General features: G+C 50.4%; 8 protein-coding genes across 14 annotated transcripts in view; 3 read left to right on the top strand and 5 right to left on the bottom strand.

Annotated features, from left to right (window-relative positions):
• Nucleotides 1-11264: 11264 nt before the first annotated feature.
• Nucleotides 11265-17500, top strand: COL8A2 (collagen type VIII alpha 2 chain). Its single transcript, XM_051638106.1, has 2 exons — nt 11265-11323; nt 15304-17500. The coding sequence occupies exons 1-2, from the start codon at nt 11269-11271 to the stop codon at nt 17223-17225; spliced, it is 1977 nt and encodes a 658-aa protein (XP_051494066.1). The 5' UTR covers nt 11265-11268; the 3' UTR covers nt 17226-17500.
• Nucleotides 17501-21237: 3737 nt separating this feature from the next.
• ADPRS (ADP-ribosylserine hydrolase) lies at nt 21238-26613 on the bottom strand. Its single transcript, XM_051638107.1, has 6 exons — nt 26392-26613; nt 25446-25542; nt 24375-24582; nt 24092-24276; nt 23903-24003; nt 21238-23375 (listed from the first exon to the last, which is right to left on the bottom strand). The coding sequence occupies exons 1-6, from the start codon at nt 26609-26611 to the stop codon at nt 23083-23085; spliced, it is 1104 nt and encodes a 367-aa protein (XP_051494067.1). The 5' UTR covers nt 26612-26613; the 3' UTR covers nt 21238-23082.
• Nucleotides 26614-26950: 337 nt separating this feature from the next.
• Nucleotides 26951-31616, bottom strand: TEKT2 (tektin 2). Its single transcript, XM_051638103.1, has 9 exons — nt 31450-31616; nt 30976-31101; nt 30183-30388; nt 29693-29836; nt 29032-29146; nt 28628-28735; nt 28136-28279; nt 27874-27953; nt 26951-27331 (listed from the first exon to the last, which is right to left on the bottom strand). The coding sequence occupies exons 1-9, from the start codon at nt 31603-31605 to the stop codon at nt 27118-27120; spliced, it is 1293 nt and encodes a 430-aa protein (XP_051494063.1). The 5' UTR covers nt 31606-31616; the 3' UTR covers nt 26951-27117.
• A 6977-nt stretch (nt 31617-38593) lies between these two features.
• Nucleotides 38594-68162, bottom strand: LOC127393212 (protein argonaute-3). 2 transcript variants are annotated; one of them, XM_051638104.1, is made up of 19 exons: nt 67980-68162; nt 60151-60322; nt 57133-57253; nt 56409-56617; nt 55122-55258; nt 52484-52618; nt 50244-50331; nt 49953-50100; nt 49549-49668; nt 49026-49148; nt 48712-48845; nt 48083-48267; nt 47750-47909; nt 46933-47023; nt 46442-46636; nt 45950-46084; nt 45209-45310; nt 44457-44656; nt 38594-43869 (listed from the first exon to the last, which is right to left on the bottom strand). In XM_051638104.1, exons 1-19 carry the CDS (start codon nt 67996-67998, stop codon nt 43740-43742), a joined length of 2604 nt encoding a protein of 867 aa, XP_051494064.1. In that variant the 5' UTR covers nt 67999-68162; the 3' UTR covers nt 38594-43739. The 2 variants fall into 2 exon arrangements, with proteins under 2 accessions (XP_051494064.1, XP_051494065.1); XM_051638105.1 differs by having other exon boundaries at nt 38594-43848.
• A 2020-nt stretch (nt 68163-70182) lies between these two features.
• Nucleotides 70183-93034, bottom strand: LOC127393207 (protein argonaute-1). 2 transcript variants are annotated; one of them, XM_051638091.1, is made up of 19 exons: nt 92919-93034; nt 86644-86827; nt 85755-85875; nt 85445-85626; nt 85079-85215; nt 84811-84945; nt 84457-84544; nt 82640-82787; nt 82197-82316; nt 81225-81347; nt 80600-80733; nt 79300-79484; nt 78986-79145; nt 78611-78701; nt 76811-77005; nt 76549-76683; nt 75595-75696; nt 74595-74794; nt 70183-74161 (listed from the first exon to the last, which is right to left on the bottom strand). In XM_051638091.1, exons 1-19 carry the CDS (start codon nt 92941-92943, stop codon nt 74053-74055), a joined length of 2574 nt encoding a protein of 857 aa, XP_051494051.1. In that variant the 5' UTR covers nt 92944-93034; the 3' UTR covers nt 70183-74052. The 2 variants fall into 2 exon arrangements, with proteins under 2 accessions (XP_051494051.1, XP_051494049.1); XM_051638089.1 differs by lacking the exons at nt 70183-74161; nt 74595-74794 and having other exon boundaries at nt 74801-75696.
• A 1257-nt stretch (nt 93035-94291) lies between these two features.
• Nucleotides 94292-109097, bottom strand: AGO4 (argonaute RISC component 4). Of its 4 annotated transcripts, none has more exons than XM_051638029.1 (18): nt 108835-109097; nt 106166-106331; nt 105725-105857; nt 104528-104709; nt 103982-104118; nt 103767-103901; nt 103504-103591; nt 102943-103090; nt 102748-102867; nt 102409-102537; nt 102117-102250; nt 101038-101222; nt 100604-100763; nt 99714-100029; nt 99350-99484; nt 98474-98575; nt 98062-98261; nt 94292-97957 (listed from the first exon to the last, which is right to left on the bottom strand). In XM_051638029.1, exons 1-18 carry the CDS (start codon nt 108851-108853, stop codon nt 97849-97851), a joined length of 2598 nt encoding a protein of 865 aa, XP_051493989.1. In that variant the 5' UTR covers nt 108854-109097; the 3' UTR covers nt 94292-97848. The 4 variants fall into 4 exon arrangements, 3 of the variants coding, with proteins under 3 accessions (XP_051493989.1, XP_051493990.1, XP_051493991.1); XM_051638030.1 differs by having other exon boundaries at nt 105737-105857; XM_051638031.1 differs by lacking the exon at nt 108835-109097 and adding an exon at nt 106443-108816 and having other exon boundaries at nt 105737-105857.
• Nucleotides 109098-111360: 2263 nt separating this feature from the next.
• Nucleotides 111361-126439, top strand: CLSPN (claspin). Of its 2 annotated transcripts, none has more exons than XM_051638225.1 (25): nt 111361-111419; nt 112201-112339; nt 112824-113287; nt 113924-114088; nt 114426-114515; nt 114752-114824; nt 115058-115166; nt 115820-116367; nt 116793-116984; nt 117781-117965; nt 118479-118681; nt 118988-119052; nt 119422-119627; nt 120103-120263; nt 120359-120585; nt 120803-120914; nt 121598-121679; nt 121987-122081; nt 122663-122827; nt 122922-123043; nt 123236-123363; nt 123778-123883; nt 124511-124593; nt 124788-124949; nt 125141-126439. In XM_051638225.1, exons 1-25 carry the CDS (start codon nt 111393-111395, stop codon nt 125252-125254), a joined length of 4023 nt encoding a protein of 1340 aa, XP_051494185.1. In that variant the 5' UTR covers nt 111361-111392; the 3' UTR covers nt 125255-126439. The 2 variants fall into 2 exon arrangements, with proteins under 2 accessions (XP_051494185.1, XP_051494184.1); XM_051638224.1 differs by having other exon boundaries at nt 120800-120914.
• Nucleotides 126440-136105: 9666 nt separating this feature from the next.
• C21H1orf216 (chromosome 21 C1orf216 homolog) overlaps nt 136106-138464 on the top strand; it is a 3286-nt gene continuing 927 nt past the window's right edge. Inside the window, exons 1-2 of the mRNA XM_051638087.1 lie at nt 136106-136141; nt 136952-138464. The exon at nt 136952-138464 is cut by the window's right edge and continues 927 nt beyond it. Of these exons, the coding sequence (XP_051494047.1) occupies nt 137039-137878 (840 nt within the window). The 5' untranslated portion in view covers nt 136106-136141; nt 136952-137038 and the 3' untranslated portion in view covers nt 137879-138464. The remainder of the gene's footprint in view (nt 136142-136951) is intronic.

Raw genomic sequence — 138464 nt, 5'->3', positions numbered from 1 at the left:
GGATGCGCCTGGTGCTGCTCGGCACGTCCGCCGATGCTCTGCTCCATGACACATCCTTGAAGACCACGTGTGATGTTACCAGGAAGCACAAACTATGAGCTAGGATGAGACCCCAGAGCTCCTCTGAGCAGTTGTAAGCAGAGCTGCACAATCAGTTTGTAATTGCTTTATACCAAGCCTGGCATTTTCCTCCCCCCAGGGGAAGGCCAGTACAGTGAACAGGAGCAGGCTGGTGCCAAACGGTGCCCAGGCAGTGCTTTTATGAAATCTTGGGTTTGTAAGAATTAATTTCATTTAAAACATTCTTTTCGTTTCTCATAAAGCACAGCAAATCCGCGGTGCTTAGGGCAGGAATGCAGCGAGGGCTGCGGGGCAGGCAGCGAATTACCCGCGGCAGATGAGCCGTGACGCCCGCTTGCCCGGGGACCGGGGCTCTGCGGCCCTGGCTCTCTCCAGGCATCCAGCTGGGAGATGCTGGAGCAACTGTCCTGGTCACAGCTGGATGTGGGACTCCAGCAGCTGCCCCCTTGTATCCTGTGCTCCCAAGGGACATGGGAACTCAGGCGTCTTTGTCCCCAAAGGTCAGGCAAATGCCAGTGTGGCTGTTTCCCAGCCCAGCGCCCACAAGCTGCAGGGCTGTGACATCCTGCATGGAGGGCACAGAGTGACACAAACTGTCTGAGTCCCCTGGCTGGTGGCAGCTGGTTCAGAGATGAGAGCTGGCCTGAAACCCAAGCAGACTTGCTGAGGTGACAGGTTGGAAATAACTGATGGGAGTTTTGGGGCAGGGGGCACCTGGTCAGTGCTGGGTGCCAGGGGCTGGATGGGGGCTGGCAGCTTGTGCTTCTGCCCTGCACATGAAGGTATGAGGATCAGGGCTGTGGGAGAAGAAAACCTCTGTTTGTGGGGCTGCTGGAGGCATTGCAGGGTCACCTTCCCAATGGCAAGACCCCTGCAGGGCCAGCAGTCATGGGAACTCTTGGCATGGGATGGGGTTTGCTCCCTGGGATCCATTCCCAACTGGAGAAACAGCCCCAAGACCCCATCTGCAGGGCAGCCCAAATGGGAAGAGGCTTAACTTTCCTCCCTTCAGCCATTTCTCCTCTTGCTACCTCCCAGGACAGGGTCCAGCTGGGCACCTCTTGTAACACTTCCTGTAAGGATGCAAACAGGCACCTTGGGTGCTTCTCCAAAGACCTCAGGGGTCCTGCCAATGCAGGTGTGGGGTGTGACCCCATGGGAGTTAGAAACTGGAGGCAGCCGATGGGTCCCTCTGCCTGGTCCCACTGCTGGGCTGGAATCCCTCCCCAGGCTGGGCTGGCTCCCTGGGCTGGGCTGGCTCCCTGGGGCAGGCGCCAGCGCGGCCAGCGAGGCTCGTGTGCTGGAAATCCGCCTCCCCCGGCTGGTGGGCTCTGCGCCCGCTGGCGAGATGCTGGGGATGAGCGGAGGAGGATTAGAGGGTTTAGCAGGTGTCAAACCTCATCTTTCATCCCACTGTGGGGAACTCCATGGCTCGCTCTTTCCTGCTCCTGCAGAAGCCCGGCCGGAGCCGGGGCTGCCCCTGCCTTCCCCATGCTGGCAGTTTTGGTGAGGCACCCGGGCAGGAGAGGTCAGCAGCTCCGTGGCACAGCTGGGCTTGGCAGGGGTGCCCAGGGAGCTGTGAGCCAGGCAGGCGGGTTTGCTGGGGTGAGAGTGAGAGCACAGGGCTGGGTGTGCTGTTTGCTTTGGTTAAATTGAGGTTTTTTTCTGGGAAATTGAGGGGTGCGGGTGGGCCTCCAGACAAGGGGCTTTTGTGAGCTGGGCTGCAAGCCCATCCCCTTTTGTGGTTTGGCTTTTTTGGATGATACAATTTGTTATTCCAGGAACTACCCAGTGAATGGACCCCATTAGCTGAGAACCTGAAATGGCTGCAGCTGGTGGTGACTTTGTCTGCACCCACCTTGAGGCTGCGTCACCACAGTCTCTGCCTGTGGAGGGTGCCTGGGGGTGATGGGGACCCTGGGGGCTGGGAGCCTCCATCCCCCCGTGCTGGCTGCTGGGCCGTGGCCGTGCTGATGGGGCATCTCAGGGGATTAGTGTGGGCTGGGAAAGCCGATGGGACAGGCAGAAAGCGGCGGGTCTGTTGTATTCATGGCACACTGATAATGTCTCTGGTGGCACACTGATCATGATCCGATTGTTGCTGTGCTGCCAGGAGCTGGATCCTGTGCTGCGGGGAACCCATCCATGGGGCAGCCCCTTTGCCCCCTCAGATGGGGCTGGACTCTCACCATCACCTCCAGCCACCTGAGCTTGACATCTTGGCGGGAGCTGTGGGAGTTTGCATCTCTCCTGGCCCTTGGGCATGAGAGCCCTGGCCCTAGCTGGTATTAAAAGTATTCCCTCTCCTCCAGGGGCTGCTTGTCCCAGTGGAGTGCCTGGGGAGCTGGGGTGGGGAGCAGGGAGCAGCCGCAGCACTGTGGGTCCCAGGGTGGCTGCAGTCACCCACGGCAGCTCTGCAGCACCTGGAGCAGGACACAGGTGCTTCTGTGGAACACGGGCAGGTCCCCAGCACTGAGTACAGGACCAGTGCTGGGGGTAGCACAGGGGATCCCACCAGCAGCCCCAGCACACTTGGGACCACCCTGGGCAGCTGCGCAGGCGTCGCTGCAGCCTCGTGCTGCTGCTGAGGCCATCCCGGGGCCGGGCGGTTCAGCTGGAGCATCCTTGGCCTGCTCGGCGCTGCCTCCTGCCGCGGGAGGATGCTGCTGGCTCTGTTTGTCTTGGCTCCATTGGGCTTTTTCCTGCATGCAGCCGCTGGAGCTGGGCAGGAGCCAGGGGGGTTATAAATAAAAGCATCGGACACCTCTCTGGGTGGTGCTGAAAGCTCCCAAAATAGTCATCGCACGTGGCTGGGATGTTGGCAGAGGCAGCCCCGGGGCTGGGTGGGGAGCAGGGACCCTCACTCCCCAGCTCCCATGCTGGCTGTCCATGCACAACAGCCCCTGAGCTGGGTGGGCACCCACCATTCCAGCAGCACCAGGATGGGCTGCCCTGGCCGGGTGGGATGTGTCCCTGCTTCCACTGGCCTCCCGATGGGACATGGTTCCCGGGTCTGGCAGTCACCTGGCTCTGCTGGGTCTGCTGCAGGGGCTGGTGTCTGTGGAAACTTCCCTGGGATTGCAGGCACATGGTGCTGTGGGAAAGGGGATCCGTGCTGGCAGGGACCTGATGTGGGTCCAGCTGCTCAGCAGGGCACCACTTGCACAGGGCTGGAACCATGTCAGGCTGTGCAGAAGCAGGCGGGATGACCAGGGTTTGTGGGCACCAGGGTCTGGCCAAGGCAGGGGGTCCAGAGCCCCGTGAAACAGATTAAATGAGATACTCGATTGCGCTGGAAATCAGGAGCCTGCTAATAAGATTGTGGCTTTGGGCCGCGGCATGTTGGCATTCCTTGAGGTTGGAAGCTCTTTGTTTATGACAGAGATGGTGCACGTGGGAAGGGCGAGTGGCTCCTGATCCCCCCCAGGACATGGCACCCGGCTGGCCAGGACCGGGAATGCTGGGGCGGGGGGAGCGGAGCTGCCTGCAGGACTTGCTGCCGCCTCGGCCACAGGGCTCACAGGGACGTTCCTTTGGCGTCATCCCCAGGAACACTGGGCTGCTGGAATTCCCTGAGAGGCTTTCAGCTCCGAGACAAAGGAAATGTGGAAACTGAAAAAAAAAAACAACCAACAAAAAACCACCAAAAATTTCAAATTGAAAAATCAAAGCAGCTGATTCAGCGATGTTGAAACATCTTGTGACAGCGCCGGGCAAATCTTTTCCAAACAAAATTCTGGGAAAAAAATTCAGCCTGATTTTTTAGGCAACCCGAGCCCGCCCCGACGGAAAGGCACGTGCCGGGGGCAGCGTGGGGGCTGCTGGCAGCTGGGGTGTTGCTGGGATGGGTACCCAGGACCCTGCTCCGCACCCACCGTGGCGCTGCCCCCACCGAAACCCTCATTATGGAGCGCGGGGGAAAAAGGGGAAAACCTGAAACCCAAACCGGCAGCGCGGGGCCAGCGCCGGCCCGACGGCGGGAGCGGGGTTTATGGTAGCGTCTTGTCAGAGTTTCCACTGAACACCTCAGGCTTGCTGGGATCTCGCGTCGGCTCACATAAATTAAATTAAATTAAATAACATAAACTAAAATGCTGCCTGCGAAGCGCTGCTCTCCAGCCCTCGCCGGGGCGTGAATACGTGTGTGCAGCTCCGTGCCAGAAACGCTCCTTCGTGGTGCGTGGCCCCGGGGCAGCCGGGGATGGGGATAGGATGGGACAGGGATAGGGACAGGGATGGGATGACGAGAAGTATGGGGATGGAATGGGGATAAGAACGGGGATGGGACGAGAATAATGTTGGGGATGGGTTGGGGTGCTTGGAGCAGCGGGATGGGAAGGGTTCGGGCTGTGGTAGCAGCAGACGAGGGTCCTGCTGGGTTAGCGACCACCTCGGAGTGGGAGGTGCTGGGGTCACTGTCCCCGTGCTGCCTGGGAGCCCCGGCAGTGCAGGCGGGTGCTGCTGAGCCAAGTGCAGCTTTCGGAGCGGGCAGGACCGCGGCACCGTCCCGGCAGGTAACCCTATCCCACACCCCGCCCACCCGCCGGGAGGGACGCGGCCGAGGCTCCTGCTCCTGAAATTTATTTTAATGTAAACCTAGCTCTAAGGCAGCTTTTTCTCATTTTTAAACTATTTCATATCAATCCTTGGCCTGACATTTGTTTTCTTTGAGTGCGGTGGGGAGCGTGGTCGGCATTGCTGAGGATATCTCCTCAGGAATCTTGGCAGAGGCGGCTCCCTATCTTTGAAGAAACGGCAAATGCAAAACAGAAGGCAGATATTAAAGAAGCATAAACAATGTTTTCCCCCTGCTAACCCCAGAAGCAGCGAGCGGCCAGCTCGGGGGGGACCCTGTGCCCAGAGCCCACGGGTGGCACAGCACCTGCCTGGGGCAGGGGGAGCACAGAACCCATCACCACTCCAGGGCAGGTCCGTGTAATCTGCGGCCACACCGTTGTGCCCAACCCAGTCCCCAGGGGCTGCGGCCGACCTGCCGGGATGGGAAGCCGTGGAGCCAAGGATGCCAGGATGGTTTGCAGGGGATGTGGGGTGGCTGGTGCAGCCAGGGGTGCCCCACACCATGTTCTTGCCCTGTTGAGGACCAGAAGCAGAGCTCTGGGGTCACCCTGCAAATGGTGAAACCCTGGTCTGAGGGTGAAGTGTGTTATTGTGAAGGGGTTTTGTGTGGAGGGGCACGGTGAGGGAGTGTGGGGTGGCTGGTGCAGCGTGGGCTGCCCGTCCAGGCAGGCTGCAGGCAGCAGACCAGAGCAGGCTCACCTGGGGGGCTGCTAAAATGCTGGAAGAGGAGAGGAAATGGAGATCAAAGGACCAGCAAAACCAGGGAGACAGGGTTTCAACCCCTGATGTTAAAATAAAATGACTGTTAGGATAAACAGTTTCCCATCCCGGGCAGCCAGGCTTGCTGGCGGGGGTGGAGGCTGGGGTTATGTTCCTTGGCGTTTCACACTTGAGAAGGAGCTTTCGCAGCAGCTCACAAATTTGCCGCCGTATCTGGGCAGCCGGGAGAGCAGCGGAGGGCAGATGGATCACCAGGTGCTGAGAAGCAGCCAGAAGTCCTGCTGTGCTTGCCGTGGGGCCTCAGAGAGAAGGAGGAAATTCCAGCCTAGGACAAGGTCCTCCCAGATGAGCTCAAGGCCACCTCAGGGCTCCTGGCCTGACCAGCAGCTCCCATGCTCCTCGATCGCCTGATCCCCCCTCGTGGTGTTCCCTCCCCGCGGTGTGTGTGGACAGGGCTGGAGCAGCTGCAGTGTCCTTGTGTTCACTTGGTGACGGGATCCGTGTCTCCTCATGGTGCTGGTGTGATGGCTCAATTGCCCTGGTTCTCAGCAAGGACAGCATGGATGGGGACACAGGAGGAGGACTCTGGGACATCCCTGCCCCACATGTCCCAGCTGCGGTGGGGACAGCAGCCCCCCATGCAAGCTGCCCCCACCCCCCAGCACCCCTGCCCAGAGGGCTGCAGCCCGGCCTGCAGCTCATTATAATTAAGCCAGTGACCCCAGCACGAGGCTGGAAGTTTAAATGTCTGCGGTTGGTGGCCACTTGCCTGCAAATTCCCCGAGACGGGAATCGCTCTCTGCGGGTCTCCAGGCTTAGCAGAGCCCTTTGCAGGATGCCCCTTGCGACAGCAGACGCTGTTTCTGCACAGGAGCTGCAGGGGCAGCAGAGTCTGCCCCACAGACCTGGGGGAGTAAACACCACCCGCTTCCCACCAGAGCTTTATGTGTCCCTGGAGCTGCTCTGGCTGCCCAAGCCAGCACGTGGCCCTCGGGGCTCGCAGCCCCTGTCCCTCCCTGGGGTGTCAAGCAGATGCTCCACAACCCACACCAGGATCCAGCTGCAAGAAGCTGGGCTCAGGTCCTGGCACGGGCCAGGGCTCATGAAGCAGTTTGGACCCTGCCACAGCCCTCACCTGCATGGACCCCAGGCGAGGGGCTCCAGACCCTGCCCAGCAGCTGCCGGGGTGGCGAAGGGGATGGGACCCTCCAGCACCACCATTCTTTCCGTATGCCCCAGCTCCAGCCTCTGTTCTGCTCCAACTTTTGGCTGCTGGGGACGGCGTCGCTGCCGGCCCCTGGGCAGGCCACCATCCTGCTGGGAGGAGGAGAGGGGAAGAAGGGGGGAAGGAAAAAAATGAATCCCCACAAAAATGTCTTCATAACAGGAAACGTCTCATAAAATACCTGTGGTTTGGCATGTGTGATCCGACTGGTCAAACTATGCACCTGGCAGGCAACCCTGCTATTAGTGCTGTGCAGTCTGGTATTTCAGGGGGGCTGAGGCTGGTGGGGAGAGGAGGATGGGACCAGGGAGCTCAGGGTGCACAAACCCTCCATGGGGCCGGAATGAGGGGCAGGACACGTCCTTTCAGCCCCCCTTGCCTCTTTATGCACAGCTAAACCCCAATCCTGAGGCTGCAGGAGCAAGTGGTGGCATCCACCCTGTTGTCAGCATCGCCACCGGACCCTGGCTCCTTGGCTGTGCTGCAGAGTGATGCACTTTACCATCTTTGCCACGCCATGCCATGCCGTGCTGTGCCACGCTGTGCCGTGCCATGCCACACTGTGCCGTGCTGTGCCACGCTGTGCCGTGCCGTGCCATGTCATGCTGTGCCATGCCATGTGTTCCATGCCCTGCTGCGGGGCCCGGCGCAGGCGCTGCAGGGGCGGCGGGTGGCTGCCTGCTGCTGGGGTGGGGTGTTTTTCTTTCGTCAAGGAAAATGTTTTCTTGTTCCCTCTGCTGAGGGCGGGCGAGGCTGGGGCCGTGCGGCGCGTACGGCAGCGTTTGGATGGGATCAGGTGTCCTGCATTTAAGGCCGGGCTGGTGCCAAGACTCTCCCCGCGTGCTCGGGCGCTGCTCGGCCGAGCTGCTGCCTGATGCCTTTGGCTTTTGCAGCCCGGCCTACGGAAACAACGTGCTCGCTCTCCGTCTCAATAGCTCACTTTTCGCTTTTGACTCATTTTATTATTATTTTTAAAGCATGTGTAGTGCAAGCGAAATCATCTACCTCCCACTGGAGTCAGTCCAGCCCCGTGTTGAGCTTGGAAAACCTCCCTGCTTTATTTTTTATTGCAAATGACCGGAGGATGGAGCAGCTCGACGGGACACGGCGGCGTCCAAACCCGCGCGGCTCCAGCCCACCCACGCGCCCCGGCTGCTTTTCGCTGCCTTATCTCTGCCGTGACCACCCGAGCTGGGCGAGCACGTGGGTGTCACCAGGCGAGCTCTGCCGCGGCTGGCAGGGCTGGTGCCCGTGCCCCCCGCTCCCGGTGCGCGGGGGGCACAGGTCAGGGCTGAGGCACACCCGTCAGCCTGGGCATGTGGCTGAAGCGCATCGAAGCCCCCACCCTGGCTCGTCCTCGTGCCCCCACAAACCTCGGGGGGCTGGCGAGGCCCTGGGTGTGACCCGGGGACGGGGCCCAGCGAGCGCCGTGCCCGGCACCGACCGCGCTTGCACTGCAGCCTTTAAACTTCTCCATTTTACTGACCTTCAACCGCAATCGCTGATCCCCCGCGGATCACAGATATTGACTTAAAAAATAATTAGCCTTGAAGGGAGCAGGCGCGGTGCCTGCCTGCCAGGCCTGTAATTAATATTTAAATAACAGGGGCCATAAATCAGCCGCAGCTCAACCAACAAGCCCCGGTGTGTGCAGGCCGTGCAGCTGCGCTGCTTGCAGGGAATTCACCCGCTCTGCGGCAGGGCTGTGCCCTGGAGCGTGGATGGCAAGGGGTGGCAGCAGTACCCCCATCCACTGGGAATGGCCAGGAGGTCACCGGGAGCACACCGGGAGCTCACCAGGCTGACCGGCACAAGCCACAGCCTGTTGCTGCAGCAACTGGGGCGGCACAGGCTTGAGCCCCCTCGCCTCTGCGAGAACAAGGTGACATTTCTTGTCTCCTTTCTCATGCTTTAAGTGTGAGATTTTTTTTCCCTCTGCTGGAGCTTTCATTGCGTGCCAGGGGTTTTTAACACGTCTGCTCACCGGCTGCCAGGGGAGCAGACACTTGCTCTGAAGCCGTGCCAGGGGTCTCTGAGCTGAGCCGCCGCACCGGCTGCTCCCCCCGCAGCCAAGCGCGGTGCTGCCCAGCCCTGTCCCTGCTCTGGCGTCCGCGGTGCCGGGGCAGGAAGGGCCATGCCTGGGAGGCCCCAAAGCATCTCCCCTGCTCCAGGCAGGAGGAAAGTGATTCCTCATGGGATTTCTGCTGGCTGAAGAGCTCCCAGCCCCTCGGGTGACACCCGTCCGTAGCCATCGCTGCCCCGTCTGCGTCTTGAACCAGTCGACATTTGCAACCTGCCCGGGGAGATGGGAACGTCACACGGCCGCTCGTTGTGATTAATTATCATTTCATAAGGCAGGAGATTTCAGGCATGAAAGAGCCTCTTCACAGGCGCGTTGTGCACACTTGATCCATCATATGAGCCTCCAGATGTTTCCATTTTATTCTTATTAAATCACTGCCTGGAGAGCCCGGGTAATGTGAGGCCTCCTGCCCCGGTGCTGGGCACTGCAGTGGGGGACAGCAAAGCACCAGAGACCCCTTTTCCCTGCAGAATGGAGACACGTGTCTGGGGACTCAGACCAGACTGCCCCCGTTGCCCCTGTGGAGCCAGGGCAGGTGGGATGGCCTGTCTGGACCACAGGAGAATGTGCTAGAGCTGAGCAATGGCTGGAGACACTGTGTCACAGACAGCCACCTTGGCACAGGGCAGGGGGACTCGATTTCACAGTCAGGGCACAGCAAAAGAGCAGCTGGAGCCAGAGCTGAGGGATCACCTTGTCCTGCCTTTCCTTTCCCTCTGGGGTTTCCTTGGTCCCATGTCTCTTCAGGGGTTAGGTCTCATGGAAGGAAAAGGGTGGACATGGCAGGTGCTCAGCAGGACACAGCAGCGAGGAGCTGAGCCCCCTCAGGGTGCTGCTCTGTGGCAGGGGCTGGTTGGAGTGACCAGGAGCATCCCCAGAAAACATGCCAGCTGAGGGGGGAATAAAGCTCAGGTGGGAGGAAAGAGCAAGGGAGGGAGGATGGAGGCACTGGGGTCAAACCAGGTAAGGAAAACAAATAAATAGCTGATTCAGGGGTTTGTTCTCCTATTTAGCAGAAACTGTATTTTTACAGCTGCAATCCCTTAAAATGGGATTCTTTTTCCCTTAAACAAATCCTTGTAAAATGCTTCATAAAAATAAGCGTTCCTCTTCTTGACCCTGAAGATAGAAAAAAACAATCACCCCAGCGAGGCCCTCCGTGCTGCCGGTGGCTGTTCCCGTGTCCCCGCGCCGGCTCCAGCGCAACGGGCAGAGCTGAGCTCCCCTCCCAGCATCCACCATGGCCACCTGCAGCCTCCAGGCTCTGCCATCCCTGTCCCCCCAGCACAAGGAGCCCCGTCCCAGGGACATTCACTGGGCAGGGGAGCAGAAGTCAAGGCTGCCTCAGCACTGGAGACCTCCAACCACCTGCCCAGCACTTGTGGCATCAGGGACACATCCGTGCCGGGGCTCCCCCTATCTTTACTTAATTTGCCTTAATTTTGGTGTTCTTTGGGGATGTTTTTTCTCCAGGCTGCAGCTTTTTTTTTCACTGCTGCTTCAGCAAAAGTGATTCAGGAAATTCCGATCAAATCCCGGCACACAGCAGCCCTGCCCCTGCCCCCCGGCAGGAGGGACAGAGCTTAATTCTCATTAATAACCACCACAGGTCAATTATTACGAGAAGGAGGAAAAACCAGCAAAGCTCTTTGGTATCACGTGTTTTTTAAGCTTCTGAAAATAAATGTTCTTTGCAAATCAATCTGTTTGCAGTTCTGCCTGTGGACCTGGCACAGAAAAAGTTGCTAAAGTATATTTATAGAGGGTACTTATTTTAAACAAACAGGCACTTGAGGCAGAGGCTGTGGTGCTTGGGAACTTTCCTCCCCTGGGCTTTCCTGGCCAAGGGCTCCCATCCCTCATGCTCTGAGCAAGCTCCCATCACTGCCTGCAAAGTGCTGCAGCTGAGCCGCGAACACAGCAAGTCCTGGGCTCCAGTATTCTGGTCCAGCACCCATGTGGGAGACACAGCACCCACCCAGCCACTGCCAGGGCAGGCCGGGCTCAGTTCTGGCAGCCCGACAGCCAGAGCACACACGGGTTTTGTTGGAGGAGACCCTGCTCACTTGAGAGATGCAACAGCAACACTCGGCTCCACAAGATGTGGTTTTCATTCTGCCTCTTTTCTCCTTCTTCTTATAAAAGCTAAAAATACAGGATGCCTGACATGGGCATAACCCCAGAGAGGCACTGGGGCCTCTGGAGCAGCCTCTGGAGGGCTCTGCTGGGTGCCCATGGTGACTTATTGCTCAGAAACCACATATTTATTGTGCATCTCCCAGCTGGCAGGTATCAGGAAAGGTAACGTGTTCCAGGCAACTGTGATTCAGAAAAAGGTAAAATTGGGAGGGTCTCACCTTTCCTGGGATCCTTCCCAGGGTCCTGGCTGATCCTTATGGGGTGGAGGGTGCAGATGGGGCTGTGGGTGCCAGTTCTGACCGTCGCTTTGTCCGCAGGAGCCGTGGGGAGCAGGATGGTGCCGGACGCCGCGGTGCTGCTGGTGGCGGCGATGGTGCTCGGCCTCCGCGCGGCGGCGGGAGGCGGCGCGGGGGGCTACGCCCAGGTGAAGTACATGCAGCCCATGGTGAAGGGACCCCTGGGACCCCCCTTCCGTGAAGGCAAAGGGCAGTACCTGGGTAAGGGACGCGCTCGGCGGGGGGTGGGAGGACACTCTCTGGCACTTCTTCGCCCAGCACAGCGTCCCACTGCCAAAGAAGCTCCCAGCACCTGCCTGAGGTGCACAGACCCCTGCTGCCCCCAGGCTCACAGCAGCAGCCCAGTGGCTTCAGCTCATGAGGGGGATGGAGGGGAGGGTCTGAGCCCTCTCCTCAACACCAAACGCAGTGGTCTCCGAGGCTCCTCCCAGCACCAGCCACAGCTGTGCTGGGGTTCAGGTGCCCAGACCCACCGGGTGGGTGCTTGACTCTCGGGAAGAGCCACCGGAGCCCTGCCTGCAGACATGGACCCTCCCAGGAGCTGAAGTCTTGGCTCTGGGAAGAGAAACTAGAGAAGACTTGGCTGCTGGTGGCTGATTTACTGCTGGGCTGAATGGCTTATCAGGAGTTCAGCTCAGCACATGTGTCAGAAAACACACAGCAAAACCTGGAGCCGAAGCAGGCTACGAGCCCCCCCACCTCCCTGCCCCCTTCCCAGCTGTTGTAAAGCTGCTCCCTGAATCCCAGCCAGAGACAAAACCTTCCAGCATAGCACAGGAACGTTTCAGCTGCTGGTGGGACAGGATTCAAATATCTCCCTGCTGTTTTTCCTTTTTTCCCCTTCTTCCTATGCATGGGAGCAGCACTGCCTGCTGATTGTGGCGGAGAGAGGAGCAAGTGTGCTGGGTGCTTTGCAAGGTGCAGTTTGGGAGCCCTCTGGACATCACTCTCCTAAAACCCTTGGGAAAAAGGGGGGGATGCAGGCAGGGGGATGCAGGCAGGGAGGCAGCTGCAGCCTGAGCCACCAGCTGCAGGGCTGTGGCTGGGGAAGCCGGTGCCTCCTGGATCCCACCGAGCTCCCATCTCTGCTTAACCTCTAATTTGGCAAGGAAAATCCCTGCTGGCCTTCTGCCCTGCTTTGGGAGCTCAGCTGACTCACCGCGACGGTGCAGGGCCGTGCTGTGCCCCTGCAGGTTACCCTGAGTCAGGGGGGAGCTGTGTAGGGCCCCCTCATGCTGCCCCAACCTGGCCCTGGGACCCCTATCTGGGGGGACTCCCACCAGCCTACAGGTGCCATCTAGAGAGAGGGGACTGGCTCCCTTAGGGTGCCAGACACCTTTTCTGACCCAAAAACAGACTCCCTGGGTGTCTGGAGGCAGGTCAGGGCAGGAGATGCTGCTAAATGCAACAGTGCTAAGAGCATTGGTGCAGGTAGTTGCACAGTTGGGGGTTATTTTCGCTGGGTTCCCTCCCTGGCAGCCTCAGCTGCAGAGGTGAAGAACTTCTCAGTGGTGAGCCCAGTCCCAACCTCTGCCCTCAGGGCTGCTCCAGCCAGCAGGTGCTGCCCCGTGTCCCCAGACTGGGTGGCCCACAGGTTCCTGCTGCTGTTAAACAGACTCAGTCCTGTGTGATCCCGGTGGAGCTGCTGCTTGCTGTGTGTGGCCAAGGGGCCTCCAGGTTCCTTGGCTCCTACTAATGGGGAGACTTTGTTTTCCACTTCCATGCTGCTCCCTGCAGCTCACGGCAGCTCCACCTCTCAGGGCTGTGGCTGGTCCTGTGCTGAGCTGTCGCTCGGGCACCCGCTGCTGTGGAAGATGGGATGAGAGATGCTGGTCCCACGCAACATCCGTGTGAGCCTGTGAAACTCACTCTCACAAGACGGGGCTTGGCAGCAGCGCTGGAAGGAGCTGGGCTGGGCTCTGCCATGGAGCAGCCAACATTTCCTTCCTGCAGTGTCATCTGATGGCCAGACCTGCTGCATGGCCAGAAAGCACTTCCCATCTCGCTGGATCATTCCTCTGCTGGCCACTCCATGCTGCTGGGTCCTTCCTGCAGGCCTGTGGGGGTCCTTACCAGGATGAATGCAGCTCCATCAGGGCTGCAGGATCTGCCCAGCCATGTCCAAGCCCCTCAAGAGGTGACAAGCTCCGTGGTGCCCAGGCCATGCAGGGGCCATGCCTGCTCCTTCCCCTTCCCACTGCCCCAGCTGGTGCTTCGCATTAACATTTGTGGCAGCTCTGTCCATGCTGAGGGGAACACACAGCCCCATGCTGCTGCTGTGAAATGCAGGGCTCCAAGACATGCGTCTGTGGTAAGACACGGGCTTTGAAATCGGACACCACCAGGGCTGCCATGTCCCAGTTTCTCTCGCTAACGTCCCCGGTTTGGTTTTCCCGTCTGCTTCTCTGGCCGCCTGCAAGTTGGCAGCTCTCGCCTGGCGTTCCTCTCCACTGCCTCGTGTGAGAGTGTGTGTGTGTGTGCTTCTTCCTTCCTTCGTGGGCTCAGCTGTAGATCCTTCTGATTCCATGCAAAGTGACCTAGAAAACTAATTCTTTTCAAACCATTGCAAGAAGAAGGGAAAAAAAGAAAAGGGGGGAGGGGGAACACATTGAAACAATTTTCTGGAGAAAAAAATTTCCAGAATTCAAACCCCAGAAATCTGCTGTAGTGCAACACTTCACATCTCCCTTGCCTTCTTTCCCACACCATTTTCTGGGGCGAGGAGCAGGAGGTTTGCAGAAATCCAGTGGCAATGTCATGACAGACAAGTATTTCCTTAATTTCCACAGCTGAGTGACCTCTGTTCCAGCCTTGGATGGGGGCCAGGCTCTGATTTGTTGATAAGCTCTGAAAATGTTTCCATTACCAACAGAAAAACAAGCAGGCATGTTAGTGGATCCCAGTGCTCCAGGTCTCCCAGGGCCTGGCTCATTGTGCTGGATGCCCAGGCTGGGGGCTGGGCTGGCAGACCTTGGGGACCCTCTTGCCTCACCCCAGTGCCATGCTGGGGCTCACAGCCTCATGTTCTGCTTCCACCCCAGACAGGATCCATTCCCATCCCAGAAACTTTCCCATACAGTTCTGTTCCTGACTGGAATGTTCAAATTTGGGCAGACTTGGTTAAAATCTGCCCAAGGTGTCAAAGCCCTCTCCTCTGCCCTTCACGTTTCCATGTACACGCAGCTCCCAAGTATTTCCTTTGTTTTGAGCTTCCCAAAAAACAGTTTGTCAGGTTTATTCTTTCTCACCTGTTCCTGGTGTCACGTGGGAAGTGACACCCTGCCCAGCCTCGAGTTATTTATGCTCACGTCTGCTCTTTAGGCACCGAGCTGTGGCGGGCATGTAATCTGGCTCTCCTTGGCTTTGTAGTCTCTCAGCCCATTAGTTTCTTTCTTATATCCGTTTGCAAAAAACCTCTATAAATTCTTTAAATGTCAAGTGGTTATGGCCTATTCCCAGCTGGGCTGACTCATTTGGACATAACTGAGGTTGCATTTCCCTTGCAGCTATTGGCTTTTCCTCCATCCTCAGCGGTTTTTTTCTTACTGGTGAGTTTTTCTCTGCTGTGCTGGACATGGAAGGGGAGCCAGTGAGTACTGCGGGCAGGTCTTAACCCACACACAAATCACCTCTTTGGTCTCTCAAGTACATGTCCAAAAGTCTTCTTTTTAATCCAAAAGGATTAAAGGTCTCCCGAGGCTCTGGACTTGAGGGATGGCGTGGAGGGATTATCCTCAGCCTTGGCTCACCCTGTCGCCATCCTCTTGGCTGAGCCCAGGCAGGAGCAGCTGAATCCCACGGTGCTTTCGAGTCTACTGAGAAATGAGACAGCAGGAGGTTTAAATCCAGCTCCTAAAAAACCCCACAGTAGGTCTTCACAACCCAGCACTGCCAGAGCTGCCAGCGATCACTGGGCTTGCTGACACTCTCTGTGGAGGGATGGATGGAGTAAGGCTTCAATTAGTACCCTGGGCTCTGGCCAAGGTCTTGCCTCAAGAGAGTCCTGCTGATGTGGTGGCCCAGGAGGTCACTGCAGCCATGTTTAAACAAAACCATTCCTAGAGGAGGGCACTCTAGCAAGGACAGACCCCCGGCTTGGACATCCTGAGGGCATGATGCACCAGCCATGCTCCCCCAGCCACCCCAGCCCCAGTAAAGCTCCATGTCTCCTCTCTCCACAGACATGCCACCACTGCTGCCGATGGACCTCAAAGGGGAGCCAGGACCCCCAGGGAAGCCCGGCCCACGTGGACCCCCCGGGCCCCCCGGATACCCAGGAAAGCCAGGCACGGGAAAGCCAGGAATGCATGGCCAGCCTGGGCCAGCTGGGCCCCCCGGCTTCTCAGGCATTGGGAAACCCGGAATCCCAGGACTCCCTGGGAAGGCGGGTATGAAAGGGATGCCTGGAGCCAAGGGTGAGCCTGGCATGCGAGGAGAGCAAGGGCCAAGAGGGCTGCCCGGCCCCCCGGGGCTGCCGGGGCCAGCTGGCATCTCAGTCAATGGGAAGCCAGGCCCACAGGGCGGCCCCGGCCTGCCCGGGTTTCGGGGTGAGCCTGGCCCAAAAGGAGAGCCGGGTCCCCGTGGAGAGCGAGGGATGAAGGGCGAGAATGGCGTGGGGAAGCCAGGGCTCCCGGGGCCCCGGGGGAACGGGGGTCCTCCTGGCCCCACCGGGCCCCCAGGGCCTGTTGGCATTGGAAAACCTGGCCTTGACGGCCTGCCGGGTGCCCCGGGGGAGAAGGGGGACATGGGCCCTCCAGGTGGGCCTGGTGTCAGCGGGGAGCCCGGCCCCATGGGGCCCCGGGGCCCTCCTGGCATCGATGGGATCGGCATCCCAGGTGCTGCAGGGGTGCCAGGGATACAGGGCCCCACGGGGCCAAAGGGAGAGCCTGGGATCCGCGGCCTCCCTGGTTTGCCAGGCCCAACCGGATACGGGAAGCCAGGCTTGCCCGGCCTAAAGGGAGACCGTGGGCAGCCCGGGGCACCGGGAGCCGTTGGCGACAAGGGGGAACCCGGTGTTGATGGGGAGCCAGGCCAGCCGGGCCCTGCTGGCATCATTGGGCCACCGGGCCCACCAGGGTCCATGGGCCTGCCAGGCAAGCATGGGCTGCCTGGCTCCAAGGGTGACGTGGGGCCGAGCGGGCCCCCAGGAATGCCGGGGATACGTGGCGACCAGGGCCTGAACGGCTTTGCAGGGAAGCCAGGAGTGCCAGGAGAAAGGGGCCTGCCTGGGTCACAGGGACCCCCCGGCCCAATAGGCCCCAAAGGAGAACCAGGGTTCATCGGCCTCCCAGGGGTGCCAGGATTAATGGGCAGCCCCGGGCCGAAAGGGGACGGTGGGATCCCAGGGCAGCCTGGGCTGAGGGGCCCCTCTGGTATCCCTGGCTTACAAGGACCTGCAGGTCCCATGGGGCCTCAGGGGTTACCGGGACTGAAAGGGGAGCCCGGGCTCCCTGGGGTTCCCGGTGAGGGGAAAACAGGTGAGCCCGGCATGGCCGGACCCATCGGTCCCCCGGGAATGCCAGGAACACCGGGGCTGAATGGGCCCCCGGGCCCACCGGGGCCGCCTGGGCCTCCGGGAGCACCGGGGGTGTTCGACGAGACGGGCATCGCGGGGCTGCACCTGCCGGACGGCGGCGTGGAGGGGGCCGTGCTGGGGAACGGCAAACCGGGGAAGCCGCAGTACGGCCGGGGAGAGATCTCCGCCCGGATCGCACCCGCCTTCACCGCCATCCTCACCTCCCCCTTCCCGGCCTCAGGCATGCCGGTCAAGTTCGACCGGACTTTGTATAACGGGCACAACGCCTACAACCCGGTCACCGGGATATTCACCTGCCCCGTATCCGGCATCTACTATTTTGCCTACCACGTGCACGTCAAAGGGACTAACGTCTGGGTGGCCCTTTACAAGAACAACGTGCCTGCCACCTACACCTACGACGAGTACAAAAAGGGCTACCTGGACCAGGCCTCGGGCAGCGCCGTGCTTGAACTCAAGGAGAACGACCAAGTCTGGGTACAAATGCCCTCGGACCAGGCCAACGGGTTGTACTCCACGGAATACATCCACTCCTCCTTCTCCGGGTTCCTGCTCTGCCCCACATAACGGCTGTTGGGCAGATTTCCTTTTCACCCACTTTAGCCATAAACTGTCTTTTGGTTTTTTTGATAACGAAGTTTTTTTAAAATTAATACAAAAAAGAAGAATCACTGGGAAGAACGCGCAAGCCGTTGTCGTGGGACGTTGCTTCACGCTGTTTGATCCATGAGTCAAGAGGGTAATTGGAAAGGAGACATCTTTCTGTCTTTTTTTGGGGGAGGGAGAGGAGTCACTTCCTCAGCAAAGCGTATTTGGAATAAATTTTACCCTAGTGACTGTACATCAAACACAGGAGTGCGCTTGGGATGGCAAGGATCTGGCTCTACAGTCAACTGCTCCGTGATCCAGAGGGGGTCGACCGTCTGGAAGGCCAGACCCTTCTGGTCTATAATCAAGTGCCCTTGTTTCCCATTTTGAGTACTAGTTAAATAAACCCAGCTGTTGTAATGGATGGTGTATTTGCTAACCAGCACAGGGGTCCCAGGCACTTAACCCAAACCCGTACAGCAGCGGAGATCCATGATGGATGGAGAAATTTCCTTCTCAAACCATCTGATGCCCAAGTTCCAGTCTCGCTGATGCTATTTTTTCAGACTGTGCCTTGAGGCAGTCACCCCAGTTCACTCCGGATTCCGTGTGGTTGGATTTATAATCATAACAAGTGGAACACTTTGCATAAGCACCTTCTTTTAAGAAGTAAATATTATTTCTAACCCTTCCCCCCAGCACCTTTAGGAATAAAACCATCCAGGCACTGGTACCTGGGAGGAGGACAGACAACCAAAGCCTCTGAGGGAAGCTGGGACCCCTGTGATGAACAGCGATCTTCTCTTGGGCTAATTCATCTCCTGGCAAGTCCAAGGGCTGGTTCTGTCCCATCTGCTCCCTTGCAGCCCAGAGACCTGCTTGGCCTCGTGAGCATCTCGATCTTTGACAACACAGGCTGGCTCTGCAAGCCCGGCCTACGGCGCTGCCAGCCTGGTTTGACAGAAGGTTTAGTTGTGCTTCCTTGAAAGTGCCACTTATGGACAATTTGCTTTTACTGTCTCACTATTTCGGGATGTGTAAACTTCTGCATTGGTCTCCCCCCTTTCCCTGGGGACCTTTTTCATTAAGAAAAAAATCGTGTTCGTTCTAACTTTCCATTCAGTCATTTTACAACGGTGCTATTATCTACTTAACAATGTTCTTTACAAGTCTAGTGCAATATGTACCTGTAACAGCCCCTGCAGGTGCCAGGCTGTGACCTAGGTTTAAAAAAAAAGAAAAAAAGAAAAAAATCACATTTGTCTGTTGTTACCACTTTGTGTCACTAATGCTTGAAATGTTACTGACCTGAATATGAGCTACAAGGTTCTGGGAAAGCTGTGCACGGACACTGACCACTTGGCTGCTCTGTCCTTTGCTCAAGGGAGCAACTGAACCCTGTTGCTTTGCAGATTTTCTCAAGGTAGAAAAGTCATCACCACTTGCACTTACAGTTCAGTGATTCTTTTCATCCCAGGCAAGTAGCACGCTGCTGAGGTCAATCCCCACTGCATGTCCCTTTGCAAAGGCACAACCCTGAGAAAAAAGAACAATTTGGTCACCAGCTGAGCAACTCTTTACCTTAAATTTTCCTAAAGCTTGTTCTATGGCCAAAGAAACATAGTAAGAATGGGACTTGGGATTGCTCTCCAGATGGACTGTACAAGATATTTAAACACCTTTTCTTCTTCTGTTTCTGTTTTGTTTGTTTTTCTCCTTAAGCCTGTCCTGTGTTTCTGCCTCTTGCCATCCAGGGCTTCCCTTTAAAAACACACCTATCCCTGAAATGAAGGAATGTCCACTTGGACAGCCAGTGCTTCAGCTACTGCCCGGCTGGGGTTGGGCTGGCCTGTCCCCTCCCAGGGATTTTCTCCACATAAAGCTGCAAGTTTCGTATAAAGACAAAACTTTCTTGAGCTGAAAGGCTGTCCCAGTGTCTGATCCCACCAGGTGTTTTTAACTCCTGAAGGTCAGAGGGTGTCAGGGCCATTCAGGTTTTGATTGCTAAAGGTGGTTTCCCAGCAGGAACAGGAACCATAGAGTCCCTAAATTTAAGTGGAAGCTCAGGTGGGTTCTTCAAGCCCAGGCTTGGGAGGAGGGTGCTGGGATGGGGCCTGGGTCTCTTTTATCGAAATGTCTTTCCTGTGGAGAACAGCAATGGCCTCGAGCTGGTGCCAGCAGTGAGGTCCAGTTCCCACGGTGGCACAGCTGGTGGCACAGCTGGTGGCACAGCTGGTGAGGTGTCCACACTACCTGCAGCAGGGCCAGGAGCTCCTCGCGTCCCGGTGACGCGCCAGGGCAGAAACTTCCTCCCGTTACTCAGCAAAGCAACTTATTTATACTGTGTTCTAACCTACAGGCCACCTCTTTTTGTTCTGTTTTACTCAAAACTTCTTGTTCTAGCTGGCAAAATGCAATGACAAAAATACTCACTATAACCACACCGAGACATTAACTCCTTCAGTGCTGTAGATATTGTTTTGCAATTTCACTTTCCCTTCACGTGCAAAGCATAAACCATAACCACCCTTTTGCAGCTTTATAACCTGTTACATTTACACAGCAATGGAAAGGCAAAGGTATCACATGCACATAGAGTTAGGCAAAGAGAAAACGATGCACAGGATGGGGGAGGCTGTTCACTAAACCCAACACTGCCAGGAAGAAGTTTTTTTCTGGAGTACTGAGTACGTGGTGTTTGCCAGCAGAAAGGATTTATCTTCTGTCGTGTGTGTGAGCGCGTGGGATTTTGGTTTCAATCACAATAATAAAAAGAGGTTGGGTTAGATGAAGTATGTCTATTTTTAATTATGGAAACTGCATTACAATGTGCATTTTTATATGCAAATTCTTACTATTTTTTTTAAATTTGCCTCTAGTATCTTCATTTCTAACCTAGTATATAGAGGTTTTTAGTTTTGTAAATACTTATTACATGCACTGTCATAGTAAAAGTTGGTTTAAAATGCACTCTTTTTGTGATCAGAAACTGGCCTTCTCTTCAGAACTAAAACTACAGTACTTGATTGTATTGACAAACCATCAATAAAACTTATTGTACAAAAAGTGGGCTCAGCTGTGCCTTTGTCCTGTCATCAACAGCCTTGCTCTGCCTGGCTGGTAACCATCTCCTCAAACCCAGCTCACTTGTTCCCTGACGTCCAGCAGGTTTGCTTCCTATTTAATACTCTTGTGTAAGCAGGTCTTAAGTCAAAGTGCTGGGGATTCCCTTTCCCTTCTGTGCTTTTTTTTAATTAATTTACTTTTGCTACATGACACCACCTTGTCCACAGCCAACCTCCACACCCTGAGCAGCAGCAGCAGCAGGCTCAGCAGCACACAGAGAACTGGTCAATCCCCTATAAGCAAATCACTTCCAGAGGCTAAAGTAAAAAGATTAAATAGAAGAAAATGTGTTTTCCCATCTGATCACTCACCTGGAAGAGGAGTTGTTATGTTTCATAGGAGGCACAGCTGCAGGGCAGCCTCCTTCCAAAGCTGACTGTGGAGAACAAGCGATCGTCCCACTGGGAGGGAGGGCTGCTCCCAGCACGGGCTCCAGCAGCTCACACCTCCCTCCACGGGCTGCTCCTCTCTGCCAACAGACAGCAGAGGAGAAGGGGGAGCTCCCCAGGGAACCTCCTATGTGCCCAACCCACCCTGCAGCTGAGGAGAGCCCACCTCCTGGGCAGCTCCAGGCTCTGGCTGCCTCGCAGCGCTCACCAGGTGGTTTGTGCAGCACATTTCCAGGGCTAACTCATCCCAAGGGCAGCACGAGTCTCTGCTACACAACAGGTGTCTGCAACCAGCACCCACCAACTTCCATTCTGCCTCTACAGAAAGATTTCCAGCACCCAGAACCAAGTAGTTGCAGGTTGTGAGATACAAGGGAGCATGGGGTGAGGCAAAGAGTCCAGAGGTTCTCACAGGACTCCTCTGGTCATCTAGTATGGAAGAACAACTCCCTGACTTGAATTATACAACAGGAGCATTAAGCTAATTAACAAACATAACTAAGTGATTTTATGTTCCTCCTGAAAAGTCAGAGCTAAATGTTTTAGTTCACAATTAAATTCTGGCCTAAAATCAGCTGTACTTTTTTTAAACAAGAGCTCTTCTGCTTTTCCTGAGTTCCAAGCACTGAAAGTTACAAAGCTGCTTTAAAAGGAAGAGATCTTCTTTTAAATAATTCCGTGAGTACATTCACACTCTGGCAGAATAACGTGAAAAACCTGACATTTTACATCTCATGTCTGCAGCACAAGACATAAATATACAGCAGGCCAAAAATCCACATGTTCTCAGGACAAGAATTCATTTACACAAGGAAAACCCATTACAGCATCACACAGCAGACTGGCACTTGAAGGAAGCAGACTACAGGAAAAGCTGGAACAACCCCTGGCAGCCACAGTTTCCACATGTGCACACAGCTGGACACAGCCACCGTGACACCAACAGGCAGGGAGCTCGTCTGAGCAGCACGGCCACTTCCCAGTGCCACCAGAAATACTGGAGAAATCACAGAGAATTGTCACATTGACATTTATAAGCATTTCCGTATGATGACTGCTTGCCTCTTTCTTTTTGTTTTCAGTTATTAGAAAGCTTTTCAGACATGCCATACCCAAGCTGTTACACCCTTTCTGACGAGCTCTGCTAGGCAAAGGTTTTAAATGTGAAAAACACAGCTTTGCTAGGATGTTCTTGGCCACCAGCTTTAAATACACAAATTCTTTTAAGCTTTGATGAATTCTCCCCATTAACTTACTTTCCCTTTATTCTCAGATGATTCCTATAAATTACAGAGTTTTAGAACTGTGAGAAGTAATTCCTGCTTCCTGCTGAAGTAATTTTTGTTGCTGACTGCAGCAGAAAAGAAATCCAATCCCTGTGTCACACCAAGTGTCACAATTATCTCCACCCACAGATTTAAACAGCAATCTCGGTGCTCTGGACGTACACAGGACAGCACTAAAAATGCAGGATACATGGATTAGGAACAAGGGAGTAGCTAGAGTGGCTGCAGCCATGTGAAAGCCAGCTATGTAAGTGGACAACACACTGCAGATCAGGACAGTGCCAGGTGGAGCACAGAGCAAAGGACACCAAAGGAGCAGTAAGGAACTACACCTCTTCAAGCAGCAACAATGAGCCAACTGGGATTGTGTCTGCACGCACCAAAGGCGTTTCTCACAATGCCACCAGCACTGCAAAGAAATCCCTCCTCCAATCTTTGGCACTTTTCAATCTGCCTTTAAGGAAGCCAATATCCAATTGTCCCTCACAGGCCAGGCTGCCCTCCAGCCCCCTTGCCCCCACCAGAAACTTGTGCCACCACACAGGACGTCCTCCAGGCTGATGAATCCCACCTACATCCTTCAGCTGGTCAGCAGTATGACCTGGTGTTTGAGAGGGATGTGGAGCCTCTCAACACCGCTGCAGGACGGGCCACTGACAACTGAAACAACACGGCACAGGAGCAGAGGAAAACAGCAAGGAAGTCAGAGGATGCAGACACGTCCCGAGTAACTGCCAGGACCAGATGGCACAAGGGAGGGCAGAGCAAGCAGCAGGAATCTTACAGGAAACGAGACACTCCCGTACACCTCTGAGGAGACACACCCTCTGTCCCAGGGGCCACACGCAGCCACTGCCCAGCTGACCCGCAACTCAAGGGCAGGTCCCTCTTCACAAACAGCTCCTGCTTCCAGCTCCCAGCAGAGGTGTCTCCCAGGTGGAAGCTTCTGCAGATGGCAGGGATCCACCACCTGTTTCTGAGGGGAAGGCAGACGTGACCACCCTGCTGGCCTTGGGGAAGCTCTGCCCTGGGGGCTCAGGGCCGCTGGCTGTAGAGCTCGTACAAGCTGTTCGCCAGCTTCTGTGTCTCTTGGAAAGCTTCACAGCTCTGCTCCCAGCTTGGGGGTATCTGCTCCTCTCCGTAATAAGCCCCTGCAATGGCTCCTGCCATGGTAGCAATGGTGTCTGTGTCTCCACCCAGAGAGATACAGTAGATGATGGTCCTCTGCAGGTTGCTGTAGTGGTCAGGGATCTCAGGGTCAGCCTCCATGCAGCGCAAGAAGGAGTAAATGGCGGTGGGGACGGAGCGCAGGGCGGCGATGCCGTTGCCTGGGAACAGAACCAGCTCCTTCAGTGCCATGGAACGTGTGTCCTGCCCTCCCTGAGGAAGTACCTTGTCCTTCTGACCCCAGCTCCCTGCTGCCAGTTACTTTCCCTACTGATATCACTGATTTTATCATGAGAAAGTGCAAAGGTCAGCTGGCAGCTCAGGAGAGAAGCCTCTCACTCTTCACATGCTGGACACCAGCTTCCTGCTACACCAGTAGTTTGGCAACAAAGATCTGCCCCTTCCCACCCAGCACAGGGATCCAGGCATTAAAACAAGAGATCTGAGAATATTCACAAACGTTGTTTGTGGTAAGTTTTTCTTAGCAAGACTTTTTTTCCCACCAATACAGAGAAGGAGGCGCTGGGTCAAGACTGAGAGAACTGCAGCCTGGTGAGCACAGGCAGCCTTTCCAGCACAGCCCGTGCCTGACGGGCACCAGAGGCAGAGGAGGACAACTCAGCCAGGCTTGTTAAGCCAGTCCTGCTTCCAGCTCTTTCCTAAGACTTGCAATAAGAAAGGGACTTACCTAATTCAAACAATACATCTGCTTTGGGAACACTGCTGAGCTCCAAAAATTCCTTTATTTTCTTTAGACGCCTGGAAAATGGTAAATCCTCAAATCCCAGCCTGGAAACAAAGAGCACAGTGAACAAGAGAGAATGCAAAGAGCCAGAACAATCCCTACCAGCAGTCAGGGCTCCTCACTGCTACTTACGCTCGGGCATCAGTAAGAGACTTATCATCTGCCTCCACATCTTCCATGTGGCTAATAAGCTGCTCCAGGAAGGTCTCCCTGCTGAGCTGCCCCTGCAGGGCGAGGTGCACAGCCAGGGCCTGCAGGATGGCCCCGTTGTAGCCCAGGGAGTTGGCGTGGGTCAGCTCCGCGCTCAGCTTCGCAAACTGCAGAGAGAGAACACGTGGTCAGCAAATCTGAGGGATCCCAGAGACCCCAACACCAGCAGGACCTCCCAGAGCAGTCAGGTTCTCAGCAGCAGCACCTTCTTCACATCCTGCACATCCGAGTAGAGGAGGGGGATGCCTGCCACCCGCATGGCGCCGCCGTTCCCGTAGGAGCCTTTCCCGTTGAACTGGGCTCTTGCTGGTTCAAACACGTCGTTGCACTTGGGGCTCAGGAGCTTCTTGAAGACGTTGACAACAGCCATCCCATAACCCCTGTTGGGTTCCTTCTTGTACTCCTCAGCAAACCTGGCAGGAGCAGGAGAGCAGCAGTTACACAAGGGAGAAAAACAGATGGGATATTCAGTCTGTTCTGAGGTTTGTGAAGCCTTTCGATGCAGGGAATTAACAACACCTGGATTCTTCAGTGCCAGTCAGGGGTCAAGTGATTCAGTTCTGTGGGGAAAGAATCTGATGCCCAAAAACTGCTGTGAAAGGAGGAAATGGGTATGAACATCACCTTTCTCAGCCCACTTGTTTCCCCCTTCACATTGCCTTGAAATAGAAGCAAACTGGAAACATTTCTGTGGGTCACAACCACAAAGAAAGTCTTTTGTTCAAGTTCAATGGAAGAGTTTTCTAAACAAATAAATGTTCTCTCTTAAATGGAACCAAATGCTACCAGGGCTGTGGATTCAAAAGGGAAATGGATCATAAACAAACCAAAGCTGACCTCACTAATACTTGCTAACTAAATTAAGGGAAGTACAAACACAAATAGCAACAAACAAACATGAAAGGGAATGCTTCAACTTCTCTGACCTTTCAAGGTCCCTTCCACCCAAACTCTTCAATGATTCTGTGGAAGGTGAATTCCCACACACGGCTGCAATGCAGCACATCCCATCCTGCACCATTTCACAGCTGACTCTGAACCCTCACAACAGCTCAGGCCCCTCCATGTGCCAGGACAGTGCAAAGCACACAAGGAATTACAGGACTTGCCATCATCTTCCTGATTTTTTTTTTTTCACTCACAAATTAACAATTACTTTGCCTTAGCCCCTGTCCCCTTGCACAGAAAATTGCAGCAATGGCTGGATCTTAACAAAGTTTTGCCTTCACTCGTGAACACCACCAGCCTGGCCCCCAAGGCTGCCTGCAGCCCTTACCTCTTGGCCATATCAACTTCATCAAACTCTCTCCTGGCCAGCAGGGACTGCACCACCGACCTGCTCATGGCCGTGTCATCTGTGTACGAGAGTGTTTCTGAAAGAGAAGGTCAAGACAGAATGTGACCATCCAGGGACAAACTCTCCTCTTGTCCTTCCCCACTGCTGGCACCTCCCTGCTTCCCAAGGCCTGATCATCCATACAAATGGAGTTAAAACATGACCAGAAGGTCCCCAGCACTTGGAGCTCATCATTAGCCATGGTCATCTGAGCGAGAAGGTGCAGAGCAAGAGATGCACTCAGGGCAATAATGAAACAGGAAGTATTTAAAGGTTAATAAGAGCCAGGATAAAATGTTTAGTATCTAGGAAGGCATATGGATAAGTGACTGACAAGCCTCTTTCTCAAGGACTTTACCATGCACACTGACTAGGAGAAAGCACAGTGCTTTTCTGGATAAGACCACCACACCACCAAGTGCCATCAAGATGCTGCTGGAAGTTTGCAGGGCTTGCTGCTCAGCTCAGAGCCCCAATACGAATCCATCATCACTTGCTAAGTGTTAAATGATCATTCTCGTGCTTCTCTCACTCTCGCTCCTTATGTCTTTGTTGGTGTCACTGCTGACACCCCTGCACCGGGACACCCCGTTTCCAGCTGCACACCCCGGCTTCCCCCTGCCGAGCACAGCAAATCACGACCCTTCACACGGCGGGAGCTGCCCCGGGCGGGCCAGCACCGGGCGCTGCTTCGGCGGGGCCACCCTCGGCCGCGCGCGGGGCAAACGCCGGGCAGGCAGGCGGGGGCGCGGGGCCCGCTGCGGGGCAGGCCCGGGGGCCGCACCCCACACCCCAGAGCCCGATCCAGGGGGTGTTAGTGGCCAAACCCCAGCGGGCGCACGGAAGGGGAGGCTCCGGGCCGGGCCTCCGAGGAGCTCGCGCCCACCTCTGCGGGCGCTGCCCGCCGGTTCCTCCGCCTCAAGCGGCGCCGCCGCCGGTTCCAGGCCTTGAAGGAAACGTAGCAGCTCAGGCAGCTTCACCACACTCTTGCCTTCGAACACCGCACCCAGGCAGTCCCCCAGCAACGCTCCGGCCAAGCAACCCCGGAACCGAGCGGGGCCGGGCCCAGCCCGCGCCGCCCCGCGCCCCGCGCCCGCCGCCGCCATCTTGCCCGCTCCTCCGGGCCGCCAGGGGGCGCGGGCCGCGCGAGCGCGAAGGCTCTGGAGTGCGCCCCCTGGCGGCCCGGAGGAGAGCGGCTCGCGCTCCGCTGGCACGGGGGGAAAACGTCGGGGTTTAACTCCCCCTCAAATCCCAGCGAGATTTGAGTCCGCGCACCCCCCCAGCACATCTGTCCCCTCACACTGTCCCTTGTCGCGCTTTTAAAAGGACTTAAAAACGGCTGAAGAGCCCCCAGATGGGTTTAATCACCGGGAAACGGCTTCCAGCACTGGCGGCTGACAGCAGCTCTTGGGGACAGACTCTTTATTGTTTATAATGCTCCTCGGAGTGCAGGAACCTATAAACATCGTGGAAGGGGACAGACAGTTATACAACAAACTCGGAGGAGGGAAGAGAATCCCATTATCCTAACACAACACAGATGTTCTCTTTCCTTGCTGCGGAACTGAGTCACTGGGAGCCTTCTCCTCGTTACACAACATTCCCTGGCACTCTAAGCCAACTCTGGCTGCCCCTTCTCCAGCGGCGAGGGCACTCGGTTCATGGTCCTGTTGAAAGTGTCAAGATCTGGCACAAAATTCTCGACGGGGATCACAAGCTTTTTCCGGCTGTCCATGCACTTGTTGTCCAGCATCAGGGAATTGGCTTTGTAGCCAATATCTGTCTGGATGCGGTGGAGTTGTCTCTGAAGAGCGTTCAAGGCATCCCTGGGAACAGGCAGAAGTGAGAGGAGTTGGGTTCAAACGCTGCCTTCACTTCCCCAGTTGGACAGGAAACGCCCAGCTTCCCACTTTCTGGCACCAGAAAGAAACGTGCAGCCTTTGCAGGGAGAACAAAGGCCCTGGGTGGTTCCTGGTGCGTGGCAGCAGCACTGGGAACAGCCAGACCACACGCTGCTCCTGGGCAGAGCAGTGCACCCCGGCAGCCCACACCAGAGCAGCACTTCTGGCTCTTACTTTCCTTTTCACCCATTTTTATTTTTCCCCTTCTAGACCCATCTGAGCCTGGTTGAGTCAAGAGTCAAGCAGGGGCTGTGGGAACCCACCCCCCCTCCCACCACACAGACCTCTCCTGCCTTGCCTGCCCTCTGCTGTCCCATCCCAGCTCCCAGGACTACTTCCACTCCTCATCTCAGCAGACATGATCTTCCAAAATGCAGCTCTGGAAGTGCTCCAGGGCTGCACGTGGCCACATCCCTCACTGGGGCAATGCTGGGCCACCACTCTGCCCCAGAGAGCAGGGGACTTACTGTGACTCTGCCAGCTTCTGTCTGAGCGCACGGATTGTCCCCTCCAGCTGGTGGACCTCATCTGTCAGCCCAAACTGCACCTGTGAGATGGGGTGGGAGGACACAGCAGTTCACGGGGCTGGAGTCTTGATTTACAAAGGCCACAGTTCTCTTCTTCTAGCCCAGCTGTGTTCATCTCCTTGCTTTGCTGCTCACCCACATTTTCGGAGCCCCACAAGCCCCAACCTGGTGGGCTCTCCCGTCCCCCCGGGCAGGCTGGTACCTGATCCCGACACAGATCCGCCCAGGGCCGCTGCGTGCGGGTCTCCAGGCGGGTGTGCGCCACCTTCAGGTCCTGCACTTTCCTGCGGAGATCTTCCTCCAGCCGCCGGATGTCCTCCTCCATCTCAGCAATTTCTTCCATGGTCTAAGGATAAAGGCACGGATCGTGAGGCACAGCCAGGGATACAGACTGGAAAACAGCCCCCGTGCATCCTGGGCTTTCACTGTGCTGGGAATGAATTTCAGACAAGGTCTGGTGGGCTTCCAAGTACTGAACCCTGCTGTTCAGAGCCTGGGCTTTCCACACAGACCAGGCATGGTGCTGCTGGTGTTTCATGGCCACAGCAGTTGAGACCAGGGGTGAAATAAAAGGGCCACTTAACAGCTGTCACATGGAACCATGCTCAGGCCAATTAGCTTTGCACATAAAAACCTTTTTAGGTCAAATTCACACCCAAGGTTTCTGGTTGATAACCAAAAAAGCAACATTTACATTCTGCTCCTGCCATTTCAGCTCCCCATAGGCTCTTTCCATGTCTCTGATCCTCTTGCGAAAGGCAAACTCCGTAGCCACTCGCTGCGCCTCCAGCTCGTTGTTTGTCTGAAGAGAGAACAGGCACCAGTCACATCTCCAGAAGGTGTCTCCCCCCAGCAGCTGCCAGTATGACCATCACACAAGATGACCTGAGACTGAGCCTGTGAGCAAAACCAGCTGGGTCCTGGCAGCTGCAGAGCAGAGCCAAGCTCCCCTTTCCAGCAGGAGGGGGCTGCTCTCTGACAGGCCCACTGGCCAGTGCTGGCTTTTCAAAGACCCCCTTCCCTGGCCACAGCACAGACTATTCTCCCACTCTGGATCCAACCTCTGCACTCCAACTGAGAGCCAAGGGATGGATTTACCTGGGCAATGAGCAGCACTATTGCCTCTCGGAGCTCAGTGGAAGCCTTCATTTCTGCCTCAGCACGATCCTTGTTGAACTGGCTATTCTGCTGCCACTCCTCAGGTGTAGTTGATCTGTGACCAAAGCAGCAGTCAAACTAATAAGTTGGGGGTTTCCAAGCCAGTTCAAAAAGAACCACCTGCTGCAGGCCAAGGCAGCTCTGCACAGTCCAAAATGAGTCAGGAATTCTGGAGGCCACATCCTGTCTGATCCCCTCACTGCACCAGCTGGAGATTGCTGCCCTGCGGCTCCTGATCCAAGCCCCACATCTGCTCAAACTGGGGACACATCCAAACCCGGCTATAAAATGCCAAGCAAGTGAAAATGTGCAGCAACACCCCCACAAGCTGTGCCAAAGGCTGATACCACACTGCTTACCAAGTGTCACCTACAGCCAGGGAGGCAGGGCAGCCACCTTCTCTGTTTCTGTGGTGACAATTTAGAGAACTCCCAGAAGTCTGTGGTTTCACAACTCAAGTGCCACAACAAATCCCAGCAGCTCTTGTTCTGAGCTCTCTCTGCACCCATCAAGCCAGGCCAGAGCATGGAAGGAAGCAGACCCCCATGCTCTCTCAAGCACCAGCACGGATTGGGCCACACAAGGGCAGGCTCTTCCTTACCCGTTTGGGACCCGCGTTGGGTTGACCTTGAAGGAGATGTTGGGACAGTTGACGTTGAGGGACAAACACACATTATCTATTTCCAAGGCTTCTGTCTTGCACCGGTGGTCCCAGCTCAGCTGCTGCCGAGCTTCCTGCAGGAGGCTGTGGGAAGCAGAGCTGGAGTAAGTGCGAGCACATAGAGGGGGGAGGCAGCTCTCAGTTTCCAAAGCTTTCAGCACCACCTCAGTCATCCCCCTCAAATGACTGATGAGCTCCTGCCCTCCCAGTGACAAGGGCCCAGTCTGGTGAAGCAGCATGCCCATGTTCCTGCTCCCCTGCAGACCCCCAGACTCCACAGACCTCGACAACAACCACCAAGGGCTCCTCAAGCAGCCCCAGGGTAACCACGCCTGGGCCTGCCTGCCCATCTCAGGGCACGACAGGCACAAACTGCCAGGGCCGAGCAAGGTGGGCAGAGTCTGGCCAAAAGCTGTGTCATTCCCCTCACCAGAGCTGTTCAAAGGCTTCGTGCACTTTCTGCTGCAGTTCTTTCTTGGCTTTTTCTATCACCTTGACCTCCCTGTGCAGCTCCTCCTCCACAGGGTCCCGCACCACGTCGATGGCGCGGCGGCTCTCGCGGAGCGTCAGGCACTCGATGGAAACATCCAGGCGCAAGTTCTTGGCCTGGAGAGCACGTTCTGCAGCCTCCTTCACCTGGAGGAAGGAGTCAGCTGGGTGTGGGGAGGGTCTCCTTCAGGGATGCAAGGAAGAAAGGAAGGGGAACCCACCAACACCCTTGCTAAGAGGGCCTCACTCAGCCTGTCTTGGCAGTTCTGAAACCTTCTAGCAAGTCTGGAATGAAAACTGCAAAGGCCCAACAGGTTAGTCCTCCACATCTGCTGTTTGCCTTGGGAGTCACACCTTGCTGGAGCCTGAGGACTCCAGAAGCAGCAGCCTAGAGGCTCAGGACTAAAGGAATCAGAGAGATGTCCCACTGCTATGCTCTATTTAAAATAAAGCTTTTTTGGATAATGGTGTTAACAAACTTCTCATCCTTCAGAGTTGTTTTTTTTTTAAAAAAAAAAAAACACCACAAAACCAACAAAAAAAAAATCACAACAAAACCCATCCAAAAACCCAGGGTGAGCATGCAATGCACACCTCCATAAAAGGGCCTGGCTCAGCCTAGAACACAGTGGCTTGCCTGCACTCAAGCCCATCACAGAAGACAAGCCTCAATTATTTAACATCCCATGTTAAAAGCACAAGTTGATTTCCAGCCATCTGTCCTCACAACATACTTTGGATAAGGCTTCGATTTCCGCATCTGTGTCTGCAAGGCACTTGTCCAAGGTCTCTTTCCATCTGTTCACGCTGCTGATACGGTCAGCCAGGCGGGTTCGGTTGTCATGCTCATCCCACTTTGCCTGGAATCGAGGAGAAACACCATTACTCTTTTTTAAATTGCAACTGTGAATCTTGCTGAAGCCTTTCCCTGTTCTCAGCATTGACTGACCCCCCGCAGGAGCACAAGATGATGCCTTTTGGTCTAATGGACACCTACACAAATGGAGAGCACAGAAAACAAGCTGCAAAGGACACGAGAATCACGGCCTGGGGACTCAGTACACGTGCAGCATTGCACAAGGGTTTGCAGGAAGTAAATGGACATATTTGGTAGGTTCTGTAGGGGCAAAGCCTCCTCCTTCTCTCCCACATTCCCCAGTCCACTGTTCTGACCGGCCCAGGAGCAGCCAGGATGCCAGAAGACTCACCTGGTTGTTGGTTTCGTTGCGGAGAGCTCGGGCTTCCTGCCGGACTTGGTGGGAAGCAGAACGTGTGTTCTCAGCATCAGCCGAGATGAAGTGGGAGCTGGTGTGCCAGTCTGGCACCGAGAACCGCTGGCCTGGCTTCACACTCAGCGTGGCCATCTCGCTGAACAGGGGACTAAAACGGAGTGAAGATTCTTGTGCTTATTCATGGAAATACACCAGAAGTGGAGACAAATCCACAGGCTGGAAAGCTCTTCAAGAGGAAAGCAGCTCAGACCTGGCACCGCACCTACTGCAGGCACACATCCCCACGGCCAGGGGAGCACTGGGATGGGCGGCCGGAGCCACCCTCTGTCCCCGGGACAGGGGGAGAGCCCTGTGCACCTGCCCTCCCCAAAGAACGGTGCTGTTTGCAGAGACAGGGAGCTGCTTATGGCACCTGCAGCATCCATCGAGCCCGGCCAAGCCGCCCGAGGAGATGACAGCCCGTGTGTGTCACAGCTGCTCTAGGCCCGGCCCAGGCCCCGGAGGCTGCACAGCTGCTGCTGCTGCCGCTGCCCGGCCGGCAGGGGAGAGGGCACCAAGGGGCGCAGGATGAGCCCCGCAGGCAGCTCCGAGCCCGGTGCTCCAGCTGCCCCGCTCCCGCTCCCAGCCCCGGGTCCCGCTCCCGGCCCCGGGTCCCGCTCCCGGCCCCGCTCCCAGCCCCGCTCACCGCCGGGCCCGGCCCGTCTCGCCGCCCCCGCCCCGGTTGCCGGGCACGCGCGGGGCCGTTGCCAGGCGGCGGCGCGCGCCCGGGCGGGGGGGCCGGTGCCCGGGGCCGGCGGGAGCGGGGCCACCCGCACCCCGAGCCCAGCCCGGGACAGCTTCTGCCCCGCTGGTTTCTTCTTTTCAAGGGAAATTCAGTGGCCTCAAACCGGCGGCGCCTGGCCCCGCAGCCCCCAGCGCTCCTGCGCCTGCAGCCTCGGCTGTGGGAAGAGCCTGGGATGAGGCCAGCATGTTAAATAAATAAATAAAGGTAGAAGTATCACATATGCGTTAAAAAAAAAAAAATAATAAAAAATTGTCAAATGGACAGGGTTGGTTTACAAGACACCCGGCTGGATGGAGCTAAAGCCAGCAGAGCTGGGGGCTGCTGCTGCTACACAGAGGTTACAGCTGCCTGCGAGAGGGAAGGAACAGTGTGACAAGTCGACATTTTACTGCGCTGGAAAGAAAGCAACTCTTGCTACAGGTAGAAAATTTTGGCAAGAACAATTTGCCTGGAAAGGGAGGGCGGGCAGAGGGCACAGCTCCTGCTCAGCGCGCCCAGCGACAGATGGGCACACGTGTCCAGATGGTTAAGGAAAAATAAAGGCTTTTATCAGCTTGTTCACCATCCGTCTACAATCTACTTGTGCAATGTCTCAAGTCACAGCTCTGCTTTATTCTCAAAACAATTCCCTTTTGCTTTGAAAAGCCCCAGGACCCTCAGGGTGGGAAGGCAGCCCAGCTCCTGCTGAAAGAACGTGAACATCCCAAGGAGAGGGAGCAGCGACCAGCACATCAGAGAGCAAGACAGGCAGAGAGGGAGTCTCAGTCCACCAGACTGGTTTATTAGAATTTTATTCTGAAAAGGAATCCCAAACAGCACAATGTTCGTTTCTGTTTCCATTTAAACACAGGGTATTAAATAGGCAAAATTCATATGCACAACATTGCTTCCAGCAGTCTCCTACACAAACACAGCTTGATCACGAGCAATGTTTATGGCACACACAAGGCCACCTGAGGCCCCTTCTCCTGAAGACACTTTAACACCCATATTGGCTCATAACCCAATGCTACCAGTTACTGGGAATGCCTTAAAGTAACATCTGCTGATAGACAATGTCCTTGGCTATGACCACACACCTCCCGGCCACGTCAACAGCTGTGTTTTATCCCATGACAAGCAACAACACTGTCCATCCACCAACAGGCTACCTGGGGAAGCTGAAGGGCTTACACCGAGGGGAGAAACAAGAACACAGCAGACAGGAGGATCTCAACCCTGTGAGCCCCAAGAGTGTCACCCAGCCTGTGAAATGCAGATCCCTGCACCACTCACTGCTCATGGCAGTTGGGGCTGGGCAACAAGCCTGTAAAAATCAGCATTTCAGACCAAAACCTCCTTCTGCCAACTCTATTGCTGTGCTGAGGCTTATAGAAACCGCCTGCAAATCAGACACAAAATGCAACTTTCTAGAAGCAGTTTTTTTTTTCTACAGGAAAACAACATTTAAGTTGTCTCAAGGCTAGATGCAACACAGAAAACTGCAGAAGTGAGAACATTTTGATGAAGAATTGAAATAAAAGTCCAAACTAAAAGCTGTAGCCACAGGAGAAAAGTGATGTACAAAATGAGTGCCCAAAGGAAGCTGAGCTTCATGGCAAAGCTGAAAAAAGTTCTAAGACAAATTTTGTCTCTATCAGTCTTCCTCTCACAGAGTTTTTTTGGTGTTCAACTTTCCTCACCAGTTAAAGAGCACTGCTGAAGTTTCCACTTTGCTGGCACTCCATGAGGTTCAAAAACTTCAAAAGGTTCTTAAGATTTAGCATTGCTCCAGTGGGTATTGCTTTGCTATTATGTCTGAGTGAACACTAACCAGCAAGGCATGGATTTTCTATCAAAGAAACTGGTTTTGAATATATTGAAGAGATTTGCAAGTGTAAGTATAGTGGCTGTTTATGAGTTACTAATTTAATAGCTGATTCTTGCACACCTGTACTCCAATGGGTTGCAGACCTATGATTTATGGGCTAACATAGCCCTAAACTCAACATGGAGTCACATCTGTGTTGCTAGATAGTATTACAGTAGGTACTAATTTTCTAACTGCAAAATGTGTTTAAAAGACCTATATAATTCCCAGCAATGAAAAAAAAAAAAAACAAAAACAACACCTTCCATTTAAATAAACTTGCCCTCTGACAGTCTGCTTTGAAACAAATGGATTATCTTAAAATAAAGTAACAGGTAAAAATCATGGGAGCAATCCCAGTGGCCTTCCTTGGGCAGAGCTGGGGTGTAAGAGAAGAGCTCATGTCAGAGAGACACCAAAAAGAACCCTATTCACTGAAAATGCAAACTTGCAAGAAGGGGCACAGGTTTGTATCAAGAACTCAGCACTTCCACAACCTGGTTCATCCTCAGAACACCTCACAGTTGGCTCTCCTAAGGCGATGTGAATCATCAGCAACATTTTCTAAGTAGGGTGAAAAGGGAGGCAGAATTTTTTACCCAAGGACAGAGAGGGAACCCATTTCAGAGCCAGCCTTGATACCAGAGCTCCTGGCTGGGCAACTCATCAGTATTTCAAAACTGCATAAAATATCACCTGTTTTAAAAGCTCTTTCATTTCCACCTGAAAAATCCACTTTTTCAGCAGCTTTAAGCCCCAACTACCACCTAAGGATGCAGGTGCTTTTGCACAGCACACAGCTACAACAGCTTTCCCTCTACTCACACCTCCATACCCCAGGAGGGGGGATCTCCTCTCCTACTACTTGGCTAAGTCTTTCCATACCTGAGACCCTTCACAATTTTCCACACAGACATCATGACCCTCAGCTGCTGCCAAACTGGTTCTTGAATTATCTGTGGTGTTTGTTCCTCACCTCCACATTCCCACTCCATCAGACCTCTGCACTGCTCCCCGACATTCACTGGACAACATTCTTCATGTCCTTAGAGCCACTAAACAGGGGCAGGGGAGGAAGAAGCAATGAATGGAGTGTATGGAAAGCTGCAGGAGCACAGGAAGAAGTGCAGACATTAGTGGACAGGCAACATTCAAAGAAAGGCAGAATTAATGATTCTCGTTAGATAGAGAAACATATCAAGGTTAAATTGTATTTTAAAAATTGCAAGTCTACCAGGAAGTGTATTTATTTGATGACATTACTCTCCAGAAACCACTTATTTTAAAAGCTTCTCCTCTGGGTAGTTCTAATTCACAAATAAACCAGGGCTCACTAAGTAATTCAACACAAAACCAACTCCATTCTGACCAAGGCCTTCGAGCTTTAAAAAGAGTTCAATAAAAACATTAAACATCCTACCAATGCAATCATGAGTTTTTCCAGCTTCTGCTCTTGATCAGAAAAAGGCACATGCTTGCTCTCAGCAAGCCTGACACAAACAGTTCAGGACACTGAAGCTACTATGTGATATTCCCATCCATTTCCCTCAAGGGCTGGAGCTGACCACAGCTCCCCTGACACCACCCGGCTCCTCCAAGGGCAGTTGCTCCCACTGCCACCACCAGCCCTCCCACCCAGAGCCCGTTCACCTTTCCCAGCCTCAGCATCCTCATCACAGCCGTGTGGGGGGGAGGGATCCTGCTAAGGGAACAGGGAGGTAGGTAAGAGTGAGGAAGAGCAGAGCAACTGTAGTGCTGCAGCACATTAACTCTACAGCTGCCTGCTGCTGTTTCTCATGGTAGCCAGGCACACGAGGGCATGAACTGTGTGAAGGTTCCTGGTTCCCATCTACCAGAGCATGTGTTTCACAGAGGGGTCAGATACTGCTCACAAACCCCCTTGGCTCCGTGGTTTCAAATAGCACCCATCTGCTGGAACCTGTATCTGTTTCAAACCAAGTAAGGTGGCTTCAAGGCCTAGATACAAAGCACAGTTAACTCTGCAGCTGCTGCAGGCACTGCCACCTGCTTCCCAGCACAGGCCCTCCAGGAGGTGAACAAGCACTCTTAAAAAATACAGGAAAAGGCTTTCCCCCTCATGTGTTAGTGAGGCCTTTTTGGGTAAACTGTGGATATACAGATACAGGCTCACAAGGCTCTAGCAGCATGAGATTTTTTTTTTTTTTCAGTATATCCAGCTTTTTCAATATGAAAACAAGCTTCCTCCTTGCATTTTGTTGAGCTTTCTACTATCTGGTTCAGAGCACAGTCACCACCTCCCCCTCCTCTGCATAAAACCTAACACTGAGGGAGTTCAGTTTTAGGATTAATCCCAGCATGATTTGCTATGAGTAGCATCAATTACAACAAATCCTCAGTCTCAAACTTTCCCAGAAGGGAGGATGAATTTAAACAATCCATGTCACTAGGTGGTTGGCTCTTTTTGAGTTTTTGTCCTTGTTGTTTTATTTGAAGTATTTTAATAGCGTGTCTACATCTTCAGTAGATTACCAGCTTGTATTTACATGGGATATTTTAGAACACCAAGCACCCTCCAATTAGTGCAACAGAAGCATACAGAACATTTCTGCTGTGACTGAACCCACGAGTGCTACAGCTCGTGGCCACCAAGACAAGATCTGTGCCCACAGTATCAGCTGCAAGCCCATTTATTTTGGTGCAAAGAGGAGGGGGCAGCAACTTCTTTCTAAGTCTCAAAAACCTTCAGTATCAGTTAAATAAATGTAGATAGAAAATAAACTGGTTGATAGGCAAGGGCAGAGATGGATAGTATTGCTGCAAACAAGACAACGGTGCAAGATTTTTCACCCTTTTTAGTCTAAAAGATTAAAACACCTACTACTAAAAGGGGATCAAAGACAGTTTTGGCTCAGAATTTAGAGTGAAAAAATGCTTTCTAAATCCTTGCCGAGTAATATTAAGAAACTGGGAATATAAAATAATTTCATATCATTGCAAGCTTAAATACTGACCAGGTGGCTCTAGTAAGACAAAGTTGGTCACAAACTACAGGAAAGTTCATTTCTCTAACTTGAATCAGAGGAAATTATACAGCAAGATCCTTGGTTCATAGTCTCTGTGGGCAGCACAAGCAGGAGTGCTCCACTGCACATTCACTGAGTGTCCCTTTCCAGATATGTGGGCAACTGCCCCACCCTGGGACTGAACACCAGAAATATTTCATTGATCATGTCCAAATTATCAGATGTCAAAAAGCTCTGCTTATTCCTAGAGAAAAGGCCAGACACAAACATAGTCCTGCAAAGATACCACTTGCAATTAAAGTGGGAGTTTTGCGCTTAAGCTCCTGATATCCAAAAATATCCTGACATCAAGTTATTCCACATCTGAAATGCCCACTACTGCATGAACAGTAATCAAATGAACACAAACATTTTTAGTTTTAAACTTAAAGAAACAAGGTACCAATTGAAGCAGTCTGTCTAGTGAGCTGTTTTATTCTGTCTCCTCTCAAACACAACCAGCTAAGCTGACTTCAGAGAAGAAAACCAAAACATTCAGAAGCTTCTTCCAGATAAAAGTGTGAAAAGCAACATACAGACCAGACACAGACCTATGAGCTGCACACAGATTACCAATAAATATACAGAAACACCACAATAAGGTTTCTTATAAAAGAAAAAAGCCCAATAGTTGCTATTGAGACCATCACAAAAATGAAAGTGTGTATTTTTTGCAGGCATGTGCAAGCACATTACAGTGTAATCAAAGCAGAACTTTGCTATTATTATTACTTTATGCAGCATTACAAGGTTGCTGAGGTGCCGTGTTTAATAATCTAGTCTACAGCTTTTCCTGACTGGAGGAATGCTCACCAAACTCCCCATGGACCCTCCTCAGCCCTCGCAGCAGGGCAGCCTCTCCACCCCACCAAGCTGTTCCCACCCAGAGGATCAGAACTCTCAGGTGGGAACCACAAGTCCCATTGGGTCATGCCAATCACTCCTTTAAACACACACGGGCCAGGTGAGATCTGCCCACAGCAGGACTGGCCATCTCCTCAGTCTCCAGACAGCTGTTTCCCTGCCTCACCTCTGGGAGCTTGTTCCTCAAAGAGACAGCATCCCTCACCAGCTGATTCCCTTGCAGGACCAACATCACCCCAGGAGTCCTGTGCTGCTGCTTCTCCTACACCCCTGCCCCCCCCCCCACCCCCTCAATGTGAAGAGGTAAAATTGCATTGACTGCATCAAAACTGGTTCTAGCCTACCAGCTGAATTTGGTGATCACTCCTCAATGCCTCTGCCTCCCAGTGAAAGCACCTTCCTGGTTATTCTTGGTCCTGACTCAGAGAAGCTGATGCTTGAAAGTACCTGAAAGATACCATCAAACACTTGGCATTTTCAACAATTTATCTTAGATTTTCAGCCACGTACAACTGGAAAATAAAAATCTACAGCACCATCTGCTAAAAAGGCACTTTCTGAGGACTGTCTTGCTTAAAAAAAAAAAAAAAAAAAATCACTCCAAGTTTTCAACAGTGGAACTGCTGTTTTCAAAGGACCCCAGGTTAATTACCCGTGTTTGGCGAGGGGGAACCTCAGAGAGGACTGGAAAAGGCCAGGGATGGAAAGTGGGGGGAGTCTCTCCAGCACTACCCTGGTTTCTGTCAAACTGATGCTTCACTATTTTCCCTCGCCAGGCTTTCCCTTCCCATTCCTTCCCCTCCAAATGCATCTTTGCCTACTCAGGGACAACAATTTGGTTTTGTTTTAAAGAGGTCAATATTCATAAGACTCTACTAGGGAGGTAAAATGTAGGATCCTGGACCCACCTTGTTCATACCTCAACTACAGAAAGTACAAAATCTTCTACCAGCAGAAAGCATCCATTAGCTCAAGCTCTAACCACTATTTTTTTTTTTTTTCAGGTTTACAAAAAATGAGAGAATTAGCTAAAGTGAAGTTTTACTTAAACATGTGCCGAAACAAAAATTATGTCCTAATACCCCATATTGATCTAAAGTACCATCTTTGGGTAGAAAAGAAAGACAGGAATCTTTCCCTTTGACATCCCTATGGATTTTTTCACTGGATCCAATCAACCTGCCAACAGCAGCCACAAAACTGCACAGCACTGAAAGGGACAAGTATCTGCCTGGCATGACCAGAGACTGAGATGGCCATTTAGAAATAATCTCTGAAAACTGCATTTATGGTTCCAACATACATAATCTGAGCTTTTGATTCCTTGCATATAAAAGTGCTTTGAGTAAGTTCACAAAGCTAGGAAAATATCAAAGGAGGACCAGACATGAAGTGTAAAAAAAAAAAAAAAGCAAACAAACACGCCTCAAGCTTTTTAAAGTTTAGGCTGAGCTTGGAATTTCAGAGTGAACTTCAAGACTAGCAGAAAACCAGCATTTGTAGCTGGAATTTGTAGGACAGATGATATTGATCTGGTGTCTTATGTTGAGCATCTTATAGGACAAAAACAAGGAAGCGAAAATAGTTTAGGACCAACAATAGCATCTCAAGATAATCTGACTGACCACTTCCAGAAACCTATTTTACTCCTGGAAATCATTTCTACAGCCAAACCAACTTTCAAAAGGACTCCAGAATGAACCCTAGAAAAATAACTTTTGGACAATGCTTAAGGAGATTACACATTGAACAGTGATCCTGAGTGAATCGGCCACGGCTGAAGTGCCCCCAGCACGGAAAAAACAACAACTTACAGGGGAGTCAGTCATGAGCAGATGTAGCAAGTTTAATGCCTCAACTACAAAACACTCTACTTGTCTCTCTAAATCTGGATCTCCTCGTCACCAGCTGGCAGGTTTAGGCAAGGCTTTCTGCCAGGTCAGGAGAAGAGCTGCCACCAGCTCCAGGAGCTCAGCCCAGGCCCGGGGGCTGCAGGACCCAGAGCTCAGCCTTGGGACCCTGCTCCGGACCCTGCAGCCCCCAGGCCAGGGCTGAGCTCCAGATCCTGTGGCCCCAGCACTGGAACTGGCTGGTCCCTGTACGTGCTCCCACCACGGAAGCAATTAGTGGCACTTGTTAAGTACAAGCGAGGTCTCGGGGCAGGGGCCTGGTCAGCGTCTGAGGAGGCAGCAACTGTTTGCCTGGACAGGCATGAAAAGGAGCCCGGGATGTCTGCAGAGTGAGGAACTGGCCAAACGTTTGCCCACGTCCTGCTGTGGGCTATATCCAGCTCCCAGCCAGGGAGGGGGATCTGGTACACCTCTCAAGATTTCCCCTAACAGCACATAACATTTGAATATCTTTTTTTCTTTTTTTCTTTTTTTTTCTTTTTTTCTTTTTTTTTTTTGGTCTTTTTAAAGGAGAGCAGGTACAAAAATAAAAGAAATCCATATACTCTGAAAATATACTGGAAACTGCCACCACAGATGAGGTACCATTTATCCCACCCCCCCTACCCCCACCCCCAAACTGCAAACATCAAAATATATGTTTTTAAACAAAGGAAGAATATCTGGCTATTTAATCTCAGTTAAAATGACAGCACCCTTTGTTACACTTGATATTTCACACCATTAATTCTCTTTTGAAAAAAAACGAAACAAAACCAAGATATCTAACTAACCTTGATTCCTTGCTTATCTCCTCATTCCTTAGTGCAGTAATTGTCCATCTCCACTTAAATAAATATAGCAGCTACAGCATCAATGTGTGGCCCTCACAACGCCAGTAACTTGATATCATAATACAAAGAAGTATCGGCACTTTACGTAGATATTTGCAAAACCAAGAATAGAGATTAAAACTTCCAAATACTCTTCACATGAAAACCAGGTACAATGCTAGCTCAGCAAGTCATTTAAGTCACTTTCCCAATGAAGTTTCTTCAGTTTGCTTTTTGGTGAAAGCAGCAAGCAAAAAAGCTTCTCCAATCAGTGTCACTGAGCAGGGTGAGAAGGAGACAGTGTCTTTGAAAGGAGAGTTAAAAGACTTTTATAAAGGAATTATCATCTAAACGCCAGAAATCCACAAGAAGTCTTTGTAAAATAGTTAAAAAAAAAAATCTCTATTTTAAAACAATTTTCTGTAAAAAGCCTAACCTGAACCTTTTATAAACAGAACTCCTAGCTACAGTGCTTCTGAGAGAACTGACGGGTCACAGACCAAGAAAAACACGGGAGATACTTCCCTGGAAACCACCTTGCTCCAATTACTTTGTGACACTCACCTCCCTGCAGCAGGTTTCCCTGAAGGTGTGGAAAGGGAAGTGCAGGGAGAAGGCAAAGACTTGTCAAAGACACCCCCCCGGGGGCTGGGGGTGCAGCTGAGGAAGGCGCCCGGTTCCCAGATCCCAGCGGGTCCCAGACCTGACCCGGGGGGGTCCCAGACCCCACCACAATCACCCTCCCACCTTCTCTCCAGGGACCCACAAGCCACAGGCCAACTGCCCACCATCATGACTAGTTCCAGTGCAACTTCAACTTTGAAAATTGAGTCTTTTTACATTATCCTCCTTGATATTGGGAGATAAAATATACACCAAGTGTTCAGTAAAGCTCCTTGAGACAGCGTTGTGAACAGCACTAGGTACATTTCCATACAATATACAAATGCACAAAATACAGTACTTTGTTTTCTGGCAGAAAAAAATGGGGGGGATTCATACCTGTCGAAGCAAAACGGGCTCAGATTTTAGGCTCAAAAGACAGTATATTGGCAAACAGTGGATTTCATGAGGATGCCAGGAGATAAGCTACTCTCATACCAACCCACTGGTTTTCATGTGGAGAGCAGGTGGAGCTCAGAAGGGCTGGGATAACAGCAATGCCCATACAAACAATCTGCAGTATATATACTATGAACCAGTGCAAATAAAAACAGTCAAAAATGCAGTTCACGAGTTTACAAAGTGCAAAACTCCCCAGTCCCCTCACTGAATAAATGCTCATCTCTGACATCTTAAATATTGTTTTACCTTTAAAGTGGAATGAAAAGAGTCCCATTGATTTGTTTCACATTTCAGTGATTTAACATGTTAGAACTATCCCAGCCCTCTTTATTTGCAAAGTGAAATGAAGTTACCAATAACTTAATTTTAAAAGGAAAGTCATTATCAAAGAGGAAAAAAGCATAAAAAGTTTTATTAATTCCTGACATTTCACTGATGTCAAATAGATTTAACTAAGCACGTAAAAACTTAGATCTTAATAAAAAACCCTTTCCATTTAACTCAAATATATCCTCCACATTTCAAAGCCAAAAATATGGACAATTCCTTTGTTAAATCAAAATATTGCAGTGACAAGTAAAGCTCGAGGAATTCTAGAAGCATTTTTGCTATTTTTTTGACTTAAAAAAGGAAAATTCAAGATTCCTTCTGACTATAAAACTTTCCTTTCAAAATTAAGGCTTTTACTTTGTCCTTTTAAAATCATGGAGGTGTCCATTCTTCCACAGTTAGTGGTACAAACACTGCTTTAGTACAGCTCAATGGACACAGTTTTCCTTTAGAATGCTTATTGCACTAAAAGATAGCAAAACAAGTTGTCAGTTTTTTAAAAAATAAACATGGTTACATTTCTAAAAAATAAAAGTTGATGTTGACCATATGTTCTGTAATAATTAAATTAAAGCATTATTATTACTCTAATAAATATAAAAGAAACAAAAGGAAGCTAAACTTCAAAAACACATACATATGAAATCACATTAAGGTGTGAGAGGCAGCAAGTAAACTAGCATTTTTCTTTTTTCAAAAAGACCTTAGCTCTAAAGTTTCAGTTCTGGTGTTTACTACATGTAATCCCATAAAACCTGGGACATTTGATCTCACGTGAAGCTTCAAGATATTCGACTTGCCAGATAGAAAATAATTGAAACTTTTGGACTAGGTAAAACAGCAGCTTTAGGAAATTCACCAGGGAGCAAGAACAGTTTGGGTCACTACTGCCTGCACATTAACCACTAGCTTCTTTGCTTTTTAGAGGGGAACTGTTGGAGCCCAGAACTCCAAAGCTGTGAAGAAAGACACAAAGGCAGCAGTTGGCTAAATTAGGTTCAGATTATTGGATTAGTGTGCAACGCATCTTTCCCCCCTCAATTTTTTTCTAGTTAGTGCTGTACATACAAATGTACTTGGATATGTTCACATCTGAATGTTTGATGGCATCACTGAGAGAAAGATTCCTCAATGCAGTGGGGTAAAAAACTTTGCTATTTTGCACACTTCCCTCCTCCAAACAATCACTGAGATTGTTCCTAGAAAGGGGGTTTGTTGTTTTTTTTTTTTAAATCACACTATTGATTTTTAATTTTTTTTTTTTTTTTTTTTGCAAAGGTAGTTGTGCTGCCGAGCAACTTGAGGTAAAGGCATAAGAGGGTTAAACTATGAAAAATAAACAAAGAAAGATGATGGCGGCGCTTCCTGGAGGAGCCCGCGCCAAAAAGCAGTTGGCTGGTTTCATATTGCATAATAGTGCTGTGTTCCTCGATGAAGTAAACAATCTTCCTTGTGTCAATTTAAGGGTTAAGCCTCTCCCCCCTGCACAGTGTCAGCTCCAGCAGGGTGGGAGGCACAGCCCATAAACCAACCCCGCCGGGAACATACATTGTATGTGGCTTTAGTTTCAGTTCTTCCTCCCGGTAAGCACGCGCCCCTCTTAGTGACTTAAGCGAAGTACATCGTGCGTAAGGTGTCTTGGTGAATCTGTACAGCCTTCGCCAGGGCCTGGGGGTCTCTCCCATTGCTCTGTCCTGAAACATGGCTTCCTTCAGCACTGCAAGACAGACCAGCAGGGCTGTAAATCATGTTAGTTTGGATCAAAAAGCTGCCGTCACATCTCAGCATTCAGCACAGTAACATGGCAACAGTGATGGAACTGGATGCTGAAAAAACCTACTTGTGTACTCCCTCAGCAACCTCAAGGCCTTTGACAAATCCCTTTACCTTGCTCCCCAGTTAGTTAATCTAAAAATAAGCCTGTTACAAATATATTGATGGTTGGAAGGTTATAAAATACCTCTGACGTAGAAAGTGGAGTTAGGTAAGTGGGAAGCACTTAACGTTTGCTTCACTCGTGGCTACTCTAATTCCAGAGCAAGAATCTAAATGCATGGCTTGATTCCCTCAGACTATGTCAAAGTAATAACAGAATACTTTATTGAAATAAATTTAGTTCTTTTAATCCGAGTGCTGCTCACTAGAACCCACCAACTCACCCTTGTCCAATGCTGAGCAGCAGCTGTCAGCAATGGTGACCTTAAGACTAGTCCCAGGGGTAACAAAAATTCACTGCCAAACGAGCAATAACTATTTATAGCCCAGTGGCTTTATGCCTGACAATGAAGCAAAGACCAATGGAGACAAAACCACATGTTCATTTACCTGTCATGTTCTTTGTCCACAAGATGGTATCGTGCTCTGAACGCCACCAGGTGAGCGTAATACGCCGGCGCGGGAATAGAGACCGAGCGCGTGCAGCGCACGTAGGTGTGGCAGAGCTGGTAGGTCAGCAGCTGGAGCTCATCTGCAGTGAAACAGTTATCATCCCACAATACATGATAGTGTGAGGGACGGCTGGTACCCTGAGAAGAAGGGAACAACAATTCACTTATCTGCCTTTTCCATACAATCAAGTCAGATCCTTAAGTTCAGAAAGGCCCAGACTGTCTAGCCTGAATGACTGTATCGCTGTGTCAACACCCCCACACTGCTGGGTTCCATTTCCACAGCCTGTAATTCACCAGTCTGCATTTAGTCAGCAAATCACCAAACATTGCCTTCAGTCTTTCAAACTATTTACATTTGAAAACTTGATTCAATGTCAATTTCATTGTGGCTACAAATTCATGAAGGTAGCAAGTTTTATTTTCAGAAATAACAAAGGTAAAAAAAAGTGACCTTTTAAAAATAAACTTTAAGAAGTATCACTTACTATCAATACAAGTGTTAAAAGGTGCAGCAGAGACCAGCTCTCAAGCAAATAAGACTATTAGTCCCACAATAATGTGACATCTCAGATAAAACTGAGCTCAGTGACACTTTCCCACTAATTAACTTTGTAAACACAAGTGTCACAAAAGGGAGAAAAAAACCATGTTGTATATTCACATTTACTTACAAAGAAGCAATCATACCTGTATTCCAGCATGGCTACAGAGGTAAAAATCAAACTCATAGGGATGTGTAATGTCTGTATCCACAGTTGTTCCAGCTGGAATATTGCCACTGCGTCCAACCTAGGGAAAAGGTTCTGTTAACAACTGCAGCCACCAACTCAACTGTAACATCTCAGTTGTAATTAAAAATACAAGTTTCTATTAAACACATGCAAGGTTTCAGTGAAAGAGCTGCCTCAGTGCTGCCTGGAACACAGCACTACAGCAGTCAGGGATGTTTGGCAGGGACACTGCATGGCTCTACCATCTCACCACAGAACACTACACCTACAGCACTTTGGGACTTTAAATATAAATGTGTGTGCAGCTCTGTCTCTCTGAGATTTGTATTTGTCAGCTTGAGTCTGCATCAACACACTCAGAAGAACAGAAAAGTTTAGGGGTTTTATTTGTGGGGGTTTTTTATTAAATTGCTGTAGATCTGCTCCTAGTTAGGTCCATCACTAGTAGCTGCAGGTGTCTGACAAACACTATTGGTGTGTGACAAATGTGACAAAGCCTGATGGCAACTGTTGGGTATTTTGAACACCCTTAAGGTCAATGACTTTTCAATTTGGGGCCACATTTTGTGCTTATCAATTCAACCTCTTCCCTGAATGCAAAGCCAATCTGACAGACAGAGAAGGCCATCTTAATATTTTCTCCAGGAGCATAAGAAGCTTTTCCCATTAGGTTACTAGGAGGGAGGGCCAGGATTACCCTTTCTGTTCTATCAGCACAGAACAATCGTGTATGATGTCGTTTCTGCACCACAATGTAGGTTATTCCAGGCTGGTAATCCTTCTCCAAACTGATGCAGGCTTCTCGAATGGCCAGCAGCTCGTAATACAAAACCTGCAAAGGCACAAGAACAGGAGAGTTTAGTTTTCCTTCCCTTGCACTCTGCACCCAACATCTAAAAACGGTTTGTAGTTCACACTGAGTGCAACTTTACCACACAATTAGCAATCTTAGGAAGTACTTAGAAATATATTGTTTCCCAAGTTCTAAGACTACTCCTTCCCAAACAGGAAAGAAGTTGCAACTCTTCTTACTCAACACGCTTAAGAAATTCTCTCCTTAAAACTCTCAATTATTTTGTGTCATCTTGGTGCAAATGGAAGCAACTCAAACTGTAGAGCTACTGAAATATGAGAACTGGAGTTATCAGGTAGTAACACAGCCCTTCAGGAAACCCACAAAGGAACCAACCTGTCGAAATTGCCCTTCAGAGACCCCATCCCTATAGAAGATGATGCGTGTGGGCTTGAACCGTGTGGACTTGTAGAACTGGATGAGCAGCTCCCTCACCATGGAGGCCAGGTCCTGGATGATCTCCTGCCGCGGCCGCTGCACTCTCACCGTGGCACAGTACCGGCTCGGGTGGGCATCCATACTACCTACAACCTGCAGGGGAATATGACATGGGTAAAAGCTTCAAGATCAACACACATACACAAAAAATTAAAACAGCAAAAAAAGCCAAGCAAAGAAATTTTGAAGTACAAATGTTAAGAAAACGGTCTAAAGTATAGAGCAGTGGTTTTATTTTGAAAATATGGGTTTTAATGTAATCAGAAATGTATACAAACAACTGGCATAAGCCCTGAAAGATATCTGTCATAGAATAGAAAATGTAACTCCTGGACTATAATTAACATTTACCCAAGATGAAAAACCAGTGCTGGTTTAATAAAACTTACAGCAGCTATGGAAGGCTTCTTTCCATCTCCAGCAGGAGGGTGAGTGACATCAGCTCCCAAAAAGATCACTGGCTGCTGGAACACAGAAGGTCTTCAAAAAGAAAAAAGTGCTAAGTCACACTTGTAGCTGAACAGCTGGCACAAGGTTATTGCTCAACATGGGGTTTTGTTTCTGTTTCAGCTAAGCTGCACAGAGAGACCTTCTTATCAGGTACTCTGGCCAACCCTAAACAATGAAATCTTTGTGCATAAGATGTGAACTTTGAAAGCACCACAGGACAGAAAATCCTGCTACTTAACTGTGGCGAGTTCCTAGTGGAGAAAAGCCACAGAGCTACACCTGACAGCACAGACAGCTCCTTACAGAAACCACCATCCTACAGTGGGATGACACTGGTGCTTGGGGGTCAACCAAGCACCCCTTTGGTATTGCACCAGCCATGCAACAAATGGCTTGGTGCAGGAGCACCCACATTATCCTGGTTTCTAGAATTTAAGCAGCAGGATAGTCTCCCAACTTTTGATTCCAAGCTCTCAGGAAGTCTCTAGATAGAATTCTTAAGACAGAAGTTTTTCTGGATTGCTACCTCACATTATGCACATTTCCACTCAAAGAAGAGACACTCTAGCAAAGGTTAGAGTCAAACTGAATTTCTAGTCTTCAGGACCGAAAGAGTTGTGCTTCTCCAGAATGATCCACATGAGAAAGATAGGTGCACACGTGGGTTGGGCTTCTCAAACCTTCTGGCATCAAAGCAATTGCAGGACACAGAGCAGAGAACAGCCACACACAAACCACACACAACCAGGTTCTTACCGTTGATGAGGTACAAGGATGTTGTTGATTCCTCCCAGTTTAACATTGATCTTCAGGCACAGATTTGACAGGGTCTGTGGTGATGTTTTAATGACGTTCTTGACTTGCACACACTGTGTGGCCATTCCCAGCAGTGTATCTCCCACACGCTTCACCTCCGCTGAGAAGCAAATTTTAGGATACAACATTTTAAATGATGGCTATTGCCAATGGAACATTTTCATCTCAGCTTAAGTAGCAATAAGGTCAATGCACACATGCTGCGAAATGACTTTTGAACAGATTTATCAGCACAACGTGTGAACAGACAGGTACAGACAGGTATTCCCTCACCATACACGGGTGTTTTCCCTGGCAGGATGACAATGATGAGCTGAAGCCCTGAATAGGTGTTCTTGAGGTGTCGGAACATGGGCTCCACACTGTCTGCCCCCTGGGCGTACTTGCAGAAGCAGGGCTGGCCCTGGATGGGCATCCCCGCGTCCTTGGAGATCTTGCGCAGCTGGTCCGTGAAACCCCTGGAGATGAGAAGGTTTTTGAATTTTTGCAGTAGCAACAGCACACAACTACCAAAGCAGAAGAGGACAGAACAACTCTGTTACTCAAATGAAGACAATGCCAAATAGCTTGTAAAGCAGCAGTTAAAACCTGTTCATTATGTGGAAGCTGCACAGCTTTGAAACATCATAGGCCAGAAAGGAGGGGAAAAAGTTTAGATGCCTTTAGTGCTTCATTCACCAGAATGGGACACCAGAAGGGACTACACATCAAGCAGCAATGTCACAGGACCAAAACCCCATGGTGTAAACCAGGTCAGGGTTTTGACTTCCAGCAAGGGAAGAAAACAGTTTGGGCTCTCCCCCTGACACCTTAGATGATTAAAGCCAGGTAAACACTCAGGTTTCCACTAAGATGGCTTCATTAAGAGAACAGTCCAAAGCCTGAACCATGACATGCCTTACTTCAGTATTTCTTCTCTGCATTGTCTCTGTGTTGCAAAGCAAGCTATAGCCCACATTTTGATCTCAACACCAGTGTGAAACTGCTTCCCTCTCATATCCCACACCCCGTGGCTCGGGGTCGCCACCGTTCGATTCTGCGGAGACAGAAAAACACCAAAATTGAAGCAGGAGAAAAAGCCTCTGCTATTTTACAGCCTCCAGGTAACAAGAAGTTTACCATTCACACTGATCTCAGTATTGCACAGTGAACAGACTGCACCAGCTCAGGAAAGCACTAGTCTGAGGAGAAACAGAAGAAGAAGCCAAAGGCTCACCCGCCCGCCGTACTGCAGCATGGGAGCCGGCAGCACCCGCCCCGTCACGTGGGCCATCTCATCCCGGACCTTGAACTGGAACTCTTGAACAAACGGATCCGTGTCGTAATTTGCACTTCTCACCTGGAAGAAGAGCATCTCATGATCATTCATATAACAAACAAAAGACTAACAGGAATGCTGAAGTGTCCTGCAATTCCCCTCGCCGTTGAAAAAGGCTGATTTAATGGCTCAAGCCAACCAACCTATGCCCAGTGAAAACAATGGATATAATGAGATACACTTGATGAGACTTTTTTGTTCCTTTACTCTTGTTCCGTATTTCTGAGTGCTGGGCTCGTACTATTATTGCAAGCTAAATAAAACCTATTTTAAAAAACAGCAAAAGCCTATTAAATTAAGGGGTTAGAAGAAAGGGCTGACAAGACTCAGCTAGTCACATACAAAGTTTTCACATTGAAGTGGTCTAATCCAGTGTCACTGAGTGAGAAGTATCACCATTAACTGAAATTAAAGAACTAACCAATCTGCTTATCTCCTCTTGCCTATCTGGAGCAGATCTTGCTGTGGCCTTTATCATAGTTGATGTCTGATTGTCCGTTAGCTTCTTGATGCACCGCTGGCCAGCTACAATGTTACAGACCTTCAAGGGAAACGAGAAGCATCAGCACACAATGGGAGCACTCAGCAGTACACAGCACAGTGCTGTCACTGCAAAACACACCCCCAGCCTGCTTAAGCAACTGCATATTCTCTCTCATAGTTCTAAACTTTAAAGCACTTAAAATGTAGACAGTCTTTCATGAGATAAAATAACACCAAGCATGTAAATAAGCAAACACGCTTGTGTTGCAAAGTGCACTTAATGCTTTGCAAAACAATACAGCCCACCAGTGACAAGCTGATTTATCAGAACAAGTTCATTACTTCTAAAGGCAGGTAGGTGTGTTTCTGTTCTTGTCCCACTTGTAGGCAAGGAAGATGAGGGTACTTCAGCTGGAGGTTGTATTTCTCTCTGAAATACTGTGCTACTGTTCTCTCCACAGTCTGGCCATTTTCTAACTGCAAAGGAAACCTGAAAGGACATGCATTTGAATAAGATGTACAGAAATCTTAGTTGGCAAGTATCAGTAACCCTCAAATTAACGAAATATTAGGTGCTGTTGCACATTCAGTGTTAAGTTATCACACATTTTATGCTGACAAAAAGCATCTTACGTTTGATGACTCGCTGGCCGCCTGGTCACGTTACACACACGGTATTTCCTTCTCATCGTTCCACAGTGAGTCACTTCTACCTTTAGACCTGCACAAAGGTACCAAAAACCCTCATGTCACAACTACACAAAATTTTGCACAGGAGACACAAGGGTCCTCATAATAGAACATGTTCTAATCCAACAAACAGCAGAACATAAGAAATCATTATTCTCTCAACATTTTTACATTATCATTTGATTTGACTAATCGGGTATTATCCTCAAAAACAAATCATAGTGTATAATATTTAATTTTCAATGTCATCTGGATTTCTTGTAGCAGTTTCATTTCACAGGCATGTGACTAATCTCAGACACAGGCTGCTTCCACCACTCTGTTCTCATTCCCAGTGCTGCACTCCTCCAACACCAGCAGTTCCAGTGTAACTGACATTAAATGGGCAAAACTAGATTTCTACCCTATTGCTCATTTTTTCTCCCAACTTTGTATCCTCATTCAGCCTGTAATTTTCTTTAATTTCACTGACCAAGTTTAACTTTAGATTTTGAGCAGCTGAAGATCAAGGCTAAAGCACCCAGCCAAACACCACAGCCTCACCAGACCTGCCCCTCTCCACAGTAATGACAGCAAGGAGAGCAGCTCAAGAAGCTTTTTGTGTCTATTTCTGTCAACTGTGCTCACCCTGCCTGTGCTGTGCATGGAGCAGACTCAACAGCTGCTGAAGAACTGGGCTTATCACCCAAGGGCTGCACACTATCAGCACAGTTATGTCTTTCCCTTGCCCCACAGAAGAGAAGGCAGTCGTGAAAACAGCCTTGCTGCCCAAAAGATTCAACCTCCAGCCCACTACAAAAGGCTCTGGAGAAAGCAGCTGGATGACTTGTCCTCTTGAGGCTTGTGGACCACAAACTCAACATCCCACATCAAATCAGGTCCCCAGGTACCAGACTGCAGACACCATGTTTGGTTTTCCAGGGACACAAGACATTCCAGAGAAGGAGCAACTGTGCTTCATAGACTCCTGACAACAGTAATTGCACCACTAACATCAGTATTACTTGGAGGATGGCATAACTGCAAATAGTGCCCTGGTAGAACATTAGGAGAAAATACAAAAAGAAACCATGAAGCACTGGGGCACAGCAGAAGAGGGCTGTGACCACAGAGACACCTGGAGCCCGTTCACTGCCTTGTCATTAATGTGCTGTGACACCAGAGGCACTGCCCTCCCACAGAGCTGCTGACTGCCAGTTCCTTAATGCAGGGTTTGTTTCACTGTAGATGATCACAACATCTTGCCTGCAGTTCCCAGATACTATAGTAGCAAAAATAAATATTGACAGCAAAGGTAACCCTTCAATATTGTCTGACTATGGTAGCAAAGTGTGGCATCCAAGATCAAGCAGATGCAGCTTCTCATTCTCCAGTTACCAGTCTTCCAGAACAAAGACAGACAAGCAGATGCAAAAAGGAGACATGTTAGAATTACCACAAAGTAATTATTTTTCCCCCCCAATGTCTATTCTATGCACACATTGGTTTATGATTATAGCTGGAATTCACTTTTCCTGCCCAGCATTTCAGTAGAGTCTAATCTTGCATCATGTAACACCAGTGTTTAAGAGCAGAACTTTGAAGAGATGAGCTCTTTCAAGGCTTCTCTCTCTGCAAATTACACTGGAATGAGAAGATAGGAGAAAATGCAAACCAAAGCAGCATATATGGAGAGAAACCACTCAAACCAGCAGCTTATGCAATTCATTTGGAATGGAATTTGGCCTTCAGTTGCAGGTTAGCAGGCAGTGCTTGTTTTTCCATAAGGCAATCAGTTACTAGAGGTCCCTACAACAGCAGGCTTCCCAAGAATCCATGATGTCAGCTTTGCAATCCATTTGCACTCTGCCTCAGCACTTGAGCAGCAGGAGAACCACAGCACAGCCCCGCTCCAGGCCAGCCACCCAGCCAGGTGACAGCCACTCACCTCTGCCCAGGCAATAAACACCACACTTTCTCTTTCCCTCCTTACACAGCCCTGGGAACACACCTCATTTTTCATCTTTCATTTCTGTAGAGCTGCACTGTTTCATGCAGGACTAGAACTACAAGCAGGGCCAACTGCAACTCCCCTGGCAGTTCCAGGGCCCTTCTGATACACCTTAACCAGGAGATCTCCAGTTAAAATGAGCCTCTTAGAATTAGCTCGTGTCATCTGGGACAGAACAGACATTTCTACTCACCCTTTATCTCTTTGGTGAATTTTACCCGATGAGAATCAGTCAGAGGTCTTGGTTGTTCATCAATATTATGAATGTCAAGAACTTCACACATAAACTGAATTACAGGTTGTGCTTTGTAGAAGGCAGTGGCAGAAACTAAAAAGGGAAAAATATTAAGTGTCAAAAAAACCAAACCAAGTCAGAATGGTGTGAAGCAGTAGATAAATAACTGCTTCTTCAAATTCCACATAACCCTCAAGCAAATGTCATGCAGCACATTTTTAAAAGCAAATTAGCAAGCCTGGAAACAACTAAGTATGCAAAAGCCAGCATAGAGCCCAGCACAGTCATCCTGCAACTGCTTTGCATTTCAGGGTTTTGAAAGGGTTTTTCCCCAGATAACATTTATTTCTAGAGAGCTGCAGTGTCCCCAGGAGACATTCTGTTTCAACTCTGTGTGGCGCTGCAAGCAGAGACATTATTAACATCTCTCTACTGAAGATTTTTTGAACATGAAAAGCTAAGATTATTCACTATGTAATATAATGTTGTCAATTATACATTATGATCAATTACTGAAACAATATTTGGTACCATGAGCACTGTGCTGTGTTGTCTCTACACAAATGTTAGCGTAGTGGTGCATGCAATCCTTGATCTACCAACATCTCTTTCCCTCCCTGCATACTAATGACACAATCTCATTAAGTGACAATACACTGTTTTTTAAACAGGACAGTTGACTCACTCCAGGAAAGACAGGCCATAAACAATCTGCTTGACAAAGTTATAAGCAATCAAATCAGTACCTTTCAGTAAGAAAGGTGAGGTGGCACTAGATACAGCTCAAACTCAAGCAAACTACTCCATACACTGAAAACTACACGACAGAAAAGAAACACTTGACAAGCACTTTATGAGTTTTCCAGATCTCATGTACCAAACCCTGCCCATCACTGCTAACACCAGGAAACATTCCCCAGACGTGTGTCACTTCAGCAGCCTGCCAGCTCAAGGTGACGCACTGACTGGGCCCCCCTCCGGATGCCGGTTCCTGAATGAACTCTGGCAGCTCCCACCCTGGTGTCCTCCCACTCCCTCAGCAACACACCCCAACACAGGGAGAAACAGACTTTGTAGCAACTTTCGAATGAGGTGAAGAACTAGAATGCAATCAAGCCTCAAACCACAACATGAAGTGACTGTCCCATAACCTGCAGCGTACAAAGCTCTGAAGTTTCTCCTGACAAATTTCTACCACAAGAGTTCCTGCTGAGCCTTCTAATGCTGCTAAGGAAAACCCGCTTCACAGAAAGTCCCAGCACAGTACACCATCAACTGGTGTCAATTAATGCTTTTGCCCTACCCAAACTATAACTACCTCAGGACCTACCATACAGACACTAGTACTGGCAATTTCTCAGACAGGGAAGATTTTTATATTTATTTTTCAAACAACAGCTACACCACAGCTGCTGCCTGAAAGGCAATTTTACAAGAACAAACCCATCTGAAGTCACATGAGTATCATCCACAATTCAGGTAATCCAGAACACACAAATTTTCATTGCACAAGCTCAGCATCAGCTGCAACATCTTATTAAGCTCCAAGACAGATGCTAAGCACAACCTGACTTAGAATTATTAACCTAGTGCAAAGAGGACAATTTACCATGGTTTTATAAAGCATTTCAAACAGACAGTGAGAACATAATGTGAATCAGAGAAAAGTTTCAGCAGCACCTGCATCTCCAACACTGGCATTTTTCAATAGGGGGTTGACAACTAAATAGGCTTGAAGTGCCACAGAACCAGGGAGCCTGACACGCACGGGTTGATCTCGGATGCGCCCATCTGGGAGTTAATCAAGTGGTGCAAGGCAGGTCTGACTTTGCATAAGAAAGCCCATCTCAATTAGCCCTATTCATGAAAGCGTTCGTGATTTTAGAGTTTTCTTGGAAGCGTTGAACACCACCTACTCCAGACAGCTGAATCCATCTCACTGCCTATGTTATCATGGACGTACCAGGACGGAAATTCCGTAGGAAAACAAGCTATGCTGGGCTTTTCCTTCCTATGTAGGATTGCTTTTAATATGGCAGGTAAATTTCTGCCCAAACACTGATACAACGAATGCAGAAGACTGGGATTTCTAGGTAACCTTTGCCAAATAAGTCTGGTCTGAACGGGCTGAACAGGAAGGCAGTGCATGCTGACACCCACCTCGTTGTTACCACCTCACTTCTGTTATCATCAGACCTTCTGCACTGGGCTGACTTGACAGTCAGTGCTGTGTTTCATACATATATTACATGAGGCAATTACTAAATCTTCAAACTCAGCAATGAGACAAGTATTTTCCAGGTGAAATCCCCTTGTCTATAACACAATCTGAGTTTGACGGTTTTCTGATTCTGAGAAAAAATACCCCAAGCTACTTCAACTCTTTATGACTTATAATATGAATTAAAACATGAGTGCACAAGATGGCTTCTGGTTACTGAATCCCTCTGCACTAACAGCACCCAAAGTTATGGTCACACAGAAATATGGTACCACAAACTCAAGCAGCTGACAACAAAATGAAAGAACGGCAATGTTGCTTTTATTCTTAGAGCTTTGTTATTATCTTTATTCTTAACCCCGAATCACAACTTACCATCAATATTGAGCATCATCTTCCACATGGCAGGCCGAACAGACTGATGGAATCCAAACCAGACCTCCCTACCCCCCCCCAAGGGGTGATCATAGCCTTCTGGAGCTGAGAAAAAGGAGCGGCCCACAGGGGTATACCTGGTGAGACAGACACACACACCTTTATGCTCTTGCTTTCCAAGAACTCTGTAACTCACAGCATTATTATTTTTTCAATTTCGTGCACCAGGAATCTGTGCCTAGAAACAAATGTAAACAAAACACTGAATGCTGCCATTCCCACTGCGTGTTTTTAAATTTAAACAGAACATTTACCAGTTTTAGCAATGCACAACCACTTTGTTTTCACAACAAATCAAGAACTAAGTTATCTTACCCTTTCTCATCTGTCTTCAAAAACCTATAGTCTCTATCACAGCAGACTCTGTACAACAGCACTGCATACACTGCAACTGACCCTTAAATACCATTTTGCATGTTTGCATTTGAATCCAATGTACACTGAGAGAAGGGAGTATCTATAGTGGAAACAAAGAACCAGGTAAGTTCCTCTCTCAGGCTGAAGGCAGCTGCTCAGGAACCTCCACACCTCTTCACATCTGTAATGCACAGACCTTAGCACAGATGTTACCATCTTTCCTGTTTCCTTAGGATCCCGGGTAGCTGAGCAACACTGGCTGCCAGAAAACCACAAGTCATTTTTTTTGCGTGAGATACACCCAATGCAAACCAGCAGTGCAAAGCCAGCTGGCTGTCCAGAGCCATCAAGCAAACTTCAAAAGTAACTTTAATTGACCAAATAAGGCAAAATTAATTTGGCCTTCTCTAACATTTCAGGGTTCTGAGACAGAGTAACAGACTTTGCTAGGCCAGGTCTCTAGTCCCAGCTGTGTATTTAAAACACAAGAAACACACACCATTGATGGGTCTACCAATGAATTAAGATGCCTCATGCTTCCAGACAGTCACTACCATCAAGTGTGAGATGTTCAGCTCAACTTGAGCAGAAGACATGAAAGCAGAGCTGCAGCATGCTGTGATCTCCCAGCAGTTCAGTTAAGGCCTGTAAGTCTCTCCTGTTCTTGATCTTTTCAAATACACCACCTGCTCTGGAGTTTAAAAGTCTACAGAAACACAATTAGCTCCAGTCTCCTCAATTCAGCTAACCAGCTGCTCTGCAGAAGGGGAAGGATCCGTTTTTCTTTTCACCTGTGGACAAACAGGGATGAAGGTCTCCCAGTGGGGATACTTCAGGTTAAGACAGACTGCAGGAAGACAGTGAACCTACTTCATGGAGGGGAGGTGTCGTAGCACCACATCGACAGCATGAACAGGGTTAGTGCTGATAGGTTTGTCTAGTTCCAGAGGCTCAGGCAAGGTTCTTCCTGTCAAAACTTCATGCAGCAAGTGCCAGCTCACCCGAGAAACAAACTTTATTGACACTTTGAAGGGACGATCTTTTCCACCTTCTCCTGGTAATGTCACATCCAAATCCACCTGGGTAGGGAAGGAAAAAAAAAGCAGCTGAGGGGTTTAATCTGGTAGCCTTGAGTTTCCACTCCTTCTCATAACTGGGCCAGAGACTCAAGAACTCAGCTATTTAGGACACAACACATTTGATAAAAATACATCATTAAATGCACAAAATAAAGAGAACTGGGTCCTCACTAAGCAGAAGAGGATCATGTAACATTTCCTCTTGAATTAGAAAATGCTTCATTCCAGAGAAAGCGTGGTTAGATTATTTAATAGCACCTCACTGTAAGGTAATGTCTTACAGCCTGGTACTTAACAGATTTTGCTGTAGAAAAAGGCTACTAAATCCTAGGGGAGATTCTGGTGCACCTGTCACATGTGCATTTACAGACATGGGAATTTGCAGAAAACACACTCGCAGGATTCCATTCCAATATAGATACTGTATGAACTTTCAGCAGTATTAGAAGTTGCGTTTGTTTCTTTTTCTTTCCCAAGAAACTGTTACAAATACCATTTTTTTCTGCAGTTCTTACCCCAGTAGTGGCCACAGGAAGCGGATTGGCTGTATAGAGGCTTCTTTTCCCATCATAAACTGGTCTACGGTCCCCAAATATTGTCACTTTAAAATGCTGCACCATTGAATCCACCACCTCCCTAGAAAAGTTGATATTTACATTGAAGATGTTTCCAAAGAAGTATCAGCCTGGAACAGGCTCCCACATACCCCGTGTTTTGCTGAAGTAGTTTCAACAAACGTATTATTCAAGTGAATTACAGACCTCCCACTGACACTAGAATAAGGTGCTTCACATACTTCAACTGAAATAACAGATAAACACTACAGAATAAAATCAGAATCAATCCAAATGCTCAAACACTGGAAAATATTGGTACGGAAAGTTCCAGAAATGACTGAGACCTTTGTATAACCTTTACGACACAAAGCAAGGACACTGAACTCAGAGGAAACCCACAAGCTGGTTCCATGGACAGGAGTTTTGAATTCTGCCTACATTGTATATAGGAATTAGGTATGCTAATCAAAAGTCTTAGCTTGAAGTCCTCAATAATCTGAGTTTTCTATAACAAAATCAAGTAAAAGCCTGATCAAAGCTCCACACAATTGTACATTCTCTTTATTTTAAGTTGATAGCAATTAAAAAAAATAGTCACCTGTTATAAGCACTAAAATCACACTTGAAAAAACACCATAAAAGTTTCATCTTATATAAAAAAGAGCTTATTGATACAAGCAGTGTAAGTATCAATTCCATAGAGTTTTTTGCAATATCCCCAACTGAAAGATGTCTTCAGGCTCTGAATTCTTTGGGGATTCTTTGTGTTTCAGTGGCACAAAAGCTGTATCTTACCTGATACATTATCATTCCTTTATTCTACAAAAATTACACACTTTTCTTCTTAAGCACATGCAAATGAGCATCCTTGCAAAGCAGCAGCTCACGAGTTCACCATTTCCTGACCAGGCAATATTAACCTAAAGTACTTCAGGAAGATGATAAACATTGACTTCCTCTTCAAGCAAGATTAGTAGCAGCACTTTCACCTCTCCCTTGGGGAAAGGGAAGAGAAATTCTCCATTTCACAGTTCTTTGTTAGTAAACTCTGACCCCAAACCTCTTCACTGGCTAAAAGCACATCCACATACTTCAGCATGTTCAAAACACCTACTTAGCACTCAGCAGTGCTCCTGCATGAGCCCATCTTCTCTGAGATCCCCTCTGCACAGGTGCCCTGCTCCCTTCCAACACTGTGCATGGGTAAGCATGCAAAAACCCCATTTGCACAAGTGCCAGGTTGTTGACACATCACTTGGGACACAAGAAGGGCAGGAAAGTCATGAGAAAGGTTTAGGGAGAAGGCAAGAGGCTCTGTACAACACAGCTCCTCGCTGGAGCTGGCTGCCACAGCCCTGCTGCTCACCTCACACCTGCAGCACATGCCACACGTGGGAAACTGAACACACTCGAGGTTCTAAAGCCTCCCTACAGCCACAGGATAACCAAGGTGCAGGGGAATTTAAAAACAAAACAGCACATATTCAGGAACTAACCCTGCTTATCCCAAATACAAGCGTGCAGACAGGGTGTTAAGTCAGAAACTATTTCAGAAGAGCTGAGTCTGTGCAAATCCACCAACTTCTTAGCAAGAATTGTCACAGCATGCAAGAGAGGGAAAAACACATTTCTAAGGGAAATTCTTCAAAGCAGGTATTTCAGTACACTAAGTTCAATTTAGCCTAATGAAAGCCATTCTTCTCTGCATAATCCACAGCATGCTAGTCAAATTTATTTATTCGGCATAATATATCCTTTTATTGGGCTCATTTATACAAGCTCATGCAGTTTTTAATGTAACATCTGCCACATTTTTTACACACATTAAGGTTGGTAAAGCAGTAGTATTTTTAAATAACCAATTTCACAGTTCCCTACTTTGAAAGATACAATATGCATGTGAGATTTACCCTCAGCTTTCAGATTTTAAACAACATCTTATATTAGGACTCATAATTTACATACTCTATTTGCTCTCAAATCTGAAAACTAATTTAGTCCTTGATTTGAAAGTATTTGACTATTAAAGCAACTCGTTTGGTTTGCTGTGTTCAATTAGTCTTCTCCCTTTATCTTGACAAAAACCAGACATTGCTTTTACCAGTTGCTAACACAGAAAGGAAAAGCAAAACAGTGTCTGTGCTGGCAGAGCAGAACCTTGACAACCTCTGGACAAAGTTACACCGCATCTGAACCACACCTATACTACATCAACTACATTTATGAATGAGAAGCCTCAAAAAGCACTTAAAATTAACTCCAGTCTATAAAAAGCACTTCTGGGGAACAACCAGCCCTCACAGGACCTGACCAAAGCCAAAAGCAGTAGTTAGATACTCAGACTCACAAAAGGTATAAGAAGTTGTCTCTGTTGCAGAGACTCTTCAGGAAACTGTTACTGGTTAGGTAAGCAAATATTGATCATTTCACACAGAGTTACTTTAAAAACTCAAACCAAATGCTTTTGCCTCTCTCCACATCAACTGAAGACACAGCATTTATCTGAAGCACAACCAAGTAAAACAAGCTGTGAGAAACACCCATTTTGGTTTTGGAAGCACACTTGGAATTGTCCTACAAACAGGACCATGAAAGGGATTTTTTTTTTCTTTTAAACAAAATATAGTTGCTATTTGAAAGCAACTTATTTCAAATTCCCCATTTACAAGCATTTGTAGTTCCTCCCACAGTTATGGAAAGAACTAACAATAAAGAATCACAAATAGCTAAACCTAATCCAAGTGCTATGGCCACCAAGGTCTGACCCACTTCACAGCATCAGGGCACAGCCAGGCTGAAGAGCCTCTGTACCCACCTCACAAATGGTTGTGAGAACTTGCCCACAGGTCTCCATAACAATGTTTTTAAGTACACAGATTTTAAGTCCATAGAGACTGTATTTACTTCAGTAGGTCTCTCCGTTGCTTAAAAATGTCAGTATTGGTATCATTTACAAGACAAATTTCACCTTCTTACCTGTTCACCCTCCGAGGACACTTATCTGGTTTGATATCCACCTCATAGAGGTAGACATCAATCTTTGGGATTTCAACTTGGAAGCAGTTGGCCAGCAGTTTAATGGGTTTGCCCATGGTGCCATAGCCAGGACGTCTGGGCACCATGAGCAGGGGCTGCGCCCCGACGGGTCCTGCCAAAGAAAGACATGTCACAGGTTAGGAGCTGAGCACAACAGACCAGCTGTGCTGCAAAGGTACCTGCTGTACTTCAGCAGCTTAAAAACCATGCAAGGCTTCTTGCATTTGCAGGTACACATACTTGTCTCCCACCGAGACTTCCTAATGCACTCCTTTTTTCAGTCCAAGGCAACTTCCTGATCTAAATCCCAGGACACCCGATCACCTGTATATTAGAGATGAATACCCACAGCTGCTCAGAGAAACAACCAACAACTGCAGTAAGAGCTGGGTATTTTGAAAGTTAACTAAAAACATACGTCTAGTAATGTATGTTACAGTCTGTTACAGCCTCACCTGGTTGTATCTTTAATTTACTTTGCATCATTTAAATGAGAACCCTCAGTTCAAGACCTGGGTGACTCATGCCTCACAGAACCAAACACAGTAATAAAGACAGGCAACTTTCAAGAATTTCTGCTGGTATTTCCACTTCAAAATATCTCTGCCCAGTCAAGAAACAACAACAAAACCAACAAGCTTTGTAGCCTGAGTTTTAAAAAGTTACTCATGGTACAAATGTCATGATTTACAGAGCATTTGATTAAGTTAGTTAAAAGTTCTCCCCCCTACTCCTACACAGTGACGCAGACCACAATTCCAGCCCACTCATTTTCAGAGAAAAGATAAAATGTCAAGGGCTGGTAAAAATGTCTTATTTGCCTTCTGATTGATCTCCACCATTCCTGGAAAAAAAAAATATTAAAAAATCACATTATCTTGAAGGAAACTGTGTACTGAGAATAGGTGAACCTCAAAGTGAAGTTCCACTGTAACATTTGTTTGTCTGGCTCTACCCAGAAACCTACCAAAAACTTCTGAGTGGGCTTGGCTTTGAGCCATGAGGCAAAACAAAAACATCAAACAAGCATCATTTAAAACACCCTCACAGACCATGTTTATGCAAAACTTGTTCTAAGCATCTGTCCTCTTCTGCTTTTTCTTCCCTTTAATACTGTCATACAAGTAAGAGCAGCTCTACAATTTACTCTAGATATATTTTCAGAATATAAGCATATGCAAAAAGCTACTACTAAACATTTGAGTGACATAAATGACTCAATAGCTTATTTTAATATTATAAAGACATGCCAGGGTTTATATTTAGCTGGTATCTGTAGGAAATGCCAGCAAAAGCGCTCAAATAAAGAGAAGGTTAAAAGATTCCTGATCTGGTCTGGTCTGCCCTGTCTTCCCCCACCCTGTTTTTTAAAATCATGTAAAATCAGTTGCTAAAATCCATAAGCACAGAAGGAGGAGTCAGTGTGAAGACAATCTTCATGAAGTTTAAGTGAAGTGCCTTGGAGCAGGGAAATACAGTATGGCTGAAATCTGTCAAGCTGCACTAAGTTGAACTTTTTAACTGAGCACTCAGCTATTGGAGAAGAGTTAAACCCCTTTCTGGGAATGCTGTCCTGGTATTGACCCCTTTGCTTGGATTAACAGAATCCCAGTGATCAGCTGCACAGGGGCACAAACCTGAAACAGGCATTATCTTCAGTGAGTGATACAGGGCAGGGTCAGCAAGGAAAGGCCTTGTCCAGGGCCAGCAGGGCTCCAGGCTCCACTCCCTGCAAGCAGGGGGCACCACCCAAGTGAACACCCCTTGTGGGACAAAGGCTTTTTCAGCTGAACCATGATGCACAGCCCCCCAGGAGACAGCTCATCCTGGAGGAAGTCAGAACTCAGATTTTGGCACAGAGGAATTAAGTGACCAACAAATGAGTAAGTGCAGAGCTACACAGCACTCAGGAAGCTGCTCTTGCCACTATCTCATTTGATACACACGCTCCCTTGGACAACCTAAAAATGTGTGGGTCAGCACCCGGTTCTGCTGTCACTGTCCAAATACACTCCCACCCACTCACAATACCCTGCTTCCAACATACACTCCATTGCCAGATCTCACGTTGTGAGCGTCTGTGTCACTGGCTGCAAACCTGTGACTCAAACCCCAATAAACTATCAGTACCAAGCGAGGAGCTCCAGGGGCAGCTCCTGCTGCTGGATCCTACCCGTGACTCCCTCAGCCTCATGCCTGAGTCCTGTGTCAGGAGAATGGAAACACACCAACCAAAAATACCAGTAGTATTATCCTAAATAGCCCAGAATGGCTGTGACTGGCAGACTGATTCCTTCATGTTATTTAACCACTGCTAAAACAAAGTCCTTGCGGTTTTAAAACCTTTGCAAAAGCAGGGCCTGGCCCCGCAGCCACGGAGGAGCCCCCAGGAGAGGAGCAGCTCTGCACTCTGCAGCTGCCCACAGGAGACATTTACAAGGAGAATCTTCTTCGTGTTTAAGAAACTATTAGTGCTCTGTCATTATAGCTCAAGATAGATACATATACTTAATGTGCTTCTAACAAATCCAAGAAACACCATAAAACAAATGTGTTCAGCATGCCAGGACAGCAGCCAGTTCATAAAACCAGATAAGGAAAGTCCCCAGCGTTGGCAGTCACTGCTTTATAAGAGAACAATGAACACACAGGCAGGAACTAAAACTGATGCTTCAGCCAGATTCTTGGAAAGCTTTTACATTACATTTCAAGGAGATACAAGATTCACCACTGAGTATCATGAAGCTCCTGAATGTACAGTTGCTCATTGGAAAACATACAGGAAAAAGCTGCAGAGGAAATATTTAACTGCATTAAATCAGGAATAGCACAAAGCAGGAAAAAATTCTCTTCAGGACTTTAAGTTGTATCCATTTATAAATTACTGATCATAGCATTTGTGGAAGTGGTTATTTATTAACATCTTTCAGCAATGTTTGGAAGACACTTTCCTCACAAGTGGATGCTCAATAAGCAGGAGCAACAGAGCCATGTCCCTGCAAAAGAGTCTAGTATCAAACCAGGTAAGTTCCAACTCCTCCATTTCCCAGCAGCCCCCAAGGACTACATTTTGCTCCCAGCCATCACTGCCACCTTTACAGCAAGTGTCTCCAATACCTGTTGTGTTTCATGGGATTTACCCCATTATATCCCCCAGGGACATACAAGACATTACTGCTCCAGCCCTGGCCTGTGACCTGTGCTGGCTGCACAGGCTGCACCACACATCAATAACCTGTGTCCCACAACCATGTGGCTCGTTGATGGGAGGTGAAGATATTTTAAAGTGCTTTGCTGATACTTAATCCAGTATTTCAACAAAACCCCAAGGAGATGGAAAAGGAACTGTCACTTTTAGAGAGCTCACTCACATTTCCAAATGTTAAAAAAGAAATTTCCTAAAATTGAGTAAGTGTATTGTTTATGTTAATGGTTTAAATGAGCCCTGAATCAGAACCTTTTATTCTGTGGAATTAGAGGCATTCTAATAAGATTAAACACAAGCAAAATGGACTGTAATTTCTATGGCAATGCAGGCAGCAGTGCAGCCCACAGCTGGCGGGCATCCAGAGCCAGGCTTGGATCTACCTAGCAACCAACCGAGCCCTGAGCGGAATAAAGCCTGAACAGAAAGAGCACAGAAACCTGCACATACCTTCAACAAACCATTTTACAGACAATTCCAGTTTTTGGCATGGAATACAGCTCTACAGCATGAAGCAAAGCACTGATTTCTAGTGAGGTGCTAAGAGAAAATACAGATTTTCTCACATGATCCTTCCCCTACAGAACGAGGCACCAGGATCGAGCTTCCAGCAAAGAATTATCCCCTTTCCTACTGTGGGCTTCAGCTTTATGGAACCAAAAACTATTAACAAATGATTACTTAATAGTTTTATTTTTGTTTATAAAACAGTTCTAAATCTCTAACTGAATGGGTGACTGGACAGTGTTAAACATGAGGGAGAACTTAACAGGTAAAATATTTTAACTCTGGCTCAGTCACAGCAGACAGATCCTGTCCTCAGGCACAAGCTCTCCATGGAGGGGGAGGATAGAAACCATTCCCTTTCAGAGGGCCCCAGGACACAGAGGCCCAGCCTGTGGAGCTCCAAGAAAACTCTATCACTACTGAAAAATGAGTTAATTCTAGATTTAAAAAAAAAAAAAAAAAAAAAAAGGTAGGGAAGATGATATTCAAATTTTGGTTTCCACAATCAAGCTCCTTCCTTCTGCCAGAAATCATGAATTGCCTCATTTCTGCAGCAGCAGCCTTGCTGGGTGGCATTACATTATTTATGAGTAATGCAATCCACGTTTTCTAAGCATTCCTACTCCAATTTAGGCTGGTGGGGTTTGGTTTGATGTTGTTTGGTTTCTTTTTGTTGGCATTTTGTAAGGTTTCAGATAAGTCATGTTAAAACTCATCAGAAGGCAACATTTTGATGCCATGCACAGTGACAGCCAAATGCACAAGTAAATACTAGTGTGCTGAGTTCTTCTAGCCTAACAAATCTACAGAAAACCCAGTGAAGTGTTTGGGAAACATCTGCAAGATAATAAATGCTTCTGACCCATTACAAAAAAATCTATTAATGAAGAACTTTAAGCTCAAAAAAGCAGCTTATGCACACACTGTGAAGTGAATGCCCAAGAACTCCAGGAGAACAGAACCTGACAAGCCCCACAGACACTTTTTCCTTGCAGGTATTTCCACAGACCAACACCAGGAAGGCAAACCACACAAGACACCACTTTCTGCCACCAAAAGGAACCTCTACCAACAAGTACTTGCACTTATGCTAAAAAACCCCAAAACTTTATATTAAAATATGTAATTCTTAATGCAGTAATTTTTATTTTCAATGTATTTTATTTTATTTATTTACTATTTTGAAAACTACACCATTCCTCCCTCACACTAACTCTGAACTACTGCTATGGAGAGAGCAAACCCTGCTGTCCAGCTGCTGCTATTCAGGTTTCAAAGTTAAGATACAAGCAATTCCCCTTTTTCCAATTTACTGTCTGAAAAATGCCTATGAGCAGAGCAGCAAGATCTGAGACACAGCCATGTTACTCAGTTTAGAACCAAGCTGTCAGAAAGCCCCTGCAAAATAAAACAGTTTAAAGCAGTTACTAAACAAAAGTTCTTTAAACATAATGCTAAAACTAACGTGACATGCTAACAAATGCGTGAACAAAATCAAAAGCAATAAATTAATGATGAACATCCATCTTTTCAGAAAACTGCACTAGAGCACCAAAAAAAAAATAAATGAGAAACTATGAAGAATATCAAGAACAAAACTGACTCACAGCCAAGTGCAGCATTTTCTTTAATTAAGAGGCAAGTGCTTTGCATGAGAGCCACTTAAAAAATCTCATCTAATGAGGGAGAAAAATTGCTTCAAGGTCTCTGATCACTTGGGGAGTCCTGCTCACTGTGACTTCTCACTCCAAACTCCCTGCAGGTCCCAGGACTATCAGCTGGATGTTCAGACCATCCAGTGAAGTTGCAAAGCCCAGGTGCAGGAATCACTGGAGCTGGACAGAGCAGGAGCCTGTGCCTGGATCCAGGTGGTGTCTGAACACACACCAGGGGCACTGAAAGGCTCCTCAGCTGTGTGGCCTCATCACTGCTTTGCTTTTCTACTGGAAATCAGCTCAGGAAATACCTCAACACCTCCATGGCTACAGAAATAAAGCTGCAAGGATGAAGCAATTTGTAAAGTTCACACTGTGAGTCAAACAGCTTCCACTGCAACCCCAGAGGAAAAGTCCCACTGTAACTCCCATCCCACGTGTCCTGGAGCAGAGTAACTTTTGAGGGCACTTATGATTCATTCCCCTTCCCCTCCTCTACCCCACCCACAAAAATGTGACTTGTAATGGTCCTCCCAAATCACTCCTCTCAACAGAGAACAAGAAAAGCAAATTCTCAGAATCTTATCTGCCCAAAGTTTGTACAGACAAGCAAAGAAAAGATTAAAGATGTCTGTAAGGACTTCAGTCAAAACATACCAGAGCCCAGACAGCCCCATTTGACACTTAACACAAAAAGCAGTGAACTCTGAAGGACAATTTATGAAATGTGAATGAAGACATACACAGCACTCTGACTTCACTCAGTTAAACCACAGAGCATCCTCAGCTCCTCCTGGTTTAATGCACCTGTTGGAAGTTCACCTGACACTCTCCTGGTGGAAGTGTGATGCATAACACCGAATTCAATCCATTACCCAAGAGCTGCTTTTACTTTCCTTCACCTTATAACAAGGAGCACTGTATTGCTGTTTCTCAGTTTACTTGATTTCACCATAACTTCACCTAAAACGTCCTGACATACACTTCCATCCTTTACTCCAGGTATACTCACAGCCATAACTTTGTTTCCCCACTTAATGCTGGAGACTCTGCTTCTTCTGTCCCTTATTTTTCCCTCAAACACAGAAAAGGAACAGTGCCTCAATGTCCTTCTTCCTTTTATGACAGAACTCCAACCCCTATTTGCTTCACCACGGATGGTTTGTTACCCTCCTGTACCAGCACTAGTGCCTGATGGCCAAGCAGTTCCCTGAGACACGGAATGTTAATGAGGAACTTAATGCTCCCTCATTACCCAAGAGGTGGTAGGAAACACCCACCAACCTGAACTGAGCACCTGGGGGGCTGAGCCCCCAAGGAGCTCTGCCTAATGGCTCGTCTTGCTGAAATTTAACGTTACATCCTAGAAAGACGTAAACTCACCACAAACAAAACCTGAAGTGTTCACACGCTGTTCTTGCAAACCTATTTTTTATCATAAGACACCCAGAACTGCACCAGGCTGCAATTGAAGTGCACGTAACACACACAGACCATGGGCACAGCACCTGAATCCCACCCAACTGCTAAAACCCAGCATCTTCCAACCCCACCCCATTAAGGAAGGACATTCCTTAGGCAACAAGTTTTTCCAGCCAAACCCATCACTAACTTAAATCTCTGTTTCAGTTACAGAAGTATCTGCAGGTGAAGAGACGAAAGCTCAAGCTCTGCGCGGACACCCCCGCCCCCCGCAGCGCCAGGAAGGGCGCCCGGACCTTCCCTTCGCGCCCAGCTCGGGCAGGAACCGAACCCTGCCCGAACCCGGACTCTCCTTCCACTTTCCTGTCAGACCTGAAGAGAAATTCTTTCGATCAGCTGAAGCAGAGGTTCCTCCTCCGCTCCCAAAACAGGTCATGGACACCAGGCGCGTTTCCCTTCTGGAAGGATCAAAGGACCGAGGCGAATCCCTCTCGGTCTGGGCTCGGCTGCCGCGCAGGGCCCCGGGGCACCGGGATCCACCCTCACATGCCAGGGCGCGGGGACCGGCGGCGGCGGCTCCGTGCGGGGCGGGAGGGGCTGCCCGGGCCCGCCCCCCGCCCCACCGGGCCGGCCGGGATCCCGGCGCCGCCGCCGCAGGCACCGGTTACGCAAGCGGCCGCGGCCGGGAAACCCGCTCACGAAACGCAAGAAACGAATTCTCTCCGATCTCCGGCCCAGGGTCACGGGCAGCGGAGCGGGGCGCGGCGCCCGGCTCGCCCGGTCACCGGAGCGGGACCGGAGCGGTTCTCCAGGCCCCCCCCCGCGCCCCGCCCGGCCCCCCGGCAGAACCCACCGGGCCCGGCCCCGCTCCTGCCCGTCGGGCCAGGCCGCTCCCTGCGGGAACCGGAGGGCGGAGGCGCGGCCGGCCCGGGCTGCAGGCCCCGGCCCCGCTCCGCCCGCCCCGCCGCCGCCGCGCTCACCTGCGCTGCCGATTTCCATTCATGGAGCTGGGCGCAGCCGCTGGGGCTGCGGGCTCCGCCGCTGCGCTGCGCCGGGCGCGGCCCGCCCGCTCCCCCCGGGCCGCTCCCGGCCCGGCCCGTCCCCTCGGGCGGCGGCGGCGACCGGAGCCCCCGCCGGAAGTTGCGTGGCCGCCCCGGCTCGCGCTGCCGCTCTGCCCCGCCGCGCGCGCCCCAACCGCCGGAAGCCCCGCCCCCGCGCGCCGGGCCGCGCGCCCTCTTCCGGGGGCGGAGCTTCCGGGGGCGCGCGCGGCGGGGCCGGGCGGGGCCGGGGGCGCGCGCGGCGGGGGCACGAGCACGAGGCGTTGCCCGGCAACAGCGCGGGAGCGGCGCGAGCCCGGCGGGGCGGGCGGGGCGCGGGGCGCGGGGCACCGGGACACGGGGCACCGGACACCGGACAGCGCCTCCCGGGAGCGGTGCGAGGGCACCTGACACGCGCACAGAACTGAGCGAAACCCCCGACACGCGCATCATCCCTCGGCGTTCCCGTCACCGGCAGCGCGGGCATCAGGGCCTCTGCTTGAAGCTCCAGTTGCAGGAGAACCTCACGTCCCTGGCGCTGATGAGCACAGACCGCGCATCACCGGATCAGCACCAATTCAGAGCATCCTCTGCCCTTGTCTCAGGTGTTGGCAGCGTTTTCGGTGGCGTTTAGTACCAGCGTGTCACAGACTCGGAGCACAAACTGTCACCGAACAAGCAGAGGGTGGAATGAGCCAAGCATGGGGCAGGTAAGGCAGCTGCACCTGGCCCAGCGCTGGGCCGGGCTGGGCAGCCCCTCGCTCCGTTCTCTCTTCCCCTGAAACGTCATTTTTTTTTTGGTTAAGAACAGGATATTGAGACCTGTGCCGGCAGGTCTGAGCCGGCTGCTTGCTGGGAAGAAATCGTGTCACCTTTGCTGCGGTGAGAAGGGCACTCATCAGAAGAACTGGAACTTTGGGGCAGCAGAAAAGGAGACTGGGATTCAGAATCCAGATGGGTTGTTAAGAATGACCACACTGCAGACTGCCAGCTACGTTAGTCTTCTAAAATGGTTAAGTTGAAGTTATCAGGCACAGTAAGGATTCTAAACCCATGCAAATTAGAAGTAAACCTCTAGAGCATTTGCTGGACTGAAATCCTGAAAGGGAAGGGGAAATGTGATCACCACGATGGAGCAGATACAGGGGAGGAGGACACCCCTGCGGGGCACACAGCTCGGGGCAGCTGGGGCTGCTGGAACCAGAACCAAGGGCCAGGGCTCAAATGCCCATCGGGACATTTGAAACCAAGGACTCCGACCTGCTTTCCAGGCCTTCAGACCCAGAGGTTTCTGTTAAACCTCTCCCACAGGAACAGCCCCCTTGGAACTGGAAAAGCAAGAGGAATTTGATAAAAGTGCTGTTAAAAGCAGCAGGAGGAGGATGTGTGCAGGAGGGTGCTCAGTTCAGAACCCGTGCTGTGTGCTAGTTGAAGCAGGGAGCACACACAAGCTTCCTGAAAATTGCTCAGCATTATTCAAAACCCCACAGTTACAGCTCAGCTGCTAAATAATTAATCCCCTAAAGATGTGTCCATACATGTTTGTGAGGTAAAGCACAAGCAGATCCAAACCATCCAGAGGATGGCAAACAACCTCCAGTGCTGGACCCCAAGACACAACCATAAGCTGTAGGATATTTACAAGGAATTCCCACACTGGAAAGTGTAAAATGTGACACAGCACAGAAACCCAGAGGATCAAGCTTAACCCCAATCCAAAAGGGCCTTTTGCAGCCCTGAAGCCCACGACGTGGCTGGGGAAGCAGCAATTTCCATGTTGTGCTTCTGATACCGAGTAACTCAGAGAGCTCAAATAAAGTAATTTCTCAGATGGATTCACTTAAGTGCTTCTCTCCTTGAACTGAAAGCTGGGAAGTGAGACCTGCTGGACCCTCTACAGCAGCTCCAGGCAGCACCTCACTTGTCCCCAGCCCGTCCTCAGGCTGCTCATGGACCTTCCCCAGGCAATCTGACTCAGGAGTGTCACCCCAACATGTTCACATTGCTTTTATTTAGGTCTTCTGCCAACAGTTACAGGGTAACAGACACTTGGGACTGCAAAGTCAAAAGTTGCAAGCAAAAATCAGGACCAAGGCAAAAAAAAAAAAAAAAAAAAAAGCACAAATGCAATCAAACCAAACATAAATACAATGTTCTGGAGCTCTTTAATCATACCATTTTCTTTAACAGAGGTGGTTATGATCTTACAGTATTTTCTTTTGGCCTAATCCAAGGATTTTGTTACTCTTTACCAGTCTTAATTCCACGCATACAAAAAAAAATTTATATTCAACCTTTAAAATATAAGCCATATTTTCTTAATAAAATAAGTTTTGTGCTGCTGCTTGTTCAGTAAGTACTGTACATCAACTGTTCACGTCTATTTAACAAATGGACCACACAGAGTTCAAGCTAAAGCAAAAAATAACAACCCAGAGTGTCTTGTAAACACCCCATGTACAGTTCAACACTTGCTCATACAAAGGAGGTACGAAAGGGGCTAGAAATTGAACACAAAAGCACTGGAGTCCCGTAAATTTTCTTTCACAACTATTGAAGTGCAAATCACTCAGGCAAGATATGAGTTTATTGCTGTCCTGCTGTCTGGCTTCCCTTCCTGAAAGAATCACATTCTTTGTATTTCACACTCATTTTCCAAGAAGAAAACTTCCTGCGAGGCAACGTTGAACACCTGGGCTTGTGGACACTGAGACACCAGAACACCCCGGCCGCCCTGGGCGCTGCGGGGAAGGGGAGCTCTGCCCTCCAACCCCCCCATTGTGTCCAGATATGAGATAAGGGAAACAAACAGTACTCAGCAGCTGGTGGGTAAACGGGAGCTCTCCTCTTCCCACACGCCGCCTGCACCCGGCCGTGCGTCCAGTTGCAGAAGGAAGGCGCGCACGGAGAAGGCAGAGCCCTGGAGCCATCCAGGATGTCCCCGTGGGGTTTGTGGCTAACTACAGATCCTGACATGGTAACACCTATCTGCTGTGGGAGCAAAACAGCACCTCAACATGCAGCTACTCGCCTGCATCTCGGACAAGAAAAGGGTGGAAATGCTGGATGCTGGAGCCGCGTGGAAGGTGCAGTGCATAGTCCAGGATACAAAACATGCGGGTAACTCAAACCCCTTCTGAATTTCTCCAAAATGGAAACAGGGTTTAAAGGGCACAGCAGCTACTGAGTTTGGCTTTTTTATTTATTCAAAAACCATGAAAACCCAACGCAGAGGGTGAAATAAGGGCAGAACACGATCTGCAAGTCAACAGCTGAGAGTTTCAGAAGCTGTGAAGCTTTTGTGTAGTCAAAATTGCTGTTAAAGTAGGTGCTACATCAGCAAGTCTTCATTCATAGTTTTCTATGAACAGCCACCTTACAAATGAGTGCAAATCTTAAAGGTCCATTTTACATTTCAAGTCTCAAGGTTAAAAAAAATTGTTACAGAGCAACAAGCTGTTTCTGTAAATGCCCACACTATCTCTTTTTCAAATGGTTAAAAATGGCATGTGCTATGCCACAGCTACTAAAAGACATTTCAGAATTCTAGACCCAACTAAAACACAAAAATAAAAACTAGAAACCAAAATACTTTGCCCCTTGCTGCAGAGCAGCAGCCAGGTGCTTTCCATTGTAATGCTGGTGAACAAACTGATTTGCAGAGAGAACTTTGACCTCAACCCCGATTTTATTCTTAACGAGGAGCTTTCTAACACAAGGTGAGCAGGTACAGCCCCTCTGAGATCACTTTGCTTTCAATGAACACAAGCCAGAGTTCTGAGGATGAGATGGAGAGGTGCTGGATTTGTGTCACTATGCAGGCACTTGTGTAGAGGAATGTAGGCTTCTCCTGTTTGCACCGAGTGCTGATGCCTTCCCTACTCTCTAAAAGCCTTCCTAAGAGGTCCCTACCCTACTGACCACGAATAGTTCCTGGTCTCCTCCCCATCACCTTGCAGATATACAGCAGTGGAGGTTGACACAAGGTGCAAAGGAGCATATGAACCAAATACTGTAGTCTTGAGGAAAAACAGGACTGTGCTAACCAGAGGATCTTCACAAAACGTGACATCAGGGGCTCAGCACTTAGTTTGCATAGCATAGTGATGTCTTCATTTTTCACAAACATGTTGCCCAAAAAGAAAACAGGCAGAGTGACTTCCCGGTGCTAGGACAGATCAATGGGCCAACATGACCAAGGTGGTTTTCATGAAGGCAAGGCAAGTTTGAACATCAGGAAGTACAAAACAAAAAGGTGTGCTTCTGTCCACGCGTGCTGCGCAGGGGCAGTGCCTGGGGGACCTGCCTGGGAAATACCTTCCCGTTTGGCAGTAAAATGACAACAGAGCTCTTCCCTCAAGCTGGGCAGGAGCGTGCACATAGTTGTGTCTCTTGAAAGAAGCTCTGTGCACACTTTGATATAAAAACCCGGATCATCTGCCCAGATGATATTGGCAACGGATGCTACTGCTGCCCTGCTATGCAGCACGGTCATTCTGCACAGCAAAAGGAGTCTGAGAAGCAGTCACTGTGTCACTGCTGGGAAAAAGGCTTTTTTCCTGTTACAAACACAGGAGGAGCTTCCCCCATGACAACAACAAGGATTTCACTGCTCTGACTAAGGAACGAACCTGGTGTGCTTTCAGAATAAAAAACCCTGTGCATGAGATCAGTGATGCCATGACACAAAGAGCAGCAAAACCTAGCAGCAGAGAGGGTGACAGCTGGGAGGTGCTGGAGCTGGGGGACACGGTGCTTCAGGGAGCAGCTGACCCAGGCACACGTGTGTGCCCAACACACACGGGGACAGGAGCTGAGGAGCACCCGGAGCTGCAGCAGGAACACTCATGGGACAGGGAACGTCAGGAACCTCTGGCGAGAGTGCACGGTGATGTAAACTCTGAGCATGTTAATGACTTGTGTATTTTGGCAACAGACTCAGTATCGTATAAAAATAATGTTTAGTAAAAAAATCCCGATGTCCATCATAAAAAGTCAGGAAAAAAAAGAAAAAAAAGGAAAAAAAAAAAAAAGGAAAAAAATCGATAGTGATTCCTGCCCTCGTGGGATGCAGACGCCCCCATCTGTCAGAACCAGTTTTAAATAACAAGTAGTACATTGGAAACAAAAACGGGTCAGCAGCCATTTAACGTGTCCTATATGAAAGTGCACATCTTTCAATGGAGTTTAACCACCATGAGGTCGTGATCTAACACAAACTGCAACTGAGGACCATAGAAATTAACTCCTTCCGATGGAAATATGGACCACCATCAAGACAAGATTACTATTTTCCTTACAAGATTAAAAACATTGAAATTTTGCAGCATCATAGTAAGGCACTCACCCAAGGAAAAGTCTGTGACTGTTGCTTCAAACGGCAGCAGCTAACTAGCTTTTAACATGAGGAAGACAGTTTTCAGTTCTGAGCTAAGTGCTAGGGTGCCTTACATCATAGGGGGGAATTACTTGGGGGTGGGGAACTGTTAGTGTCAGAATTCTCCTATAAACTAGTTGTTCTTCCCCTTAACCCATTAAAGCATCTCATATTCTAAAATATTAGTTTTATAAATCTAGTCTTCTGTTTTAAGGCTCTAAAAATCCCCTCCCCCCAACCCCCACAAAAATACCTACCAGCACCTGGTGGGCAACGGAGAACCAAATCCACCAGTTCACAGTCAGGAGTCTCTAGTATTGCATCTTAAAAATGAAAACCTGCTTCCGCCTCCTGGGAGTTTTATCCCTTCCTTGAATGCCTTCATGTGTTTGGTCAGGTCAAAATTTTGCAAAGCCAGAAAAAATTAAAAAAATAATCGTCAAGTCTCTTCCAATCCTACAAAGGTGTTGGATCTTTCTGTCCCGTGGTGCTGGTCTCCTGCCTCAAACCGACGCTGCCTGCCCTGCAGTGATTTCTCATTGGAAAAAAAACAACAACAAGGTGTCCCAATGCTTCCTTTTTTGTATGGCTCCTACAAATCTGAAAGCTTTCTTGAGTGAGGTAACAAAAGTTAGGCTTTCAAGCAAAGTACATGGTACGTAAAGTGTCCTGATGAACCTGCACAGCCTTTGCCAAGGCCTGGGGATCTCTGCCGTTGCTCTGTCCAGATATATGGCTGCCCTCGCCACTGCAAATCAAGGAAATCACTGCATAAATATTTCGTATTTCCCCCCAGGAACACTGAGGAACCCCCATGGAGATCACGGGCTGTGGGTGCTGTCAGCACAGGGAGGCACCTCACCACAGCGTACGGGGACGCTGCGTGTGCTGGTGACCATGCCTGGCACTGCAGAGACCCCAGCAGCTCGAGGTGGCTGGTGATGCTCCAGCACCCCAGGGATGCTCCCCCAGGCCTGGGATGAGCTCAGGACGGGATTCAATCCTCCTTTATCCCCAACTCCCCATAGGCTGGGACCCAAGAGGATGAAGCTATGTGTGGGTCTCCTTCCCAGGAAGGGTCTGCGCTGGCACCAGCACTTTCAAGCACCAACACAGGGCACTCACGGCCCCTGCCCACCCCTGGGGTCTGCCCTCCAGGGGGGCCTCCCGAGCCCCCTCACCTGTCGTGCTCCTTGTCCACGAGATGGTACCGTGCTCGGAACGCCACCAGCCGGGCGTAGTAGGCCGGGGCTGGGATGGAGACGGAGCGGGTGCAGCGCACGTAGGTGTGGCACAGCTGGTAGGTGAGGATCTGCAGCTCGTCCGCGGTGAACCGGTTGTCATCCCAGAGCACGTAGTAATGGGATGGCCGGCTTGTGCCCTGGCAAGGAGAGGGGACAGTGAGAGGTGCTGCCTGCACCCAGACACAGGCAGCTGCCTCACCTCCTCATCAGCTCTCCCTGATCCAAACGGCCCGGCAGACAGCCTGAGCAGAGGAGGTGCCCGTGCTTCCTTCATCTGGGAATCCCACACCTGCACGGGCACCGTGAGGCAGGAAAGCTCTTGGCCCTGAGGTGCAAACCATCGACGCTGCTGCCCCAGGCTCAGGCACTGCTGGTGCTCCCACACTGCTGCCCCTGGCTCCCCACACCCACCCGGCACCAGCTCCCCACTGTCCTTGCAGGGGCAGAGGAAGCCAAAAAACCTCCCTTGTGGAAGCAGCTGTAGATCAAATGAGTGCAATTTTTTCAGTACTGTTTCTGACTAATCTTGGCTGCCTGTGGAAAGGCAGCTGCAAAGCAAGCTGCCTGCTCCAGGGACTGCTGGCCCCGGCTCTGACGCCCACGGCCAGACAACAGGTCCCTGCTGACAACCAGGCTCCCCAGTGAGCCCAGCACGCTCAGACACCAGCTGCCAGGCTGCTGAATTGGCCGCTCGGAAGGAAGAAAGTCTCAGAGGAGAGATCCTTGGCTCCAGGAGAGAAATCGAGTACGTGCCATGGAAGGCAGCAGTAGCAGTGCCCTCCCAGCATCTGCTCACCAAACCACTGCCACGGCAGCTGGGACAGAAGCACCCACTCCCTGGAGCTGGAGGGGGCTGTGGCAGGGCCAGGGCAGCTGCACAGTCTGCACCCACAGCTGAGGGGAACCCACAGCACCCCCACGGCCAGCTCTGCCCTACCTGAATGCCTGCATGGCTGCACAGGTAGAAGTCAAACTCAAAGGGGTGGGTGATATTTGTATCCACTGTTGTTCCTGCTGGGATGTTCCCGCTCTTCCCAATCTACAAAGAACAGAAAGAGATCCAAGCACTGCAGAGTTTGGTTATTTCCAGCTGCCCAGAGCATTGTCTGTAGCACAGCTGCCCCATGCCAGGAACACAGCACGGGGTCCCCATCTCAGTATCTCAGTTTGAGTGCACCGTGCAGAGCGCTGTGCAGAGCCCCTCCCCAGGAGGCCATTAAAGGGGGACAGAAGCAGCTCATCCCGCTCTGCTCCCTCTCCAAACTGACTTTCTGGCATTTTCTGTTGATTCTGCAATCAACACCAGGCACAACGGAAAGATGGAGCAAAAGGCATCAGAAGGAAAGCAGGCAGTGTGAGGGCTGGGCACTGGCCCATCCTACTGCACCTGTGGGGATTAAATGAGCAGCACTCCAGGGATCTCTGCACCAGAGAGTCTCTGACACATGCACCCGGAGCAAAAACTGTTACCAAGATTAAATCTTCATGCTCAGATAAAGCCTAGACTAGATCTAACTGCTAAATTTAGATCAAATCTAGGAAAAGCTACAGCAATCTGTGTTACTGCACAGCACACGAACGAGCTGTGAGCAACCAAGGGGTTATTCATCCCGTCATGTCAGCGGCTGCAGCTATCACCAAAACAACAGATGTTTTCAAGCTGACAGAGGCTATTTCAAGAGAGCCACCAGGATCATCAGCACCCAGTAACTCATAATAACAGCAAACAGCTGTCTGGGTTTCTAGAAGCAGCCTAATCCACACAGATGCGGGAGCCAAGTGAGCAGCAGGTTTCATTCAAGGAAGAGTTCTGTGCCTTCCCTTGGCACACCAGGGCTCTTCCTACAGGATGGGAACGAACCAGCCACGTCCAGCACCCCACAGAGCTCACCCTCTCGTTCTTGTCTGCACAGAAGAGACGGGTGTGATGCCTTTTCTGGACCACGATGTAGGTGATGCCAGGCTGGTAATCCTTCTCCAGCTTGATGCAGGCGTCTCGGATTGCTAGGAGCTCATAGTGAAGGATCTGGAGAGACAAGGACACGCAGAGTGAGGGGACATGCTGGCACACAACTGTCCCTGCGTGCCCCCAGGGAACCCTGCAGGAGCCAGTGCAGCGCCACTGGCTGAAAGGGCATCTGAGGGGCCCTCACCTGCGGGAGCTGCCCCTCGGGAACACCATCACGGTAGAAGATGATCCTGGTGGGTTTGAAGCGGGTGGATTTGTAGAACTGGATGAGGAGCTCCCTCACCATGTAGGACAAGTCCTCGATGATCTCCTGGCGAGGACGCTGCACGCGCACCGTGGCGCAGTACCGGCTGGGGTGGGCGTCCATGCTGCCCACGACCTGCAGCCACAGAGACGGGCCAGGCCCACGCGTTACAACGGGAGGCACAGAGGGGACGTGAGACATTCCCAGCCCCTGCTGGCTTCCAACACCCACAGCTGGCAGTGGGCAGAGAACTCTGAGCTCGCAGATCGGGAGGTGGAACAGTAAATTCTGTGCAGGCAACCAGAACCCAAAAGGGACATCCCTGATGGAGGCTGTGTCCCAGTTTCACACCCTGCCATGCCCTCCTGGTGTTTATGGTTGGTTGTTGCTGCTCTGCCCCCACATTGCTCCTCCTGCCCAGCAGTGGAGTGGGGCTGCCCCTTCTGTCTGTTTAAGCCTGTCTCCCTCTATCCCTTACTCAGAGGGTTTTGGCAGAGCAGCCCCAGGTGGCCGTGGCAGGAGCTGCCACTTCCCGAGGACATGCTGGGGCTGAGTCACCGCATGGCAGCCAGGAGCAGGGAGTTCCCATGGCAGCAGGATACCCTGGAGGGGAGACCTCAAAGATGTCAGGGCCAAGAGGCTGAGAGCAGCCAGGCTTGGCTGTGACACTGGGCTGGGGCCACAGCAGGAGTCACGGCCACCAAAGAGCAGGCACTGGCCACACTGGGAGACAAACACCCACCTGCTCCACTGCACCGTGCAGTCCATTCCCCCGAGCAGAGAGAAAGCACCAGAGCCCCACACCCTCAAGGGTGCTGAGCCTGAGCCCCTGCCCTCAGCACCCATTTCACTTTGGCTTCTCAAACTGAGTTCTGGGGTCTGGGCTGCACCAGGAGAGCCAACGGGCTCAATAAATGTTTCCTTTGGACTCAGCTATGTACTCTCTTCTATTATCTAATTAACAGGAGACCAAGGACACGAGCAAGGCCATCTGACCCTTCTCCTCCCCTGCAGCTTCAAAAAAGCTTTTATAAAAATTAAAGACAAAAAACCCCACAGTGGCCCTGTACAAAAAAAACACAGAAAATGTTTTTGGAGTGGAAGCGCTGCCGCCAGGAAACAGACTGTTCTGTCCCACCCACACCTACAGCAAACAGCCAAGAGCATTTCCCAACCCCTTCTAATTAAGAAAAAAACACTCCTCCAAAGATGCATTTGCATGCCAAGGAAAACCTGAGCTATGAGTCCTGGAAAGTTAAGAACTTAATAGGAAAATGCTGACATGCTTAATTAAAACAGACGCTACAAGAACCTGACACTCTCCTCCGCCGCAGCGAGCACCACGTCTCAGAGCCCCAGGAAGGGCACGAGCTGCCACCCTCCCAGCCCCACCAGCACTCCCCTCAGTGAGTGCTCGTTATTCATTTGGAATGAAGGGAAATCCTCCTCCCCAAAAGGCTCAGAAGCCCAGTCACCCCAGTTTCCCCCATCCCTCCTGCCTGGGGAAGGTCCCTCCTAGGGCTGCAGGGCAGGACCAGGGTGGCTGGGGGTGACTTGGAGAGCCCGGCGGGCCTGTCCAGCAGTGCCCCGGGCCCTGGGACACCACGAGCCCCATCTGCTGGAGAGGAAGGTGGGGATTGGGGCCATACTGCTCCCTTACAGACACGGGAGGCCCAGTCCTGCTCCTGCATCCCTGCAGGGCTCCTGGGCACCAAGCCAGGCCCTGGACAGGGAACTTACAGCTGTTATGGAGGGTTTCTTCCCATCTCCTGCCGGTGGGTGAGTGACATCGGCCCCGAGGAAGATCACTGGCTGCTGAAAGACAGCAGAGCTGGTGGGAGAGAACAGAAAGCAGCAGTCAGCCTTTCAGGGTCATCTCGGGGCAATGCACACTCAGTGGAGGCGAGCAGATCACAGAGAGGACTTCTGACCTCCGGGCTCTGGCCGAGGCACATCAACAGCTCATTACAAGGTGAAACGCTGCAAACCCCCATTTCAAACAGGTACTTTACGGAGCTGCCCACAGGACCCTCCCCAGGTAAAGCCAGGCAGGCAGCACCACGAGGGACTTGGGAAACAAGCCCCAGAAATGCAGGAGGCAGCAGCCGTACGAACCGCTGGTGAGGCACAAGGATGTTGTTGATCCCGCCAAGCTTGACGTTGATCTTGAGGCAGAGGTTGGAAAGGGTCTGAGGGGAGGTTTTCACCACATTCTTGACCTGGACACACTGTGTGGCCATTCCCAGGAGGGTGTCCCCAACGCGCTTCACCTCGGCTGCAGGCAGAGGAAGCAGATGAACAAAGCCAGGCCATCAGCAATGCACCACTGCCAGCAGTGACCTCGGAAATGGGGAGAAATCACTGCAGGAGGAGCAGAACCAGCCCCAAATGAAAGCAAAGCCCCTCTCCTCTCCCTGCCCCAGACTCACCATACACAGGTGTTTTCCCTGGCAGGATGACAATGATGAGCTGAAGGCCTGAATAGGTGTTCTTGAGGTGTCGGAACATGGGCTCCACACTGTCTGCCCCCTGGGCGTACTTGCAGAAGCAGGGCTGGCCCTGGATGGGCATCCCCGCGTCCTTGGAGATCTTGCGCAGCTGGTCCGTAAAGTTCCTGTGCCCGGGAGAAGCATCCAGCCCTGAGCCCTTCCACACAGCAGCTCCACACACACCCTGGCCACCAAGTGAGAAGGGACCCGCAGCTGGAGAGCCAGGGCACAGGACAGAGACACGGACACCACAGCACCACGTCTGGGATTTTACAGATCCAGCATAGCCAGGGAAACACAAGACCAACACGTGTCAGAGCTGAGACATCCCCTCTGGGTACCTCTTACCCAGGTCCTGACTCTTCCTGAAGTGATGGAGCTGTGAGCTGCTCCTGTCAGAAAGCTGGGGAAGGGGGGAGCAGACCCGCTTCACTTCCTGATGATTTGCAAAGCTGATGCAAGCCTTCACTTACCAAACCAGAACAAGTGCTCAGTTACACTCTGGATTTTTGCATTACCAAGGATAAATTTGATGCAGGGAGAACCAGAGGGAGCCCCAGAGGGTCACGCAAGAGGAGTGCAGTGTTACTCCCACCTCCCTGAGTTATTGCATGTGGAGACTTCACGCTGATCCAAACCATCCCAAACGTTACCTGTGCCAAACATGCACAAGAGGCACACAGAATTCTTGCCTTAATGCATCCACTCTTGGTCAGGACAAACCTGAGTCCTCAGCAGAATCCAAAACCAAGGTGACCATCCCCCTAAATCAAATAAACTGTCCCTGCTCTGTGTCACTTTGCTACCGAAGCAGAAAATCTCTATTTTACCAAATCTTTTCAGAAAGCCTACGACTTCTCCGTAATGAAAATCTGTGGCAAGTTAGGATGCTTCCTACATTAATTTTATCATTTCAGAAAGGGTATTGGGTAAACTTTTTCCTTAAATATCCCTCACAACCCCACCTCTCTGTGGAGAATCAGCTGAGAAGAGTTCAGTGCAGCTTCAGAGCTGGCAGTGTCAGATCACAACACTGCAGCTTCCTGATGGAAAGGGCTGGCCAGGGGAAGCCCGACTGGCAGCTCACGTGTGCTGCAATGTCCATGTGCTCCCTCCAACCTGGCAGGCTTTGCCATGGCTCAGGGACTGTCTGCAGCCAGGATAAGCAGTCAAGGTGGGCACACCATGAGCCACGGCTGCCCCACGTCACCCCACCCGCGCAGACTGCCCCTTTCCTTACTTCAGCACCTCCTCCCGACACTGCTTCTGCGGGGCAAAGCAGGCAATGGCCCAGACTTTGATCTCAATGCCGTTGTAGAACTGCTTCCCTCGCATGTCCCACACGCCCTGGTTGGGAGTTGCAATGGCCCGGTTCTGCAAGGCAAGCAGACAGTCAGAGTGTGGCACTTCCTGCCCGGCCCCGCAGCCCCGGAGGGGCTCCGGCCCCACTGCGCTCCTGTCACCACAGACACCTCCCTGTGCTGCTCAGAATCACAGAATGTCTTTGGCTGGAAAAGACCTCCAAGATCATCCAGTCCAGTCTTAGACCCAACTCTGCTCGGCGACAGGCAGTTCACATCCTCAGCTGCTCAGGGGTGATGGAAACTTCACCCAAGCTGCCTTGCCCTCAGCATCCCTCTCCCCTTCAGCTCACTGGTTGTGTCACCAAATGACTCTTGGCTACACTTGCAGAGCAGTTATGTTGCCAAAAGAGCCCAAAAAACCCAAACCCGAGGTGCCCTGACTGAAAAAAAAAAATAAAAAAAATCACAGCTCTAACCTACAAACCTGGAGACAGCACAAGCTTTGTTGAGAAACAGCGTGTTCTGGTGTGAAAGCACCTGCTGCATCACAGCCCTGCTTACCCTGCCTCCGTACTGCAGGATGGGCGCGGGCAGGACCCTCCCCGTCACCTCCGTCATGTCATCCTTCACCTTGATCCCAAACTCCTGAATGTACGGGTCCAGGTTGTAGCTGGCATTCTTCATCTGCAGAGGGAAGGGCCACGGGAGGGAGTGTGAGCAACTGCTCCATCCCACACAGCTTCAGCTGACTGGGAAACGTGTCAATGACAGTCATGTTCTCTACAGAGCTCAAGTCCTCTCTGTAGGGGGAGGGCAAGTGGTTGGACACCAAGGGCCAAACTCTGTCCTCCAAAGTGATCCATGAGGAACCTGATTTTTTAAGGCACTGACAAATGCAACTGAGAGCAGAGTCTGCTACTGAGATTTAAGGCTTCAACAGGAGGGTTCAGACTGGCATGAGACTGTTATCAAGAGTCCCAGAAGGAATATCAAATGTCCCAGCTTTGAAAGCCCACAGACACCCGTTGGGGCAACAACAGCACCATCAACCAGCTCCTGCCCAGCTGCTGACAGAGCCAGGTTGGTTGTTCCTCTGGCTCACCCCAGGCTGACCTACAGAGCTCCTGCACTGCAGCCCCACAATGCACAGACCCCATGTACACCCAGAGCCAGGGTCATTTCTCCATTTTTTTTTTCTATTTTTAGTTCCAGCTCCCTTTGGGTCAGGTTCCTTCGGCTCAAGGACCTGAATTTGTTGCACAAGAGTTTCCATGGTCACTTTGAGCTGGGCTGCCCTATGCAAATGTCTGTTACACACATGCAGTCATCTCTGACCAGGGATTCAGTTAAAAGAGGGAGAGATAAAACTAAGCCATCGATCCCAACAGCATCTTCTGAGCAGGTCCCCAGCTCTCCAGCACAGAACAGCTGAGGAGCAGGACCACAACAAGGTTCATTGGAGATACAATGCCATAATCTGCCACCAGAGCCAGGGCCCCAAAACCATCACCCCTGTGGACTCCTGTCACATACCAGGCGACTGATCTCCTCCTGCCTGTCTGGGGCAGACCTGGCTGTTGCTTTTATCATGGTTGATGTTTGATTGTCTGTGAGCTTCTTGATGCACCGCTGGCCTGCCACGATGTTGCACACCTGCATGGGAGGAGAGAGACAGCAGCCACACGTTGGGGACAGGCAGGACACATGGGATCACAGCTGAGCTGCCCCACAGGCACTTGGGTCCTGCAGCCCCAAAACCAAGATGCTGAGCCTGCAGCTGGAGGAAAATGGCATTTTTACAGTGTGGTCTCCTCCCTCACTTACTAGAAGTGGCTCTTGCCAGGTTTACACTGGGGCAATCAGAACCCATGCCACCTTAGCTGCAGAACATTGTCATGCATCTGTCAACAAAGGCCACTCGTTTTTGCTTTGAACAGTGCCCAAAAGCTGGGGTGCCCAGTGGAGCTGACACTCACCTCCAAGGGCAGGTACGTGTGCTTCTGCTCCTGGCCAACCTGGAGACAGGGTAGGTGGGGGTATTTCAGCTGCAGGTTGTATTTCTGCTTAAAGTACTGAGCCACTGTGCACTCCACTGTCTGACCGCTCTCCAGCTGCAGGGGAAACCTGGCAGAGGCAGGACATGAAGGATGGACCTACTCAAAACAGACACTTCCAGACCTCAAGCACTACTTTGGCTGGGATGAGAGGGAACTGGCAGGCTCCCACCCCCAGCTACCATAAAAGAAAATAAAAAAGCAGAGCTGTGGTATTTTCAGAAATCAAGTCAGGAATACTCTGATCCCAGTGTGGGCCTAAGGTTCCTAAATAAAGCTCTCCCTCAGTAATCCAGTTAATCAGGACAAATGTTTATTGCAGGACGTGCCATGCATGCCACTGCCAGGTACAGAACACAGCACACTGGCACTCAGGAGGAGCTCAATGCTTGGTGCCCCCCCCGGAAGACAAGCTGAGCTCCAGGCAAAGGTTAACCAGCCTCTCCCAGCACGGGGCAGCAGCTGTAGGGCAGGCAGAGCTTGGAGGGCAGGAGGGGTCCATGTCCCTTCAGAAACATGGGGGAAAAAATCAACCTTCCTGGTGGCAGGACCAAGAGGTGCCACCCACAGCCAGAGTACGTGATACCAGCCTCACCCAGCACCAGCTGCTCCCAGCTCCATAAAGAGCTCCATGAAAATGAAGAACTGACTCAATATTCTTTTATGGAGCCAAAACGAGACAGGGGAGCAGCCCCAGTGCCCTGGCGAGGCATCACGCTCCTCCTGAGCCCGCCAAGCCCCAGGCTGGGAACCATGGATGCTGGAGCAGGGAGCAGGGCGTGTGCAGCCACAGGCACACAGACCCCAGCAAGGTACACCTGGAGATGGGGCTGTGCCACCAGGAAACGTGGCTGTGGAGCAGGAGGGGACCCCCTTCAGGGGGGCTCTGAGCCTGAGAGCACTGACCTCAGGGGCACAGCTGCTTTGGTATCGGGCAAGAACCAGGAGGAGATTTTCTGCCAGCACTTGAGTTTGTACAGCACAAGCCAACGTGTCTTGTTTTTTGGCTTATTTGTTTTGGTTTTACTGTTGGCAACATTTCTGGCAACACTGCAGAAACTTGAGGGGCAGACAGCCTGAAAAACTTCCCACCCCTCTTCCAGCTGCACTCAATGAGCTCCCCACAGATAACACAGGCACAGACCCTCCTACCCCAGCACCACTGCCTGCACCCAGAGGTCTAAAGGAGCTGCCTGCTCCTCCCCAGCCTCTGCCTCAAACCCCATTTTGCTTCCAAGCCTCCCCACGGGCAATTGCCAGGGAAAACCCCTGGAAACACCATGTGCTGTGGCTCAGTGCTGAGGGCACCATCTCTGTGGTGCTGCCCCTGTCCCTGGGGGGCTGCAAGGAGCAGAGCAGCCCCCCAACATGCAGGGATGCCCAGGCCCACCCATTGCCAGGCACATGCAAATAATTTCAAGACAGGGAATCATTCTATCCCCTGACAAAGCTTCTGCTTTGGCAGCAACTATTTTAAGAAAGATGGAAACCAAACTTGGAGGTAAAAACTAGGACAATTCCTGGCATGTCAGCTCCCGCCCGCTGCAGTGCGCTGCTGCCAGACAAAGCATCCTCTGCTTCCCACCCTCCCCTGCATCCCACTCGCCTTCACCACACGTGGCACGGAGCTGTGTGAGCTGCTGTGCCCTGAGCATGTCTCCTTTCGCCCTAACGACATGAGCAGCTGCTGAAAGGGAAAACATTCAGATTTTTCCAGGGCAACTTCCCACCCGCCTTACGTCTGGTGGCTGGCCGGCCGCCTGGTAACGTTGCACACGCGGTATTTCCTCTTCATCTGCCCACAGTGGGTGACCTCCACCTTCAGACCTGAGGTGAGACAGGAAGACACAGCAGGGTCACTGGGAAAGGTGGGAGCGAGTCCCCTTCACTCAACTCCCCAGGCACCACCAGCACCCGCCTTAAATGACAAGCTGCTTGCAGAGTAGACGTGCTTGCAGATGCCCTGTAGCATGTGCAGGAGGGAGGGAAGATGCTCCAGGAGACATTTTCAATGCACCCCATGCCCCCAGCTGGCTGCAGGGGCTGGCAGCAGACATGCCATGCCGGGTCCCCAGCCCTCCCCCGGGCTCTACCTTTGATCTCCTTGGTGAAACGCACTCGCTGCGAGTCCGTCAGGGGCTTGGGCTGCTCGTCAATGTTCCGGATGTCCAGCACCTCACACATGAACTCGATCACAGGCTGGGCTTTGTAGAAGGCCGTGGCTGACACTGTGGGACAGACACCATGATGTGTCTCTGCTCCCTCCCAGGAGACAGGCCTGGCCAAGAGCTGGCCAGATCCAGCCTCCCCAGACACACCCAGCCCCACTGAGGCAGTTCCCCAGCATGAAAAATACATCACCATCAATGTTGAGCATCATCTTCCACATGGCAGGCCTGACCGACTGGTGGAAACCAAACCAGACCTCCCTGCCACCCCCCAGGGGGTGGTAATAACCTTCGGGGGGGGAGAAGAAGGAGCGGCCAACGGGAGTGTACCTGTGAACCACAGCAAACCTGGTCAGATGGCACCTGGGAAGCACTCCCAGCCCCTCCCAGCCACCCCACCACCCCCTTTATTACCACTGCAGGAGCACCCACAATGATCACACTCAGCAGGGTGGCAGGCACAGCCACCTCCTCCCAAGGACCATCAAGGCCATTCCCAGCCACGACAGCAGCCAGTCCCCTTCCCAGCACACTTGGTGCCAGCCCTTGGCACAGGTACCTCATGGAAGCCAGATGCCTCATGGCAACATCCAGCGCCTGGACAGACTCCAGGGGAACAGGGATCTGCCCACTGACCAGGGCCTCGTGCAGCATGCGCCAGCTCACGATGGCCATCCATTTGATGGAGACCTTAAATATCCTGTCCTTGCCTTCCCCTGGGATCGTCACCTCAAAGTCAACCTGAGTGCAGAAGGGAGGGAAGCGATGGTGGCATCCCACAGGCACGAGGGGAGGAGGCTGTTTATAGCCAGCTCTTCCCAGGCACAAGGCACATTGTGCTCCCCTGCACGGGGCTCCCCTGCTCTTACCCTCTCATTTCCAATAGGTAAGGCTGTGACAGTGTAGATGTTCTTCTTCCCATCGTAGACTGGCTTTCGGTCGCCAAAGATCTGTGGTTTGAAGTGCTGTACCATGTACTCCACAACTTCCCTATGCAGGAAAGTGGGGAGGAAAGAGGGGCAGGGGGAGAGAAAGACAGGGTTTGTTTTACCATTTTCTTTACAGCCTGATACCTTCTGCCACCAGCCCAGTCCCAAGCCTCCCCACCCAGGGCACCTCAGAGCCACAAAACACCCCAGAGCAGAGCCAGATCCCCCAGGCAGGAGGGACCCTGGAGAAGCAGCCACGTGTCTTATCCAACAGCTCAGCACATTGGCTTTGGCAGAAGGAGTTTACACAGCAGGGGGAAGCGGGGCTGGCAGCAAACCCACTGTGCCTGCCGGGAGGGCGAGAGGCAGCGACTCACCGCCCGGCCCTGAGAGCCCCGGAACAGCGGCTGCAGCATCTGCTCACCTGCCCTCGGGGCACAGAGCTACCCAGGCTGCTGGGGCAGGAGAGGACAGGCAGCGAGTAGGATGTCAAAAAGAAAAACAAAGAAAAGTACACGATGGCCTGAGGTCTGGGCTGGCTATTTTTAAATATGGGATTATTGCCAAAATAGCACAGCTGCTGTGAAGAGGCAGGGGACTGTGCTGCCCGTTCAGGACCTCCAAGGCTGTCGGGGGCAGCAACCAGCACTGCTGCACAAACATGGCCAGTGGGTCCAGACACTCACGGGCATCAGGCAATGCTGTGACCCCTGCCACCATGTCACCCTGATGGCTTCCACTGGGGAAGACAGAGGCAGGCACTAACGGAGCCTCTGCAAGGAAACTGGAAGCAGGGAATGAGTGCCAAAACCTCTAATACTTGCCTTACCTGTTGACTCTGCGAGGACATTTGTCAGGCTTGATATCCACTTCATAATGATACACATCAATCTTGGGAATGTCCACTTCAAAGTAGTTGGCCAAGAGCTTGATGGGCTTCCCAATGGTTCCTATCCCGGGTCGACGCGGCGCTTGAAATACCTGCTGCAAGGGGGGCAGGTATGCGCCTGCAGCTGCGGGAGAGAAACAGGTCAGAAGGGCTGGGAGAAACCTCGTGCCCAGACAGACAGATGGACAATGCAGCACTTTCTACCATCACATCCCGAACCTGGAGGTCTCCCACGACTCCTGGCAGGAGGTGATGGTGGCAGAATGTGGACCAGCACAGCTGGAAGGAGCTTCTCTAGACACCACTTGGTAAGTGCCAGTGCCAGTCGAGCTGCCAAGGGGCAGCCCAGGCCCCCTGGCTGTGCCACCAGCTGTGCCCATCTCAAACCATCCCCGGCTGGATAAACAGACAGGCAGACACAGGGGCTTTCCCCTCCATCCTCCAGCAAATTCCAATTTGCTGCTGGAGTGAGGATGCTACAAGAAACACGTTGTAGCACCTGCACTACACCATCATTTAACTACTTGATTTTGCAGAAAAACAGCTCACTTTGGCTTTATACCAGTTATTAATGATGGTGTTTCCATCTCCAGGTCACGGGATAACTCTGTCCCAGTACCTCCCTGTGTGGGAGTGTAGTGTGTGGATATTTGGAGTGCTCCATCTGGGTGGCCAACTGTCCAAGTCAGCCCCTGAACAGCATCTCAGCTCCAATTCTGGCTCCTGAACACATGGTGCTCTTAGCACCCCTCACTCCCATCAACTTTCTTTTTAAATCTAAATTTCAATTCCAGGCTAAAAATATCAGAAGCAGAAAACCAGAAAACCAGCACACTTTGATTTGCTGTTCAGTTTTGCACCTGACCTCTGCAAAACTTTTCCTGCCAATGGAAGGCCACTACACCACAGGACACCCAAGGGACAGGACAACCCTCAGAAGTGTCCAGGGACCAAACTGCAGTGTTAACTTCTGCAAAACCAACCTCTGCTCTTGCCTCTGCCCTATGGCAGGAGCCCAGGAGCTCCAAAATCTGGCAGGAGCCCCAAGCCTGGGGCTAACCCATCCCCAGTGTCTCCTCAGATAAGGCAGTCTGGGACTTGGAGCAGTTTGACGAGCAAGACAGGGATCTCTGAGGCTGGCACGGGGCTCAGACCCTGCAGGCATGGACAGCTGATCCGGGACAGGGCGGCCACCAGCACCCCCAAGACAAACAGCTGCACTGTGCTCCAGGGGCAACTAGTTTTAAGAGACTGATTTTCAGATGAGCTACTCACGGTGCAATTCATGTCTCCACATGACAAACATTTCTTGGCAATCACCAGCTCCCTGCCTGCAAGCTGATGCATTTTTAAATCATGGTTCGTGATCAAAGAGGTATTTGCCACCAGAGCCTCCAGTCCCTGCTCTGACTTCTGAGTGAGAAGCCACTCAGCCCAGTTCCTTGACCTGCTGGAGGACAGCAGCTCTTTGCTGCCTTCTCTAGAACCACATCACAGTCAGCACCCACAGTGTCTCCTTTTCTGGACCTTCTCATCTCCAAGATGATTCCAGCAGCTGTGCCTGGGCAGAAGAGCATCTCCACGTGCCCACAGCATTCCCACAACTGCAGGGGATCTGGTGCAGCAGCCATGGCTCAGCAGCTGCCTGGTGGCACTTTGGTGGCAGAGAAGAGCTGAAGCAGAGGGGCTGCGGCAGAGGGGCCACCCAAGGTCCTGCACCCATCCCACAACCCTGGTACTGCACCATCAGCCCAAAAATAACACTTTGCCATCCAAACGCACCCGCCAGAGGATCACCAAATGCTTCATGCAATTAGGATCATGAATCACAGATGAAGGAGTCAGCCTCCAGCAACATGAAAACTGGCTCAGGAGTTTGACGTGAGCCACAAGATATTGCAAAGGCAAGGTAAAATAACTGGGTGGCCTGGCCGGAGGGAGCAGCACCATGGAGGCAGGGAGATGCTCTGCAGAGACAAGGGCAGGACACAAGACCACTGTCGAGGATGGGGAAGTTCACCCCTGGGCTGACTCAGAGGGTTTTATTTTGGCAACTGCAGACACATGGTCCCCTTTGGCAGACACACAGGCTTGGCTCACCCCTCCCCACACCACATCCCTGCCCTGGGGTGCTCACAGGTCTGCCCCCCAACATTCACCATGATGCAAACCCTCCACCTGGAGGGAACCCCCGGCAGCACAGTGTGACATCCCTAACACCTCGTGCCACAGCTCAGAGAAGCAGAAAAGGGGCCAGCGACCAAACGTGCCAGTTCCCCCCTTCGGCAGAAGCCTCGTTAGCCCGGAGACAGGGGGGCTTGTGCATACCTCGACTCTCCATGGAAGCTGTGCAGGCTCCCACTTTGTCATGTAAATTCAGGCGCCCGGGGCCGGGGGCTGGAGGGCGAGTGTTGTTCCTGCAGCACAATGCGGCCAGTGAGCGGGATGAAATCCGCCTGCCATTATAAATTCCACGGCCCGGGGGGAATCACAGACTTGGGCACACAAAAGCCGTGCCCTGGGGACCGGCGGTGGAGGGACCGTCGTTGCCACAACCACCTCTTCATGGGGTGCGTGCGAAGGCAGCGCCGGCAGCCCCGGCAAGGTGACAGTCTGTTTGGGCCAATTAGCGCAGAAACGAGCTTTGTTTCTATTATTTATTGTAACAGCTGGGGAACACAACCCACTGCCCAACAGCTGCTTGCGCCCGGGCAAAGCCGCCGGTGGGACGGCATGAAATTACCATGTCATTTAAATCCTCCCCAGCGCCGCATTCAGCCGAGGGGCCGCGGGAACGGGGCCCAGACAAAAGGGAGTTTTATTGCGGCGGCGGCGGGTCCGTGACCGCCCCCTCCCCACGCACCCGGCCCCGCCAGAATCCAGCCGGGAATCGGAGAGGGGCAAGCGGGACCGCGGCACGCCAGACACCCCCGGACACACAGCACGGCTTGTCCTGGCCTGAGCCACTGCCCGCCCTAAACCCGCCCAGAAACCCCCCGGGGAAGTGAAATCCCCCGTCGGGGAGCAAAGAGGCATCGCCAGCAGGAAAGGCCACCGCGGGTGGGCAAGCAACTGTCTTTCCCAATCTACAGGCTCAACGTCTTCAAACCCACCAGCTCTAAGCAGTGACCAAGACTGTCACACAAAGCCCAGACTTCAAAAACCTCCACCCAGACACTGCACCTGCTCCCTGCCCCAGTCACCCTGAGCACAATCAGGGTCACACAGGCGCTTCTCGGTTTGCCACTAAAGTGAGTTTAAGGAGATGGCACCCAGAGCAGAGGGCTCTGGCTGCGGCCAGCAACACTAAACCCACCCCCAGCACCAGAGCCCATCTTCCATGGGAAAGTCTGAGCTGCCCAGGTGTGGTGGCTGCATCCAAGAAATGCACCAAAACAGGATCTAATCTATTTTACCACATTATTCACTTCTGAAAGCAGTTTAGTTCTTTGTATCCTTGACACGGAGCACCAAGCACAGCAAAAGGCTTCGCTGTGCTGTGTCAAACATCATCCTCCCCTTGGAAACCACGGGGATGAACTTCAAAGCATCAAGTTAAAACCACCACCACTGTGCCCCCAAACCCCCCACACCCCAGCGTGCCCAGTCCTGCAGTCCAGGCTGGGAGTGAAGCTGTGGCTGCTGCAATGGAGCATCATGAACAGCAGCCAGAGCGTCGCCACCTCCACGACCCGGACACAGGGATCGTCACCAGCTGCTCCGGCTCCGGGGAGAGCGGCAGCGATGCCAGCAGCACGGACACAGCTTGACCCACAATAGCACTGATCCACGAGGGTCTTGCTGAGCTGGCCCTAGCTACCCAGTGGCTCCACGTCCCCCTTTTCAGTCCCTCTGACGGAGTATCACAAGCACCCAGTGCCACAGGTGCCACCAACTCCGCCAAATGCGCTGGGCGGCTCATCCGGACTGTGTGACCCCACACTGTGAGCCCCAGGTCCCTATTTACAGTGCCTGGACCAAAGGCTGGCAGCCTTCCGAGTCCCACCCTGCTCCCACAGACCATCCCAGCAGCAGCCAGGGACACACAGAGCCAGGAGCAGCAGACAAAGGCAGCCCCAGAGTCGAAGGAGACAGGACAAAGGCAACCCTGGTTCCTCTCCGTGTCCCTGTGCTGGGTGAACTGTGCCACAGGCAGCCACAGTGCTCCCAGCATGTAGGTTAAACCCACATGCAGCTCTGCTGCAGATCATCCTGCTGGAAGAACAGCACTTTTCTGCCTGATTTGGCTTCCCTTTAGTGTCTGCCATCTTACTAACTTGTCCCTGTTTCATTTTTCTTGGGGTTTAGAGAGAGACTGCAGAAAGCGGTTAGAGATAAACCCTGTGTGCCATGTCTCCAGGCAATGTGCTTCTCCTGGCTTTGTTTCTTGGTACAATCCCATCCCAGAAACAAGCACGTGTGATTTCATGTTTCCTGAAGATAAAGAAATCCAACAGACGAAGCAGCTCTGGGGTTTTTACAGGGTTCGCACAGGAAGACAACAGTTAAGATTAACAGTGTTTAGGAAGTTTGTGAGGGATAAAAACTAAAAGTTTTGAAAACCACAATGAGCACGTGCCTCCCTGAGCAGTGCCTGGGGTCAGAAGATGTCCCAGGTTCCCCTGCTGCCTTTCTAGACATCTTCACGTTGGGCACATCCAGGTACACGCCGGGTTTCTGCTTTATTAGCCTGACAGGTCATAGCCAGCACTGTCAGTGCTCACAGCCGAGACTCAGCCCCGTGTCTGGGCTCTGCTAGAGGCAAAGGGATGCTAAGGCAGGGTGGGATCCGGGTGGGATCTGCAGCAGCTCCTGCAACACCTGGTGAATGTCTCCCCTGTGTGCAGGGTGACCTGGGCAGCAGCAGATGTCCCCCAGCCAGATCTGGGGAGGAAAGAAGAAACTCCCAAGAGCGCACAGAGCCCCACTTCCAGCACAGACCCCACTGCCCTAGGGACCCCTGGACCATCAGCAGGACCCAAACCTGTCCCCATCCCACCCAAGAGATCCTGTTAAATTCCCATAACAGGGTTAGTTGTGGCTGGCAGGAGGGTGCAGGCGCCCGGCAGGTTATCTGCATCGCCCCAAGGCGCTGGCAAAGCCCGCCAGGCCCCGCGCAGCCGCCCGAATCTCAGCTCCCAGAGGCCAATAAATCAGCCCCAAACACAAAGCGCCGGCAGCCAGAAGGTAACACAGACACGAAGGGATCTCCATGCCACACTTACAATTAAATGCTGTCAGGAAGGACCAAAGTTTGATTATAAACACGCAGCAGTTTTATGTCAAAAATCTCGCCGTGCCACCACAGCGAGGAGCAAACCCACCGGCACGAGACCCGCGGAAGGGCCGGGGTCCCCGCTGCTCCCTCCCCTCCACCTGCCTCATTTCGGGCACCAAAACTGTGCAAATCAGAGCAGCACAAGTTCGTGATGCTCAGGCCGACGCGACAGGCGAGTTTTGGGGAACGTTTCTCCGAACACCCGAAGGGGAAGGGACCAGAAGCACGGTCAGCAGCGGCTCCCGCCGGGCGTGCGGGGCTGGGGGCAGCGGGGCCCCGGAGCGCAGCCCCTCCAGCCCCGCGCCGGGGCCGATCACGCACAGCCCCAGCTCCGCGCATGCCCCGGCGCGGCGAGAGGAGCCGCTTCGTGCTGTCACGGTGCTCAGCATCCCCGGCGCCGCGCCAACTCGCCGAAACACCGCACCGGGGGTCGGGGAGGGGAAGCGGGGGATGCTGCTGCCCCCGGGTGCGCACCCGGCCCTTTGCGAGGGGCTCGCACCGTGCTCTGGGGGCCGCCCGGGCCTGCACCCCAACCCTGCGGCTGCTTTGCCCCCTCCCCTCGCATCGCCGCTCCCCCCCGGGCACCCCGGGGGGACAAGCTGCCGCCTCCCCTCCGTGCCCTCCGCTGCCGCCGTCCCCCCGCGGGCTGCAGGCCCGGGCCGGAGCGCTCCCCGCACCGCCCTTCACCCACCGCTGCACGGACGCCCCCCGCACGCCCCGATACCCCCCGCAGCTCTCCCCGCATCCCCCGGCGCGGCCCCCGCCGCATCCCCCGGGCCCCCCACCTCCGAGCTCCCTGTTACAAGCCCCCTCGGCCCCCACCCCGGGGCTCCCGGGCCCCCATTGTGCATCCCCCCCCCCACCCCCCCCCCGCACAGCTCCCTTGCCCGCTCCTCGCCCCCCGCTGCCCGCCCCTCGGCCCCGCGCAGGCCGCTACCTGCTCCCGAGGGTCCCGCTTCCATCCCATCCACGCGGGCGGCGCTCCGAGCCGCGGGCCGGGGGCCGGGGCCGCGCAGGGCCGGGCAGGGCCGGGGCCGGGGCTGCTCCGCCGCCCGCCGCAGCCGCCTCTGCCCGCGCCGCACCGCGCACGCGCCGCCGCCGCCGCCCGGCCCCGCCGCCAACAAAGGCGGCGCCCGGCGCGCCCGGCGCCATCTTGGGCCCGCGGGGGGCGGCGGGGCGGGCGCGGGGCAGCCCCGGCCCTCCCGCCGCTTCGCAGTGTCTCTCTCGCCCCGTGTCGGCAGGGGAGCGCTGCCGGGGGCAGGAGGGAGCGGCGGGGAGACCGGTTTCCGTGTTGGAATTCTCCCTTTCGTGCCCCCGGGCCTCGCGGCACCGGGCAGGAGCCCCCGCGGCCCCTCCCCACAGGCGCGCGGTGGGAAGGGGCGGGAAGGGCCCGTTTTTCACCGAGCTTGTTGGGCACGGGCCCCGCGGCGTGGCTTGGGTAGGAGAGTCTGGACCCCAGGAGCGTCGTTTCAGTGCTCCACGAGACCAGGGTTGTAATCCCCGTCTGGAGCGTGTGAGGGAATGGGAGGAAAGCACAGAAACTCAAGGGATCGAAGCGTTTTCCCCTCGTGCTGCAGCGTGTGGCCCCATCCGCGCACGGGAGGGAGCTCGAGCAGCTCCTGCCCCAGCCTCGGAGCCAAGGGATCTCACCATGATTTTTTTGGAAGGCGCTGGGATAAACCCTCCTGTGCTTTCCTGCTCCCCAGGCTTGCCCAAGGCCGAACGGTCTCCGTTCCCAAACCCACCGGGTCTCCAGTGCAAAACCCCCCTCTAAACCCCAGCAGCAGGGGTTTGCAGCTGATGGGGTTATTTTAGGCAGCCGTGGCCCGAGCTCATTAGAGCTGTCACATTTGCCTCGTCCAAAAGCTTTTTCTGTCCTTGCCACAGTTCTTAGTGAAGCATAGTTGTCCAAGGAAACAAGCCCTCACCTAAAATAGAGAAGATGAATAAGCAAACAGCTCTTTAATTTATTAATTTGCGACTCTGTAATACAGAACCACTTCTCCGGGCACATCCAGAGCCCTAGAAAACCGTATTTTCTGTAGACATCACTACAGAGTTTCCAACACGAAGACATGAGGCCCCGGTCCCCACATCCCCTGCAGCAGCACAGGCTCTGCACACAGGTCACTGAAACCCTCCTGCAAGGATCTCAGGAGATGTCACCCGTGCATCCTTCTCTCTGTGTCCTGGCACGTCAGACATAAATATGTTGTGGCAACGAGCTCCACAGGTTACACATTGTGTACAAGTTTTAATTAAAAGTTAAATTATTTAAGACATTTGCTTACAGGCAACAGTAGCGGTTGCTCACTCTGTACATTGCATTTATTAGACATCAACAAGGAAAAACAGAACATTTGGCACAAGAATGCCAGTATTTTTTTATTATTATTTTTGGACACATGAACACAAAATATCCCTGCAGGCTAAAAAAAAATAAAATAAAATACATTGCAAGTTGTACACGACCAGCATCTTACTGCAACATGGGGCTGCTAACCTGCCCAGAACAGTTTAGAAAGAGTACCTCGTATTGCTATAGACATACATCCAGTCCAAATTTAATAAAATACAATTTAAAACATTACAAGTCTAACAATATAGAAACAAAAATTACATCATAAGTCAAAATGAACAAATGCAAACATTTTACATTGAAGTCTCAGCCTCTAGACATAGAAATATGAAAATGTCAATAGCAAGGTATAAGAAAACCTGTAAATGATATTACAAGATCTTTCCTCCAATGCACAAGGAAAAAACCTTGTAGTTGAAACAGTATTGATACAATGCCCTCCAAACCCTGCCTTCCAAAAATGAAAGCAGAGTTACTCCCTTGCTATTGAGCAAGAAAAATCCTACAGCACATCCACAAAGGTATTGGGGGGGGTGGGTTTCATCAAACACTGGATCTGAACAAAGATGCCCCTCCCCAGGGAAGAGCAAAGCTGCTGATGGAGGTTAAATAACCCTGGTGCTTGTGGTGCTCACAACAACAAATAAGCCAGGCTGTTCACATGTTGGAGACAGGCTAACTAGTGATTGCCAGAGCTTTTTCAGAGTTCAGCTGGTCACAAAGCAAGCAGAATTGGTTTCAAAATGAGATTTCTGCCTCTTTTTTTTTTTTTTTCTTTTTTTAAGCGTCAACCACCCCCTTCCTCAACTCTTTAAACTTTGCTACATTTAAAATCTTCCACACCACATAGCTAAACAGTGGCCAACAGGCTTTATTTATATATATATATAAAAAAAAACAAAAACCCCAAAACAAACCCAAAACAAAACACCCTAAGAACTACATCTACAGAATGCACATCTTCCCATTGATTGACACATGCATCACGATTCAGTCAGTCCCGAGGGGTTAATCCGGATCGCTGAGCCCAGACTCCAGACCTGGGCTCAGAGCTGTGTAGGACAGCACTGCCAAAGCTTTATCCCCCTGTCACTGCCACGACACCTCCTGAACTCCCGTGCTCTTCTCCCCAGCAGGTTTCAGGGAGATGGAGTTCAGGTCCTGGCCCTGGGTCTGAGACCACCGAGGTCTCACAATCCGTGTAGCCGGAGGTTAAACACTCAGTCCAGTCACAGGCAAACAAAGGAGAGGCTCCCACTTCACTCAATCTGATCTAGGAGTGCTTGGCACTGGACAACTAACTAACTGGTGATAAAATTAAGTATTTCTTATGCACCCTTGATGAGACCAGCCACACTCTTGTCTAGTGCACAAACTCAAAACAGCGATCTTTGATCCTAGAACCTAAGAAGGGTGCTCAGTTTCTTTTCAAGGTGCCAAAGTTCTCCATGTGTGTTGGGTCAGTCAGAGTTCATGCTAAAAAGGGGTTTTTTGTATTCTCCCTGAACGAGTACTGAGAAAAGCAGCCATCTAGCTGGAGCAGCGGTCAGTCTCCCACCCACATGTCCTGATTTTATTACACAAGTGAGGTATTCTTTAAAAAAAAATTTAAAAAAAGATTATTTTTCTTTTTTTTTTTTCAATCTAAACCTGTCCACAGTAGGTGCCAGGAGCAGAGTTTGCTTTAACCCCATTTTCAACACAAAAAAGTTTAAACTTAATTTAATGAGACATACTACTTGCAAGAAGGTTATAAAACTTCTTGAAGACTAAGTTCAGTGTACTCTGGTACAACTGAAAAAAACCCCAGCATTTAGAAATGTAAACTTCAATTTATTTACAAGCTTAAAGACTGAAGGAAACAGCATTTCATATTGCTGAAATTTTGAGGGGGCTGGTTCCTAAGCTTTGGAACAGCAGACAACTTAGCAGCAAACCCCAGACGAGTATCAGAGACCACAGTGCAAATGCTGGACTTCTCCAACTCCTGTTACCAAAGCAGTGGTGTTGGCTCTACTCAATTTAGGAATAAGCTTTTAATCTGCACTAACTCAGGTTAACACTAAGAGAAATCTTAACGTACTCTCTGGATTTCAAGAGCACTCAGTCAAGCCAAGCCCCTCTTTCCTTATTACAGGTTGCAGCTGGAAAAAAAAAAAAAAAAGCCAAGCAGATTAAAAAAACCCTAATTTCTAGGCTGGGACAGAATCAGATTATGAGACTTGGTTTGGTTCAACATGCTGTTGAATGCAGTTGTGTGTGCAACCTAGATTCCCGGGGGAAAAAAAAATTAAATGCTGGTACAAGTCCTTAGGTTGCCTGTCACACAATACACTTAGACTGTACAGATTGGCAAGCCTTTCCTACATGTAACACCCAGTTTTCCAAGCTTATAAAAAATGTTGTAGACAGGACACCAACAGTGAATATAAAACAGTTAAAAATAATTCTTAAAAAAAGCATGGAAGTGTGTCTTTTCTAATTAGTTTCAGAAACTGCCAAATTGTGTGTTCAGAAAACGACACGAGAATGTTGGTTTAACTCATGCACAATCCTCAGCTAGAAAATTACACTGTTGGGGGGGCTTAAAAAACAAATATTTATTGCCAAAGTTAAACCTTCTATGAGAAAAAAGTTTTAAAATTACTTAGATTTATCAAACCACACAGCAGCATAAAGTGGGCACTTTTTTGTAAAAGTCTGCAAAATACCTAAAAGCTAATTTTTTTTTTGTTTTTATCATTTTTAGAGGGGGGAAATGATGGTTCAGTACTTGTTACGATACCATGGCAGTATTATTTGTAACCATTATAATTAAAATCTACTGACAGGCATCACTATCTGGTTATATTACACATTCACAGAACAGGAACCACCTATTTGAACTCGCAGTATAGTGCAATTGCTTTGCAGCCCAGGTCTGCAGAGATTAAAAAGATAATTAGTAAAACCGACCAAAAACTGCAATACCTGTGAAAGTTATGTTTGTTAAAAGGCATTTACAGTAGTGAAGTCTAAAATCTCCATTAAAAAAATCTATGGCCCCACACAATAGAACAATTACATTGAGCTGGAGTAAAACATTTTGCCATCATATGCACACTCACTAAGCAGTGCGTGGAGAGAGGGAACCAGTCGTCATGATAAGCTAATGGGATGAGGAGGGAACTTAAAAACAACAGCTAGCAAAATATTCATTAGAAACCTTTCGTGCCAAGTCCTTTAAAAATGTCAGGATGATCGGCCTGTTGCGCTTTGAGGTAAAAATTCAGTCCAATGCATCAGAAAAGACAAGTCTATGGATTTCTGTTACATAAAATAATGAAACAAATGGCTCAATTGTGTTGGTGCATCAGACATTGCTGTGAAGAACAGGTTCAGTGCGACTGTTCAGAGCTGCTGGTAGAGGGCAGCCTGAAACAAACTGGGCCCTAGCTAGAGCAGTAGGCATTCAAACCATTTCAGGGCTGCACGGGTTGTTGGTTTTGCCTCATCTTTCCCGATGCTCTCAAGCAAAATACATGGTGTGCTGGGTATCATGGTGGATCTGCACGGCCTTGGCCAGGGCCTGAGGATCGCGGCCATTGCTCTGTCCTGACACGTGGCTGCCTTCAGCACTGCAAGAATGCAGACACAGAGAGCCATGAACCCTCGGGCCAAGCAGTGTGGGATTCCAGCCCCTTATCTGGCTAAGCAAGACAAGGCACACACAGTTCCTTACCTGTCGTGATCCTTGTCCACAAGATGGTACCTGGCCCTAAACGCCACCAGCCTGGCATAGTAGGCGGGAGCCGGAATAGAGACCGAGCGCGTGCACCGGACGTAGGTGTGGCACAGCTGGTAGGTCAGGAGCTGCAGCTCGTCTGCTGTGAAGCAGTTGTCATCCCACAAGACCTGGTAGTGGGAAGGCCGGCTGGTTCCCTGCAGAGGAGACACCAGCAGTCAGCTGGAGAGCAGCACCCAAACCAGCCATGCACCTGAAGGCTGCACCTCCTGCCAGCGCGCGGAGGGTGAGCGCACCCAACGGATGCCACTGCCACCCTGCCAGGCTCTGGACAGAAGCAACATCACTCACTGGGACAGCTCTAAGGATTTAGTCCCACAGGCTGAGAACAGCAGAACTGAAATGTTACCTGAATTCCTGCATGGCTACAGAGGTAAAAGTCAAATTCAGAAGGATGCGTGATGGTGCTGTCCACAGTTGTGCCTGCTGGTACGTTGCCGCTCTTACCCACCTATTGAGGAAAGTTTATTATTAGCTCATGGTTTTTTTGGAAGTGACCCAAAATACCTCCTAAGGTAGGCTCTACTTAAAGCTGTTGGAGAATTTACTGCTCAAAAAGGTAGAAAAATATAAAGGTCATTTACACAGGAGGAATGAATGTTCTCTGAGTTCATTTTTAGAAACTTCTCCAAATCCAATCAGTGTGCCACCAGAGAAAAACAAAATACTTGCCAGTACCATTAAAATTGCAGAGTGGGATAAAGCCTACACGAGTCATTCAGGACCTGAAAATGCAGGTTTTCTGGAATAAATTTATTTCATGCCCTTGTTTGCACTCACACCCCAGAGATCTGCATTTTTCAAGCAAAACTGAGATCAAGAACTTTCCTAAAATGGTCCCTTGGTTGGCTTGTGGATTTGTGGCATAGGCAAATTTTACAGCTGCAGAACAGGCAACAAACAGAACCACTAGTTCTGCTTACAGTCAGGAAGTCCAGACTATAAAAACCCAGACTACAGCACCAGATACACAAATCCAGGGATATAGAGCACACCTACTCCAAAAGGGGCTAGGAACAAGCTGCTCCATCTGACTGCTTGATCTAGAGCAATAAAAAAGGTGAGGAACTGGTTATTTTGGTAGAGAGAGCACATTACTGCACAGAACTGCTGCTGCTTGTACAGATTAATGCACTCTGGGCAAGATGGATACCACCCCACTCAACCAGACAATCTTACTTTCCTGTCGCCATCACCTCCTTCTTATGTAGTCAACATTACTTGCCCTTTCAGTTTTGTCAGCACAGAATAGTCTGGTGTGATGCCTTTTCTGCACAACAATGTAGGTTATTCCTGGTCTATAATCTTCTTCCAAACTAATACAGGCCTTCCGGATTGCTATCAGCTCTGGCCAAGCTACCTAGAAGTAGAAGATTTCACTATTAGGTGCTGAATTCAGTACATACTATTTTCATTTCTTCCATGTACAAATGCCACTTCGTAAGGAATGTGATCAGAAAGGATAACTGCACATTCTGCTTGCCTGGGAAAACTCCACAAAACTGTTAATTGTCCCTGTAACAAACAGAACATAAACAGACAAACTTTCGAGGGCCGATCCCTTCCGGCAAGAAGCCACCAGACAATACCTGCTTCATCTGTCCTTCGGATACTCCCCCCCTGTAGTAAATGATCCTCGTGGGCTTGAAACGGGTGGATTTGTAGAACTGGATCAAGAGTTCTCGCACCATGTTGGTCAGGTCCTGGATGACCTCCTGGCTGTAGAGCAGCTCCTGGGAGGTCTCCTGGCGGGAGGTCTGGACGCGCACGGTGGCGCAGTAGCGGCTGGGGTGGCCGTCCATGCTGCCCACCACCGCTGCGATGGACGGCTTCTTCCCGTCCCCCGCCGGAGGGTGGGTCACGTCTGCTCCCAGAAAGATCACTGGCTGCTGGAACACCGAGGGCCTGTTTCATGTGAACAAGGTTGATTAAATAATAAATAATAATCAGACGAAGAAAGGGCAGGGGAGGGAGGAAAAAAAAAGGACAGGTGAGGGAGGTGTATCCACCAAACCCTGACATGGGATTGAAACCCTGTCAGAATCTTTTAAGGGTGATGTTCTCTGCCTCAGGCTTTTACAGTCCACAGAACAGAAAGTGAAAAGACCACAGACAAAGTTACAAGGATTGATCACAAGTCACTCTGCCTCACTCCTTACCATTTGGAAAGAAATACAGCGTGCTTAAGGAGGTGGCAGGAGGCAGAGGTAGACTGAGAGAATCCAAAGGCAGGAAAAAGATAAGGGAAAAAAGACTTTGTAAGCCTGTTTTCACACACTTTGCTCTAACACTAGAGATATCCCTCAGCACAGGGCTCACTAGGCAGATTTTGGATGCAGAAGCATCCTCCTCTGACCACTTCAGATTGGGGATATTTCTAAAGCACATCGTATTTTGAAAGGTATAATTTTAGTAAACAAAACAACACTGTTTTGCTTGACAATCCAGACTTCAAGGAGAGCTTTAGATTTAATCTCACCTTTGATGAGGTACAAGCACGTTGTTGATTCCTCCAAGCTTTGCATTTATCTTCAGACACAGGTTGGACAGTGTTTGTGGTGAGGTTTTGACCACATTCTTTACCTGAACACACTGAGTGGCCATTCCTAGGAGAGTGTCACCAACCCGCTTGACTTCAGCTGTGACAGAAAAATAGTTTAGTGGTTCAATTACCTGAACACTCAGTAGTTCCATCTGCTTTCTCCCTTCCCCTCCCCCCAAATGTTATTGTAATTAAGATCCTTAAAAGTTCACCAACTAAGGTTCACTCCAGTAATGCACAAACACTCCAACCAGGCCTGACAAACCCACCTCCCAAAGCCCTTTTCAGCAGAACATGCTCAGCCCCCCCCAGCTGCAGCCCAGTCAGATGCCCCCTTGCTGTACAGCTCCTGAGCAGCCTCTGCTCCATACCATACACAGGTGTCTTTCCAGGTAGGATCACCACGATCAGCTGCAGACCCACGTAAGTCAGTTTTAGGTGTTTAAACATGGGCTCCACACTGTCTGCCCCCTGGGCGTACTTGCAGAAGCAGGGCTGGCCCTGGATGGGCATCCCCGCGTCCTTGGAGATCTTGCGCAGCTGGTCCGTGAAACTCCTGCCAAGGAAGCAGAGCAGGATTTGCCCTGGCTTCTTCACTCTGCTGCACTTTACTCTTCACTTTTCACTTTGTCTGTTCATTTTATCAACAAGATCCAAACTATTCCAGCTACTTCACAGCACTCCCAATTTGACACTTCAGCAATGAGTTTTTAGCAACGCCATCACTGTGAGAAACACACCAGGATTCCAGGCCTGTCTGAGGGCACTTCAGCAGCCTCAGTTTCTGTAATTTCGGGAGTCTTGGGGACACAAACACACACTTGTGATGAACATTCCCAGGCAGATTCCCAGACTCACACTGATGGAGGACTGGGAGATTTGTATTCATCCACCAAACTTATCTGAGCGTTACTGCAGCTGTGATTTTTGCCAAACATTTCAGTGGTTCACACAACCTCTATCTTTAGGATTCTATAGAGCAGTTAATAATTAACTATCAATCTCATTAACCATTAATAAAATGAATATATAAATATATTAATAATTTATTAATATCCAACACTTCTAATTAATTATTAATATTTTGAAGGATGAGGGGGGTGGCCTATGTTGCCAGGAAGCTTAGGAAAAAATGTAGTTACTGTTTTAGAATAAGCAATCATTAGTTATTTGTAAAAACAACAGAATACAAGTGGAAAGCAGCCTGCAGAGCAGGAAGCACAGCCTCAGTAATAAGGGAATTATTGCTTTTCCTAGCTGGCCAATCAGGCTGTGCACTTTGCCATAATCTCCTCCCAAACTATCAACATTTAAGACACTGCAGAACTGTCAGTTCCTCTTTTTACTCTTAGATGCATTAAAATCAACTTACTCTGCAGATCACCTTTCAGAAATATGAGAAGAACAAACCTTGAAATAGGTATCCTGAATAAATAGAAAAAATACTTACTTCAGTAAGTCTTCCCTGCATTGTTTTTGAGGAGCAAAACAGGCAACAGCCCAAACTTTAATCTCAATGCCAGCGTAGAACTGTTTCCCTCTCATGTCCCACACACCTTGGTTTGGTGTGGCCACAGTCTTGTTCTAGGAGAAAACCAAAGACAAATGAAAAATGAAAAGGTGCTTTGTTCTGCTTACAGCTGAAGAGTGCTCAAAGGGAGCCTTATGAGAAGATCTAGGAACCACTTCAAGAGTTTAAGTGACCTCAGGAGAAGGTATTTAACAAGGTGTGGAAAACTCACCCTGCCTCCATACTGCAGCATTGGTGCTGGCAGAACTCTGCCTGTCAACTCTGTCATCTCGTTATGGACGACGATGCCAAACTCCTTCAGATATGGGTCAGGGCCACCAACCATGCTGTTACTTTTCACCTGGTGACAAGAAGAGGTTTTTCCTGACTTATCACTAATGCTCCAGGCACCTCTGTCCTCTCTGCCATGAAGAAGCTTTCTATTTAAAAGGATTCGTTTTAAAGAAGTTTTATTTTTTTAACTTCTGCAGTTCTTGGTGATTCTGGTCATGTTTCTGGGAGAGCCAGAAGGAGTGACAACCACAGGGTGCTGAGCTGAAGAGCCACTCACCAGCCTGCTGATCTCCTCCTGCCGGTCCGGCGCGGATCTCGCGGTTGCTTTGATCATCGTGGAGGTCTGATTGTCCGTCAGCTTCTTGATGCACCTCTGGCCTGCCACAATGTTACAGACCTGCAGAGAGGGGAGAGCTGCCCTGACACCCTGCCCAGGGATCACCCGCAGGGCAAGGGACAGGTCGGGCCTTACCTCAAGGGGCAGGTACGTGTGTTTCTGTTCCTGTCCTACTTGGAGACAGGGAAGGTGAGGATATTTTAGCTGCAGACTGTACTTCTGCTTAAAATACTGAGCTACTGTACACTCCATTGCCTGCCCATTTTCCAGCTGCAGAGGAAACCTAAAAAGGACGTTTGTTCTGGTTAGACTTCTCCAGATTATTATTTTTTTTTTTCCAAAGGAAAAAAATGGTATGGAAAAAATCTATTCCAGACTAGAAATGCTGGAAACATTTTCCTTAGCTATTGGATCTCTTCTTCATGAAAAGAAGTTATATATTATATGCTGATTTTTCATAGTTATTTTAAAAATTGTAGCCTCTGATAACTGCATTTAAAAGTCAGGATACAGCTTCAATTTTCATGTGTCAAAGGAAATAAAGCAGTGTTCTAAACCCACACTGGGACTAAACATTCTTGAAAGTTACACAGCTGCTCCACCTCCAGAATCAACTGTTCTGGCATAAACAATACATCTAGTACATTCATTAGGCTCAAGATTTGTAAAATGGCCAGGAAGTGCTTGTGTACATACGTCTGATGACTGGCTGGTCGCCGAGTTACGTTGCAGACTCGGTATTTTCTCTTCATCTGGCCACAGTGGGTAACCTCGACTTTCAGACCTGAAAACCCAACACAAGAGTCATCTAAATAAATTCAGGCATAGCAGTCACCTTTGAAACAGATGAGGGCAAAAAGAAACAGGCCAGTTTCCCAAGTGCCTTGCACATTTTCATGACAATGTCATATGACCAGGTTTCTGTATTTTGTTGCAGCAGCTTTAAAATCAGCCTTTACCTCTGATTTCTTTGGTAAATTTGACACGCTGGGAGTCTGTAAGAGGCTTGGTTTGTTCATTGATGTTCTGAATGTCCAAGACCTCACACATGAACTCAATGATAGGCTGGGCACGATAGAAAGCAGTTGCTGACACTAAGACGAAACGAAGAGGACATTTAATTTTGAAGCAGTAAGAACTATGTAACATTAGCGAGGCAGAATCTCCCACCTACCATCAATGTTGAGCATCATGTTCCACATGGCAGGCCTGACCGACTGGTGGAAACCAAACCAGACCTCCCTGCCACCACCCAGAGGGTGGTAATAACCTTCAGGGGGGGAGAAAAAGGAGCGACCCACAGGAGTGTACCTGGAAACAACAGAAATACTTGGATCATTCCTTTCTGATACACCTTTATACGTTCATGCTTATAGTGATTAAAAGTGCAGTAAATTCCTACAGTACATTAGAACCATTAGAGCTAACAAGGCAAGCACACAAAGCCTGTAGTGCCAGTGCAGCTGGAAAGGCTCTAGCAAACTCCTGTTAGAAACATGACCAGCAGCTGCAAGTCTTGAGTTCAGATCAGATTTCCCTATTGCACTATTCTAGTGCAAATTTGTAAGGCAGGCGTTGAGTTACAGAAGCACATCCCTCATCCCTTTGACTGCAGGTAAGTGTAGTAGCAGTAGAACAGGAGGAAGTAATAATTAATACAATTAATCTGTTCAGACAGACACAAGCTGAAGCCAGTCAGGAAGGCACTGAAGGTCCCCACCTCATGGAGGGAAGGTGCCTTGTGATCACATCCAGTGCCTGCACAGAATCCTCAGGAACCTCGTTCAGGTGCCCTGCCAGAGCTTCCAGCAGCAACTGCAGGCTGACCACTGACACCCACTGAATGGACACCTTAAATGTCTGGTCCTTCCCCTCTCCTGGAAGTGTCACCTCCATATCCACCTGACAGACAGAGAACACAATTAAGCACAAGCTCTTGTTATGGATTGCAGACTGTCACAACACCAATTCATGTTACGTTTTGCTCCCAAGTATCCTCTGAATCTGTATTTTTGATGATTAATCCATGTAATTTCTCTTAAAATATTACAGATGGTTTCATTAGGATTTTGAAAGCTGGTAATTTAATCATCTGAGAAACTGCACTGAGGTATCTTTAAGTGTAACTTTTAAGCAGTAATTAGTACAGTGACATCAAAGCTCTGGAGAACAGTGAGTCATTTTTATTAAGCCAGCCAATTACCTGCAAGATGTCTTGTGAACCAAACGGGAAGGCAAAAAAACCTTTTGGTCAAAAAGAAACTCACTGGGAAACACAAATCTCAGAGTTCTAGCACAGTGGTTGAGATGATTTTCACAAACCATCAGCCCAAAACATTTAACTGTGAACTCATTTTATGTATCTCCTGGGGCACTGTATTAACCAGCAATAACCTGATTGCTGAGGAGAAGAGCAGATGGGGGTTATGTTTTTTATCAGGACTTGTTAATATAGATACTGATCTGCTAGAGCCAGGGTGGGGAGCACAGCCCAGGACACCCAGGGCTGGTGCAGCCGATCCAGTTGTTCTTATGGAACAGGAGGACATATCTCCACAGTGCAGCCAAACCAAACCAGCACAGTTGTCATCTACAGCTGCTTTATCACTGGGCCACAGAACAAGGGTTAGAATGGAGGAAAAGGAAGTTTCTATCAGGGTTAAAAAAAAACTAATCTGCTTGCAGCTGAAAGAGCACAACAGACTAATTCTCTCAGAAATCCTCCAACTAACAAGCTGCAAATTAGAAACCCAAAGAATACAACCTCCAGTAGAACACCAGTGAGCTCCTAGAGACCCCTGCCTGGCGCTGCCTGTAGCTTCAGAGTCTACCCTAATGTCTGACAGCTTCTTGGGTTTATGACAAGCGAAGTTTCACATGATACTGTAACAACTTCCCACAGAAACTTGAAACTCACAGCAACACTTACTCTGTCCCTGCCGATGGGCAGCGGGTGTGCAGTGTACATGTTCCTCTTCCCATCGTACCCAGGCTGCCGATCTCCAAATATCTGCATCTTGAAGTGTCTCACCATGGTGTCCACCACCTCCCTGCAGGGGGACTTATCAAGTTAGGTTGAAGGAGAGAATCCAGCTACAACATTACACACTTTTTTGCCTTTGCTTAAAGGAGCAAAGTAGGAGAAACAACCAGGCACCAGAGCATTCCCAGGTCACTCCAGATTAAGACACTCAGGTGTCACCCTGCAGGTGTCTATAGGCAAGGCAGGTATCTGGGCTGCCAGCAGAGCCACGGGCAGTTCGGGTCATGGAAAGTGGGGAATTTCTAGGATGTGCAGTTTTCTTAAACTGAGGTGTATAAACCTTTAATTTAAAAAAATTAATTAAGCTGCTCATACCTGTTCACTCTTCGGGGGCGTTTTTCTGGTTTGATATCTACATCATAGTGATAAACATCAATCTTCGGGATCTGAACCTGAAAATGGTTGGCGAGGAGCCGGATGGGCTTCCCAACAGTTCCCAGGCCTGGGCGACGGGGCGGCTGGAAAAGGCTGGTCGGGGGCCCTGGGGAAGGCAAATAAATATGTATGAGATGTAACTGATCACTCAGTGCAGCAGCCTCTCAGGTGTGCTTCAGCTGAGACGTCTTTCTGACAGGGCAGGAAGAAACCTTACGTAGCTTTCTGAGGTTGCAAATGGAGGGGTTCCAAGTGGCTCAGCCTTCCAGCTGCTGGGTAAAAACAAACATGTTCCCTAAAGCAGACACAGGTTAGTGCCATAACTCACCCTCAAAACTTTTAGGGACATTATTGTGGTTATGAACCTCACAGAGTCCTTGAGATGGAGTGTCCCCATTTACATCTTATGTGTTTGTATGTGATGTAAAGATAAAGACACTCCTGCCACCATTTCTAGAACCAGCCAGTAGCTACACAAGCCACATTTTTTCATTGTTTTCACTATAGGCTTAAAGTTCAGCTGTTAATGATTGCCAGTCTTGGCAAACTTAGGACAGACATCCCCAATTTTTATCTGAAAAATGTTATTACATGGAAACGGGTAAGGAATATTTTTATTCTAAACTGAATTTAGAACATGCTTCCGTACCGGATCTAAGCTAAAACTGTTTTGTTGTTTCCTTTGCATCATGAACTCATCACTTTTGATGACAGTGAAATGCTTTCCCCCTAGAGCACCATTTCAGCCAGTTTAAAATTCCAACAAAAAGAAGGAAGCAAGGAAAGGTTTAGACTTTCCTCTAAAAAGAAAAGCTGGGGAGAAAGCATAAGGACAGGTCAGACTCCTACCAGATGCGGAGAAGATAATTTATTTGGACAAAAGTAAGAGCTTCAGTCATAGTTCTAAGGAGGAAATAACTATACACTTGCAAAAGTACTCACGCACAAGTAGTCACTAGGTAAGTGTTTAGTTAACTTCCTCAAAGTGTTAAGATCTGAGATACCATGTTAACGAGATTAACAGACATTTTTTTAACTCTATCTCAGCCTCAGCTGACTCTGCACATAAAGCCAATTGAAATAATGTGTTTTCATGGGGTTTGTCCATATCTGCTTGCACTGAGTGTGGTCAAAGTTCCTTCCCTCTGTCGTAGAGTAGCAAAGGAGAGGGCAAAAAGTATTCCAAGGATGCAATAATAACCCACTTGGTAGCGGGGTGTCTGCTGGGGCCATGGACATCCCAGGTGAGCAGCACTGGCTCCACACCCACCAGGGATGGCCCATGACCAGCCAGGAGCTCTCAACACCAGAGTGGGGCCAGCTGTGGGCTGTGATCAGTGCTTTAAACACCTGCAGCATCCCGAGGAGTGTGAATCATTGAGGGCAATCAAAGTTTACTGTGCTTATTTGGATACTAGAGATGATCCATTAATCCTGTGCTAATTAGACTGAAGTAAGTGCAGGCACTGATCTCCTGCAAGAGATTAAATGACAACTATATTTACCCATTTCCCTCCCTCAGTATTGACAAGTTCTGTGCACAGGCACAGCCACACTGACCTCGCTCCCTTTTGATCAAAGGAGATAAAACTTACATCTTCTCCTTTCTAACGTTATTTCTCAAAGGAATTCCAGTGGATAAGCTCAGAACTGTTTTCCCACTTGAAGCTGAATTTATCAGGATTTTTACCCAGCTGGCCTGACTAGAGCTACATGTGCTGTTACTCTCTTAATTTCCTCTACTCTGTGTTGATTCTGCTCTGGGCATCTCGGCCAAGTTGCCACAGACAGGAAGCAGGTTCAGGGAACTAAAAGAGGATCCACTTCTGTGGTTGGAAGCCAGAGGGGACACAACATGCACACACAGACTCACCAGGCCAGCCTCCCACTACCTGAAAACCTGGATTCTCCTGGGGATGCACCTTTGGGTCAATAAACATTTCCCCCCACACCAAAGTTAACACTACTTTGATTATCACAACAGCTCAAAGAGGAACTTGGTGGATAAGATGTGCAGACCACGTTGGTCAGGAAGGACATCTTGCAGACATTTGCTGGAAGAACAGCCATGGAATGAGACACAAGTAGGAAAACACCCCACGGGAAGTGTTACCAATATTCAACCAGAGTTTGAGAAAAAACAATTTCTGTGTTTCAGGAAAGTAGCACGTTAAATTCTTAAGAACGGCTGGATGTCAAAACCACAACCTATGACTGCCCAGCGCCCAGGAGGGGCAGGCAGGGAGCACGGCAGGCCCCAGCTCCCCGGCACCCCCTCCAGCCGTGCCCGGCCTGCCCGGGGCGGCGGCAGAGCCCGGCGGCCCCGCCGCGGGACCCACACCCGGGCCGCCCGGCGGGACCTGCCAGGGCACCGCCGGCCTCCGCGGAAAGTTGCGCGCCCCGCCGCAGCTGCTCCTTCCCGGAGCTGCCCCCGAGCCCGCCCGCCGGCCTGTGCGGGGCCCGGCCCGCAGCACACCCCGGCCCGCCCGCCCAGGCCGCGGCTGCCGGCCCGGCCCGGCCCGGCTCGGGGGCAGCCCCGGCCCGCGGCCTCCGCCCCGCGCTGACAGGGCCCGCCGGGCCCGCGCCCGCGCTGCCCGCGCCGCTCTCACCGGGTCCCAGCGCTTCCATGGCGGCGGAGGCCTCGCTGCGGTCCCCCCCGGCCCCGCCGCCCGCCTCGGGCCCCGCCGCCGGCCCCGCCGCCGCCGCGTAGCGCTTGATTTCGGGAATGTTGGCTGCGGGGCGGGGGCCCGAGGCAGGAACGGGGGCGGCGGGGAGGGCGAGGAGGGGGGGGGCGGGGAGCGGTCCCCGCGCTCCGCTTCCCCAGCGGCACCGCGAACGATCCCCCCGCTCCGGCCGACACCGAGACCGGGCCCGCGCGCGCTCCCGCTGCCAGCGCGCGCCGGCTCCCCCCGCGCGCGCCCCCGCCGCCCGGCCCAGGCTCCGCCCCCCCCCCGGCGCCGCCGCCTCGCGCACGCGCACCGCCCGCCCCCCCCTCACGGGAGCGCGCGCGCCCCCCGCACCCGGGCAACAGGTGGTGAGGGCGGCGCGTTCCCGCGCGCGGCCCCGCTCGTTTAATCATTACCCGGGAAACCCGGGCGCGCCCCCGGGGCCGCCCCCGCCCCCGGGAACCTGCCCGGCCCCGTTAACCACGGCCGGAATAACGCCCTGTGCTGCTGCGCGGGACACCCGAAAACGCCCAGATTGGTGCAATCCGGGCACAGACACCCGCCCCCCCAGCCCGCACGGACGCTCTGAGGGCACAAGGTGGCCCGGCCTGGCTCGCGGCGATAACGACCGGTGGCCACTCGAGAGCCGGCACAGACCCCCCGGGGCATCACCCCGGAGCCACCGGGAGGCACCGGCAGCAGGGAACTGGTCACCCCCGGGTCGGGAGGGTCCCTCGGGCTGCTGACAGCCCCCGCGGGCAGAGGAGCAGGCTCACGGGCAATACACTTGTCTTTTTGAAAAAGCCAACACTCCAGTCCCTCGAGTGGGTGACTCTGCTGTTTCAGGGAGCTTCTCCCTCACAACAGCCCGGGGGTTGTTTAGCCAGCAATTCCCAGCTGACTCGCAAAAGGTCAGAAGTCAAGAGGCTTTATAAATAATAAATGCCCAGTCCATTTTATTTGCCTTTGTTTTAACCCGCAGGGTTGATATTTTCCGAGTTGAAACATAAAAAAAACATATTTTGAACCAAAATGAAAGGTGAGATTCTCATACAATCGCCTGACACCAGTTGATGCTTACGGGAAATACCAGTTTTACAAGACCAGTAAAAAAACCCCATGATGTCTGGCAGCTTTACCCTGCTGCTGTTCAGCAGATCTACGTATAAAACCCCATACACAGGGCTACACAAATACTATTTTAAAAAAAACAAAGATACAATCTCCACCTCAAGAAATCTGCAACACAAAGGCTTGGTCCTGCAAGATGCTGAGTGTGACAGCTCAAGCCTATACTTAATGCATTAGAAATTCAAGAAAGTCAGCAAAGCAATTAACTTGATAATGATGTACACATTGAGGCACCCTGACTGTCAGAGCCATTCAAACCATGTTTATGTACATTAACCCGCCCTTATATTGAAAACAGGGACCTGTTCCCCGGGGAAAGAACTAACATGACTATGAGAGGCTGTAGTTCTGGATTTGCTTCTAAACATCTCAACTGCCAGAAGGTGTGAGAGGAGTATGTTCCTTTAGAAACCAGATTAAGAAATTAGCTTTAAAAAAATTGAATGTTTTAATAAGGGATTTCAGGTAGTGCTAAAAAATTGACTAAGTTTACAACATCCTTAATGACAACCATTTATCAAGAGTTACCTGCTCCCTGAAGCTGCCTTTGTGTGCCAGCTGTGGGTAACAGAACAGGGGATCAGAAATCACCTGACCTGGCACACACCAGATCTTTGTGCCACCTTTTTTATTTTTTCCCCCATCTGACCATTCTGTGCTTTTCCCTGACTTCCTACAAATCTGGAGAAGGCTCCTGAGCATCAGGGTTGAGCTCACCCTGCCATCCCTTCCCCTCTCTGGGGCCCTATGTACCGCAGGTCAGAGGTGTTACCTGGCAGCACCTCTTTATAGAGGAACATGCTGAGGTGTGAGCCTCTCAGGCTGATCTGTACTCACCGGTGCCGATTGCAAGGGAAAGGCTTTTGTGCTCCCACTAGCAATCGCCTGCAAGACGCACAGGAGCAGGTCTGCGGCCTCCACAGGCACCGCAGCACCGGGCAGCGCCAGCTCACCCTGCCTCTGGAGGCCAGGCCAGGCCACCCTCACAACACAGGCCCGGCTGAGGGGCCCGCAGACCCCTGGGGCACCCAGGCACTGCGGTGCCACACCAGGATGGCTCCAGGCACCTCCCCAGGCCACCAGCCCCCCAGGTCCCTCTCACCCAGACCCCGCTCCCGCCACGACCCCCCAACGCCCGCCCCACAAAGAGCGCCCCTGCAGCGCGGGCTTATAAAGCGTGCGGGTGGCTCGGAAACGCGAGCAGTGATTGGCCCAGGCGGAGGGGGCGGGGCTAGGCGGAACGATCTGCCAATAAATAGCGGAGGGGCCGGGCCGGCGGCGCAGCCATTGGCTGCTGGCGGCGCTGGGCGGGGCCGCGGCAGCGCGCGAAGGCTCGAAGCGGTTTCCTGCGCGGCGGGAGCGCCGGGGCCATGGACGCGGCCCCCGTCCGCACCGGGGTGAGTCCCGCTGCTCCGCTCCCGCTGGCGGCGCTGCCCGCGGCCTGCCGGGCACCTCGGGGCTTCTCTGGCTGTGGCGCGGGGGAGGCCTGGGAAGGGCAGAGGTGCAGAGAGCGCGGTGGCGGCGCCTCCTCCTCAGTCGCTCTCTAGGCCGGCGGCAGCCGCGCCGCCAGCGGGCCCGCGCCTCCGGTCACGGACCGCGCTTCCCAGCACCCCCGGTTGGCCCTTCCGCCTCGGCCCCGCGGGGGATGCTGGGAAAGCTGCGCGGGGCCTGTCCTTGCGGGCGCGGGGCATGCCGGGAAGGCGGCGGGGACCGGGGGGGTGTTCCCGGGACCCCGGTGGGGGGGGAGGTCGTTCCCGGTGTGTGTGTGGGGGGTTGTTCCCGGGACCCCGGGCGGGCCCGCGGGCCGGGCTGGGCAGCGGGACAGGGAGGGGCTTCCAGAGAATCCCCACAGGTGTTTCTGGTCCCTATTTAGTTAATTAATTCAGGTGAAATGCGGCAGTGGAAGGGTAAGATTTCACTCTTCTCACTCTCCTTATCGTTATCTTTTCGTTCTCATAGTTTTGAACAACAATCCGTCACCAGCCAGTGGGGTGACTGGTTTTTTTCTGGGCACAAGCTCATCGTTAAGCACTAGCAGAAGTTGGTGCGTGTCACTTCACTTCATACAAATACCAGATAATCATTAAAATACAAGGGCGCTGTGTCTGTAGCTGGGCAGGTAGCCAGGCCTGGGCACCAGACACCCTGGCAGCAACAACACTGTGTTTTCCTTTGTAGCTTCCCGTGGAAGATGTGGATTCAGCCTTGCAGAAGGGCCTGGACAGCGACTCGGACAGCGGGCAGGGCAGCTGCCAGGCAGGCTCCCCGGGGGGCTGCAGCCAGGGGACAGGCTCCCCCCAGCACACAGGGGACAGAGGTCTGTGGGGGAGCCAGGGCTGGGCCTGCTGGTTCTTGCCTCCAACACTGTATCTATTATAAATACCTTTTTAAGAAGCTGCCACTGCTTGAGCTGGATGATGCAATGACAGCTTCTTAAAAACCTGCCTCTTCTCGTGCTCAGAATGTGGGCAGACATCTGCACGTCTCTGAACAGCTTGTTGGCTTTAGGTACAGAAAAGGAAGTAAGAAATGGGATGTGAGGTTCTTGAAAAATTGTAGCTTTACTTTTTTTAAAAAAAAAGGTTAAAAATCTCTAAACATCAACTTGGGTCAATTCTACTGCCTTGTGGGAAGAAAGGGGCTTTGAAACTTGAGTTTAAGTTGATTTGCTGCAGGTGTTGGCATCTGTGAAATTTAACAGATGTGTAAATTTATGCTTAATGGATTGATTGTTAATGAAGTTCTGGAATTTTCCTCTTTGTAGCATGCATAATTTATCATCTTTTAATGTATTTTGTCAGATTCAGAGGAAGAGATTTTTGTATGTAAAAAAGCAAAAGGCAAGAAGGTGTTTGAGGACAGTGAGAGTGAAGATGAAGAGGATGGCAGCTCTTCTGTGCAGAATGACACTCTACGTGGAGACAAGGAAAATGAAGAGGAGAAAGAGAACATTAGTGCCCTGAGGAAGAAGAAATCTCATTGGATTCAGCAGGGTCTGCTGGATAGTGATGACAGTGACTCTGGTGACCAATTGCAGACTGAAAACCTTGAGAGAAGCAGAATGTCTGACTCACCTGAGGAGGAGCTGGAAGAGGAGAGACCCCTAAAATCAGGAAAACAGAACAGAAAACCTAAACAGCATAAACATGATTTTGAAGAAGAGGCAGCAAAAAAAGCTGTAGGGAAATCAAGAAGAAGGAAGCAGAAGGAGGGGAAAATTGAGTTAATTAAACAGCTGAAAAAAGAAAAGAAGCCCAGAGCAGAGGTATGTGTTTTGACAGGAAGTCTCAGATGTTTTCCTGACTGAGTTACATTTATTGCTATGTTTGGTTATTGTGTTCCCGTGGTTCCTGGTGCTGGTGCCCACATTCCCACAGCAGGTGTGGTATCCCCAGGGATCCACGGGACACCAGAGTCTGCCTGTTTCACCTGCAGAGAGAGTACAAGCTCTGAGACTTGATGATTTAGGCAGAAATTCTCTGAGGTGTTTGGCCTCATTGCTGGTTTGTCACAGGCACAAACAGCTCTGAGGTGTGTTCCAGCTTTTCTCCACGTGGCTGGGCTGGTTTCTGGAGGAAGCTTTTGGGCTGCTTGAAAGTTGGAGTTCTGGTCTAAATAAATGGCTACTTGTGGGGCTGTGTATTGCTATTTATAAAATGCATATTTTGGGTGTTAATTGACTCTCTCAGAGCCATTTTGGTCTTCAGTAATTATGGAAATTCCTGAGTTAGCCCAGGCACAGGGAACACTGCTCCATCAACCTGGCACTGCTCTGCAGTGGGTGGGACTGGTCAGGACACAAAACGCTCCATCAAAGATGGTCTGAACTTCTGGATGTGAAAGGACTGGAGGGGACCTTCTGAAATGAGTGACACGAATGCTTTATTCCTCTGGTGAGCAGGCAGATGGTGGTGAGAGGCTTCCTTTGAATGACAGTGGGTGCCTTCTTGATGACAAAGAGCTTTTTGACAATGGCTTAGGAGAGGAGGATGATTCCCCCCCCGAGGACGAGGAGTCGATAGAATCGATACGAGCGGCAGTGAAGAACAAAATAAAAAAACACAAGGTAACATCTGGCAGGAATGAAGAATTGTTGGTTGTCAGTGGGAAGTTGGGTAGCTGAGCATGAACTAAAACCCTTTTGGGGAATGGTGCATTCCTCCTGCTGTGACAGGGGGCAATATCCCCTGCTCTTTGTGCTTAATGTTGTCCTGGACATTTATGAGACAAGTAGATGCTTTGGAAATCTGCCAGGAGGAGTGTGCAGGGTTTGTGTTGCTTTAGGGGAGTACTTGGTTCTGCTGACCAGTGATGATCCTGTACCATTATTTTTTGGCTTGTTTGCCCTCAGTAGTGCCTGTGTATCTAGACAAAGAAGTGAATCTCTTTTTATGCATTTTTAGAACAAAGAAAAGTTTCCTGAGGGCGAAGGCTGCAAACATGTGTTTGATGATGAGGAAGAGGAGCCTGCATTGAAAGAACCAAAAAGGAAGGTGAAGGATTCTTATTTTTTTTAAGCCTCTCCATTGTTTGTTGCAGTGACTCAAATGCTTTTGTGTGCACACTGTCCAAAGGTTTTCTTGATTTGCTATTGTTAATCTTTTTTTAACTTGCTGCTTTATTCTGACTCTTTGATGCTTGGAAGGGAAGAATAAGCTATTTAGAAAGTACAGATAAAGTCCCATATTTTGTTTGCTGACCTGAGAAACCTTTCTTTTTTTTCCTTAAGGAACGAAAAGCAGCAAGGTTAAGTAAAGAAGCCATTAAGCAGCTACATAGTGAGACCCAAAGACTTATTAGAGGTAAAACTTAAATTATTTGTATGCAGAGGGGTATAAACTATTAAGCAATTCAGAGGAGAAATTGAAATCATTTACCTGAAAGGCTACAGCTGCCTCTCACCTTGCATGTGTTATTTAAGGTTGAAGGCTGCAAGACCATTGCAAAATACTTGTCAAGGTTCTTTGGGTTTTAGAGATCGCAAACACACCTCCAGTGAGGTTTTACATTTCCTTTCCCCTCCTTTCTCTGGCAGAATCATCTGTGTCTCTCCCATATCATGTGCCTGAGGCCAAAAGTGTTCATGACTTCTACAAGCGCAGACCTCGGCCAGCGTGGCAGGGAAGTGCCATGGCTCTGCTGAAGTAAGGGCTCCAACCCTCCCTGTGTTTCCTTATCAGTTCTGAGGATATCCTAACTCTGCTTTTGAGGAGAACCCCTTCTGTCTGCTGCAGGTGTTGTGTGGTGCACACGCCTGCTCTCTCTGCAGTCACTGCTTCTTCCTGGTTTAATTTTAGCTGTTGCTTTGACTGGGGAGTTTTGTTAAGAAACTTTCTTAAGCTCCTTTAACTCCCTGAGCAGCTGGCAGCGAGGAGTGTCTGTTACACAAGGCAGTGCTGCACTCCTGGCACAGTTGTACCACTGAAGTAACCAGGAGTGACTCCAGATGGAGTAATGTGCTTGTGCAGAGTTACTCTAATCTGGTTCAGTCTGGACCCCAAAATTTTTCTTGGACTATTTCTGCTTTTGAGTAATGTGTAGTAAAATAAGCTACTGTAGTCTAGGCCTCTCAGGACTTTTATACTGTGATAATGTAACTAATTAGCACAAACACTTTATGCTGCTCTGCCCTTCCTTGCCTCCTCAAATGAAGTTTTCCAGACTTCTGTCCTTCACCTCTTCCTACACACTAATGACAGTAATGAGAAGATGATTCCTTTCTCTCCCAGTTTGTTCCCACCCTCTTCTCCCCTTCCACAACAGCCATGGGTGATGTATTTATTTCTGCCTTCATCAGGTCCACTAAATACCAGCTGCCCCCAACTGAAGAACCTGCAGACACCAAGAACTTGAGCACAGATTGCAAGGATGGGAAAACAGAAGGTGGTCAGTCAGCAGCTAATGAAGCAGGAATGAGCCTTGGCAGAGATGTTGATACTACTGTGAACAAGCCTCTTGCTGATGTAGGGGAGAACTTGGCAGAAGACTGTGCTGGAAAGCCCAGGCAGGACAGTGATGGCTCCAGCACAGGCAGGACTGCAGCAGCTGATGGTGATTCAGAAGAGCCCTCCAACCTCCTCAGCACTGACTGTGGTGAAGAGCAAGAGAATGAAATTCCTCTGGCAGCTGAGGGAGATGCCCTTGAGCAAAGAGACCAAACAGCACCAGACACAGCCTGTGAAAAAAGCAATCGAGTGGGGCCTGGGTTGGTGCCACAGCCCGAAAAAGTGAGGAAGTCCAAGCTGGATAAACTTCGTGAGCTGGGAATAGACCTGTCCATCCAGCCAAGAATCTGCTCTGACAACCAATCCTTTATAAACCTTGATGAGTCTGATTCAAATAAAGGTACCTCATCTCTTCTTGTAGTCCTGTCAGGTCTGTCCTAGTGAGCAGAGTTAATCTGCTTTTAACTGGAGCATCTCTGGGGAGTGTTCAGGTGACAGAGCAGTCAGGAGTGTTCTCTTCCCAGTAGGGATTCTTTGTGTAATGTTGGTACCCATCATCTTGTGGATAAGGTGATTTAATATTAGCTTATACCAGTTAGATGCAAGTTAGAGAAAAAATAATCTGTAGTGGTTTGTTTTATTAGTAAAATAGCATGGTTGTGCAAATGTTTTCATTTTAAATATTTAGAGTTTAAAGTAACTTGCTTTGGAAAAATAATTATTCTCAACACCTACTCTTGATACAGCTTTAACATCTGATGCTTTTAAATGCTGTCAAATTAATTTTAATTTGCATTTTTTTATTTAATTGCCATATATTTAAAGAGCTGGAAGCCTTGAAAGCACGTTTCCTGAAACACACTCTTGGAGCATCCAAATCCAAAGGTGAACGGACCATAAACATGAACATTGTTCGTAAGGAAACAACATCAGAAGGGAAAGAGGAGCTGAAAGCAGATGTGGTGCCAGCAGTGCTGGCTGCAGAGAGCCTGGATGAAACAGCCCACACAAAGCCAGGTCAGTTTGGGAGGAGAAGGGTTCATGACTGAATTGGAAAACACTTTTTTTTTTCCTATCTGTGATTCCTGCTTCCCCAGTGGTGCCCTGTGAAATAGAGATGAAAGAGTCTTCACCTGTAAAGTTAGTAATTATCTTCTCTCTGCTGGATAACCCTTTAAGACCTCTTAGGTAGCACTGGCAGGACAGCCTCACTGCACTCTCCCCACAGACATTTCTCCCCATTTCTCCCCAGTTGATATAAACATGTGTCCAGGCTGCTGTTTTCCATCAGCCCTCTGAATTTAGCTCTCAGATTTCTTGTGAACTATTCCCATTTATTCCATCTCTCACACTTCCTGATTTCTATACTGCAGTTTCTCAGCATTGTGTGGATTTGCAAAGAAAATGATTGTGGAATGGGATTGTCCCATAGTATCCATTTTTAAAAGTAGATGAACTGGCTGGTTCTATGGGCACACATTATTTTTAGCTGCTCTTAATGATTTCATGTGCTGTAGCACATCTGGCCATGGCAACTGGATGCTCTCATTCCCAAAAGACAGACCCTCATTCAGTGTGCTGATAATGAGAAATTCTGGTAATTGATGAGATTTTGAGGTCTCTAAATTGAGCTCATTGAAACCAGCAGCTCCAGCTCTTCTGGCTGGCAGATCAACTCATAAAAAGATAAAAACAGAGTTATCTTGAATTCCCTTTTTATGTGTGTAGTCACAGTGGATTGAATGCTTGAAAGCAATAAAGTTAAGGATTTACTATAGTCACCTAATATAGTAATTAATTCATCAATGCCCAGGTGAGAAGCTACAAGCTCTGAAGGCAAAGCTGCAGGAGGCCATGAAGCTCCGCAGGACTGAGGAGCGCCAGAAGAGACAAGCACTGTTTAAACTGGATAATGAGGACGTGCTGGAGGAAGAGGAGGAGGAAGAGGAGGAGGAAGAGATGACAGATGAATCTGAGGAAGAGGAAGAAGGCAATGAGGTCTGTGTGCAACATTTTTACCTATTTAGCTTCTCAAATCTGCTGCATCTCTCCAATGAAGTGAGCTTTGTACGCTTAATATTAGGGAAATTGCCAAGAGTTCCTCCTAGATGCTAAAGAATAACTGCAGTTGGCTTGATCAGGGTTTGGATTCTCTAAAACTGAATTTATTAGTGTTTTCTTTTTGTATAAGCAGTATTAAAAAAACCCACAAGTGTATAAAAGATTTTGGTGCCACTTTCTCTTTTTGTTTAGGAATATATTGGCTTGTGGGGCAGGGTTTGCTGTGGTCTTTGCTGTTCAAAAAAGGCCAGAACAGCTTAGCTGGTTGAAGCACCTGTGTGTCAGCTCCTCAGGATGGAATAGGTGCCTGTAAGAGCTGTTATTGTCACTCAGCTTCATCCTCTGTTTGCTGAAACGTTTTCTTGAACGTTATGCAAGGGAGTTGATGGGTCAAAGCAGTGATCACATCTCTGTGCAATAACCACATCTCTGCTGTGGGTTGTTTTCTAGAACATGGAATTTCTGCTTGATGAAGCAGAGGAAGATAATGAAGAAACAGAAGAGAAACATCTAGAGGATGGTGATAAAGAAACTGACAAAGAGTCAGTTGATGGAGAAAAGCTGGAGAAATCTGTGCACTGTGATTCTGTTCCCAAACCACCTTCAACAGAGTCAACGTTGATGCTTTTCAAGGACAGCTCCTCAAAAATGGGGTAAATAAACCAAGCTTTAACGATGGCACTTGTGAAATTTTAAATTGGATCAATACACACAGGTGTTTTGATTTAAAGTACTTTTTATACATATTTGTCTTGTTGCAGTAGTTCTATGTGCAGTCATATATATTTTCTTGTAAAAAATTGACTGAAACTGTTTAGTAGGATAATCTGTTTCTTAATCAAAGTCTCCTGGATGTATTTGTGTGTGCTACCATGTTTTGTGCAATTAGGTTTGACAACAGATAATGGAGATTCATCCTGTATCTAATTGGCAAATACATTTCATTTATTGACTTGCAGATATTCTCTTCCTGATGAGAAACTTGAAATGGAAGAAGCTGCAGACAAAGGGCCTACCAAGTTAGGTAAGGTAGAACTAACCCTGCAGCATTTGACTCTTCCTCATGCTCTATTCACCTGTCACATCTAGAAGTGTCTATTTGAGATGGGTATTCAATATTTTAGCTGTTCCATCACCTGTGTTGTTGTACAGTGTGATTATAAAAGTTCAGACTGATAAAAGAAAAATGGGAGGGCTTGAAAAAACTAGAGGAAAATAAAACTTAATACTGGAAAAAAAATATAGAAACAGAAAACAGTGAGATGCAATTCAGTGGAAAAGTGCATGCATCCTCCATGAAGCAAGAAAAATAGTGAGCATTTAGCAAGGTGTCTTGAAGCTTTGCTGGATCACAAAAAAAAAGTCAAGCACTGTATTTAATGATTTTTTTCAGAGGATGAGGATTCCTTTTCTCTGCCCACCCTGGCAAAGGAGAGCAGCCACAACAGCAGCTTTGAACTGATTGGCTCCATGATCCCCTCCTATCAGCCCTGTAACAAACAGATGTCACGGGGGGGAAACTTCTTGTCTGCAGCAGGAGGTTTCAGGTCACCTTCCCCAGGTTTCTTCAAAACCAGTTTTATCAGCTCTGCTTCCAAGGTGAGGTTCTCAGTCTGGTTCCCATTGTGTATTAACAGTGGGCAGGGAATAAATGTGTTATTCTGACACTTGGATCTGTCAAAAAAAAACCTCACCAGGACAGGGCATGGAGCCACATGCTTCTGTCTGAGTAAGATTTCAGAAAAGTAAACTGTCCCTGGAGTTTAAAACATCTCCACGTTGGCATGGATACAATTTATATTATATTGTATTCTAAAACATCAAAGAAAAGATCTTATCTGGTTTTAGTATGTAAAATACACACATTGTAACTATTTTTTTAAGCACGCTTCTATGGGTTACACAGCAGCTGATGTCAGTGAGCTCCTAGGGTTTATCAGAGCAGTGTGGACATCCTTGGCTCCTGCATGGTGTTCACCCTTTGAAACAGCTTCAATGTTTGATCCCACTCTTGCTTTTGAATTCTAGGCTTGCAAAACAAATAACTTGTATATTCTTATATTCCTTTGACTAGAGCTCAGGAAAGACGTCTGAGCCCTCTCTTCCCATCGAGGATTCCCAGGACCTGTATAATGCCTCTCCTGAGCCCAAGAGTTTATTTCCAGGGGCTGGGGAGTCACAGTTTCAATTTTCTTTGGAAGATGACACCCAGAGTCAGCTTCTTGATGCAGATGGGTAAGTAGCAGGTGTAAAGGTGCTGTTTGGTGCCCTTGAACACAAACAGGGTGTACAGACCAGCAAGATTTTTCTAACCACAGACTTTCTTCCAGGTTCTTGAATGTTGGACAACACAGGAATAAATACCAGTCCTCAAAGCACCAGCTGACTCTGGCTAGTATGGATGAGAATGCCATGGATGCCAACATGGATGAGCTACTGGACTTGTGCTCTGGGAAGTTCAGCAGCCAGGCTGAGCATGTGCCAAACACCAGCAGCCACAAAAAGCAGAACATGGAAGAGTTGCTCAATCTTTGTTCAGGAAAATTTGTGACTCAGAGTATGTCCTGAATTCTGTTTTATATAACAATTTTTTTTGGTCATATAAATTCATAAGCTTTATGCTGAGATCCCCTTTAGTTCTGGGAACTATTGCAGAATGTGGAACTTTGTCTCCTTTGTGAGCACATGCTACCTGTCATTTCTAGAGTGCTCTCTGACATCTCAAGAGTATAAAGACATCTAATGAGTTGCCATCTTATTACTTTTTATAGCAGGTTCTCCCACATGGGCATCTTCTGTATCTTCCAAGGCAGAAAAGGACAGTGACACAGAAGATCCAATGGCAGAAGCTCTAGCACTTTGTTCAGGCTCCTTTCCCACAGACAGGTTAGCATTGTTCCCTCTCAAGTTACAACAGTTTATGGAGGTAGTTGTCTCACTCTTGTGTTTTCTTGTTTGACACCAATTGAAAATGCTGTGAGCAAAAGTGTGGTTCCTTTTGGAGGTGAAAGGCAGGAATGTTGTAAATTGCTCAGCAGTTACCCAGCAGCATATACTGAACTACTGGGAAGGGAAATTCTTCTTTGTTTTTCACTTATAATGACATGAGTTGAGGAATTGCCATCAAACTGAGAAAAGGTGTTTAGAAGGTAGGACTTTGGGTTCTGTTCTGGGCTGTTGCCAAACTACAGGAATCATAACCCAATGTTAGCAGTTGCCTTTTCTCCATTGGTTAAACTAGAAAGGTGTATGGCTGCCTGGCAAAGGGCAATGAGGCTTAACAAATGGGAGTGTTAGAAGGATCCAAGAGGAACTTTCAAAGGAAAGAAACTCAAGGTTTAATACTTGCCCCGTGGTTTCTGCAAGTGAAGACCTGGGATCTTAAACCACCAATGTCAGTGGGGATCTGGGGCATTCAGAGCTAAGTGCTGTGCAGAGACTGTAGCTTTTTGAGTACCCATAGGTGAGAGCAGCTGTCCTGATGGTTGAAATCCTGCCTTGAATTACTGTGAGGCCATCACTGAGGTGAAATGAAAACATGCATTTCTTTCACTTACTTCCCCCTCTAGGGAAGAGGAAGATGAGGAGGAGCAAGAGGAACTCGGTGACTTCCAGCTTGTGACAGATGACAACGCCTTTGATAGCGAAGAGGTATGAGCTGGTGGAGCAGAGCAGCTGCTGCAGCATTCTGACTAACAAAGCTCCTTGCTTTTGTAATATAACCATCAATGCAAAATACCCTGCCTTCCACAGCAAACTGCTGACATGTTTAAGAGCAATGTTTGGATCTTTTAAAATGTCTTCTTAATATTAAGCTGTACTGGGTAAAGCATCTCAGCATGGCAAAGCCTATGGTGGTTTAGTCTGTGGCTCTTGGCTGAAGCACAGGAGCAGCTGCCAGTACAGAGCAACCCATGTTCAGAAATTCCTGCATTTCTGAAAACTTCATCTTTGCCAGGACAAAAAAGATGGAGACAGTGATGCTGAAGAAGCAGAAACAAGTGATGAAGAAGAACAACTGCTGAGACATAGACACGGCTTGAAGAAGAAACTGTAAGTACATCTTTTTAGTATCTTAATTGCCAGACAGAATAAAATATTAATAGCACTAGAAATTTAGTCTGTAATTATTCCCTGCCCAGCATTAGAGGCTAGAGTTTCTGTGGTGTTGGCTCTGGCTGGTTTTTTGCTTTGGTGCTGTCAGGTTGCATGAGTTCAGCTGTGTTGCTGGGAGGTCATGGAGGATTTACATCAGAATTCTCATTATAGATGGAAATCAAAAGGGCACAGTGAAAGCAATGCACATTTCTTTGACCAAAAGAATGCAGTACTGCTGCCCTTCCTCATGTCTTAAGGTCTTTGTGTTCTAGTAAGTTAAACATCTAGTTGGCAGTTATTGCCATCATGTGGAAGGCAACTGGTGAGGGGTCTGGTGGATGCCAGTGGTTTGGGGTGTTGTGTGTTGGGAGACTGTGCATGGAATGGGCAGGAGCTCCAGGATTAGTCCTTTAAAAAGGAAAGATTAATCAGTTTTAGGGTGCATGTTAAGTTTATGTCAAAAAAATAAATCTTGCTTTCACAAGATCTGTGTGATGATTACTACCAAATGGGATTCTTTTAATGTTCTTTTACAGAAGACTGCAGGATTTCATGGAAGATGAGGCAGAGCTGTCAGGGAGTGATGTGGGAAGCGAGGATGAGTATGATGGTGAAGACCTGAATGAATACGAAGAAGAGATTATTGATGAGGAGCTCCCTAATGAAGAGGAATTAGAAAATCAAATACAGAAATTCCACATGTCAGTGACAGTATTAGTGTGAATGTGTGTGTGTGTGTGAAGTCCTGGCTCCTGGGTGTGACCTGCCTAACCTCCTCCCTTTCTCCTGCTCCAGGAAGGCGATGCTTGATGATGACAAGCGCCAGTTGCGCTTGTACCAGGAGAGGTACCTCCTTGATGGAGACCTGCACAGTGATGGCCCTGGCAGGATGAGGAGGTTCAGATGGAAAAACATAGGTGCTGTTCTCACCCATAGTTATGGATGGGGGGGTGAAAGACTGGAAAGAGTATGTGAAGTAACACTCAGCAGTCCTTCAGAAGTAGATAAAGTCTCTCAGAACTAAATTGGTTTGGGAGGGGTTTGGTGGTTTGGGGTTTTTTTTATGGCTCTCTTAAAATTGATAACTAATTCTTTTTTTCTTTGTTTAGATTATGCTTCCCAGATGGACTTGTTTCAGAGAGATTCAGATAATGATGATGAAAATGAACAGTTTGATGAGACAGAAGCAAAATGGAGGAAGGAGCGATTTGAGCGGGAGCAGTGGCTGCGGGAGCAGGTATCGGTTGCCTGCAAGACAGGGGCCTTGCTCAGCCTTCCTGTGTGCTGTGGCTAGATGTGAGGCTTATTTTGTCAAGTTAAACTCTGGAAAAAATGCCATTCATAAATGGATCTTTGTTTTTCATTGTGAGTTCTGCTGTTTCCCCAATTCTGTGGTTTCCCTTCTGTGAGTGTTGTACAGAGAGGAGCTAATTTAGAAGGGAGAGGCAAAACCAGCTGTGTTCTGAAACAAGTCAGAATAAGGATGATAAAGTATCCAAGAAATTACAATGAACTTTTACAACAGAAAGTAAATAAAAATGGGTATAATAATTTACCTAATTAAAAGACTTGGTCTACTTAAAACACTGCATGAAATGTTTGTTCTCAACATGAACTTTCAGTTTTACAAAGTGTCTTCTCTCTGCTACAGAAGGAAAAGAATATGGAGCAGGAGGAGGAAGAAGAAGAAATTGGTGAAGACAGCCAATTCATGAAACTAGCAAAAAAAGTAACTGCCAAGTCCCTAGAGAGGAAAGGTAAGCTTACTTTTTATTGAAGGGACAATCAAGTGAGAGAGAGTTTAATTTCCAGTCATCACTGGTGGTCACACCAGTCCAAGCTTCATGTCTTCCAGACTTAAAAAGCTAAGGTTATAAAAGCATTGAAAAGATGCAGTTTGCAAGGTCAGTGGCAACTGTGTGTATTTACTTAATAAAATAGCATGTTACTTCTTGAAAAAAAAGTTGTAGTGGAAATAAATTCCTCTGCATCTTTTAGTCTTTTACTCTTCCTTTGCTTGCCTTTAAGCCTCAGAGAAGGGGGCTGTAAGTGATATTCAGCCTAGCAGTTTCTCCAGATATCTGTGACTTAAGGAAAAACTGTCATGTAGTGATAAAAATAAATGTAAAATTTCCTTGGCTGTGACAAAAACGTGACTCCATGTGTGCAAAACTGTTCAAAACCGAATTTCCCCTCTGACTGATAGAACTAATTGTCAGAGTCATCTGTCAGTTGTTTGGCTCATAGTAGAGTTTGATGCAGGTTTTGTTTTTCCCTGCAGTATTTACTGTCTGCTGTCAATTTTCAGTTCTTCAGTTTGATATAAAATTGTATATTTTCAAATGAAGTTCAGAAACTGGCATGTCCCTCTTTGTCTCTGCTAGCAAGCCCAGCAGTGGTGGTGCAAGAGACAACTCTGTTGCCCAGGAACCCATTTGAAACCTTCAGACCTGCCAGTGACATCCAGGTTGGTGATGGTTCTGAAAATGGTATTTCCAGGCTGCAGCTGTAGAGCCTGGCCAGGGCAGCTCCCCCAGATCCTGGTTTGCATGCTCTGAGTAACATTTTAGCAGGGAGCAATTTTTCTCTTAGGAGTAACCTACCAAAAGGGCTGACTTGCTTGTGTGAGCTGCTTTAACACCATGTTTCTTTGCTCTTCAGATAAAAAGTGGGTCTCTCTTGAGCAGACCCAAAGCTGTCCTGCAGAAGCTTGCAGCCATGTCAGATCTTAATCCCAATGCACCTCGAAATTCAAGGAATTTTGTCTTTCATACACTTTCCCCAGACAAAAGTGAAGAGGCAAAGGAGAAATCAAAACTTCAGGTAAAGATTTGTGTGGAATGTGCTGCCACTTGTGGGGATTGTTTGGACACACAGGCCCTTGGCACTGCCTGGTTTAAATATTCCCTAGGATTTCCTGGTTTGTGCTCTCACAGCAAATAATTCTTTGATAATTCAAGATTTAAACTGATTTGGAGATACTGTATATCCTAATGTGTCCTGCTCCCCTGTAGGTGAAGAAGAGAGGTCCTGCGGCAGCAGTAACACCTCTGGCCAAGCGGCCCAGGGTGGACAGCACAGAGGAAACCAGTCAGAGCCGAAGCATATTCCAGTACTTGGAGAGCTGAATGTTCCTGTTCAGAGGTTGGATCTTATCTCTTTGCCAGTTGTGGCTTGTTTGGCAAAGCTACCAGCAGTCATCAGGAAGGTCAACAGATTGCTGTATGTTCTCCTGCTGCCACTTAATTCACAAGTTCCAGTCATTTCCAGGCAGTGGTCTTTATTCCCTTTTGTTTGCTCTTAGTGCTCTGTGGCAAATGAGAGCACAAAATCCATGCTTGGTTTGGAATGAAATGTTCACTTGGTCTTCCCCAAGCATTAAGGGAACTTACAGTAGTGTATGTTGTCCTCACAGGGTCACATGTGTCTGTGCTGTCTGGGAACACCACTGTGACCCAGCAGTGCTGCAGACAGCTCAGCACAGGGAGGAGGGATTTCTGCAGCTGTGGGGAAGGAGGGAGCAGTGATACTGTGCCAGAACAGTCTTGTTTACACCTGCAGTACAAAGGTACCTGTGGCTTCCCCCAGGGCCTTCTCTTCTCTCATGCTAAGTATTTATTAGCTTGACATTTTAAGAAGCTCTAATTTATATTTGAAATGTAGACTTCTAAAAAAGGTCCCAGGCTTTTATGAGGCAATATGATAAGGTTTTCTTTCCAGGTTTTTATTCCTGTTTATTCCATTCTTACACATGTGTATGAGTGTGTGTGTGGAGAGAGGGAAGAATGTAACAGATGTGGGAGAGGAAAAGGTGTGACAGGTTTTTTATTTGCTTTTTGGGGAGGGGAATTTAATTGTTTTACCCAACTGAAGCCTCTCAGATCCTTCATTCCATTTTTGTCAAGCAAGCTGCAATCACCCAAGAGAAACCAACCCTTTCTGAGCAGCCAATCATCAAAGGCCTTCTCTGGAAGGAGGAAATTGGATCATAAGGATCCATCATTCACAACTATTCTAAATAGCTTGAAAGAAACTTGAGACAGAATATACAGCATTTCTGATTACATGTTAAATGTGTTCCAGTAGAGACCCAAAAAGGGTAAGTCCTTCTCTGGAGGACTGAACATCCTGCCAGGGCTCCATGTCCTGTACTTGCTGCCTCTGTGGGAGCAGCATCCTGAACTGTACATTTTGTAACATCATAAGCATAAGCCTGGTGTGCTGCATGTAAAATATTTTACTGTATATTATGTTTATAAATAATTATGGTACTAATTGGAGGGCAACTTTACAATAAAATGTCTTTAATTTTGGAGGCTGTTGGAATTAATTTACAGTATTTCCCTCAGTTGTGTGTATATGTTGTGGGTTTTTTCCTAAATATTTGTCTGTCTGTTTTTTTATTACTGCTTTTGTTTTGTAGCCACAGCTCAGCCACTCACTAGGAGCAGCTGCAATAATACTGGAATACAAGGAAAACAGCCCCCCTGTGTTTATGAGTGTAAATTCTCAGGTCCCCAAGTCTTCCACTTTGGTTTGCATCAATTTCTTGACCCTGAGACTGTTTCTTTCTACTGCTTTAATAGTTTGTGTTTTCTCAGTTCCTAGACAAAACTTCCTTTATCCAGCTGTTCTAAGAATTAGTTTACCTGGGATGTGAGGTTTAAGGAGGAGAAAGAAGGAGGCAAAGTCATTGGTCAGATGTTTCTGGAAGAACAACACAGCTGAATGTCCAGTTAATTTTCTACCATGGTCTTTGCACTGATTTGTCAGTTACACTAATTCAGCACAGACTTATTGGACAAAAACACTGGAAGCTGCAAAATTCAGCATCTGAACATGGCTAATCGTGCTGCCACTAGAGAGCAGCAAGAGAATGCCTTTCCTCTAGCAAAGGGGAATGGTCAAAGCTTAAACTATGCTCTGGACTCTAGAGGAAATTCTTAGTTTTCCATGCTCTGTGGAGTTGCAAAAGATTAAATGTATCTAGACCTGTAATTGCCTCATTTTTGCATTAAAAGGTAGTAGCTTGAGGAACACCTTTAGAGGGTTGGCTTTGTCCTAGTGGTCTTACTGGCCTCTGCTCACCATGTCCTAGCCACAACCATGGTGTTTGTTTAACTTTCCCTTTAGAATTTTCCCTTCAAAATATGTTTTGCTCAGTCTGGAGCCAAGTGGAGAAGAGTGCTGGGCCTGAAAAGCTTATAAATTGAAATACACAGCCCAGGAAGATGTCTGGCTGCTGCCGGTCAGAGTAAACACTTTCCCCTACCAGCACTTTGCAGGGGTTCAGGGTTTGCCTGAAACTTGTGTCCTGAGGCCGGGGATGAGTCCTGCAGGAGCTGAAATCCCCAGGGCAGGTGGGGTTGAAGATGTGTGGAGAGGATGATGGTGATTGTGCTGGTCTCTGCCCAGTGGGGAGGAGGGTGCCAGGTCTTGGCCTGACTCTGCCCCACTCCTGCCTGTGTCCCTCAGCCCTGGGCCAGCTCTTCCAGGGCTGCCCTCCCTCCTGTCTGGCACATCCCTGCAGCTCCAGCCTCTCATTTTCAAGTATTGATCCTTCTCACTCCCTGGGCCCTGCTAACTGGGAGAAACCCCCCCCCTTGCTGCTGGAAGCACCATGTGTGTCAGGGCTGGGAAGGAGGGATTGACCAGGGGTGGAACGGGGTGGGGATGTGGGTGCTGTGCCCAGCTTGGGGCACTTGTGCTTCTCCACCAGCACAGGGACCAGCCTGGGCAGCAGGAAGAGCTGCTGCTTCTCCCCCCTCTGGCCTTCCCTTGGGCTGACCACCAGCAGGCACAGCTGAGAGTTGGGATGGATGATGCTTTGGGCTCTGCATGAGGCACAGAAGTGGCTTCCCTGTGGTAGGACGTGGTGCTGCCATCCCAGGAGGCAGCTGCATGTCTCTGTGCCTCAGTTTCCCTTACCCACAGGAGGAGCAAAGCCTTTGGGCTCTGAGCTGATCCTGTGCAGTGTCACTGCTGAGTGTGCAGAGAGGAGCAGCTTTTAGGAGCCTAAATGATAATGAAGAAATTAAAAAAAAAAAAAAACACTAAGGAAGGAAGGGCCTTGGGTATGTTAAGGTTAAGATGGCAGACACGTTTATAATCATAGCTCTCACCAGCACATGGCTCCTGGGGGCTCCAGGCACTCACTGAATTATGTTTTCTTTTCCTTTTTTTCCTTTTTGCCAAGAGACTGAAAGGGAGAGAGAAAAAAAACTATTTGTTTGTCTTGTCTAATTTAATTTATGTTATTTATCAAACAGACAGGTTATTTGGAAAACCAGATGGACCCAGGCTAAAATCATCTGTATTTCCAACATGTGAAAAATTATGTCAGAGTGGACACATGAGAAGGCTGCTGCATGTTGTGTGTGTGCCTGTCACGTGAGCTGCTGCACCTCATCTGTCCTGGACCTTTAATCAGTCGTCCCAGACCCAATATGAGGGTTAAAGGACAAAAAGACCCTGAGGCAAGTGTGCACAGGGAGGGGGTCTGCTGCAGCAGCCCTGTCACAGGGATTTACCCACATGGTTCTGGGCCCACTCCTGAGCTGGTGTGTCCCTTCCCCAGGAGTGACAAGTGGGGCATGTTTAAGGGGCCATGAAAACCTCTTGTCTGTGCTTGGCTGTGGAGCAGCTCAGGTGAGGTTTCCAGCACCTGTTTCTGTTCCTTTGGGTTCTCCGTGGTTAGAAGAAGAAACACAGAAGGCAGAGCAGCAGAAATAGGCAGGAGTGCCTACAGTCTGACTGAAACGGAGTAGGTAATTAATTAATGATCTGAAATCAAATGGGAGAAGGAAAGCAAGCAGAGACTTTCCCTCCCTGGGAGCTGTGAGGGGCCATGTGTGGGTGGGACACCCCGACTGCTTAATTACCAAGAGCTGAGCCTGCAGCAGCCCCCCCCTCACCATCCTTGCCAGAGTAGAGCCACGGGGGCTCCTGCCTGGGTAGAGTCCAGCTCCTGGCACAGGAAATAGCTCTGTCTGAGGCTTGCAGGCTGGGTTTACTAGGTGAACTGTAAAGCAAAAGTTTCATTCTATATGAACTATTAGTCATTAATATTAATTATAACATTGTGTGTGCTCTGTGTGGACAGATGTTTAGTCCTTGGGGGTTATTATTTTCTCTTGTATCATCCAGAAGCCCAATTTATGGCTGACTCCAGCTAGGCTTCTCCAGGCAGCGAGATCTAAACTAGCTGTAATTAAAGAAAATGACATAAAAGATTGCAGCACAAGGGGAAGGGGTGAGAAGAGAATCTTAGAGCTCTGCAAGAAATTAATTTTACTTTTAGCTATTTTTTTTCTCTGTTCCTCAAGGCTGTTTTCATGCAACACACTCAGTGCTGTTCCCCTTACAGTGGGCCGTTGATTTTTCAATATTTGATGAAGTTCCTGCACGTGGTAACAGGGCATCAGTATCCAAGAGGTGTTTTCCCTTGGCTCAACCCTGATGTCCCAGCTGGAAGGTGGCACAGGCCAGCGTGGCAACATCTTCCTGCCTCATTTCCAGCAGCCACAGAGTTCCCAGAGACTCATTTGTGTGCAGGGAGGATAATTAAGCACCCAAGTGCTAATGCCACCTCCCTGGCTGCTTGGGATCTGCAGAGGGGGGTATTTTATACAAAATTAAACAGAGGATTGAAGCCTCTGCAAGCCACCCCACAGCAGCCCAGTTGAGGACCCACAGAAAGATGCTAACTAAAGCAACAGGCAACTATACCTGCCATGTGTTCCTTATTTTACACAACGTCAGAGCAATGGTCTCAGCACAAAGCTCTGAGCCAGGCAGCCCGGGGGGGGGGAGATGATCTCACAGGCCTTGTTTTGGTAGCCTGTGCTCCACCTCCTGCCTTGCTGGGCGTATGTGATCTTTGGAGAAGGGATGACATGAGCCCTAAAGTATGGTAACAGCTCCCGATGTGTCTGCCTGGCTGCCCACACCCCCCAGACCAACCTGCTGCCGTCACCCTGTCCCCTTAGGCTGAAAAATGGGAAAGGATCCCCCTGGAGCCACAGGGAGCCCCTTGCTGCCTGGCTGAGGCTGCAGTAGAATCTGGCTCTGCTCCATGGGCTGCTTTGGGGGTCTCTGTGCCCCCCACTCCCCAGGCAGGCTCAGCCCCCTGAGCCTCTCCAGGCACGGAGCAGGGCCAGCATCACTTTGGCACTTCCCTGTGTCCCCCGCGCCCCTTCCCCAAGTCGCTATGAATAAATCATTGTTTTATTAGAGAGAAGCAGCTGCTTTTTTCCTTCGCCTCCTTTTTTCCGACACTCCATCCGTACCCACGCGAGCCCTTTGGCACATGCTCGAGCGCCAAAGCCCCATTGAGGGCCCCTGAAGCATAGCAATTGATACACAGAGATCCCCAAATCCTATTCAGGCCCCGCTTTTCTGCACGAGCAGCCTCTAAACAGCTCATTCACTGCTCTTTTTGTGGCCGGGGTTAAGTGGTTAAGTGTGTGTGGATCCCATAAAAGGCCTTTACTCCATGAAAAGCTATATTTACATTGTAATCACCAAAGAACTGTTTAGGCAGTCAATGGCGGGGAGAGACGGGGCAGGGGCTCGGCGGCTGCCCCGCTGCTCTCCCGCTGATCCCCCCGGAGCAGGATTTTTGTGGGATTATGTCCCCCCTCGCCAGCTGCCGGGGGGCTGCGGGGGCCAACGCTCTTTGTCTGGGCACGGGCACCCGACCCTCCGCAGCACCCAATATCCCACATCCCGGTGGCCCTGGACCCCGCAGGGACACATCCCGGGGTCCCACCGGTCGCCGGCAGAGCCGGGCAGGAGCCCCTGTCCCACCACCTCCCCCACCAAGGGACGGGGCCCCCGCTCCCCTGTCATTAACGAACCCCCCGTCGTTATTAGCCGGGGCCTCCCCGGTGCCCCTGCGTGTGAAGTGCGAGCTGAAATGGTATCACCTTAACAAGATTAATTGAGCACAGCCAAGAATGGCACAAGCTAAATTAATTCATCGAGAGCCAGGCGAGGGCTTCCCTTTCCACCAGGAGCAATTTCCACGTAATCAATTAGACGATGTTCCAACTGATATCCCCGTCGGGGAGCGTGCCTGTTCCCCCCACGCGGGTGTGAATATTCATAACGGCTACACTGAAGAGTAAACACAGTGGAAGTCCCCCCACATTGCCCTGCAAGCCCCCCTGGGGTTCGCTCAGGAGGGACCAGCACCGGCGCAGCCAGTGGGAATGGGATGCAGCATCCCACGGGGCACAGGGATGGATGGGATGCAGATGGGGATGCTGCTGCCCCTGGCCACGTGCCAGTGGAGGCGCCTGTTGGGAACATTTTCGATCCATGCTGGTCTCACTGCGAACCACACGGGGCGAGGTGGCCCTGGGTGCTGCAGTGCTGGTGGGGCAGCCGTGGGGACACACGTACTGTCGGGGGTGCTCCCTTCCCCCTGCCGTGTTTGACTTGTCTGCTTCTGAAAAACGGAAATTAACATGTTTTATGGTTATCAATTACACACTCTGACTTTTTTCTGGTGCTGGTGTGAGCTTTATGATAGAACTGGCTTAAAAGTGTTTTACTGCAGCCTCCAGCCCTATGGAAATGGTAATTATGAGGCTGAGCAGGCTGGTTAAGCAGAGGAGGTGATTTTCCCCAGTGGGCAAAACCCTCCCATTAGACGGGGTTCGCATCCAGAATGGCCTGAATGATAATTTTCCCCTCATACGAGCTGGGGCATGGGCTCCCAGCGCCCGGGATGTCCCTGTGCTGGCACCACAGCTCTTCCCAGCGCTGCCCTGTGCAGGCAGCACAGCCGGAGCCCGCGGCACCGGCCCCGCAGCGCGAGCTGCTCCCACCAGCGCAGGGTTTTGTTTTCCCGCTGCTTTGGCTCCTGCCTGGATTTTTCAAAGGCTCCGGAGGAGCGAGGGCCCTTCCTCCCCCGGCCGGCGCACATTGTTCAAATTAGTGCCTAAATGAAAGGATATTGTTGGTTCCTGTTCGGAGATAATAACCTCGGTAGCCGAGGGAATTTCACCCATGCAGAGAGACTTGGCCGCGCTGCTCCCGCCAGGACAGCCCCTCGCCTGGGTCCGTCTCGCCGGGACCCAAACAGCCTGATGGGAACGGACCGGCCAGGAAGCGGGGGTTTATCTTGGCATGCCGTTCTAATTGCCGAAAACTCCACTTTCCGACCTCAAAAACATGCCACCGCTCCCTGCCCAGCGCGGGGGCACCTGCAGCTCAGCAGGAGCAGCCCCCGGCTCCTCTTCCCAAGCGCCCGCAGGATTCGGGTTTTCCCTCTTGCTCTCCGTCCCTCTGCCTCTCCCACGGCTCGGGCACACTGAAACCCCCCCCACCCTCCAGTGGAAAAGGAGAAAAGAGAAAGGAAAAGGAGCCCAACCCTGGAATTCCCATGTTTCTATTTATATTAAAAAGCAGCGGATGTCAAGCACAAGGACAACGTCCTTTTTGGCTCACGAGGCGCCTTCTGCCTTGCAGCCCTTTTCTTCTGGGGGGGAACTCGGCCGAACACCAGCCCCACACAGGGGCTGGCAGCTCGGTGCCCTGTCACCAGTGTCCCCAGCAATGGCACCCCCAGCCCGTGCTGGTGGGACCACCCAGCTCAGAGTGGTGCTGGGATGAGGTGCCGGGGGGTGGGAAGCTCCCCAGGACCCTGCTCCCTCACACCCTCCCCGCGGCCCACCTGGCTGCAACATGGAAGGATGTTTAATTGTACACTCTGAATTTTAATTTATTTTTTTTTTCCAGCCAGTTTTGCTCTGCTCAGATTATAACAGATGTTTGTACGTGTTATAGGTGAGGGGGAAGCTGAGAAAAAATTTAAGAAGCCCAAGTGTTTTTTGATTAGAGCTTGTTCAAAGTTCTCCAGTGGAGCCGTTTCCACATCAGAAAATTCTGACTATGTGCAATCAAACATTTAATTTCCACAAAGCAATATAAGAGGATTCCTTCAGGTTAGGATCTGTTACAGTGATTAATCAAAGCAGGGCAGCTGAAATGAAACCTTTTATCAAATATTGTGACAAAGGGATAAATTAAAGCATTTATGGAATGCATCAGATTTGTGTCCAAGACTGAAAATTCAAAATCCCAAATTTTTCTGCCTTATGAGGTCCAAATGTGGAGTCTTTCTGTTCCAGGACAAGTGTGCAGCAGTTGGGGGCGTGCAGGAAGGGACAGGCTGGTCCTGTCAGTGCTGAGAGCTCTGAGCTGCAGGATGTGGTGGTCAGGGAGCAGCACAGGACCAGAACGGTGCTGCCCTTCTGAGTTAATTGCACCAGCCCATCCCAAGGGGAGTTTTAGCTTTCGGGGAGGCAGCAGCACAGCCATTCCCAAGCACTCTTGGAGCACTAACCCCTCATCCGAGGCATTGCTGCCTTTATTACATTACTTGCAAGCTGGGAGCCCCCTGCCTGGAGCCCCCCCAGCTGGGATGGCCAGGGCTGCTGGGGCAGAAGAAGCCCTGGATGCTTGGGCAGGAGCTGAAGATCTCGTGCTCAGAGGCTGGCGAGTGCCCAGCTGTGGAGATCAACTGAGGGAAGGGTTTCATTTAGCGCCGCTGCCCTGGCACAGCTGATGGACACAGATCAAAGGGAAGGATACACGCTGAAACGTACACAGTGATTCCATCCCCAAATCCCCACAGACAGACAAATCCATCTGCTGCTGAACTCTGCAGCCAGACTCGAAGGGCCCCAAGGCTGGGCTCGGGAGGTGGCACATGGCTGGAGCCAACGTGGGGACCCTGAGGTAGGACCCATCCCATGGCACAGGGAGGTGACACCGAGGGGCAAAGCCACCCAGAGCCACCAGCCAAGGCAGGGAGCACCCGTCCCTCCCCCTTCCTCTCCATTTCCCAAACAATTTCCTAATCAGCCCTTTCTGTCTGGAGTTTATTAGTGATTCACAGGCCAAGAGGAAATGGCGATTTTTGAGTCCTGGTCTGAGGGAAGGGGTGGAGTTGGTGTCAATATTCCCCTTTTGTAGCTCAGCAGTGGATAAACCCCAGAGGAAATGTTTGCAGATGCCAGCCCTGCTCTCTTGGCAGAGCTCATCTCCCAAACCAAGATAAACCCTTGTTTGAGGAGTCAGAAAAGCAAAGAGGAAGGGGGCTTCTCCCTGGGCATGGGCAGTTTGGCAAGGGGTATCTGTCCCACCACAGGGTCAAGGCAGAGCTGGGTCCCCATCACCAATGGCTTGTCCCTCTGGTGAGAGGTTCTGTGTGATGTACCATGCCCTGCTCCTGCTTCCCCCCTTGGAGGCTTTGCTGGTCTGTCCCTGGAGAGGAGCAGCAGCACTTGCATGGCCTGGGGTTACTTTTCTTTCCCTCAGCCTAAAAAATTGACTAGGATCTATGAAAATAGGAGAACTGATTTTAAGTTTTGTGAGGCCAATTAGGACAAGCCCTTTATAGCATCTTCCTCCTCCCTCCATTGGCAAGACCTGCCAGACCTCGTGACATGAGGTTTTCCACCCCGGACCCTGCAGTCACGGAGCAGCACCATGATCCTGGTAGCTCCTGTTCCCACTGGCAACGTTGGACCCGAAGCCTTGGCCATGGGAAGCCCTTGGAGGCCAAGGACACGGCACAGCCACGAAGCCAGAGCCAGGAGTTCATGGCAACCCTGGCTGACCCCATACTCAGTCCAGGTTTCTGCTGGGTGCTAGGAGAGCTGCTCCCACCCAACCACCAGCTCCCCCGGGACCCCTCTGCTGTGCCCCCTCCCCATATTTACTGGAATGTGTTTACAATTACCCGGAGCGCGGGGCCGGCGGTGGCCGCGGCGCGGCCGAGTCAGCGGCGGGGCAGCGCGGGCTGGAGGTCAGCGCGCTGTTTACTTTAATTTCTCTGAGAGCTTTTTGGGAGATTTCCCTCCTCCGTTATTAAACTCAGATGAGCTGCTGGGGAGGTTAGGTCGCATGTGGTTCAGGGCACTTTTTCCTTTTGTAATTTTTTTTTTTTTTTGGTTGTTTTCGCAATGTTTCAGCCTTAACCCTTTCGGGACGAGTTCCCTGGCTCAGCACTGGGGTCCCGGGCTGAGCCCACGGGTGGGATGATGGCTCCAGGGTGACCCATGTCCTGGGCAGGTTGGTGCCTGGCTGTTCTCAGCCACAGAGGCTGCAGAGCCCCTGGGTTGATGGCACCGTGCACACACCATGTCTGTCCCAGGGGACACTGGTGAAGGCCACATCCAGTGGAGCCAGCAGGAGATGAGACCGTCCCCACAGGGGGCAGCTCTGTGCATAACGGGGGGTTTCTGGCACCCCAGCTGCCCCCACCCCAGCTCACAGCCCCAGGCCACCGGCTGCACCCCCAACAGCAGCCCAGCCCCACAAAGCCTCTTTATCTCCCCAAAGGCTCATGGTGCTTCATGTGATCCCCTGTGCTGGCCTGGCGCTCGGGGGAGCCCTTTGATGTTGCTGGGACTTTTCCTTTCCCAGTGCATGGATGCTCTGGATCTGGGCAAGGGGAATAAAGGTCCCATTGAGGCCAGGGGTCCCACCGCCCGCCTCAACCCCACGGGACCTGCTGAGGCTCACGGGATGACGGGGCAGGAGCTGGGAAGGAGTTGGCGTGTCTGTGGTGGGATTCCCCTCATGCACCCAGCCCAGCACATTGCCCTGCTCCCACGGCAGGGGTGTGGGTTGGGGGTCCAGCCCATGGCCCCCTCGGAGCTTTCTCCCTAGCTGGGCTGACACGGGTGGGAATCTCCCCTTTCTCCCCGCGGCCAGGACTCCCCGTGGGATGCTGACGGAGGCACGGCACGCACAGAGGTGTGCACAGGCACAGCCTCGCCCCCCCCGCCCAGCATCCCTGTCCCCTCCGCAGCAGCCCCCAGCCAGCCCCATCCCCCCCCGCAGCAGCCTCGTCCCGCCGCCCCGACCACCCCCGTCCCCGCTCCCCCTCCGAACCCCCCCGGGCCCCGTCGGAAGTGCGGCCCTGACGCCTCCCCACGCGGAGCCGCTTCCGTTCGCGGCGGCGGCGGCGGCGACATCGCGCCGAGCCCGGGGCTGCGGTGAGTGCTCGGGCCGAGACACCCCCCCCCCTCCCCCCCTCCGCGGCTTCCCAGGGACCCCCCCCTCCCGCAGCCAGGACTGGGGGGCTCGGCGGGTGCGGGGGGTTGTGCTCAGCTCGCCCTCCCGGGCTTGTGCCTCCTCCCCCGGGGCATCCCCCGCCCCACCGGTTTATGGCCGGTGTCGGGACCGGGGGGGCTGGTTTTTGCGGTCTCTTTTTTTTTGGGGGGGGGGGTTGGTTTGCAGGCCTTCGGGAGCCCCCGTTTGGGGGCTCCCGAAGGCCTGCAAACCTTCCCCCCCCCGGGAACACACAGCATATTGGATATTAGGGGACAGGGATTAGTGATGGGCTTGGCAGTGCTGGGTTAACAGTGTGACTTGATGATCTTAAAGGTCTTTTCCAAGCGAAAGCGTTTTATGAGATGGCAGAGCTGGGTGCAGAGCAGCCTCACCTGCAGCAAATACTTGTTACTGCTGCTGGAAAAGCAGCTCCTTCCCAGCAAACCACCTCCAGCCTGGCGTGAACTGCATCGACCGGAGGCGGGTGGGATGGTGGAGCAGAGCTACAGGCCTGCGCCCTGCCATGGTGGTTTTGGGCTGGGAGGAGAGATGGGGGCAGGTGCTGGTCTGTGCTGGGTGAAAAGCTGCCCCTGGATGATGCTGCCTGGGGACACGCCAAGAGCTGCGGCCAAACGCCAGGAGAGGGCGAGTTCTTCTGCCCTGAGCCCTTGGGTTTGGCCTGGCCCAAGACTGGGGCTCAGCAGCTCTCAGGAGAGGCAAATAAAGCAAGGGAATATTTTCTCTCGTTGTAGCTGGTCGGAGCGGTGGTTGTGCCAGCCCGTGCGCCCGGCGGATCTGTCCTGGCGCTGCGTCTCTCTTGCAGGCGGGAGAGCAGGGAGATGTTTGCCGTCTGCCCACCCGCTGCCCCGGCAAACGCCCCGTTCCGGCAGGGCCGGGGGGGCCCAGCGCTGGGCTCGGGTGCCCCGGGGGCCGGGCAGGGGCAGGACTCCAACTCCAACTTTGTGGGAGAGGTGTGTGACAGCAACGAGAACTGGAGCTGGCCCGTGCCGGGGTCCCTGCCGGAGGAGGGCTCCAGCCGGAGTGAAAACACAACAAATCCGTCCGATAATCTGCAGTTATTAATGCAGAGACAGATGGTCCAGGGCCGGCGCAGGGACACCGCCCTGGGCCTGGGCGCCGTGCGGCCGTGTCCCCCCGAGCCTGGGGTGCGCAGCCCCCCCGAGGGAGCCGAGGTCGGCGGGGCTGGGGGCCAAAACCCTGCCGAGGAGCCGGCGGGGGGCTGCGGCAAGCCCCCCAGCTCCCCTGCCGAGGACAACGGCTACGCCAGCAGCTCCCTCAGCATCGACAGCCCCGACAGCACCTGCGGGAGCTCCTGGGATGCCCCTGCTGCTGCCCCCTGCCCCGGGACCCCCCCCCAGCCAGGGGTGGCTGAGCCCGAGCCTGGGACCCTCTTCCCGGCGCTGGCGGAGGCCGTGCAGCACCTGCAGGACCAGGAGCGCTTCAAGGAGCGGGAGAAGGAGAAGCACCACATCCAGCTGGTGATGTACCGGCGCCTGGCCCTGCTGCGCTGGATCCACGGCCTCCAGCAGAAAGTTGTGGACCAGCAGAACCGGCTGCAGGAGAGTTTTGACACCATCCTGGACAACCGCAAGGAGCTCATCCGCTTCATGCAGCAGGGCCCGGCCTGCCTGGCCGGTGCGGCCGCCCCCAGCCCCTGAGCTGCGGCTGGCACGGGGCTGGCTGCTGGCATCTCCGTGCTGGGCTCCTGGGAGCCTGCCCTGTCCTTCCCATCTCTCTCCAAAGCAGCTGAGAGCCCCCAGAGCGTTCATCTTTGTTTTCCCTCTGCACAGGAACTCAGTCCCTCTGCACCGTGTCCCACCGGCCTGAGGACTGTGCAGCTTTGGGCTGGGTGGACCTCAGGACCTTGGGGTTTGCTCAGCCTGGCTCATGTTTTGAATCTAATTTACAGCCCTTCGTATGAGTCCAGCTGAGCCACGTGTGCTGGGATGGGCCCTGCACTGAGCTCCCAGTGCTGGAGCAGTGGGTGCCCACCTCATCCCCCGCATCCCACCCACACCAGTGGGCATGTGTGGAAACAACCCAGCCATGGTTCAGCATCTCTTGTGCTTTCAGTGTGAGCAGGGTGCCCTGAGCTGATCCTCAGGTGTCCTGAGCTGTTCCTTGGGTGTCCGGAGCTGTCCCTCAGGACTCGCCCCAGTGCATCGCCTAATGACCACATGTAAAATCTTGGCAGATAACATCTAAACTCATGCAGAGAAATGGGGAGAGAGAGAGAAAATATTT

The sequence above is a fragment of the Apus apus genome, chromosome 21, assembly GCF_020740795.1.
Source record: "Apus apus isolate bApuApu2 chromosome 21, bApuApu2.pri.cur, whole genome shotgun sequence".
Taxonomy (NCBI): Eukaryota; Metazoa; Chordata; class Aves; order Apodiformes; family Apodidae; genus Apus; species Apus apus.
The sequence above is the reverse complement of the archived record's forward strand: the minus strand, read 5'-3'. Positions and strand labels throughout refer to the sequence as shown.

Bases quoted from the DNA above. Each gene is read 5' to 3' on its own strand.
- COL8A2 (XM_051638106.1), top strand. From the start codon at position 11,269: ATGGTGAAGGGACCCCTGGGACCCCCCTTCCGTGAAGGCAAAGGGCAG. The intron at 11,324-15,303 runs GTAAGGGACGCG...CTCTCTCCACAG, and splicing joins AGGCAAAGGGCAGTACCTGG to ACATGCCACCACTGCTGCCG.
- ADPRS (XM_051638107.1), bottom strand. From the start codon at position 26,611: ATGGCGGCGGCGGGCGCGGGGCGCGGGGCGGCGCGGGCTGGGCCCGGC. The intron at 25,543-26,391 runs GTGGGCGCGAGC...CTTCTCTTTCAG, and splicing joins GGCGGGCAGCGCCCGCAGAG to AAACACTCTCGTACACAGAT. The intron at 24,583-25,445 runs GTAAGGGCTGCA...TGCTCCTGCCAG, and splicing joins GAAGTTGATATGGCCAAGAG to GTTTGCTGAGGAGTACAAGA.
- TEKT2 (XM_051638103.1), bottom strand. From the start codon at position 31,605: ATGGCCACGCTGAGTGTGAAGCCAGGCCAGCGGTTCTCGGTGCCAGAC. The intron at 31,102-31,449 runs GTGAGTCTTCTG...CCTCGATTCCAG, and splicing joins GCAACGAAACCAACAACCAG to GCAAAGTGGGATGAGCATGA. The intron at 28,736-29,031 runs GTAAATCCATCC...TTCTCTCTTCAG, and splicing joins TAGTGCTGCTCATTGCCCAG to ACAAACAACGAGCTGGAGGC.
- LOC127393212 (XM_051638104.1), bottom strand. The intron at 56,618-57,132 runs GTAAGAACTGCA...TTCCCTACCCAG, and splicing joins TTCCTGTGGCCACTACTGGG to GTGGATTTGGATGTGACATT. The intron at 49,149-49,548 runs GTTAGTTCTTTA...CTCTTCTTCCAG, and splicing joins AAGAGGAGATAAGCAGATTG to GTGAGAAGTGCAAATTACGA.
- LOC127393207 (XM_051638089.1), bottom strand. From the start codon at position 92,943: ATGGAAGCGGGACCCTCGGGAGCAG. The intron at 81,348-82,196 runs GTATGTGACAGG...TTCCCTCTGCAG, and splicing joins AGGAGGAGATCAGTCGCCTG to ATGAAGAATGCCAGCTACAA. The intron at 79,146-79,299 runs GTGAGTCTGGGG...CTCTGCCTGCAG, and splicing joins AGGGAAAACACCTGTGTATG to CCGAGGTGAAGCGCGTTGGG.
- AGO4 (XM_051638029.1), bottom strand. The intron at 104,119-104,527 runs GTGGGGACCTTC...TGTTGTTTCCAG, and splicing joins AGGCACCTTCCCTCCATGAG to GTACACTCCTGTGGGTCGCT. The intron at 97,958-98,061 runs GTAAGGAACTGT...GCATTCTTGCAG, and splicing joins GTGGACAAGGATCACGACAG to TGCTGAAGGCAGCCACGTGT.
- CLSPN (XM_051638224.1), top strand. From the start codon at position 111,393: ATGGACGCGGCCCCCGTCCGCACCGGG. The intron at 113,288-113,923 runs GTATGTGTTTTG...TCTGGTGAGCAG, and splicing joins AAAAGAAGCCCAGAGCAGAG to GCAGATGGTGGTGAGAGGCT. The intron at 120,586-120,799 runs GTATGTCCTGAA...TACTTTTTATAG, and splicing joins AGGAAAATTTGTGACTCAGA to CAGGTTCTCCCACATGGGCA.